The sequence below is a fragment of the Hemitrygon akajei genome, chromosome 7 (genome assembly GCF_048418815.1).
Source record: "Hemitrygon akajei chromosome 7, sHemAka1.3, whole genome shotgun sequence".
NCBI lineage: Eukaryota > Metazoa > Chordata > Chondrichthyes > Myliobatiformes > Dasyatidae > Hemitrygon > Hemitrygon akajei.
Window position 1 is genome coordinate 127243963 of NC_133130.1, and position 144179 is coordinate 127388141.

The 144179-nt window shown below is 43.0% G+C and overlaps 1 protein-coding gene across 2 annotated transcripts; it reads right to left on the reverse strand.

The window, feature by feature from the left end:
* Window positions 1-1081: 1081 nt before the first annotated feature.
* Window positions 1082-94922, reverse strand: chfr (checkpoint with forkhead and ring finger domains, E3 ubiquitin protein ligase). Of its 2 annotated transcripts, XM_073051927.1 has the most exons (17): window positions 94590-94922; window positions 77338-77420; window positions 76384-76480; window positions 73149-73258; window positions 71158-71217; window positions 66055-66507; window positions 59644-59800; window positions 56483-56637; window positions 45711-45873; window positions 43647-43798; window positions 35104-35223; window positions 29254-29337; window positions 27393-27463; window positions 26424-26511; window positions 20114-20221; window positions 17442-17514; window positions 1082-15625 (listed from the first exon to the last, which is right to left on the reverse strand). In XM_073051927.1, exons 2-17 carry the CDS (start codon window positions 77399-77401, stop codon window positions 15583-15585), a joined length of 1998 nt encoding a protein of 665 aa, XP_072908028.1. In that variant the 5' UTR covers window positions 77402-77420; window positions 94590-94922; the 3' UTR covers window positions 1082-15582. The 2 variants fall into 2 exon arrangements, with proteins under 2 accessions (XP_072908028.1, XP_072908027.1); XM_073051926.1 differs by lacking the exon at window positions 77338-77420.
* Between the last annotated feature and the right edge of the window lie 49257 nt (window positions 94923-144179).

A 144179-nucleotide genomic window follows, 5' to 3' on the forward strand; every position in this document is an offset into this window, starting at 1 on the left:
TCTACCCTGCTTGTAATTTCCTCAAAGAATTGCAGTTTTGTCAGGCAGGATCTTCCTTTCAGGAAACCATGCAGGCTTTGGCCTATCTTGTCATGTGCCTCCAGGTTCTACGTAATCTCATCCCTAACAATTGATTCCAACAACTTCCCAACCACTGATGTCAGGCTAACAGGTCTATAGCTTTCTTTCTACTTAAATAGCGGAGTAACATTTGCAATTTTCCAGTGATCCAGTACAATGCCAGAATCTACTGACTCTTGAAAGATCACTGTTAATGCCTCCACAATGTTTCCAGCTATTTCCTTCAGAACCCAAGGGTGCATTCCATCAGGTCCAGGAAATTTCTCCAGCCTCAGAGCATTAAGCTTCCTGAGCACCTTCTCAGTCATAATTTTCACTGCACACACTTTAGTTCCCTGACACTCTTGAAAGTCCAGTATACTGCAGACATCTTCCACTGTGAAGACTGATGCAAAATACACATTCAGTTCCTCTGCCATCTCTGCATCTCTCATTACAATATCTCCAGCGTCATTTTGTATTGGTCCTATATCTACCCTCTACTCTCTTTCACCCTTTATATACTTAAAAAAGCTTTTAGTATCTTCTTTGATATTAGTCGCCAGTTTCGTCTCATAATTCATCTTTTCCTTCTGAATGACCTTCATAGTTTCCTTCTGTTGGTTTTTAAAAGCTCCCCAATCCTCTAACTTCCCACTAGCTTTGGCTTCCTTGTATGCCCTCTCTTTTGCTTTTACTTTGGCTCTGACTTCACTTGTCAGCCATGGTAGTGTCCTTCTTCCCTTCGAAAATTTCTTATTTGGAATATATCTGTCTTGCAGGCAGCAACTTCAGTGTTTCTGTTTTATGAGACCGAGCAACAAGTTGAATTGAATGCTCAACGCAGCACGGGTGGAACTTGTACAAGGAGCTGCTGGATTTGAACTCACCACCTCTTTGCCAAAAGTCCAGTGTGGATGCCACTACACCACCGGCACAGACACTTACTCAGAAGCAAGTCAATACCTAGAATGGGTAAACCCCGTAGAAGCTGAAGTAAAGACAGGTTCAGAATCTCTCATGAAGTTTATGGTCTTTATTTTATAAATGATTTCTGGTTTTGAGGAGCATTGTTTTGCAGGTACTTACAGAAATAGAAATCACTGACATTTTCAGTTGAAACAACAAGGACAATCTCTTTTGCAAATAAATCACTGAACACATTTCACATTACCAACAAAAAAGGTAAAACTGTTATACAACACAATTTTCAGCTAGTTAGGAGTAACCAGTGCACTCTGGATCCATTTAAAAACCACACCATTTTGCTTTCTAAAAATAATTAATTTTTTCCAGGATTTATTATTCTGGAATGATCTAATTTATTGTCAAAATTCAACATCCACCTAATCCAGGGGGTTCCCAAGCACGGACCCCTTGCTTAATGATATTGGTCCATGGTATATAAAAACAAAGGTTGGGAATCCCCTGATCTAACCCCACTCCGAAATCAGTGCCCTTACTTCTACTGTGCTTTAACTAAACAACAATGCATATTTTATTGCAGAAAGTTAACAGCTACATTTCTAGTTCAATTTCTATTTCTACATGGCTGAGAAGATCAGGACATCACTGCCTGAATGTGTGCAACTATTTTGCCTTTATTTAAAAAAAGGGATCAAGTTATTTAATGTTATTTGCAAACACCCAGCGACCCAATTGTTTTTGTAAATGACTAATTACCATGCCAAATAGACTATATTAATGTGCCTTTGGAACAGTGTACTAGACTGACTGCAAAGGGGAAAGAATGTGCCCTGAGATGCTCTAAGTAGTGAAGCCTTCAAAGACTGCTTCCAGAGATTCCAGAAGCACAGAGACAGCATCCGATAAAATCCAACACTACTTCCTTTGGTCCAAGTTTAAAACAAACCAATCCAGGTTTCCAAAGTAGTTAACATAGAACTATCCTGTAAATGCTACCTCGTAATAAAAGTTCAACGTAATGCAGTGTCCAATTTATTCTGTCTGGATCAGCTGGTATGTTAAGATTGCTTTGTTATAGGCAAAGTTACAGTGCAAGGATTTAAAGACCACCACAAAAAAAAGTGTTAGAAAGAACCCCATCATTCAGATACATGCTCACAATCCTAAAGAGAAGTCCAAATTTAAATTTGGGCTCAGAAAGCAATATTAGTGCGACTGCTTACAACCTACATCAGGTTGGAACAAGACCCTTAAACTTCTCTCCCAGGGTACCAGCCAGTGCTTTTACAGACACAGTGGATAAAGTGCAAGACACATCCTGGTTTGTTTAACCAAATTATTTCATTCCCAGTCCAATGAAGGGTATGAAGATTGCGATCATTAATGCTTGCTTGCCATGCACCTATGTAAATAAATCAAATTACTCATCCCCCCCACAGACACCAGTTAGAAAAGACCTGTAACTGAATTTTTTAAAAATGCCAACTTTGTTCAATAACCATTGCATTGAAATAGAATGCAAAGTTTAAAAGGATTAGAATGTGGATGAAGATTTTAGCTCATACTTAAAATGTATTCCCAATACTTATTTGGGAGCTAATTGTTATATACTATGATTAAATGTCGCTTAAAATGGACATTTCCTTCAGAAAGATGCCCCACAGCTCCAGTAACTGGAATTTAACCCTGATCTCCAGGCTGTGTGGAATTCTCCCAGTGATTCCATGGGTCTCCCCTAAGTGCTTCAGTTTAATTTTTCATTTATTATCAAAGTATGCATCCATATACAACTCTGAAATTTGTATTTCTCCGGATAGCTATGAAACAAGAACATGAAAGTAATTCAAAGAGAAACATCAAATCCCCTTGTACAAAAAAAAGGCATCCTGATCAACACCCCCCCAAAAAAACCTACCCCCCACACAAAAAAGGGTGATTAAAAATATATATAAAAACCCCAAGTCTGAAAAAGTCCACAGTCCATAAGCACAGAACCATGACACCATCCTACGATATAACCGACGTTTATCAAAAGAGAGGGACACCACATGAGGCAGAGAGGCCTACCCGCCTGACGGCCAAAGGCTTGTCACAGACTCCTGCTCTGGCAGCGATCAAAAGGCAGGCTGCTGGTGCCAAACCTCTCACTCGCCTTCTACATTCGACTTGATGTCTCAGTCTTCCTCGATGCTTTAATTGGCAATTAATGGATGCTTTAAACATTGAAAAGGAGTCAAACATCGGCTCATACCCTGTCTCGAAGTTTCTTTGCATCGAGGCCACCCGAGTATGCGCTCATTTCCCGAAATCTCGGAGCCAGCAAAGTGCAGGATCACTCAAACAATCTCCAAACTGTAAATCACAGGCTCTAACAGTCCAGAGAAACATTTAAGGTGAAAAATAGACGTATAAGTAAAAAAATCTATTTTTGTTTGCTATCTGGAAGATGTCGACCAAAGAAGTATTGCACACTGACGCATCTTGACTGGAGCTCCTTCCATACATCAACAATGTAATAATTAGTTAGTAGCCTGCCATAAACTTCCCCTAGACTTCCTGCACATCCTTTAAACCTGTAAATTTAATTCTTCAAATCTTTACACTCTAGTACATATATTCATATAAAGGGATAAGAGTAACTATAAAAGTGCTCTGCTTAACTCCCAATATAACCCTGGATCATTTAATATCAACAAAAAGCAAGACCAGAGGACACAGCCTCAGAATAGAGGGGTGTCCTTTTAGAACGGAGATGAGGAAGAATTTCTTTAGCCAGAGGGTGGTGTATCTATGGAACTTTTTGCTATAGGCGGCTGTGGAGGTCAAATCATTGGGTATATTCAAGGCAGAGGTTGATAGATTCTTGATCGGTTGGGGCATGAAGGGATTCGGGGAGAGGCAGGAGATGGGGGCTGAGAAGGAAAATGGATCAGCCATGATGAAATGGCAGAGCAGACTCAATGAGCCATCTGGTCTAATTCTACTCTTATGTAGAAACTGTGATTCCCTTCATTTAACAGCTCTGGGGTACAAACAACATCCAAGTGTTTGGATTTATTCTGAATTATTTCAGTTTAAAAAACTAACCAAAAATTGAAAATCTGGTTATTATGATTTGAACAACTAGTTCTTTAGTGACATATTTCAAGGAGGTGGAGTATGAAAACCTTATCTAACTAGACAGCAACCTAAAATTATAATTGCATACTGCTTCAAGACCCTCAAGCATATCTAGAGGATAAAATGCTAAATAGTTAGCAATTACTGAGTTTCAGGTAGTCACAATTGCATAGGAAGTTACAATGTTGTTTCATTTCCGAGTACTTCGAAATAAAGAGTGAGACAGCAAGTTAATATACATGGTAGCACATGGCAGCTAAAAGGCAAATAGCCAATGAACTCTGGAGCTTCCAAGCACAGTTTAAACCAGCCCAACTTGTTTCGAAGTCCCTCACAGCCGTGAATAATAATGCATTATCAATGCGATAATGAAAGAATCAGGATTTGAATCTCAAGACACTCAGTGACATGTCCGTAATTGTTTGAGTTGTTTTGCAGAGCCGAAGGCATTAATCAGTCTGCCGCTGTTGACTGCTGACACTGGAGGTTGGGAGGGTGCCTGGTACTGAAATACCATCGAGACAATGACTCCGAAAGGGAAAGTCAGTTGATGCCAGGAACCAAGTACTGTCGCCTTCTGTGAACGATTTTATTTTCAGTACTATTGTGGACCGCAACGAATCAGCAGGGAGTACTCGCTCTGAATTTTAAAAAAATACACAACACTGTGTGGCCTTAGTTGACAGCAAGGGCTGCTTTGTGTAACGCTGCTTGTAGCATCAGGGATATCGCTGCTCCATACTGGAGTTTCACACTTAACCCCAATCTCTCCACAAGTTCTCTTCTGCAGTGCTCAGAGGATCCCTGAGAGGCTCTCGTTCCAAAGAATCTCCTGTCACACCAGTTTGCAGTTCTTCAAACAGCATCATTCAAAAACTAACTGGTCAAGCATTTCACAGCCATCTGCCACGTCTGACCACACACTCTGAGGTATTCATCAGTTGCAAAAGAATTCTGAAGAGAGGTGTTGCACTCTGTAGCGTTTTCCAGGATGAGGTGTGCACACCACATAGAATTTGATACCAAATCCATTTCAGCTTATTTCATCAACTTAAATTTTGCTTCATAAAATTATATTTCCATAGTAGTTGATTTGGATTCTGATAGAGTGAAATTAGCAAGCCAAAAAAAAATAATTAGAAAACGATTCTCCAAAAGAGTGCAGCTCCAACGAAAGGCAGTCAAATTTTCTTTGCAGAGCCAAGAAGGGTTTTAAGAATGGCCAAGGGACCAAACCAGAACAAAAAGATGATCCTAAATATCATACTTCCAGAACTCAGACATTCATTTATTATCAAAGTATACATGTCTAAAATTCTTCTCCTCCAGATAGCCACAAAACCAAGTACAGCAACACCATCATCAACCCCTAAATCCTTCCACCCCGCACAAAAAAAACCAGAACAGGTACATTGACCCCAAAATCCTTCTCCCCCGCACACAAAAACATGAGAAAGATCAGGCTAAAATCACAGTATAGCTCAAGTCCATATCCAAAACGCAGAAAACCCGGTTAACATTCGCCAGGTACAGTGGCAGCCTCTCCCCTCTCCAGCAACAGAGTAATTACCCAGCAATCAAAAGGCAATCTCCCCTCTCTGGCAGCAGAGCAATCCTCCAGAAAGACAGGCAACTGGTGCTCACTTTCCACAATCACCTGGATGTTTCTATCTCCTTCGTTGCTTTAATCGGCAGACAATGGAACCTTTAAGCAGCGAAATGGAGTCGAACATCGCTCATGCCCCATCTTGTAGTCTTCTTGCCACAAGGTTCATGCACACTGCCTCCTGGAATCCTCTCGGAGACTGCAGAGTGCTAGAACACCCAAATAATCTCCAAACTGCAAATCACAGGCTTCAATAGGTCCAGAATCACATTCAAGGCAAAAAACAAAAAGACATAAAAGTGGAATATATGGTTTCATGATCTGTCCAGATGTCGACCGAAGGAGTGTTGTATGCAGGCGCCATCTTGACCAGGAACTCTCCAGTCTTCTTTGGGGACCTGTAGCTGTTATGAATGCATCTTCTCCCTTTTGGCTTGAAGGTATCACTTTAGCAGTAAATTGTCTGACCTTTGTCTGAATTCACTGAACACAAATATTTTGCTTCCTGAATACTTTTGAGTGCTTCTTATGGATTTGTGGCTGCTAATCATGAAAATCACTGAAATTTTCCTACCACCCATGATTTTAAAAAATAGCCTATATTTTGCTATTTCAATTCATAATTCAAATTAGAGTAACTGATGCCAAGATTAGGAAAGGCACTTTTGTTGGTCCACAAATCAAACAGGTCATCAATGACAGGCAATTCATAGAACTTCTTGTGGGACTGGTGAAAATCACATGGAAGGCAATCAAAGATGTTGAAAATTTTCTTGGCAACTACAGTGCACTAAACTACATGTAGCTGATTGACATGTTTCTAGCACACAAAACTATGATGTGCAACATGTCACTAAAGATTAATTTTCTGCATTCCCAATTCTTCCCTGAAAATCTTGGCACTGAGTGATGAACATGACAAAAGGTTTCACCAGGACATTGCAGTCATGGAGAAAATGGTATTAGTGCAATTGGAATCCATCAATTCTGGCTGATTATTGCTGGACACTTAAGCGAGAAGCCTCAGATACTGAGTGCAAATGAAAATCATCAAAACATTTTTTGCTTAATTTAACCTTTGCAAGTGTCAGCACCATTATGTAGTTAAGTATATATTCAATAAAAGTTGATTTCTTGTTTCTCCAAATTCCTATGCAATACAAGTAATCTGAAATTATATTTGTGTTCAGCTTCACGCGGTCTATCATAAACAAAAAAAAAATCTGAGGAAGCAACACTTTCAAAAAATTTGTTGTCCAGTGTTTCTGATGCTTTGTCTTGGAATTTTGAAAGAAAGATGATGCAGGAAATCTCAGTTTCCAAATGCAGAGCTATAAATATTGGGCTGAAGGGAGAGAGGATTCATAAGATATCAATGTGGCAGAAGGAAAGTGCTCACGGTTGGAAACCACGAATGGGAAGGCTGCAGATCTAGGAAGGGAAGAGACGAGGAGACACATGAGCAAGAATTCTAAATCTAAGATAATGATGGGCAGTGATGCAGCAGAAACTTAGTACCAGGCGAGATGATTTTTGGATTGATGCTGGCAGAAGATGGAAGAATGGCCTAGGAAACAGGACGAGATGAATCCAGCCAACTACATTCTGGCATCCACATCACTCAAGACAAAGCATTTGAGAGTTTTCTCAGGATACAGTGATACTATTTTCAGAAAGCCTGGTTAAATCAAATCTCAAGTGCATGGCACCAGACAATTTATTGTTAAAGTGGTAACTTCAAGCCAAAATGTAAACTCGATTGGACCTAGGCTGAACATGCATTTATAACAGCTACAGTTTCCCAGAGTTCTGGAAGTGTGACTACTGCGGCACTCAAACACTTGACACAATACTAGGACTAAAAAGTCAACACTTGGACAATGGGTTGAATGGTTTTGTGCAATGCCAGATTCTACACTGGAACTGTACTTGTGATTGTTAGAGAATGTTTCCTGCAGTAGGGGAGTCTAGGACCAGAGAGCGCAGCCTTCAGAATAGAAGAGCATCCCTTTAGAACAGGGATGAGGAGAAATTTCTTCAGAGTGGTGAATCTGTAGAATTCATTGCCACAGAAGGCTGTGGAAGCCAAGTCATTGAGTGTACTTAAAGTGAAGATTGATAAGTTCTTAATTAGTCAGCATTCAAAGGTTACGGTGAGAAGAAAGGAGAATGGGGTTGAGAGAAGAAATAAATCAACCATGATCAAATGACAGAGCAGACTCGAATAGCTTAATTCTGCTTCTATTGTGGATGGTTACAGCAATTTAGCTCTATCATAAGCTCCTCATATCTAGGAATTCATCAGTATAGAAACAGATCCTGGCACCCATTAACCAGCACCTGACTCATAATTTATACACTGATTCAAGTGCTCATCCAGATATTGCTTAGGTTTGCCTCTTTACAATATGGCTTAAAATGCACAGAATCCTTATTCACTTAGGAATTGGAATATGCAGCAATCAATATTATAATTAATAGAAAGTGCTGAGGCAGTCAAATTAGACAGAAACTCACAAAATACTGGAGGAACTCAGCAGGTCAGGCAGTATTTACAGAAATGAATACACACACACATTTCTACTGAGGTACTGTGGTGAGTATTCTAACTGGCTGCATCATTGCCTGGTAATTGGGTGGGGGGGGGGGACACCACATGGATTGAAATAAACTGCAGAAAGTTGTAAATTCAGTCAGTTCCGTCACGGGCAATAGTGTCCCCAGCATCCAGGACGTCTTCATGGAGCAATGCTTCCAAAAAAAAAAGAAAAAAAAAGAAAAAAGACAGCATCCATCATTAAGGACGCTATCACCCAGTACCTGCCCTTTTAGTATTGCTACCATCAGGGAGGAGGTACAGGATCCTGAAGCACACACTCAAAGATTCAGGAACAACTTCTCCCCATCTGCTACCTGATTCCTGAATGGACATTAAACTCATGACCACAACTTCATTATTTTTATTCCCCTCTTTTTGCTTAACTTCTTAAATGTATTGTAATTTACAGTTTTTATTATGTATTGACATGTACTGCTGCCACATAACAAATTTCATAGCATATGCCAATGATATTAAACCTAATTCTGACGGTCGACTTTTTGGGTGGAGACCTTTCTCAGTCACGGCCCAAAAGATCGACTGTTTATTCCTCTCCGTAGATGTTGCCTGCTGAGTTCCTCCAGCATTTTGTGAGAGTTGCTATGGAGTTCCAGCATCTGCAATGTCTCCAGCTTAAAATTAGGCAGCATCTGTGGAGGTACGAGTGGGTAACATTTCTGGTAGATGACCCTTCATTAACATTTCCAGCATTTGATGTATTCTGGTCTTCCTGTTGTAGGTGCATTGTATCTGAATTTTCTGCAATCAGCATTTCTTTTCTATCTCAAGACTTCCAGCTCTCCACATTCTGTTCACTTGGCTTGTGCAGAAGCTTTGAAATCTGTTCAGTGAATATCAAATCAAGTTTAATTATCATTCAACCATACATGGATACAGCCCAACAAGACAGTGTTCCTCTGGGGCCAAGTTGCAAAACATACACAGCACTTCCAAAATAGTGAATAAAAAAAAGTCACTCAAGAAAACATAAATAGTCCAAGACCCTGAGTGACATGTCCCATAAATTGATGGCACAGATCCTGGCAATCCAGCCAGTCATTCCACTAATCAACCACTGGAGGGCAGCACCAACAAGAGAGGCCAGCTCCCAACCAAGCACGGATGCCATGCTCTGGTGTCTACTGACCTGGACTGCAGCAGCAGGCAAGCCTGTGGCTTGAGGCCTAGTCCCTGCTACAACCGAGGCTATGCAACTGCCCCACTGTCAAGGTATAAACTGAATAAGAACTAACAACCTGTGGGGATTGAAAATTATGAATTCCTAAGCAGAACATTGGATGTAATGCTCACTTCCACTGAACACCTTGCTCAATCATACTGGATAGTTTTTTTTTTAAAACGGAGATTTGGAAACGGATCTCACTTAACTGCTTTTAACAAAAAGCGTACTTAAGTAAAAGCAGTCAGTCTAGTTGTGTTTATGCAGCATTGAAAAGACACCACAGAGCTTGAAACGTTGCCAATCTGTGCAGTGCTCTGCCAGAAGAATCAACACCTTCATATTCCAGAATGCAGGTTCAAAGGCAAGTCCAGTAACACAAGTGGGCAAATGACTAGGGTGCCAGTGAACATAAGGGGGGTGTAATCAAGGCAAGATTGAACAGCTAGATTGGTGGCCTCTGCTGTTAGAGATGACCAGTGCCAACCTATCAATAGAGATTCATACAATTAAGATAATGAAGTGTTGAAATTCCCTCTGAGAGGGCCACAATCTTGTCATGGTTAGGAGGCTTGCATGCCTCAATGATCCAGAGAGCTACGCTGGCCGGAGTCAAACCTTGTCCTTTGACTCTTGGTAGGGTCACTCATGTCAAATAGATCAGACTAAGAGTGGTCCACTGGTCCTCCAAGCTCAGGGCTAACAACCCCGACTGGTCAAAAATAAATGATACCGAAACATAAATGAAAAATCCTTCTACAACTGTGTGCGAAGGTATTCCTGAGTCTCCACTTGCATAACCAACAGTGGCGAAAACCTAGAGGAAGTTACTGATGTGATGAAGAAAACTGAGCACTGCCGGAGATGGAGGATCTTCATTGCTGCCCTACACACCAGCAGTGTAACAGGCAGTAAGAATGCTCGTGGAGGCTGGTTGCTTATGCGTTTATTTGGAGATACAGTGCAGAACAGAAAAGGCCCTTCCAGCCCAACGAGTTGTGCCGCCCAGCAACTCACCTATTTAATCCTTAGCCTAATCACAGAACAATTAACCAGTACGTCAATCAGTATTCTTGACTAGTCAGGGTGTGCAGGGATATGGGGAAAAAGGCAGAACATTGAGGCTGAGAAGGAAAATGAATCAGCCATGATGAAATGCCCTGAACACTGCCAAGACCAAGATGCTCCACATGTTCTGGTCAAGAAGACCATGCCCTACTCCTTCACTGTCATCAAGAGGACATGTCACAATCATCGTGAGGAAACGCTGGAGATGGATTGGGCACATGACGAGAAGAGAGGCCAACTCCATCTCAAGACAGCACTTCATTGGACCCCTGAAGGGTGGAGAAAACGTGGGAGACCAAACACAACTTGGCAAAAATAAGGACCCTGAACAGCACATGGGGCACACTAGAGAAGATGGCCAAGGACAGAGAGAGATGGAAAACCTTCATTGCTGCTCTGAATGCCAGTGGCATAATGGCATTAAGTGTGAAATTCATGAAGTTAACAAACTACAACCTTTGGGACACAAGGGAAGTGTACAAAACTAACAGGAAGTTTGGGAGGAAGCTTAGTGACAATAATCACAAATGGATAGAGGCAGAGCAAGCAGATTGAATTTAATGCAAAGAAGTGGAAGAGGATTTATTCTTGAAAGAACAAAATGGTAAAGGAAATATTCGTAACACAATGGAGAGATGACACAGAACGTCAGTTGTCTTGCAGCTGAAGAATTGCGTTTTTTAAAAATTAAAATTTACAATTTTGTCGCCAATTGTTGTTCCTTTCCACGCCTCGTGGCACGTTGGGCGGCAACCTTGCTGTTTCTTTAGCATTTTTGTCTGTTTTTTTCCCGCCGAGGCCAAGATGCTAGATGGGACCCAGCACAGATGGAAAGTGTACGAGAAACCAGCCAGATTCAAACCCCGACCTGTGGCCTCCAAGTGCAATGTGGGCAATGGATAAAACAAGGATAAACTGTAGGGAAAAGTTGGGAATGGGAAGCTCTTTCAAATAACTGGTACAGCCACACTGGGACAAATACACCCATTTGCTTTATGATACATAAACCATAGAGTTATTCCTTTTCAGGGCTTTGTTAAATAAAACCAATACTGCATTTATGGAACTTCCTCAGAGCCTAGATGGAGGGGAAATCAGACAGATTGGTTCTTCCACAACAACTCCACCATTTACAGTCTCAAACCTGGCTGCCGAAAGGGGGGGGGGGAGTTGGGTATTGGGCCAGCAACCCCCATTCCAAAAAAACCAGCGCTACAGAAACACCAACAGAAGCTCAGAAGACCCTAATGCTGGGAGAGGAAAGATTACACCAAGAAGATGGGCCAAATCTGGGGTCAATGTGAAAGACTGGTCCAGGACAGAGGACTCTGGTAAGCTACTGTTAGTGGCCTATGCTCCAGTAGAGGTGACAAGCTTAATTAAGTTCTTCCATAACGAACCCCCCACCCCACTATTGTTCTGCCACTTGACACTTGTCTCATTTCTAACTTTACCCAGGTCTGACAAAACGTCATCAGCCTGAAATATTAAAATGATGCTGAAATAGATCAGAGGTACACTGTACAGAATTCGGTTTCCTCCTGACAGTGACATGCTTTTCTGGGGATCAAGCTCTAGTACCTTAAGCACAAGGTTTTAATGAGGTCTGCTTCAGTTAGGCCACATATGTTGTGTTGCGTACAGTTCAGGTTGCCCCACTATAGGAAGGATGTTGAGGCTTTGGAGAGGGTGCAGAAGAGGTTTACCAGGATGCTGCCTGGTTTAGAGGGTGTGTGTTGAATAAACTTGGGTTGTTTTCTCTGAAGCGTCAGAGGCTGAGGGGAGATCTGATAGGGGTTAATAAGATTATGAGAGTCATAGGTAGAGTAAACAGGGAGTATCTGTTTCCCAAGGTGGAAATGTCTAGTACCAGAGGGAATGCATTGAAGGTGAGAGGGGGGCATATTTAAGGGAGACATGGGGGGTAATTTTTTTTAAAACTCAGAGTGGTGGATACCCGGAATGTGCTGTCTGGTATGGTGACAGAGGCAAATACATTAGAGGCTTTTAAGAGATGTTTAGACAGGCACATGAACGTGAGGAAGATGGAGGGATACAGACATTGTGTAGGTTAGAGGAATTAGTTTTTGGCCCACAATGTTGTGCCGAACCAGCTAAAAAGCAAATCAAAAGCCCCCAAAGGGTCTGTTCCTGTAGTGTTCTATGTTTGATGTACTGGTCCATCGTAAGCTAGATCACAGCCAACCCCAAAACTGTTTTTGGACTTGGTGAACAGGATAATTTGCCTTCATTTCCTTGGTTCACAGTAGTGAAATCAACTACAGCTGCAAGTAACCACAATCAGCTCAGGTAGGATCCCTCTGAAGATGGCGGAAGTTGCGGAGAATGAGGAGTTGATGCAGAGCCTTATGAGTTGGTAAGGACAAGTGAAAATCTGATGAGTGTTAAGGTGGCTGGAAGATGGTTGAGTGCTGAGTGTTTGGAATGTCCACTGGTAATGGAAATAATGTCTTCTGCCTCTTCAACACTTCTCTTGATCTCTTTACTCTCTCCATATCCCGGACTGGATGAGGAGAGATTTCATCCAACTAAATTTCAGGAAGACTTTAGAATTATAGTGTTCAGTGCTCATTGAAAATTTTTATCAACTGCTGTTCAATTTTTCTCTGTACAAGATTTTGGCCACAAGGCCTACGTCACTGATAGATCACTAAAGTTTCTTAAACCGAACAAGTTTATTTGGCAAGTTGCTGAACCTAGTGTGGAACCCCCGTTTTTGGGCTAATTTGGCGATAGCTTGCTACGAATTATTACATTAGAGTAAGACCATTCACGGTTACAGACTGTTTGAGGGATATATAGATCTGAGTTAATGTGGAAAGGATTGCAGGAGAATGAGGGGAGATCTGAGACAGGTATACAAAATTATGAAGGGTATAAATAGGGCAAATGCAAGCAGGCTTTTTCCACGAAGGAGGAACTTCTTCACTCATAGCAGGGGTTCCCAACCTGGGGTCCACAGACCCCTTGGTTAATGGCAAGGCTCCACGGTATACAAAAGGCTGGGATCCCCTGACTCAGAGTGGTGTGATTGTGGAATGAGCTGCCAGCAGAAGTGGTGGATGTGGGTACAATTGCAGTGATTAAGAGAAGTTTGGGTAAGTACGTGGAAGGGATAGGAAGGGCTATGGTCCCGATGCAGGTCAATGGGACCAGGCAGAATAATAGTTCAGCCTGGACTGGATGGGCTGAAGGGTGTTTTCTGTGCTCTATGACTCTCTAATAAACTCCCCTAAAAGTTGTGAACACTTGAGCAACCAGAACTTTCAAGACCATGATTTATTATTTCTTGCCAAGTACGGCAAGGTAAATAGAATCAATTGTTAGCATTGACATTGTGGGCAGAAGGGTCTGCTGCTGAGCTGCAGGATTCCCATCAGTTATAATCTACAGTAAGCATATACTTGATCTGAAATAGCCTCAGCTTTCTCTGTGGTTAGAATTCTGGACGGAGTCAGCCAAGGTTCCCAATCATTCCCAGTGTTAAGATGTCCATCACCCAGGACACGCCTCCTCATTGCTACCATTCAGCTGGTGGTGCAGGAGTCTGAAGACACACTCAATGTTTTAGGAACAGCTTCTTCCCCACAGCCATCAGATGTCTGAATGAACTGATGTCCTCGAGCTCTTTTTTTTGCTCTCTTTTTGTACTCCTAGTTTTTTTAAAAAAAGATTTACATTTCTTATTGTAATTTATAGCTTTTAAAAAATTAGGTATTGCAATATACTGCTGCTGCAAAACAACATTTCATGACATATGCCACTGACACTAAACCTGACTGATTCCAGACATGTCTGAAGCGTAAGAATTTCCAGTTGTATACTGCATATCAAGTTAAACCATTTGAACATCCATGTCAATTGAAGATTCATTCAGATGTGACTACAAGACTCTCATAAAAAGCCCACTGACACTCACTAGCCAGTGGCTCCTTAAAGCATGGTTAAAAGCTCCTTAAAACAAGGAGTTGGTGCTTAACACACAAAGGACTAACTCAACAAGGAAATCTCAAGACAGGATTCTAAACTTGGAAAAACCCTACAGCAAACAATTCACAATGACTTTCTTATAGAAGCTGTGGGAGAAGTGTGCCTTCAGTGAATGGGTACAAGAGTATCACCTCCCCCACATTTGATGCCGTAAGTCATAGACCATTCTGCCATTCCATTAAAATGCAATAAAAACAGAAGATTAAGTGCAGCTGGCAGACAAATTCTCCTGCACAGGTTTACTCTAACAACCACAGATCTGACCCCCTTTACCTATGATTGGTGGCCAATATTAATTACCCCGTCAGTGAGCAGTCCCTGGAAATTGAACTTCTGGGGCTGCCAATTTCTAAACATTTAGGATGCCTGCAGTAGAAAGAAGAGTGCAGTCAGGAATGAAATCAGCTCCCACACAGCAGTCCATGGGAATCTTCCACTTAGAATACTTTGATGAAAATCAAATCTTTACAAGCTCAGTTTCTACAAAAGATGTTGAAGAAGTACTTCTGGGCGGTCACCAGAATGAACATGAAATTATATGTTCTCAGTGCCTTAACTATTTTGTAATGAATATCCCTGGAATCTTGCTCAATAAAAGCAACAATTTAAAAAGATGCATCTCCAGTTCTTCTGTTTTAAATTAAAAAAAAATTATACTCTTATATTAACTGCACAGCAGTTTCAAAACAAGAATTAATTTTATGTGGAAAATGTGACATTACAGTACTAGAGTAAATACTTGCAAGCCATACTCTGAAATTGTGTGCTGTGCATCTTTAACGTAACCATTTTCATAGCTCTAAGCACTATGTTCCTACCACAGCAGAAAAATGGGTGAATTTTGTACCGGCTGGTCGATATCTTCCCCTTTCATCTTTTAGGTATAAATTTTTACAATGCTCCAGAGCCTCATAAGTTTGTAGAAAAAGTTTTCTAAAGACCATTTTTAAAGTTCAGATTCATTCAATCTTCATTCTCTAGGAGCTGCAATGGCTTTGACATTGAACACTTTCAGTGCTTGAAGCGAGTTTGTTCACAGATGTGGTTAAATTTCCTGGAAGAAGAAAAAAATGAAAATAAAATGGTTGGATTTCACCAAAATATTTCCCAGTTAATACCAATTCAGATACTATTCAATTCATACAAAACAGATAAAGAATTTAAACATGAGGAAGTCTGTAGATGCTGGAAATCCAAAGCAACACACAAAATGCTGGAGGAACTCAGCAGGTCAAGCAGCATCTATGGAAATGAAATAAAACTCGCCATTTTGGGCTGAGATCTTTCTTCAGGATGGGAAAGGAAAGGGGAAGATGCCAGAAATAAAAAGGTGGGAGGGGGAGGCAGCCAGTTAGAAGTGATTGGTGAAGTCAGGTGGGTGGGAAAGGTCACAGGCTAGAGAAGGAGGAATCTGATAGAGAAGAGTGAACCACAGGAGAAAGGGAAGGAGGAAACCCAGGGGGAAGTAAAAGGCAGGTGAGAAGTACTAGTAAAAGGTCAGAGTGAGGAATAGAGGAAGAGGGAGGGGGAGAGAACTTGTTTACCAGAAAGAGAAATCAACCATTAAACAACACACAAAAGGCAGGCTGGGCAGCCTCTATGGAAAAGAGTAAACAGTCGAAGTTTTGGGCTAAGACCCTTCACCAGGACTGGGAAAAAAGGTGAGGTCAGGGTTAGAGGAGGGGTGAAGTAAAGAGCTGAGAAGTCGATTGGTGAAAGAGATAAAAGGCTGGAGTAGGGGTATCTGATAGGAGAGGGTAGAAGACTATGGAAGAAAGGGAAGGGGGATGACCACCCCAGAGGAGGCTATGGGCAAGTAAGGAGATAAAGTGAGGGGGAAACAGGAACGTGAAGTCGGAGGGAGGGGTGCATTACCGGAAGTTCAAGAAATTGATGCTCACACCATCAAATTGGAGGCCACCCAGATGGAATACAAGTTACTGCTCCCGCATCCTGAGTGTGGCCTCATCACGAGGTGGCCATGGATTGACATGTCAGAATATGAATGGGAAGTGAAAATGAAATGGGTGGCCACTGGGAGATACCGCTTCTTCTGGTAGATGGAGCACAGGTGCTCGGTGAAGCAGTCCTCCAATCTAGGCTGGGTCTCACTGATATACAAGAAGCTACACCGGGAGCACCAGACTCAACAGACTCACAGGTGAAGTGTTGTCTCACCTGGAAGGACTATTTGGGCCCCTGAATGGTAGTGAGGGAGATGGTATAGGGGCTTGTTCTGCTTACAAGTACCAGGAGGGAGATCAGTGGGGAGGGACGAATGGACTATAATCAGATGCCAACTTCAAACATTAAGGAAGTAGTACTGACTGCTCATTTCAATGGATGCTGCCTGACCTGCTGAGTTCATCCAGCTTGTTTGTATGTCTTGATTTGACCACAGCATCTGCAGTATACTTTGTGTTCACTGGTGCTACACAAATTGTTGTGAAGTTTCTCAGCCAAAATAACAAACTTATTTTAGACCATTTCTTGTATTCGACAACAGATCATCAAATTTCTGCTTAGGTTCAATAAAAAAAAAATCTGTAGCCCTAAGGACAAGTTACTAAATCCATTCCTCCATGGCTACAGTCAACCCTTCATAAATCAGTTCTTATGAAGACACGCAAGGCTTTAATATACCGATGGGAGGGCACAATGATGCTTTGTAAAGGGAGATCTAACTCACTCTCAGCACTGCTATGGCAGAGCCTCTCAGTTTGTGGCCTTTATTATTCAAATTACTAAGTAACAGTAGCAAATTGTATTGAATGCATGCCAGACGAAAGGCCAACTGGAAAGTGGCAGACAACACGTTCAAAGGATCCACAATTCAAGCAAGGAATCAATTAACCTCTTGTGGTACTTACATAGCATGATGTGCTTTAACCTGTGTTCGACAGTTTCGACCCCAGTAACAGTCTGGACGTGCGGTTACAGAGCCTGCAAGATCAATAAATCGCAATTTAAACTAAAAATTCCTCAATTGAATTCTATTATTCAAATTCTACCAGTCAGAGACTATTCTGACAGGCTGCATCACTGTCAGATATGGGGGGGGGGGGGGGGGGGGGCTACTGCACAGCATTGAAATAAATCTGCAGGGAGTTGTAAAGTTAGTCATCTCCATCATGGGCACTATCCTCTGTAGTATCCAGGACATCTTCAAGAAGCAATGCCTCAAAAAGGCAGCGTCCATCATTAAAGACCCCCATCATCCAGATCATGACCTCTTCTCATTGCTACCATGAGGAAGGAGGTACAGAAGTCTGAAGACACATTCAGTGATCCAGGAACAGTTTCTTCCCCTCTGCCATTTGATTTCTTTTTGGATGTCAAACCCATTAACACAATTTTACTACTTTTTTTTGCACTACTTATTTAACCATTTGATATACATGCATATACTTACTGCAATTAAGATTTTGTCTATTATTATGTATTGCATTGTACTGCTGCTGCAAAGTTAAATTTCATGACAAATGCCAGTGATACTACACCCGATTCTGCAGATCGGTTGAGTAGGAGGGAAGGGCGTGGAGTGGATTTATATAGGTCAGCACAACATTATGAGCTGAAGGGCCTGTACCATGTCCTATGTTCTAGAAGCCATGTCGTATCCACATCAGCAGCATTATGCCTGTTATGCCACTGGCATTAGGAGAAGCAATGAAGGTCCTCCATCTCTGTCTGTCCTTGACCATAGCTTTTCTATTGTGCCCCAGGTGTGGTTCAGGGCCCTCATTCTTGCCTCTACGATACAGAGCCAAGTTGTCTTTGGTCTTCCACATTTCCTCCACCTTTAGGGGTTCAATGAAGTGCTGTCTTGATGATGGAATTGGCCTCTCTTCTCATGGCACAGCTAATCCATCTCCAACGTTTGCTCATGAAGATGAAGATCATGAAGACACGGCCATAGTGGGGTGTGTCAGGAATGGCCAGGAGGAAGAGTATAGGAAACTGATACAGGACTTTGTGATATGGTGCAACTCAAACTACCAGCGTCTCAATATCACCAAGACCAAGGAGATGGTGGTGGACTTTAGGAGATCTAGGCCTCATATGGAGCCAGTGATCATTAATGGAGAATGTGTGGAGCAGGTTAAGACCTACAAGTATCTGGGAGTACAGTTAGACGAGAAGCTAGACTGGACTGCCAACACAGATGCCTTGTGCAGGAAGGCACAGAGTCGACTGTACTTCCTTAGAAGGTTGGCGTCATTCAATGTTTGTAGTGAGATGCTGAAGATGTTCTATAGGTCAGTTGTGGAGAGCGCCCTCTTCTTTGTGGTGGCGTGTTGGGGAGGCAGCATTAAGAAGAGGGACTCCTCACGTCTTAATAAGCTGGTAAGGAAGGCGGGCTCTGTCGTGGGCAAAGTACTGGAGAGTATAACATCGGTAGCAGAGCGAAGGGTGCTGAGTAGGCTACGGTCAATTATGGAAAACCCTGAACATCCTCTACATAGCACCATCCAGAGACAGAGAAGCAGTTTCAGTGACAGGTTGCTATCGATGCAATGCTCCTCAGACAGGATGAAGAGATCAATACTCCCCAATGCCATTCGGCTTTACAATTCAACCGCCAGGAGTAAGATATGTTAAAGTGCCGGGGTTAGGACTCAATGTATTTAAGTAAACTACTTAAGAATTTTTTAAAAGCTATTATTAATGCTTTTTGAGAGGGTGATTTTAGATGCATATCATATTTTTACTGAGTTAAGTATTGTATGTAATTAGTTTTGCTACAATAAGTGTATGGGACATTGGAAAAAATGTTGAATTTCCCCATGGGGATGAATAAAGTATCTATCTATCTATTACGGACCTATGCACTTGGTGACACTGAGGGAGCAGGGCGTAGTTAGAGATCCTTCTTGACCAGAAAGATCAGAGGATCTTCTGGAGGCTTGTGATACGGAATGACAACAGCTTGGCAAGGTCGTTCTCTGTCATGCACCAGCATTCTGACCTGTACAAAAGAGTGGACAGAACACAGCTCTGGTACAGCTTCACCTTGTGGACACTGTATTTGGATGATCCCCATAGGTTGCTCAATGATTTGAAGATGTTTCTAGCTTTGCCGAGTCCGCACTGGATGTTGTCCTTGGTTCCACCATCCTGCCACCCAGGTGGATGAAACTGCAAGTGCTGTTGTATCCACATGCTGGATTGTTATTGAAAAACAGTGCAAAATCACAGCACTTTTTTTTTGTTAAATGAGTAAGATTGGAATTTCTTAACAGTTGATGAAGTGTTACTTATGGCACAGTATTGTAGTGGTTAGCACAAAGCTTTACAGACCCAGTGACCCAGGTTCAATACCCTTTATGGAGTTTGTACATTTTGCCCATGACTACAAGGGTTTCCTCCCACAGTCCAAAGCAGTACCAGTCGGTAGGTTAACTAATCATTGTAAACTGTCCTGCTGATTAGGTTACCAGGGTTAAATAGGAGGGGAGGTGGGGGTGAAGAGGGGTTTGCCCTGTGGCGTGGCTTGAAGGGCCTGTTTGGTGCTGTACTTCAATAAATAAATGAAGCCTACCTGGAAAGTCCTCCTTCGGAATGTTCTGCCTGTACTGATAAGCCAGCTCACGGAAGTTATGTAGTCCACAGCAGTAACAGAGAACAGCATTTGATGAAACATTATAATCTGTTAAAAAATATAGGATTGTTTATGCAGTTAAGCTTGTAATAAACAGACTGGAACAACTGTATATGATTTTGATACATGTCCAATTCATAGGCAAGCTTTTTCATTTCCAACTCAAAAAGTTCCCACAATGTTTATACCATAAAAAATTGGGCAGATTTGGGCCATTTGGCCCATCATGTCTGATCTGCCATCTCATTATGCCTGATCCATTTCCCTCCCAGCAACCCTTCCTGCCCCAATTAATCAAGGATCTATCAACCTCCGCCTCAAATATACACAATGACTTGGTCTCCACAGCTGTCTGAGGCAATAAATTACACAGATTCATCACTCTCTGGCTAAAGAAGTTCCTGATGAAGGGTCCTGTTCTGAAACCTCAACTATTTACTCTTTTTCACAGATGCTGCCTGGCCTACTGAGTTCCCCAACATTTGTGTGTGTTGCTCAACTCCATTCTAAATGGATGTTTCTCTGTTCTGAGGCTGTGTCCTCGGGTCTTAGACTCCACCACCACAGGAAACATCCCATGCACAATAAAGTCAGCACTGGAAAGGAGCATTACTAATTGATTGCATGAAATCCATTGTAATATCAAGTGGGTTAAGTAATTAACATTACTAAAGTAAGAGCACTTGAGAAATTAATGGAATTAAAATGCCAATAAATCCCTTGGACCAGAATGGCCTACATACTAATTGAAGAGACTGAAGACTCATGAATTTACTGGCTCTGAAATTTCAGGATTTCTTCGAATCTAGAACAATCCCAATGGTTCAATTTAATATCAGAGAATATATAAGGTATACAACCTGAAATCCTTACTCTTCCTAGACATTCACGAAACAGAAGAAAAAACCCCAAAGAATGAATGACAGAAAAACATTAGAACCCTCTCCCCCTCCCATGCACAAACAGCAGCAAAGTATCAACCCTATCCCACTCTTGTTCCAGCAGAAAGTATCAGCCCCCCCCCCATTTGGTCTGGTATCTATAAACAGAACAGAGCAGTATCTATACATTGCAAAAAGGACATCCCACAATCCTGATTGAGAAGTTGCAGAACCTGGGCCTCTGCAATTGGATCCTCGACTTCCTAAACGGAAGACCACAGTCTGTGCGGATTGGTGATAACATATCCTTCTCGCTGACGATCAACACTGGTGCACCTCAGGGGTGTGTGCTTAGCCCACTGCTCTACTCTCTGTATACACGTGACTGTGTGGCTAATCATAGCTCAAATACCATCAATAAATTTGCTGACAATACAACCATTGGTGGTAGAATCTCAGGTGGTGGCAAGAGGGCGTACAGGAGTGAGATATGCCAACTAGTGGAGTGGTGCCGCAGCCCACAACCTGGCACTCAACATCAGTAAGACGAAAGAGCTGATTGTTGATTTCAGGAAGGCTAAGATGAAGGAACACATACCAATCCTCAGAGGGATCAGGAGTGGAGAGAGTGAGCAGTTTCAAGTTCCTCGGTGTCAAGATCTCTGAGGATCTAACCTGGTCCCAACATATCGATGTAGTTATAAAGAAGGCAAGACAGCGACTATACTTTATTAGGAGTTTGAAGAGATTTGGCATGTTAACAAATACACTCAAGAACTTCTATAGTTGTACCATGCATGGAGAGCATTCTGACAGGCTGCATCACTGTCTGGTACGGAGGGGCTACTGCACAGGACCGAAAGAAGCTGCATCTTGGACACCAGCCTACAAAGTACCCAGGACATCTTTCGGGAGGGTGTCTCAGAAAGGCAGCATCCATTATTAAGGACCTCCAGCACACAGGGGCCTCCATGCCCTTTTCTCACCGTTACCATCAGGGAGGAGGTGCCTGAAGGCACACACTCAGTAATTTAGGAACAGCTTCTTCCCCTCTACCATTTGATTCCTAAATGGACATTGAAGCTTTGGACACTATCTTACTTCTTAAAAAATATACAGTATTTTTGTTTTTGAACATTCTTTTAAATCTATTCAATATATGTAACTGATTTTGTTATGTTTTATTTCATTTATTTTTTTTTCTCTCTCTGCTAGGTTATGTATTGCATTGAACTGCTGCTGCTAAGTTAACAAATTTCACGTCACATGTCGGTGATAATAAACCTGATTCTGATGAAAAACACTGTAGCTTTAAGCATAACACCTTAAGACATGGGAGCAGATTGACGCCATTCAGTCCAAGTCTGCTCTGTCAACCAGTCATGGCTAATTTATTATCCCTCTCATTCTTCTGCTTTCTCCCCATAACCTTTGACAACCTTACCAATCAAGTACTGATCAACCCTCGTTTAAAATATACCAAATGATTGGCCTCCACGGCTGTATAAGAATGAATCAAAGACAAAGAATAAACGGCCATTTTCACATTTCACTAGAAGCAAAGACTTAAATGTGATATTTGCTGGTATTAAGTTAGATAGGAAGGTAAATCATGGAAAAGGTAAGCAAATTTAGATTAAATAATGAAGGGGCAAGGTCACACAGTTGGGGGGAGGAGGGAGGTCATGTGAAATCTTTCACTTTGAGGGGAAGAATTTATAAGCAGGAATAAAAAATGTGTAAACGTACAACAAAATGCATTGTCATAATCATAGAAAGGTACAGCACAGAAACAGGCCCCTTGGCCCATCTAGCCCATGCCGAACCATTTAAATTGCCTACTCCCATCAACCTGCACTGAGACTATGGCCCTCAATACCCCCACCATCCATGTATCTATCTCAAACAATGAAAGCAAGCTCGCACACAACACTTGCGCTGGCAGCTCATTTCACACACACGGCCCTCTGAATGAAGCTCCCCCTCATGTTCCCCTTAAACTTTTCACGTTTCACCCTTGACTCATCACTCCAAGTTGTAGTCTCACCCAACATCAGGGAAAAAAGCCTGTATTTGCCCGATCTATACCCCTCATAATTTTGTATACCTCCATCAAATCTTCTCTCAATCTTATACGTTTCAAGGAATAAAGTCCTATCCTATTCAATCTTTCCTTATAACTCAGGTCCTCCAGACCCAGCAACACCCTTGTAAATTTTCTCTGTGCTCTTTCAACCTTGTTTACATCTCTCCTGTGGGCAGGTGACCAAAATTGAACACAATACTCCAAATTAGACCTCACCAACGTCTCATACAACTTCAACATAACATCCCATCTTCTGAACTCAATATACTGATTTATGAAGGTCAATGGACCAGAAGCTTTCTTTAATACTCTATCCACCTGTGGCATCATTTTCAATGAATACTGGACCTGTATTCCCAGATCCCTTTGTTCTACCACACTCCTCAGGTCCCTACCGAAGTGCATTAAATTCTATCTGCCATATTTCTGTGACAACCACCAATACAGTCCAAAATGTCACTATGCTTCTGGCGACACATAGTCTGCCCACAATTTACTAACCCTAACCAGTACATCTTTGGAATATGGGAAGAAACCAGAGGACCCCACATAGTCATTGGATCTCATAACCCAAAAGGGTGAAAGATGCTGGATCAATAAGCACAATCAGACATGGAAATTAAAACCAATGCAAAATTTAAGCCACAATAATACCAGATGACAGCTTTGTGGCTCAAGTGCCCTCCACCTCTGCTTCTTCTATATACAAGACCTTTGTGTAGTTACTTGGGAAAACAACTGTGTGGGTTTATATTTCTAAAAGTTTTAAAGTGAACAGAGATTTCTAAAGCTGAAGAGAGCTGGACTATGCACACCTATCCATGTAATATGTCATTCTACAATGCACAGTAGAGAGCATCCTAACATGCTGTCTCACTGCTTGGTATTGCACTGCACTGTGGCACACAGGAAGGCTTTACAACAGGTAGTCAAAACTAGCCTACCCACCGCCAAGGGCATATATACATAAAGGTGCTGGAAAAGGACCAGTAATCACAAGGTCGTGACCGTCCTAGCATGCGAAGTTAGCTCTGATGGACTGGGTGGATGAGATCTACGGTGAGATCCAACGGGCAGGAAGGCGGTACTGCAAATCTCCATAGACAGCGAAGGGCATGACAAGGCACAGTGAACGTCATGGTCACTTCCTGCAACCCAGAAAACACCACTTTGTGACGCTTGTTCGTACCACCGGACTGGACTTCTGAGGTCGAGAAACTGGAACTACCCCAGTGCAATGGCCTTTTCACTTTAAAAACTCTCCTGTAGAGGTTTCCCATCATCGTTGGACATGATGGACAACCAATGAATACAAGTTGTTCTGATTTTTTTATTACGTTCTTCATCTTAATGTGTTTTTTTTTGTGCTGTATCAGAACTGGAGTAATAAAATTATTTGATTCTCCTTTATACCTGTGTACTGGAAATGACAAACAATCTTGAATTGGAAAACTCACTCACAATGAGAGAAGCTGGAAGGAAAATATCAGAAATAGGAGCTGGAGTGGGTCACTAGAGTTGCTCCCTCAGTTAAAGACACAGCAAATCATATAAGTCCAACCTTGTTCCATTGCCCCCAAACCATTATTCTCTTAGCACCCAATAATTAGCCAATCTTATTTTATGACTAAGGTCAATAGCTGAATGTATCTACTGACCTCCGAGTAGAGTATGAAGGGTTTTCTCAGAGGGAATCCTATCTCCCTCAGCCCAGATCTTTTTGGTCTCTTCTATCAGATTCCTCCCTCTTCAGCCCTTTACCATTTGTTACCAGCTTCTTGCTCCTCCTCCCCCCCCCCCCCCACCACATTATTGTTTTCTTTATTTTATTGTGGATTTTTTGGGGCTACATCAGATCCGGAGTAACAATTATTTCATTCTCCTTTTCACTCGAGTACTGAAAGTGATATTAAACAGTCTTGAATCCTAAGAAATGCCTGCAAAATCCAGTTTAGTACTCCAATTCAGCACCAAGGCACTTACTTTTAGATGAAACATTAACCCAAGTCCATACACTCAGGTATTTTGATGAACAGCTGTCTGGTTTAGAGGGTGTGTGCTATCACAAGAGGCTGGATAAACTTGGGTTGTTTTCTCCGGAGCGCCAGAGGCTGAGGGGAGATCTGATAGAGATTTACAAGATTATGAGAGGCATAGACAGAGTGGAGAGAGAGTATCCGTTTCCCAGGGTTGAAATGTCTAATACCAGAGGGCATGCATTAAAGGTGAGGGAATAGGTTCAAGGGGAAGAGGCAAGTTTTTCCAAGGGTGGATGCCAGGAATGGCAGTAGAGGCAAATACCTCAGAGGCTTTTAAGAGACATTTGGATAGGAACAAGCATATAAGGAAGATGGAAGGATATGGACCTGGTGTAGGTAGGAGGGATTAATGTTCAGGTGTTTTTGATTTGCTTTTTAGCTGGCTCAGCACAACACTGTAGGCCAAGCAGCCTGCTCCTGTGTTAAGTTCTATGTTCTAACATTTACCCTTCAGTCAGTGTGGGGAAAAAAGGATTTTATGGACATTTGTGGTACCTTGCCGAGTGTAAACTGGCTGCCTATGTTCAAAGTAAATTTATTACCAAAGTACATACAAGTACCATATACAACCCCGAGATTTGTTTTCTTGCAGGCATACCCAGTAAATCCAAGAAACATAACAGAATCAATGAAAGACTGCACACAACAGGAGGGACAACAAAATCAATACAAATGTACAAAATCAATAAATTGCAAATACAAAAACAAAGAAACGATAATAGGCAATAAATATCAAGAATATTTGTGATGGATTTTCCGTTCAAAGGCACTGGTGTTTCCAGACCAGGCAGTGATGCAACCAGTCAATATACTCTCCACCACACATCTACAGAACTCTGTCAAAGTTTTAGATGTCATACCAAATCTTTGCAAACATCTAAGGAAGCAAACACTGCTGTGCTTTCTTTTGTAATTGCATTTGTGTTGGGCCCAAGAGAGGCCCTCTGTAGTAATAACACCAAGGAATTTAAAGTTGCTGATCTTCTCCACCTCTGAATCACCAATGAGGACTAGCTCTGGTTTCCTTCTCAAGTTAATAATCAGCTCCTTGGTCTTGCTGACATTGAGTGAGAGGTTACTGTCGTGACATCACTCAGCCAGATTTTCAGTCTCCTTCCTATATGTACCTCACCTACTCACAGATTACCGGTGAGTACATTTTGAGAAGTGCTTCAATGCTTCCTTCACGAAGTGAAAAGTTAGTTTTAGCATGATTTTAAGGTTTGAATTGTAATTAAACATACCTGTCAGAGCAAATGTTCCTCTCTGAAGAGCTAAAAGACTTTCCTGCAGCATCTCTTTCCAAGTAAGGCCTCTGGATGCAAGGTAATTCTGAAAAATATCACATCACGAGAGATTACAGTTACAGTCAAGTAAGAATAATCACAAGTGAATTTCTGACAACTAGTTCAACTGATGATGTGGTGTTCACTGAGCTTGGCAATTAGCTTGCAGATGTTTCAGCACTAGTCGAGGTGACATCTCCAAGCTTGCTGTTCGCTTGCCTTGGCCCTGATTCGTAGACGCCAACTTTCCTAAGAGCCAGCAAACCCCTAAGAGCCAACAGAATTCAAAGGTCAATTGAAAGGGGTAGCCAATCAGAACTGAAACAAGACAATGGGGTGGGGAGGAGGCCTATATAAATGTGAGCACTCCCAGAGAGAAACACCAACAAACGTGCACTGAGGATGTCACCTTAACTGGTGATGAAACATCTGTAAGCAGATTACCAAACTTGAAGACCACAACATCAAATTCCGAGCTAATATTCACCACCATCTTGTTCAAATGTATATTCTGCTCATGTGAACATCAGATCTAATGTTTTACTGGGTTAATACTAGCACAACGATTTACAGTAGCTGCCAATAGGGTTCAATTCCCGCCGCTGCCTGTAAGGAGTTTGTATGTCCCCCTCCCCCATGACTGCGTGGTTTCCTCCCATAGTCCACAGCATACCGGTTGGTAGGTTAATTAGTCATTGGAAACTGTCCCGTGATTTGGCTATGTTTAATTGGGGAATTGCTAGACGACGCTGCTCAAAGGACCAGGAAGTCCATGTTGTATCTCAATAAACAAACAGACTGGTAGACAATTTGTTAAACCGTCACAGATGGATTTACTCTTCCCTGATCAAAGGTTAAAAAACTTATTTTTAAAAAGGTAAAGTTTATATTCAAGTTTACAGAAAAGATTTTCTGTTTACACATTACCTTCAGGATATCTGATTCAAACGTGTTGTTGTTCAATATTCCATCCAAACATTTTTCTCCAAAATTTATATCTGCCAAAAAAAGTCACATAATTGATTAGGATCATCTCAACTCTCAGAAAAAAACTTCCAGTCCTGAGATCATATAAGGTACCCTTCACCAGCCCTGTAGCTCAGATCCCTGAACTAACTTAGTGTAACAGGGCTTTGGGAACAATGCAATGAGACCAAATGTGAACCATCCTTTAGGGGAAAAGGCTTTGGAGAGGCAAGAGGCTAGTCAATCACTGCTGGAGATCCTACCTCTGAACTGAACTGTTCCTACAACCTATGGACTCACTTCCGAGGACAATGTTCCTGATGTTTATTGCTTATTTATTTATTATTTTTTGCTTTTTGTATTTGCACATTGGTTGCTTGTCCATCTTGTTTATGGTCTTCTGTTGATTCTGTTTTGTTTCTTTGTATTTACTGTGAATGCCCTCAAGAAAATGAGTCTTGGGAGAGTATATGTACTTCGATATAAATTTAATTTGAACGCTTTTGAACTCTGATCTGCTGTCGGGGCCGGTTTCTTATCAATGGTTACCCTTCCACCAGATTCAAAGTTCAAAGTAAAGTTTATCAGAGTACATGCATGTCACCACATACAACTCTGAGATTCTTTTTCTTGTAGGCAAACTCAGCAAATCTCTGGTATAGTAACTGTACACAGGATCAATGAAAGATCAAGTAGAGCATAGAAGACAACTGAGCAAATGCAAATATAAATAAATAGTACTGTATCGAATTATGAGAACATGAAATAACAAGATATAGTCCTTAAAGCGAGATCTTTAATTGTGGAAACATCTCAATGGATGGGCAGGTGAGTGTAGTTATTCCCTTTTATTCAACAGCCTGATGGTTGATGGTTAGTAACTGTTCCTGAACCTGGTGGTGTGAGTCCTGAGGCACTTGTGAATTCTACCTGATGGTAGCAGCGAGAAGAGATCTTGGCCTGGTTGGTGGGGGATCTCTGGTGATGATGATGGTGCTTTCCTACAACAGCATTTCACGCAGATGTGCTCAATGATTGAGAGGGTTTTTTCCCCATGATGTAAACACTGGGCCGAATCCATTTCCTTTTGTACGACTTTCCATTCAAGTTCTGATGGGGCTTGTGATGATAACACCACTGGATGAAGGGTTGGTGGATAAACATCTTGTTGGAAAAGTTTTGTCCTGCCACTCCTCAGCACAATCCTGAATAGTTCTTGCTGCAAGCAGATTCAGTGATTCATTTACCAAGAACTAGAATTTACTAACAAGTGTGTATCTGAATCAAACAGCAAGTGATTTAACACACAAAATGTTGGAGGAACTCAATGGGTCCAACAGCATCTATGGAGAGGGAATAAACAGTCGACATTTTGGGCTGAGACTCTTCATGAGGACTGGAATAGAAGGGAACAGAGCCAGAATAAGGTGGTGGGGGAGGAGTACAAGCTGGCAGGTATTATGCGAGACCAGGTGAGAGATACAGGTGATTTATTTATTTATTGAGAGACAGTCCTTCCAGCTCTTTGCCCAGCATTCCCCGTATTAACCCTAGCCTCTAATCACAGGACAATTTACAATGACCAATTAACCTACCAACCAGTATGCCTCTGGACTGTCGGAGGAAACCAGTGCACCTGGAAGAATTCCACGCAGTCATGGGGAGAACGTAGAAACTCCTTACACGCAGTGGCAGTAATTAAACCCAGGTCATCTTCACTATAGACCATTGTGCCAACCTCTACGCTACCATGCCACCCTTTGATGCTAATGATAACAGAAAGCCTTTTAAGTAGAAATGTTTAACAGAAACTTTGACTTACCACAAAACCTTGCCAAGCATCCTGAACACCCTACTCGAGAGCAGCCCCAGTACATGTGGCAGAAAGGCCGTAAACAAACTGTGCCTGCAATAAATGAGATGTAAAAACACATTACTTCATTTTTACCTGTTGACCAGACTGTATAACTATAATACTAAAAGGACTAATTAAACAAATAGTCTCTCTAATTCAGGGACCCCCCCCTGCTTAATGGTCTATGGCATAAAAAAAGTTGGGAACCTCTGCTCTGATACAGGTGGCTGTGGAGGTCAAGTCATTGGACATATTTAAAGCAAGGGTCGATAGGCTTTATTTGCAGAGATACAGCTTGGAACAGGCCTTCCTGACCCTTCGAGTCACATTGCCCAGCAATCCCTGATTGCTAATCATGGGACAATTTACAATGACCAATTAACCGACAAACTGGTATGTCTTTGGAAACTAGAACTAGAGCACCCCGAGGAAACCCACACATTCACCAGGAGAATGTACAAACTCCTTACAGGCAGCGGTGGGTCGTTGGTACTGTTTGGCTAACCACAACACTATTGTGCTGCTTCCTTGATTAGTAGGAGCAGCAAAAAATATGGAGAGAAAGCAAGAGACTGGGACTGTGAAGAGAAAAATAAATCAGCCATGATTGGATGCCAGAGCACACTCAACAGGCCGAATGGTCTAACTCCTCACTCCGTCTCATTGTCTTGTATAGAAATGTAAAAAAGGGTAAAAAGTTACAAGACCTTGGGGATTAAACAGAAACTGACCAGCTCTGAAGAGCTGGTGCTTGCAGCATGAACCGAGTAGCCTTCTGAAGTGTTGTTCTATAGGGTTCTCTCAAACTAAAAGCTGAACTCCAGAGCCACCTCACTGAAATCTCACCACTTCTAATTGAAGCATTTGCAGTTCACTGCTTTTCGATCAGATGAAAATTCATTTATTTAGTGAGCCCCAGTTTTATAATTTTGTACTTAAGTGCTACAGCACAGAATCAGGCTCTTCAGTCCATCTAGTCAATGCTAACTTGCTATTCTGCCTAGTCCCACCAACCTGTAACTGGACCATCGCCCTCCATACCCCTTCCAAGCATGTACCCATCCAAACTGTTCTTAAGCATTGCAATCAAATCTGCATCCACCATTTCTGCTGGCAGCTCTTTCCTCATTTCACACCATCCATTGAGTGAAGACATTCCCCACCAGGTTCCCCACTTGGGGCCTATGGACCCCTTACTTAATGGTATTGATCCATAGCATAAAAAGATTGGGAACCCCTGCTCTAAATATTTCACCCTTAACCTATAACCTTTAGCTTTAGTCTCACCGAACCTCAGTAGAAAAAGCCTGCTTCCTTTAACCCTATCTATATACTCCTCAATTTTGTACACTTCGATCAAATCTCTCTTTCTCCTCTGTTTCCGGGGAAATAGGTCCTACCCTATTCAACCTTTCCATCTTTACATGCAATATTTTCATTGTGTCTCTTTGTATCCGCCGTGAATGCCCGCAAGAAAATGAATTTCAGGGTAGTATATGGTGAGAGGACCACAACCTTGCCATGGAGTTTAGAGGCTTGCATGTCTCAATGACCCAGAGAGCTACACTGGCTGGATTCAGGGCTTTATGCTTAGGGTCACTCATGCCAAAAAGGCCAAAGGGTAGAGGCCAGACTAAGAATGGTGCACTGGTCCTCCAGGTTCAGGGGTTCACTCAGGGCTAGCAACCTTGACTGATCAAAAACAAATTGTTACGGAAATGGCAACAATTTCTCCCACATCTGAGTGTGACGGTATTCTTGATTCTCCAGCTGGGACTTATGATTTGAGTTATGAAAAAAAAGAGGAAGCTACTGATGTGAAAAAGCCCTGACCGCCACCAGAGATGGAGGACCTACATTGCTGCCCTGAATGCCAGTGGCTTATTGGGCAGTAAGTAAAATGGTGACATATATGTGCTTTGATAATAAATTTACTTTGAACTCAGGACCTTGAATGAAACCTACAAGTAGTTAGCCAATTAGTTCTCCTAATTCACATTAGTCATACAGAAACGGTATAGTGGTGGAGCTGGTAGAACGGCTGTCTCCAAACTCGGCATCAATCCCAACCTCCAGTGCTGTGTCACACTAGAACTGCAAGAAGTGGGATTAGTACAGGATTGACACAGATTTATTGATTGAGATACAGCACGGAGAGGCCTTTCTAGCTCTACAAGCTGCGCCGCCCAGCAACCCCCTCGACTGGGGTGGAGTTTGTTAGGTGTGTTCAGGAAGTTTCCTGACACAATATGTAGATAAGCCTGCAGGAGGAGAGCCTGTACTTGATCTGGTATTGGGAAATGAACCTAGTCAGACGTCAGGTCTCCCAGTGGGAGAGCATTTTGGAAACAGTGATCACAACTCAATCTCCTTTACCATAGCATTGGAGAGGGATAGGAGCAGACAAGTTAGGAAAATGCTTAATTGGAGTAAGGGGATATATGAAGCTATCAGGCAGGAACATGGAAGTATAAATTGGGAGCAGATGTTCTCAGGGAAATATACAGTGCTAATGTGGCAAATGTTCAGGGGATATTTGAGTGGAGTTCTGTAATTTGTGTGGAGTCCAATGAGACAGGGAAAGGATGGTAGGGTATAGGAACCGTGGTGTACAAAGGCTGTTGTAAATCTAGTCAAGAAGAAAAGCTTATGAAAGGCTAAAAAAAATCTAAGTAATGATAGAGATCTAGAAAATTACAAGTTTGCTAGGAAGGAGCTTAAGAATGGAATTAGGAGAGCCAGAAGGGGCCACAAGAAGGCCTTGGTGAGCAGGATTAAGGAAAACCCCAGGGCATTCAACTACTATGTGAAGAGCAAGAGGATAAGACGTGAGAGAATAGGACCAATCAAATGTGAGAGTGGAAGAGTGTGTATGGAACCAGGGGAGATAGCAGAGGTACTTAATGAATACTTTGCTTCAGCATTCACTACAGAAAAGGATCTTTGCGATTGTAGGGATGACTTACAGTGGACTGAAAAGCTTGAGCATATAGATATTAAGGAAGAGGATGTGTTGGAGCATTTGGAAAGCATCAAGTTGGATAACACACTGGGACCAGACGAGAGATACCCCAGGCTACTGTGGGAGGCGAGGGCGGAGATTACTGAGCCTCTGGCAATGATTTTTGCATCATCAATGGGGATGGGAGAGGTTCTGGAGGACTGGAGGGTTGTAGATCTTTTTGTTGTTCTGTTATTCAAGAAAGAGAAAATAGCCCAGGAAATTATAGACCAGTGAGTCTTACTTCAGTAGTTGGCAATGGAGAAGATCCAGAGAGGCAGGATTTATGAACATTTGGAGAGGCATAATACGATTAGGAATAGTCATCGTGGCTTTGTCAAAGGCAGGTTGTCCCTGGCAAGCCTGATTGAATTTTTTGAGGATGTGACTAAACACATTGATGAAGGTAGAGCAGTGGATGTAGTGTATATGGATTTCAGCAAGGCATTTGATAAGGTACCCTATGCAAGGCTTATTGAGAAAGTAAGGAGGCATGGGATCCAAGGGGACCTTGCTTTGTGGATCCAGAATTGGCTTGCCCACAGAAGGCAAAGAGTGGTTGTAGATGGGTCATATCCTGCAAGGATGTGCCTCAGGAATCTGTTCTGACACCCCTCCTCTTTGTGATTTTTATAAATGACCTGGACGAAGAAATGGATGGATGGGTTAGTAAATTTGCTGATGACACAAAGGTTGGAGGTGTTGTGGATAGTGTGGAGGGCTGTCAGAGGTTACAGTGGGACATCACTAGGATTCAAAACTGGGCTGAGAAGTGGCAGATGGAGTTCAACCCAGATAGTGTGAGGTGGTTCATTTTGGTAGGTCAAATATGATGGCAGAATATAGTATTAATGGTAAGACTCTTGGCAGTGTGGAGGATCAGAGGGATCTTGGGATCCAAGTCCATAGGACACTCAAAGCTGCTGCACAGGTTGACTCTTTGGTTAAGAAGGCATACGAGAGGTAATGTTGCAGCTATACAGGACCCTGGTAAGACCCCACTTGGAGTACTGTGCTCAGTTCTGGTCACCTCACTACAGGAAGGATGTGAAAACCATGGAAAGGGTGCAGAGGAGATTTACAAGGATGTTGCTTGGATTGGGCAGCATGCCTTATGAGAATAGGTTGAGTGAACTTGGCCTTTTCTCCTTGGAGCGATGGAAGATGAGAGGTGACCTGATAAGAGGTGTGTAAGATGATGAGAGCCATTAATCATGTGGATAGTCAGAGGCTTTTTCCCAGGGCTGAAATGGTTAACAGGAGGGGGCAGAGAGTGGTGAGTGCGTGGAATGGGCTGCTGGTGACTGTGGTGGAGGTGGATACAATAGGGTCTTTTAAGAGACTCTTGGATAGGTACATGGAGCTTAGAAAAAAAGAGGGCTATGGGTAACGCAAGGTAATTTCTAAAGTGCGTGCATGTTTGGCACAGCATTATGGGCCGAAGGGCTTGTATTGTGCTGTAGGTTTTCCACGTTTCTATGATTTAATCCTAGCCTAATTACAAGACAAATTATAATGACCAATTAACCTACCAACTGATAAATCTTTGGACTGTGGGAGGAGACCAGAGCACCCAGAGGAAACCCACGCATTCACGGGGAGAATGCACAAACTCCTTACAGGCAGTGGCAGGAATTAAGCCCAGGTCAACTGTACTGTAAAGTTTAGAGCAGGGGTTCCACTATACTACTGTGCCGCCCACCCATCACTACCATGTAGATGGGTAGCTGATCATTGATACAAACTCAGTGGGTTGATGGGTATGTTACCTTTGCTGTGCAACTGTGGTTGGCCACCTGATTATGAAGGCCAAAATCACAATCACTATTTACAACTAAGAACAGAAAGCACTGAACTTTCAATTGTCTAAAGTGTTAAAAGTTAACTTCAGTTAAGAGCAAATCGAAGTCCTGTTCAAGGCACGTTTAACCTGGACAAAACTTGACAAGGAAATTGTCAGGTACCACAATTGAAGATTAGCTTTATTTGTCACAGGTACATTGAAACATATAGTGAAGTGCGTAGCTGTGTGTTAACAACCCACGGCCTGAGGATTTTCTCAGGGCAGTCTTCAAGTATTACCATGCTTTGGGTGCCAGAGCATGTCTGAACTTCCTAACCCTAAGCCATACACCTTTGGAATGAGGGAGGGAATCTGAGCACTTGGAGGAAACCGATACAGTCACGGGGGAGCATACATACAAACTTCTTACAAACAGCAGCAAGAATGAAACCACAATCTACTGATCACTGGTGCTGTAACATACTTTCTGCTACTGGCGTTTGGGGCAGCAATGAAGATCCACCATCTCTGGTGGTGTTCAGGGCTTCCTTCATCATGTCAGTAGCTTCCTCTAGGTTTTCACTACTGTCAGTCATAGCTTCCAGGTTGAGACTCAGGAACATTGTCACACTCAGATGTAGAAGGATTCTTCATTGCTGTTTCCATAACAATTTTGTTGGCCCTGACCTGAACCCCTGAACCTGTAGACCACTCAGTCTAACCTCTACCCTTTTACCTGTTTGGCATGGCTGATCCTAACAAGAACCGAAGGACAAAGCCCTGACTCCAGCTAACACAGCTCCCCAGGTCATTGAGACATGCAAGTCTCCATACCCATTGACAAAGCTGTGGTCTTCTTGGACAGCTGACACTGTAAAGAGTTACGCTAATTGGCATACTCTGTGCTGCCCCAATTACCAACCTCTAACTCAATTCCTTCTTTACTGAAGAGCAACAAGTAAGTGATGATGCAAAACAAGATTAAACTAGCCACTCGGAACGAGGACTGACAATACTGCAGCTAACCACATACATTGTTGAGGTGTAATGGTTGGATTCTGTTCACGTTCCACCCTCCGGTCAGGCATTGGTTGGAAACAGCAAGTGCAAATCGTATGAGGACCCCGGACAGGGCAGGTGTACTCTTGGACAGCTTTTTTAAAAAATTTGAGAAACAACAAAGATGGTTAGAACATTTGGACATAAAATTAGTTACACCAAAACCAGAAAACATGGCTTCTCCATACAAACCATTGTTCTGACTGTTGATTATCTGAGGAAAAGTTTGGCGCTGCAACTGATCACTCATTTCAGTGCAAGAAATTATTCTTAAATTAAGTATAATCCAAATTGAAGTACACATATTTAATATGTATTATTTAAATGGTGTAAAAATAAGATAGCAATCTACCATCACTGCAGAACTTGTACAAAGAAATGACAGCAAAAATAATTGCAGACATTACCCACCCTGTAAACTATTTTCCAAAAGCTCCCTTCTGGGAGGCGCTATAGGGCTATTAAACAAAAACTTCACACTGTCTTAAGTTTCTACCCCCCCCCCCCCCCAGCAGTTAATCTGATCAACTATTCTAGCGAGAACCCCCCCCCCACAAACCACTGCACTGTCAACACTTTAAACTGCTTTTTCCTAATGCTGTTTACACTGTAAATACATGCTGATATTTATGTAGTTAAGCAAATTTTATTATTTTTAATTGTTGAATGTTGTTTTTTGTTACATGTTATGCCCAGACCAATGTAGGAGAGAGAGGAAAGAAAAACCAAACAATGAAAAGCATTTAGAATGAAAGTGAGTCCTCAGGCACGAAGCCCAGAGCAGCTGCAGCAAGCCCACAGCCTCAGCTCACCACATAGCAGAATAAACATCTCAGAGCAGCAAGCAGAATCTGCACAACTCTCGTGTCTGGTCGACACTCTGCCTTTTCAACCCATCTGACCCAGCATTTAAATTATCCAAACATTGGATCGCTCCTTGTTCAAAGATCCGGGCCCTGTCGCATCAATATACTCTGGACCAGGACCCCACCGCCACGTGTTGGCATGTACCTGACCTTTCCAAATCGGCCAGATGCTTAGATTGATCCAACCTTGCTCTCGGTTTAGGTGGACTAGCTCTGAATCTCCTCCACGTCGACTCAGTCTTGAACATGCCTCACTCAACCTTGCTCTTGTACTCAGCCCTAACACAGACTCGCCTTCACTCGCCTCTTCATTGTTTGCAGTCATTGTTTACCTTAAGTTTTTAAATAGTGTTATTAATAAATTTAGTTCTATTTCTTGCGTGCGCAGAATGTGTGTGCACATACATACATACACGCTCCACTGGAGGCAGTGTGGCACAGCATCAAGACTGGAGTCAGTGCTGTCCCCAGTGCTCACTTTTAGAAGACAAGCTGTATTGTGTTTGAATGCAAACTGCTGCAACATTCATGCACTCAGACTTGACTATGCATTTTTTGAGTGACTATTTTACTGATATCTTATACCTGATTGCTGTCTGATGTGCTTTGTGCTGTGCATGACTCTTTGTACCTTGGCCCAGGAGTAATACTGTTTTGTTTGGCTATACTCATGGGTATTCATGTATTGTTGAATGAATTATATTTGAACTTGAAATTACTAAAATAACAATTACCTTAACAGCTTAGCTTTTATAATGATAAAATCTTAGTTATACGCTGAAGGCACAGCCCATGATTGACTCCTCTGCTTCTCTCCAGTTGAGAGGTTGAGCAAGGTAGAGGTTGGCAAAGACAAGAGCGTAGGACAGCTGGGTGTTTGGAGCCATCTGCCAGTGTTTGACCGGCTTTCCTCTCGCTAGCTGCCGTCACAGGAAAGTGCAGGAGTCTTGGGATCCACATTGCCAGAATTGATTGGTGAGGCAGTGGACTGCTTTTGGGGGGCTTTGAGTTTCATGTTGCATGTGTTTCTGGATTCTGGTTACTTTTTTTTGCTGTTTTTGAGTGGTTTGATCGGGCAATCCATGTGGACTGGTGAGCTTTGGCAAAGAATGTACTGTGGCCTGCATGGGCTAGCATTAGCACTGTGCTGAACGGACTAAACTGAATACCATCGGCTTGATGTTCCACATTGTTTGCTCAATTTTTGCTGCTTGGGAGGACAAGTCTCAGAGCTGTATTCTTCAAACATACAGTCAGCCTTCCTTATCCGTGAAGGATTGGTACCGGGACCCCTCGCGGATACCAAAAACACGGATGCTCAAGTCCCTTTTTCAACCTGTCTCAATTCGGTGGACCTTAGGACCCAGCGGAACCCTAGACCTTATTTAATCTGTCTCAGTGCGGTGGACATTAGGACCCGGCTGCGGAGCTCTGAATCCGCAGTGTTTCTGTTCACGAAAATAATCACGATTGAAAATAAAGTGGAAATAATAAAGCGATCGGAAAGAGGTGAAACAACATCGGTCATTGGAAAAGTGTTAGGCTACATCGGGAGAAAGGCCCTGCCTCAATGAAAGCTACAATTATTACTAAGCAACACAGTAGTTTAATTATTGGATTTTGGGGTTTTGATCCTCCACATCAACCCGACATGGTGAAGAGTGCACTCGGGAGCGGTCTGTCACTGGATCAAACTCGGGAACTTCCCAAGCCCAGCGCTGAAACATACGTTCTTAAGCATTTTATATGTATAGAAAGGTAAAATATATACTATATACTAAGACAAACGTTTGACTAACTGACGCTAAATAATACCGGATGTATTTGTTCCAACTTACTCAGTAAGAGAACTTCCGATTTTTTTCGATCCCGATCCACGGTAACCTACGCACATCCTCCCGTATACTTTAAATCATCTCTAGATTACTTATAACACCTTATACAATGTAAATGCTATGTAAAATAGTTGTTATACTTCATTGTTTAAGGAATAATGACAAGAAAAAAAGTCTGTACATGCTCCAACAACAAGTGCTGGAAGAGCACTTCTGGGTTTGCTCGATTCGCGGTTGGTTGAATTTGCGCATGCGGAACTCGCGGATAAGGAGGGCCGACTGTACTGTAATAAATATATTCTGAATCTTGAAATCACTCTAAAATTGATTAATGCATTTCCTCCAAGGAACACAAACCCAAATGCTCGGGTAACACTTAAGAAAAGGGAAATTGAGTTGAGAAAATGACAGACTGTGACTGACAACAGGAAGTTAGTACTGACCAAAAAATCAGCTGCACCAATCTACCCACCAACAATAACATACAGTACTGCGCAAAAGTCTTAGCTTTAATATAAATTTTGTTTTAAATGTTTATTTTTTGTCGTCTGCACTGGTATGTCAGTAGAAAAGAGCAAACTTTAGACTTCCAGACATTCATTTTGCAAAATATTAACATAGAAACATAGAAAACCTACAGCACAATACAGGCCCTTCGGCCCACAAAGCTGTGCCAAACATGTCCTTATCTTAGAAATTACCTAGGGTTACCCATAGCCCTCCATTTTTCTAAGCTCCATGTACCTGTCCAGGAGTCTCTTAAAAGACCCTATTGTATCCGCCTCCACCACCGTCACCGGCAGCCCATTCCACGCCTTCACCACACTCACCATTTTAAAAAAACTTACCCCTGATATCTCCTCTGTACCTACTTCCAAGCACCTTAAAAACTGTGCCCTCTCCTGCTAGCTGTTTCAGCCCTGGGAAAAAGCCTCTGACTATCCACACGATCAATGCCTCTCATCATCTTACACACCCCTATCAGGTCACCTCTCATCCTCCGTCACTCCAAGGAGAAAAGGCCAAGTTCACTCAACCTACTCTCATAAGGCATGCTCCCCAATCCAAGCAACATCCTTGTAAATCTCCTCTACACCCTTTCTATAGTTTCCACATCCTTCTTGTAGTGAGGCGACCAGAACAAAGCACAGTACTCCAAGAGGGGTCTGATCAGGGTCATATATAGCTGCAACATAAAGTTGCTATAGTCAGGGGGTGGTAATGGGGACAAGCTCCCACTATCTATTAAATGCTCTAATGACATCGGTCACAAATAGCCTCTGACAACCAATCCAGCTCCTGGCCTTCATGTGTGGCTTAGCTACTAAGCCTAGCAGAGCTGTTTCTACTGATCAGAGAAGGGGAAAAGGTAGGTTACTGGCATCTGAAAACCAGGCGCTTGGGGCAGATGGAGTTTGTCAGCTGTGATTAGCAACTGATCTAGAAGATGATCTCTGATCTCCATGAACTGGTATAGCTGCAAGGCAGAAGAGGTTTGAGAAGGCTTTCGGAGTAAACTCCCAGGGGAAAAGTCTGGAGCTGGAGTCCATAAGACAGATCCTACATTGAGGTCAATGTTGACTGGCAACTCCTGCAACACCGATGGTGCCAAACTGTATCGGTCTCTGCCGTTCCTTAGGGCTCATCAGCTGCGTGGAAAGGGGGAAGCTTGCTCTCCATATCGTACTGCTCTGGCTTGCGTATCTAGACAAGGACACAATACCCATGGTTGACCCTGACCAACGGAGGCCTCAGATTTCAGCTAGTGCATGATTAAACAAACAAGCAGGATGCTAATGATCAATGACATAATGAGTTGAATGAACTAAATTGATTCACTAAAACAGAAACAGGTGTAGAAGGAGTCAAACTGGGAGAAGGACAAACAAACTAACAGGCGAAGGTATGGCAGACGTAACAGATTAACCTTTAAATCATCAATTCTTACACTATGGCAAGAGTGAGTACAGCAACAAGACACAAGGTGTCATCATGCATCAGCAAGCTCTTTTAAAGCAGAAAGATAGTGGCAGACAGGAGTTTCAAGATGTGCTGACCAAGGTCTTCAGAAGAAGCACAAAAAAAACAGGCAAGTTTGAGGACCAGAAACAGGTCAATCACGAAAACTGAGAACAGCAGATGAGAAATAGGTCAAACTAACATTCCTTCTAAATCTGAAGTCCAGCACAGCTATCAGCTCTGAACTCAGAAACCACTGGACCCAAGTACACATCTCAACAGTCTGGACAAGCCTTGTCAGAGGTAGTTTTTGTCAGAAAGTTGCTGCCAAAAAGCCATTCCTCCAATGTGGAAACAAAGCCAAGTGACAGCAAGTGCTCCGGCCTAACGAGTCAAATTTTGAAATTTTTAGCTCAAACAGGTGGCAGTTTATCTGAAGAGCTAGAGAGCTTTGCATGGATGAGCGCCTGCAGCCAACAGTGAAGCACAGCGGAGCTTCCCTGCAGGTCTGCAAAAGGAGTTGGTGATCTGGTTCGAATTAATGGAATCCTCAATGCTGAGAAGTACAAGCAGAATCAGAATCAGTTTTATTATCACCGGCATGTGACGTGAAATTTGTTAACTTAGCCGCAGCAGTTCAATGCAATACATAATCTAGCAGAGAGAAATAAAACATAATAATAAACAAGTAGATCAATTATATATATATTGAATAGATATTTTAAAAATGTGCAAAAACGGAAACACTGTATATTAGAAAGTGAGGTAGTGTCCAAAACTAAATGTCCATTTAGGAATCGGAATGGCAAAGGGAAAGAAGCTGTTCCTGAATCACTGAGTGTGTGCCTTCAGGCTTCTGTATCTCCTACCTGATGGTAACCGTGAGAAAAGGGCCTGCCCTAGGTGCTGGAGGTCCTTAATAATGGATGCTGCCTTTCTGAGACACCGCTCCCTAAAGATGTCCTGGGTACTTTGTAGGCTAGTACCCAAAATGGAGCTGATTAGATGTACAACCTTCTGCAGTTTCTTTCGGTCCTGTGCAGCAGCCCCTCCGTACCAGACAGTGATGCAGCCTGTCAGAATGCTCTCCATGGTACAACTATAGAAATTTTCGGTGTATTGACTGACATGTAAAATCTCTTCAAACTCCTAATAAAGTATAGCCACTGTCTTGCCTTCTTTATGACTACATCAATATGTTGGAACCAGGTTAGATCCTCAAAGACCTTGACACCCAGGAACTTGAAGCTGCTCACTCTCTCCACTTCTGATCCCTCTGAGGATTGGTATGTGCTCCTTCATCTTAGCCTTCCTGAAATCAACAATCAGCTCTTTCGTCTTACTGGCGTTGAGTGCCAGATTTTTGCTGCGGCACCATTCCACTAGTTGGCATATCTCACTCCTGTACACCCTCTTGTCACTACCTGAGATTCTACCTACAATCAGCAAATCTGTAGATGGTATTTGAGCTATGCCTAGCCTAGCCATATCCTCACCCATCAACAATACCATCGGGGAGAGGTCTGATCGGTCCCAACTGCATTCTGTACCAGGACAATGACCCCCAAACACACAGCCAAGGTCATAAAGAACTATCTTCAGCAAAAAGAACAAAGGAGCTCTGCAACAGATGGTACGGCCTCTATAGGGCCCTGATCTCAACATCATTGAGGCTTGTCTGGGATTACTTGGAAAGACAAGTGAAACTGATCTGGCCTCCACAGCCACCTGTGGGAATGAATTCCACAAAATTCACCACTTTCTGGCTAAATAAATTCCCCATCTCCATTCTATTCTGAGGCTGTGTCCTCTGGTCTTAAGACTCCCCCCCCCCCCCCCTCCCAACTATAGGAAACATCCTATCTACATCCACTGCTTTGAATTGAATTGACTTTATTACTTACATCCTTCATATAAGAGAGTCATTGTTACGTCTCCATATGAATGTGCAATTTATAATAAATAATATGTACAAAAGGACAGTCAATATAACATGGAAATACAGTTATGTATTGAGGCTTTTCAACATTTGATAGGTTTCAACGAGGTCACCCCCCTCATAGCTCTGAATTCCAGTGAATACAGGCCCAGAGCCAAACACTCTTCATATGACGAGCCTCCAATCCCAGAATAATTTTTGTGAGCCTCCTTCGAACCCTCTCCAATGTCACCACATTCTTTCTTAAATAAGGGGCCCAAAACAGCTCACAATACTCCAAGTGAGGCCTCACCAGTGCTTCATAAAGCTTCATCATTATGTACTTGCATTTATATTCTAGCTCTTTCAAAATGAATGTTGACATCGCATTTTCACTTTACAGAATTTATTTTTACAATTTTTGTACAGTATTGTATATACAGAATGGTGTTGGCAAAAGGCCAGCAATATTCCTATGGACTGTTTGCCCCACTCCCATCAGGGAAAGGGCTACACAGCACCATCAGGACCACTAGACTGCCTCCCCCCCACCCCCCCAGGCCGTCAGGCTGATCAACACCTCCACCCAAATTCTTTTTGTACTTGTGTCACTTTATGTACAACGTACAGTATATAAACTCATTTATATAAAGCACAGGTGAGGATGATTGAGAGCAGTTCTGGACCCCTTATCTAAGAGAAGATATGCTGACATTGGATAGGGTTCAAAGGTTTACGAAAATGGTTCCAGGATTGAAAGGCTTACCATGAGGAGCGTTTGATGGCTCTGGGCCTGTACTCACTGGAATTCAGAACACTGAGGGGTGACCTCATTGAGACCTAGGAAATGTTGAAAGGCCTTGAGACAGTAGATGTGAATAGGATGTTTCCTATGGCGGGGGAGTCCAAGATCACAGGACACAGCCTCAGAATAGAAGGACATGCATTTAGAATGGAGATGGAGGAATTTCTTTAGCCAGAGTGGCGAATCTGTGGAATTCATGGAGGCCAGATCTTTGGGTATATTTAAGGTAGAGGTTGTTTGATTCTTAATTAGTCAGGGCTTGAAGGAATATGGGAAGAAGGAAAGAAATTGAAGCTGAGATGGAAATGGATCAGCCATAATGAAATGGTGGAGCTGTCTCGATGGGCCAAATGGCCTCATTCTACTCTTTTGGTTCAAGAGTCTGATGGTTGAGGGGTAATAACTTTTTCTGAATCTGGTGGTGCGAGTCCTGAGGCTCCTGTACCAGCTTCCTGATGGCAGCAGTAAGACAGCATGGACCTGGGTGGTGGGGGTCCCTATTGATGGATGCTACTTTCTTGGCCATACTCAAGATACTTGTACATTCTGCTTTTATAATTATACTTGTTGTAATTTCATGCCAAGTGTTTTAACGCTGCATCAGATCTAGAGTAACAATCATTTTGTTCTCCCTGTACACTTGTTTACTATCAGGGAATTCATACAGTATATAACCTGAAATTCTTACTCTTCACAGACACCATGAGACAGAAAACCCCAAAGAATGAATGACAGAGAAAAATTATCCCCCCCCCCAAACACACAAGCACCAGCAAAGTATCAACACACCCCTCTTGCCCCACCTGTTCCAGCAGAAAGCATCAGCCCACTACCGCCCACCATACAAGCATTGGCAAAGCTCCCAAAGACAGACCATGATCTGCAATTGTTTGTCCAACAGTATGACATGGCCCAGTCTGTTTCCCTCTCCTCTCTCTCTCACACAAGGACCACTGCAACAAACCTGAAAAACTTAATTGCACGTCATTCCACAGATATCACCCAACCTGCTGATTATTACCCTAAAAGTCTTCATCTGACTTATGCTCATGCTTCATCTCCTCCTTTGATATCAGTCTTGTAAATGCAATACTACCCTAACTGTGACAGCCACTGCGGCTCATGGACACTTACCGACAAGAGTACTGGTAGAGGTTGAGGGGGCGTCACCAGTTGCTCTAAAGCCTGGCAACTCACAGGCTCCACTGTGCTGACTTGGTAAGAAAGTAGTCTGATTGTTGTCGGCCCTGTATCCAGGACACTGTCGGCACACAACGTATGGCTGACTGAAAACAGACAAAATGAAAAATGAAGCAGCAAGTGGAATTCTACACAAAGCATTTCAGAAAGAGAATCGGGTTTAATATCAGTGGCATATATTGTGAAATTTGTTAACTTTGCAGCAGCAGCACTTAGTATAATGAAAAAACTGTAAATTAAGTATATGCATTTTTAAATTGCAAAATTAAATAGTGCAAAAACAGAAATAAAAAAGAAGTGAGGTGGAGTTCATGGGTTCAAGGTCCAATCGGAAGTCGGATGGCAGAAGGGAAGAAGCTGTTTCTGAATTGTTGAGTGTGCCTTCAGGCTTCTGTACCTCATTCCTAAAGTTAATGAGAAGAGGGCATGTCCAGGGTGGTGGGGATTCTTAATGACGGATGTCACTTTTCTGAGGCCTAGTGCCTGTGATGGAGCTGACCGAGTTTACAACCCTCTCCAACTTACTTCGATCCTGTGCAGTAGCCCCCCTCCCCCCCACCAACAATACCAGAAGGAGACGCAGCCAATTAGAACGCTCTCCACAACACACTGAAAATGAGCAGTGGTAATGTTATGCAAAGACGTTTTTTTTAAATCATCACCGACTACAACCATGAGCAGCTGGTGCATATCACAAGTACTGGTTATGCGACCTCTGAGGCCAGGCAGACAAGCTCTGAAGAGTTTTGATAATGGCTGGGGTCATCCATCTTGTAAAGGCACTGCCCAGAGGGCAATGGCAAATCACTTCTGTAGAAAAATTTGCTGAGAACAATCATGGTCACAAGAGACCTTGATCGCCTATGTTTGTTGATGATTTAAATTAACAAGGGAGATCAGTACATGGAACTACAACACCGCTCATTACAGAGACTTGGCTGTCACAAGATAGTCTGCTGAATGTTCTCTAAGTTCAAAGAACATTTATTATCAAACTATACTTTATACAACCTTGAGATTCGTCTCCTAACAGACAGTCACAAAGAAAAGGAACCCAAAAATTACTTGTGTAAAGAAAAACATATCATGCAAACAATAAACATAAACAAATTAAGTTCTGAACGGAGTCAGTCCCTAGACCATTAGTTCAGCGCAGAGCAGGGCAGCAAACTGAATTAGCCTGTCACTCACCTCAGGCTCTGACACCCTGAACTTTTCAATCTGGCCCTGCGCCTAAACCATTGTCCAAGCATAGGGTTCTGCCACTTCGATACACTCTGGGGACAGGAACCGCTGTCTCCATTCTGCCTGTACCTGACCTTTCTGATTTGGCCTGGCACTTAAATCGATGGAATCTTGGGTCTGGGCTTTAGATGTTTCAAAAGGGACAGGGAGGGAGGTAAAAATTGTCGGGGAGAGGCATTGCTAATCAAGGATAGTATCACAGCTACAGAAAGGGAGAACATTGCAAAGCAATTGTCTACTGAGTCAGAGTAGGTGGAAGTCAGAAATAGGAAGGGGGCAATTGGGAGTATTCTCACTCACAACAGAGACACTGAACAGCAAATATTGGGGAAGTGCCAAAATAACAAGGCTGCTGTCATGGGTGACTTCAACTTCCACAACATTGATTGGTTCCTCCTTAAGAGAAAAGATTTAGACCAGTTGACTAAAGGGTAGGCCACAATGGATCTGGTACTAAACAATGAAGCTGGTTAGAGTTAGAATGATCTCAGAGTATAATAGAAGATTGGCACAACAGCATGGTCCAAAGGGCCTGTACGTACTATTCCACATTCTATTACCGCACAGAATTTAATTTTGTCTGCAACTCCTGAAAATTGAGCAACCCACATTTGCATCAGCAAGACCCAGACAATATTCCAGCACAGTTGACATTCAAAGTCATGACCACTAGCCAAATCCATCAACACCTCGGGAGTTACTGTCTTACCCGACGTGGACATCCCCTTCCTACAGATAAAGTACGACACCCACCTAATGTCAGATGATTCACTGTCCACGTCTGACAGTTCCAGAAAATCCTCAGAGCTGACCTCTTCATCGGAGAATGACCGCTTAATCTTTGGCTGTAACATGTCGTGGGTAATTTTATTTCTAGCATCCATGCTTTGGAGTTCATCTCCACTGCGACATTTCTCTGAAATAATGAATTGAGTGTAAAAAATATCACAAGTTTGATTATTACAACTCCTACATGGCTCAATGTCACTTTTGATGAATTCCTTTCCATTCCATCTTGGACAAACAAATCTTAAGGCAACTGAAGCAAGTATATAATAATGCAGCAAGTTGCATGACATCTAAAACTGCGTCAAGCTTCTATAGTTGTCAATTGGAGAGTGTACTGACTGGCTGTGTGGAAACATCATTGCCTTCGAATAGAAAATCCTACAGAAGGTAGTGAATTCAGCCCAGTACATCACATGTAAAGCACTCCAAACTATTGAGCACATCTACATAAAACACTGTCATAGGAAAGCAACATCCATCAGAGATGCCCACCATCCAGGTCATGCTCTCTTCTCACTGCTGTTATCAGGCAGAAGGTACAAGAGCCCCAGGAGTCACACCAACAGTTACTACCCCTCAAGCATCAAGCTCTTGAACAAAAGGGAATAACTGCATTACTTGCCCATCCATTAAGATGTTCCCACAACCAATGATCTTATTTGTTATTTCATGTTTTCATTAGTTATTGCTATTTATTTATATTTGCACTTGCACAGTTTGTCATCTCTGGCACTTCAGTTGATCCTGTTAAACTTATTATCCTGAAGATTTGTTGAGTATGCCTAGAGGAAAATCCCAGGGGTTGTATGTAATTTTATATATATATATACACACACACACTTCATAAATAAAATGAAATAATTGTTCCAATCTCAGAAAGACCAATATATGAAATTAATGATTAGCTTTTGTGATGTTCTTTGAATTGTACAGTGAAATACATCATTTGTATCAAATCTAAGTTCAAAGTAAATTATTGAAGTGCATACGGTATGTATCACCAATGACAACCCTGAGATTCAACAACCTGCAGGCATACTCAGTAAATTCACTGACAAGTAACCATAATGAATCAATGAAAGACCACACCGACCAGAGTGCAAAAGACAATCCGTGCAAATACAAAAATGAAATAAGCATTAAATACTGAGAACTTGAGATGAAGGGTCCTTTGAAAATTGAGTCCATAGTTGTGGGAACATTTTGGTGAAGTTGAGTCAAATTATCCCCTTTTACTCAAGAGCCTGATGGTTGAGGGATAGTAATTGTTCCTGAACTTGGTGATGAGTCCCGAGGCTCCTGTATCTTATTTCTGATGGCAACAGCAAGAAGAGAGCATGCGTCGGGTGGTGGGGGTCCCTGATGATGGATGCTGCTTTCTGTTTTGTATAGGAAATGTAAACACAAATGAAACCAGCAAGGATAGTGACACCACAATTCTGACTAGGATTGTGAGGCAAAATCTTGAATTGACATTTATTTGCCAATGTACAGTTGCAAGAAAAGTTTGTGAACCCTTTTAATTTCCTAGTTTTCTGCATCAATTACTCATGAAATGGGGTCTGATCTTCATCCAAGTCATGATATTAGGCAAACTGAATCTGCCTAAACTAATAACAGACAATTGTAGTTTTCATGTCTTTATTGAACACATTGTTTAATCATTCACAGTCTAGTTTCAAAAAAGTATGTGAATCTCTGGGGTAATGCCTTCTACAAAAGCTATTTGGAGTCAGGTATTCAAATCAATGGGATGAGATTGGAGCTGTGTGTTGTAGAGGTGCTCTGCCCTATAAAAATTACAAAGTCAGGCTACCAACAGAGCCTGCTCTTCTCAAGAAAGATCTGTTTTATGTGCACCATGCCTCCATCAAAACAACTTTCAGAGGACTTTAGAAGAAGAATTGTAGAGATGCATGAAGCTGGAAAAGGCTACAAAAACACTTCTAAAGACCTGTGTGTTTATCGGTCCACAGTAAGAGAAGTTGCCTGCAAATGGAGGAAATTCAGTACTGTTGCTACTTTCCCTAGGAGTAGGCATTCTGCAAAGATCTCGCCAAGAGCACAACGTGCAATGCTGAAGTGAAAAAGAACCCAAAGGTAACAGCAAAAGATCTGCAGAAATACCTAGAACTTGCTAGTTTCTGTTCAAGTGTCCACTTTAAGAAAAACACTGAACAAGGACACCACTGCTCTCCAAAAAAAATGTTGCTGCATGTCACAAGTTAGCAAAAGACCATCTGGCTGTTCCACAACATTTCTGGGACAAAGTTCTGTGGACAGATGAGACAAAAGTAGAAATTTTTGGTATTATGTTTGGAGGAAAAAGGGCACCACACACCAATAACTCATTCCAACTGTGAAGTATTGTGGAAGAAGCATCATGGTTTGGGGCTGCTTTGCTACATCAGGGCCTAGACAGCATGTAATCACTGAAGGAACAATAAATTCAAAATTGCATCAAGACATTTTATAGGAGAATGTCAAGGTAGCGGTGTGTCACCTGAAGCTTAATAGAAGTTGGATGATGCAACAAGACAATGATCCAAAGCACAAGAGTAAATCAACAGAATGGTTTAAAAAGAAAATACATTTGTATTTTGGAATGGCCAAGTCAGAGTTTAGATGGTAACCCAATTGAGATGCTGCAGCATGACCTGAAGAGGTCTGTTCATGTAAGGTATCCCAGAAAAATTGATGAACTGAAATGGTTTTGTATAGAGAAATGGTCTAAAGTTCCTCCATGTTATTATGCAAATCTATCTGCAGCTACAGGAAACATCAGTTATTAAGTATCAGAGTTCGCTTATTTTTTCCAGCCCGGACTGTAAATAATTAAACAATGTGTTCAATAAAGACATGAAAAGTATAATTGCTTATTTTAGTTTAGGGAGATTGTGTTTGTCTATTATTTTGAATTAGATGAAGATCAGACCACATCTTATGAGTAATTAATGAAGAAAATCAGGTAATTGTAAAGAGCTCATACTCTTTTTTTTCTTGCAACTGTATGTCATTTCTAATTAATTGCAACTCCTCCATCACGGCCATTGATCATTTCACTTATTCTATCTCAAAGGGAAGAAAGATGAATTCATATTAGCCATCTTAGTAATATCTGAAGTATTCAATCTTTAAACTCAACAAATAAAAGGCTTCTTAATTTTATGGGAAAATTCCTTAAGACCACAAGACAAAGGAGCAGAATTGGACCATTATGCCCACTGAGTTTGCTCTGCCGTTTAATCATTTTTCCTCTCAGCCCCATTCTCCTGTAATCTTTGATGCCCTTACTAATCAAGAACCTATCAACCTCCACTTTAACTGCACCTAATAACTTGGTCTCCACAGCCATCTGTGGCAATGAATTCCACAGATTCACCACCTTCTAGCTAACGAAATTCCTCATTTCTGTTCTAAAAGGACGTGCTTCTAAGCTGAGGCTGTGCTCTCTGGTCCCAAGCTCTCCCACTAAAGAAAACATCCTCTGCACGTCCAGTATCTTGACCTTTCAATATTCAGTCAGTTTCACTGAGATTCCCCCTCCACATTTTTCTGAGTACAAACCCAGGGCCAAAGCCTCCTCATACACTAACCCTTTCATCCCTGGAACAATTCTCCCAAACCTCCTCTGGGCCCTTTCCAATGCCAGCACATCTTCCAAATTCAAATCAAGCAAATTTGAATTTAAATTCAAAAGGCAAACAACCTTGAAAAAAGCGCAGTTTCATAGTTTGTACCATTCAGTGACAAGGCATCATAAGCATGCAATCCATGGATTCCTCCTTACCAACCACTATTAATCAAGAACCTTTCAACCTCCAAATATACCCAATAACTTGGCCTCTACAGCCATCTGTGGCAATGAATTCCACAGATTCATAACAGCAAATGATAGAGGAGCAGAATTAGGCCATTTGGTCCATCGGGACTTCTCCATTTCATCATGGCTAATCCACTTTCCCTCTCAGCCCCAATCTCCTGCCCTCATCCCATATCCCTCCTGCCCTGACTAAGCAAGAATCTATCAACCTCTGCCTTAAATATACATAAAGACTTGGCCTCCACAGCTCCCTGTGGCAACGAATTTCACAATTTCACCACTCTCTGGCTAAAGAAATTTCTCATCTCCCTTCTAAAAGGACGCTCCTCTATTCTGAGGTTGTGTCCTCTGGTCTTAAGACTCTCCCAGCACAGGAAGCATCCTCTCTATCCTCTCTACATCCACTTTATTGAAGCCTTTCAACATTTGAATGGTTTCAATGAGAACATCCTTCATTTTTCTGATTTCTAGTAAATACAGGCCCAAAGCCATCAAACGCTCTTCATATGACAAGCTGTTCAATCCTGGAACCATTTTTGTGAATCTCCTATGAACCCTCTCCAATGTCAGCACATCCTTTCTAAGACAAGGGGCCCAAAACTGCTTACAATGCTGTAAGAGAGGCTTCAGCAGTGCTTTATAAAGCCTCAACATTTCATCCTTGTCTTTTTAAAAAAAATATTCTGGGACTTCCGGTAAGATGGCGATTGTTTAGCTGCTCCGAACTTTTGTTCCGTTACTGTCGCTATCTTTGCACTAAATGTCTCCATTTTTTAAACCTTAGTTAGGAATTATTTCAGTATCTCTTACTTGCCTGTGAATATATCTAACTTACAATGTCTAGCAAGAGCTCTAAATCCGGGAGAAAAGAAGCTATGACCCCGTCGGACGAGACGATGGTTGCGCTTGGAAAGCTCCGAGACGAAATCTTAAAGGATTTAAAACCGCTTTCAAACAGTTAGAAGACAAACTAGATCAGATCAACGATAAAGTGGACAAACATGCTGAACACTTATCTCGCATCGATTCGACTTCTGAAGATTTAGAAAATCGTGTTCGATACTTGGAGACTCTGTTCCAGCTTAGAGGAAAAATCTAACAAACTTCTTTCCAAAATGGTGGATCTTGAAAATCGCAACAGACGCTGTAATATCAGAATTCTTGGATTGCCAGAGACCGAAAAGGGATCAACCGTGAAGTTTTTCGCCGAGTTTCTCTGTGAGTTATTCGGGAAAGATTTGCTTCCGAAGCCGCCCGAGCTCGAACGGGCACACAGAGTTTACGTTCCCCCTGGAATTCTGGGCTCCCGCCCGCGACCAGTAATCTTGTGTTTCCATCAATACCAGGTAAAACACAGTCTGATTGTGGAGGCGCGTCGCAGGGGGTCTTTTCCTTTCCAGGATACAACCATTCACTTTGTGGAAGATTTTGCACCCCAGACCTTAAAGTTTGCGCTGAGTTTAAAGGCGCAATGAAAGTGCTTTTTGATCGTGGTTTCAAACCTTCCCTTCGTAACCCTGCCGATCTACGAATCAAGCTTAATACCGGGAAATACAAGTGGTTCAAATCAGCGAAGGAAGCTGAAGCGTTTGTGGCAAGTCTTCCGGCTATCCAGTCATCTTTGGAATATGATCAGACCTCCTAAAATGGTGGATAAGTACTCCTCGTAGTAGAATTACTTTTTCTGGACTCGGAATTCACTTGAATCACTCAGACATTATTCATTGAAATTTTAAGGGCTGTTGACAATCTCTCCCGGGATTTGGTGTGTGTGTAATCTATTTTTATTCATGTATAACTTTACCTACAGAGTTCTACAACTAACTCTAACTTGTTTTGGAGGTTCGAAGTCTTTAGTGAAGGCCTCCCTGTTTGTCGGTTCACAGTTCAATTGCTGGTTTACTTTTCCTTTGTTTTAAATATTTATTTATTTTATCTTTTTTTTCTTTTCTTCACCCCTTTTTTCTAATCTCTGAATTTTTTTCTCCCTTCTCTGTAAATGGTTGATAAATACTCGTCTTGAATTTATAATTTTCCCCTTCCTCTTCTTTTTTCTTTTTCTTTCTTACCTTTTTTTCCCTTTCTCTTACTTTATTCTTCTATAATTTTTCGCGGGTAGGTTAGTTTTGGTTTTCTTCCGATTTTCTCTGTATTAAGTTTTATATTTCTGCAGAAGGTGTTCTAATCTGTAGTTATGTTTTCTAGTGCATAAACTAGTTACTATTTGCTATAGTATTTATACGGAACTGTTGTTAATGACACAGATCTGTAAGTTGTATTTGGGTTAATTTTTTTGGTAGAGCTAGCTACTTGTTTTGGTAGCCGTCTAGTTTTGGGTTGTGCGGGTGGGGTGGGTTTTCCAGTTCCAACATCTCTTTATTGCTTAGGACATGTTTATATTTTGACCTTACGAATCTATGCTTACATCTCTGCTCCCAGACTGCTATTGTACTGCTTGACTTTTTATATGCCTGCTGCCTTTTATGCATTAGTAATTGATCATGGCTAGTGCACTTAAATTCATGAGCTGGAATGTAAAGGGATTGAACCACCCTGTTAAAAGGAGGAAGGTATTCTCACATATCAAACAACTCAAAGCTGACATTGCTTTCCTCCAAGAAACTCATATTCGTTGTTTTGATAACTCCCGGCTTCTGTCAAGGTGGGCGGGTCAGCATTTTCATTCATCCTTTGCCGCTAAAGCTAGGTGAGTTTCCATTCTTATTAACTCAAATATTCCTTTTAAACTCCATAATAAAATATCTGATACAAATGGCCGTTTTATTATTGTTTCTGGTAAACTATATAACACTAAAGTTGCACTAGCAAACCTGTATGCCCCCAACTCTGATGATGTTAACTTTTTTGAACGGTTTTTTTCCTCACTACCAGACTTAAACTCATACTCTCTTATACTGGGTGGTGACTTCAACTGTTGGTTGGATCCTAAACTGGACCGATCGTCCTCTGTTACCAGATCACCTACTAAATCTGCCTTAGCTATTCAATCGTTTCTCTCTAATTTTGGTATCTCTGATATATGGCGTTTCCTCCATCCTACAGAGAGAGATTATTCTTTTTTCTCACATGTTCACCATACCTTCACTAGAATTGACTATTTCTTACTCGATAACCAACTTATCCCATTTGCCCACTCTTGTGACTATCAGAGTATACTGATTTCTGACCATGTCCCAATTACCCTCTCTCTGAACTTTCCTGGTCTCCCTCAGAGGAATAAACACTGGCGGTTCGATTCAACTTTACTATCCGATGATGATTTCGTAAAATTTATTAAGGATCAAATAACCTTTTATTTTAACACTAATACATCACCTGAAGTGCCATCCCAGATTGTCTGGGATGCCATGAAAGCATATCTGAGGGGTCAAATAATCTCTTACACAGCAAATCTCAATAGAAGATCCCGTGCAGATCGAGCAGACCTCATTAACTAGATTAAAGATTTGGATCAAATATATGCCCAAACTAAGAACCCTGAATTATACAAGAAGCGCGTTGAACTCCAAACTAAATTTAACCTTCTGTCCACTCAACCTGTCGAACGCCAACTTCTCAAAAGCAAGAGCCGCTTTTACATTCATGGGGATAAGTCTGGTAAATTCCTAGCCAATCAACTGAGGCGTTCCAAAGCCAAACAACATATTACAAAGATCCGGAAGGAGAACGGAGACTTTACATCGGATCATTTAGAAATTAATGACGCATTTAAAAATTTTTATTCTCGGCTTTATTCCTCTGAATCTCTGAATGACAATATCTCTGTGGATCAATTTTTACAGAATCTGAATATCCCCTCACTTTCATCTGATTTCAAAGCCAAACTCAATGCGCCTATATCACCAGAAGAAATATCTTTTGCAATTTCTGCACTGTCCTCAGGGAAATCTCCTGGACCTGATGGGTTCCCTGTGGAATTTTATAAATCATTCTCTTCACTTCTTTCTCCTCAGTTACTTTCAGTATTATCTGACTCGTTTAATTATGGCAAATTGCCACCCTCTTTCAATGAGGCATCTATTATTCTTCTTTTAAAAAAGGGCAAAGACCCAACAGAGTGTTCCTCGTATAGGCCGATCTCTCTGCTCAATGTTGATGTAAAGATCTTAGCTAAAGTGTTGGCTCATAGATTAGAAACCGTTATTCCCTCCATTATCTCTGATGACCAAACAGGCTTTATTAAAAACCGTCTCCCTTTTTTTAACATTCGGCGTCTATTTAATATTTTATACTCAGTTCCAACTGGGACTCCTGAATGTGTTATCTCCCTTGATGCGGAGAAAGCATTTGATCGTATAGAGTGGAACTACCTTTTTACAGTCTTAGAAAAATTTGACCTCGGCCAAAGTTTCATCTCTTGGATCCAATTGCCGTACCTGTGTCCTACTGCTTCTGTTCTAACTAATTTTCAGAAATCCCAAGTATTTAATCTCAAACGTGGCACCCGTCAGGGATGCCCCTTAAGTCCCTTTCTCTTTGATTTGGCTACAGAACCTCTGGCGATAGCATTTCGAAATTGTCCTGAATTGACTGGGATTTGGAGAGGGGGGTGTTGAGCATAAAGTTTCTCTCTATGCTGATGACTTATTACTCTTTCTCTCAAATCCGTCTACATCCTTACCTCTAATGTTTTCACTTCTTGACCAGTTTAGCCAGATCTCTGGCTATAAACTCAACTTACATAAGAGTGAACTTTTCCCAATTAATAAAGAAGCACAAGAACTAATATTTTGTGATCTCCCTTTTAAAGTAGTCCATAATCAATTTACTTATCTTGGAATTACAGTCACAAGGAAGTTTACAGATCTCTTTCGTGAAAACTTTGTCAATCTTTCATATGCTATAAAACAGAGTCTGGTACAATGGTCACCTCTATCTATGTCCTTGGTAGGTCGTATTAATGTTGTTAAAATGTATGTTCTCCCCAAATTTTTATACTTATTTCAATCTATCCCAATTTTTATTCCTAAATCCTTTTTTGATTCCTTAGACTCTATTATTTTGTCATATCTGTGGCAGAATAAGCACTCTAGAATTAATAAAATCCACCTCCAAAAATCTAAAAAAGAGGGTGGCATGGCTTTACCTAACTTTCGCTTATATTACTGGGCAGCTAATATACGCTGTGCTGCCTTCTGGTCTTTCTTCCACGGTCAACCCGAGTGCCCTAACTGGGTGGCAATGGAGTTGAGCTCCACTAAAGAATTATCTATATCTGCACTTCTTGGCTCTGCACTCCCTAGCAGTCTGCCCAGATCAATAGCTAATCCTCTGGTTAGACACACTTTGCGTATATGGGCTCAGTTCAGGAAATGCTATGGTTTCCAGGGGTTTTCCGTTTCTAGCCCTGTCGCACATAATCACCTTTTTTTACCTACTACGTACGATTCAGCATTCCATGTTTGGTACAGGAAGGGCATTAGACATTTTGAAGATCTCTTCATTGATAATCGCTTCGCTTCTTTTCAGCAGCTCTCCGTTAAGTTCAACCTGCCTAACGCTCACTTTTTCAGATATCTCCAAATCTGACACTTTACTGCTCCTTTAATTCCTAACTTTCCTGAAATGCCTGCGAAAAATGCTATGGACCTATTTCTTTCCATTAATCCACTAGGTAAAGGTTTAATATCAATTATCCGAGATAAACTAGCAGCCTTACGACGGGCCCCTGTGGATAAAATTAAAATGGCCTGGGAGCAGGATTTAAATATCTCCTTATCCGAGGAGAGCTGGGACTCAGTTCTCAAATCGGTTAACTCAACCTCCCTTTGTGCTCGCCATTGCCTTTTACAGTTTAAGATTGTTCATAGAGCCCATATGTCTAAATCTAAACTATCTCGATTCTACCCTGGCATTAGTCCGCTCTGTGATAAATGCAAGAGGGGCGTGGCCTCTCTCATCCATATGTACTGGTTCTGTCCTAGCTTGGAGAAATTCTGGAAAGATGTCTTCACTACATTATCAGGTATTCTGAATCAGCACCTAGAACCTAACCCCTTAATTGCTCTGTTCGGTTTTTGGGGCGAGACAGATTTATGTCTGGGTCCGACCAAATGCCGAATACCATCCTTTGCCTCTCTCCTGGCGAGACGCTTGATCCTCCTTAGATGGAGAGATGTTGCCCCGCCCACTCCTGCGCAATGGCTTAACGACATTATGGCCTGCTTGGACCTCGAAAAAATTCATTATTCAGTTCTTAATTCGGATCTAAAGTTCCATAAGGTCTGGGGACCTTTTATCGAGTACTTTCATAACCTTCCCCTTGACTAGGGTTTTTTTTTCTTGTTTTTTCTCTTCTTTTCGGTCCCTTGCTTTCAGCTCACTTTTTTTTTCTGGTAGTAGGCATTATTATCCTCTGATGCTAAGTGTATTCACAGTCTGGGAGTTTGACTGTCCAGACTTATACTCTTTATATTGTGTAGTGGTTGGTCTGGAGTTGTTGTTTTTTTCTTGTGTTGTGGGGCTTGGGGAGGACACTAAGCTCACTTGTCTTTAATTTAGGTGCTTTTTTGTTAAATTCTCTTCCTTTGTAGCATATTGTTATTGTATGCTTAATCTTGCACTGTATTAATGCTCCTCATTGGGATTTGGGGTTTTTAATTTTGTAAAATGTTTTGAAAAACTAATAAAAAAAAAAATTTTTTAAATAAAAATATTCTAATTCTCTCAAAATGGATGCTAACATCGTATTTGCCTTCCTCACCACTGACTCAACCTACACATTAACTTTTACAGAATCCTGCACAAGCATTTTGTGGCTAAAGAAATTCTTTCTCATCTCTGTTGTAAAAGGACGTGTTTCTATTTGGAATACACAAACATCTTTCTCAGACGGTTGGAATGCTAACACATTTTCTGCTGAAATTTAAAACAGAGCACTGGAACTACTTGCCTGGATGCTGGAGGAGATAAGCTTCCACAAGATTATTCACCATGTGATTCTTGCTAATGCGTTCAACAGGACAACGGCAAGTTGGGCAGAGTGATGACCGCTCCATCCACCCTGAATAACAGGCTGCACAGAAAGAGTGCATGCATGGTTGAAGGCTGAAATACGACAGAGACTGAAATCAGATCCAACTGTTTTAAAATTAAGCCCTGAAGTATTCACATCTTGCACTATGCTTTAGCATTTTATCCAATAACTTATTTTTCACAAACACCACATTTGAAGAAGAGTATTTTCCAATCAACCAGGCAGCCAAACATATCAATGAGATTTATTGGTTAACTCCAGCTTGACATATAGTGCTGTACAAAATTCTTAGGTATATATATAGATAGATAGCTAGGATGCTTACAACGATTGCACGGTGTTTGTCAATGTGGAGTAGAGAATGAGTTTGTAAATTTGGCGTGAGCAAAGGATGCTGGGAATGTTGAGAGCAGAGCACTGCAGGAGGTGTGGGTTGGGTGGCAGAGAAAGAGTGCCAGAGGCTTGGGGGGGGGGGGTGAAGAGGGGGAGTGGGGAGAGATGTCACCACCCTCAGACACCAGGCAAAGTAATCTGATTCCAAACAATTAGTTTATTGATCACTACAGAATATCTCTCTGATGCTTCCCACTCCCTCCCCCTCCCTTCCACTTTTCCCAACCATGATTCCACTCTTCCTGCCCCCCTTCCCACTCAGTCCACAATAGAAACCCATATCAGAATCAGGTTTATCATCACTCATATATGTCATGAAATTTTCAGCGCAATACATAAAATTACTACAGTAGAGTGCAAAAGTCTTAGGCACCCTAGCTGTATATATGTGCCTAAGACTTATGCACAGTATATGGAGCTCTTCTTGCTGGAGCCCTGGTTTCTGTGTCAAGATTGTGGTGGTTGTCTATGGTGTCCAATGACAGGAGACCTTTTAAAGGTGAAAAGCCATTGACCCAGGGCAGTTCCACTCTCTTGATCTCAGAAGTCCAGATCCAGTGGTACCAAGTGACAAAAACTGGGGTCTTGGTTGCAGTGGATGACCATGGCATCTCCTGTGCCTTGTCATGCCCTTTGCTCTCCATGACGCTTTGCAGTTGGATCTTACTGTAGCTCTCATCCGCCCAGTCTGCAGCATTGATTTTGCATGCTAGGACAGAAATGTCCCCATCTCACTGGGGTAGGAGGCCTGTGTGTCTGCACACGTATACATATGCATATCTAGTGCCTATAAGAAGTATTCATCCCCCTTGGAAATTTTCATGTTTTATTGTTTTACAACATTGAATCACAAATTTGGCTTTTTTGACACTGATCAACAGAAAAAGTCTTTGTCAAAGTGAAAAACGATCTCTGCAAGGTGATCTTAATTACAGATATAAAACACAAAATAATTGATTAAGTATTCACCCCCCTTTAATATGACACACTAAGTCATCACTGGTGCAGCCAATTGGTTTTAGAAGTCACATAATTAGTTAAATGGAGATCACCTGTGTGCAGTCAAGGTGTTTCGATTGATCGTAGTAAAAATACACGTGTGTCTGGAAGGTCCAACTGCTGGTGAGTCAGTATCCTGGCAAAAGAACACTCCAAGCAACTCCGTGAAAAGGTTTTTGAAAAGCACAAGTCAGGAGATGGATACAAGAAAATTTCCAAGTCACTGAATACCCTTTGGAGTACAGTTAAGTCAATCATCAAAAAATGAAAAGAATCTGCCTAGAGCAGCCACCCTCAAAAACTAAGTGACTGCAAGAAGGTGACTAGTGAGGGAGGCTATCAAGAGACCTATGACATCTCTAGAGGAGCCACAAGTTTCAGTGGCTGAGATGGGAGAGACTGCGCATACCACAGCTGTTGCCCGGGTGCTTCACGGGACTGGTTTTACGGGACAGTGGCAAAGAGAAAGCCATTGTTAAAAAAAACTCAGATGAAATCTCAGCCATTGTTGGCATGTGGCAGACTCTGAACTCAGCTGGAAGGTTCCATGGTCTGATGAAACCAAAAATGAGCTGTTTGACCATCAGACTAAGTGCTATGTTTGGCATAAGCCAAGCACTGAACGTCATCAAATACACACCTTCGCTAGTGTGAAGCACGGTGGTGGGTGCATCATACTGTGGGGATGCTTCATTCCAGCAGGCCCTGAAAGGCTTGTAAAGGTAGAGGGTTGAATGAATGCAGCAAAACAATGAACCCCAAGCATAAAACCAAAGCTACACAGGAATGGCTTAAAAACAACAAAGTTAATGTGACCAAGTCAAGAGTCCAGACCTCAATCCAATTGAGAATTTGTGACTACTTGAAAAGGGCTGTTCACCTCTGATCCACATGCAATCTGAGAGAGTTTGAGCAGTTTTGTAAAATAATAGGGGGAAAAAATTGCAGTGTCCAGATGTGCAAAGCTGAGAGACCTATCCACACAGACTCAAGGCTGTAATTGCTGCCAAAGGTGCATCTACTAAATACTGACTTGAAGGGGATGAATACTTATGCAATCAATTATTTTGTTTTATAATTAATTTAGATCACTTTGTAGAGATCTGTTTTCACTTTGACACCAAAGAGTCTTTTCTGTTATTCAGTGTTAAAAAAGCTAAATTATATCCACTGTGATTCAATGCTGCAGAACAACAAAACCTGAAAACTTCCAAGGGAGTAAATACATTTTATAAGCACTGTACATAATATTGTATATATACAGTACTGTGCAAAACTGATTCAGATATGGGTCTCCATTGTGGACTGAGAGTGGGAAGGGGCAGGGAGAGAGGAATCATGATTGGAAAAAGGGGAAGGGAGAGGGGAGGGAGTGGGAAGCACCAGAGAAACATTCTGTAATGATCAATAAACCAATAGTTGGGAATCAAATTATCCTGCGCTATCTGTGCCACACTCCTCCCATTCTCAACATCCTTTGCTCCTGCCATATTTATGAACTCACTCCCTGTTCCACATGGGCAAATACAGTACTGTGCAAAAGTCTTGGGGAATCCTAGCTATAAGACTTTTGTATAGTACTGTATCACGCAAGTTGTCACAAGAGATGGACTATGAAAATCGATGATGTTACAGATTTGAAGTTTTGGAGCTATTGCTCATGCTATGGAAGAGACTTTTCATACCTGACACAATCGTGTAACAAGTCCTGACAGATGATACAGGTGAGTGTTTCCTCCATCTTGTCTGGCTGTTTTCCCTCCAAGTTCCCTTGATCCTCATGCCTAACATTTGAACTCTGACCTTCACCGAGCTGAAATGGTTCTGGAGTTCCATCATTCTCTGATTTATTTTTGGAAAAAAAATAGGAAATTGTCAAACCTACCACCTTTGGTGAAATGAAAAACAAAACGGAATCTGAGAAACAGACAATGTAGAATACTGAACAACACACACAAAATGTTGGGAAATATTCAGCAAGTCTGGCATCATCTATGGAGCGAAATAATAGTGGACGTTTCAGGCTGAAACCCGTGATCAGACCCAGAAGAGTGCAGAAGTCCCGATGAAGGGTCTCATTTCAAAACACAGACTGTTTATTCCCCTCCATTGATAATCCCTGACATGGAATTCCTCCAGCATGTTCATCTGCAAAGTGTTGTGTTTATAACACAAAAATAGTCTTTCAACATTTGAAAAAAAAAGAACTCTGGTGGAAGCATGGTGAGCTGCATGGTGGCCCTGGGCAGCAAGGTACCAGGATTCTTGGTTAGTGTTTTAGGTTTAAACCTTTGGTAGGGGAGAAACAGAAACAGGCTCTTCTGCCCAACATGTCCATCCCCATCTCAACTAGTCCCATATCCCTCTAGGCCATGGGTTCCCAACCTGGATTCCACGGAACCCTTGGTTAATGAGAAGGCCCAAAGCACTCCTCTAAGCCATTACTGTCCACGTAGCTCCTCAAATATCTTTTAAACATCATAACTGTACTTGCCTCTATCACTTCCTCTGGCAGCTCATTCCACATACCCATGTGAACAGCTGCCCCTCAGAATGCCTTTACATCATTCACTCTCTTACAATACATCTAAGTCCTCTAGATGTAGACTCCCAAACCCGGGGGCGGGGGGGAGATGATCAAACAATTTGACCCAACAACACGAAAAGCAGAATTTCCTGGTAGACACCCTTTTCATTTCTACTTCCCATTCAAACATGTCAGTCCATGGCCTCCTCTGCCACCATGAAGAGGCCACGGTCAGGTTGGAGGAGCAACACCTTATATTCTATCTGGTAGCCTTCAACCTAATGGCATGAACTTCAATTTCTTTAACTTGCAGTTATTGCCCCCCCCCCCCCCAACATATCCCATGCTAGTTTCCCTCTCACACTTCTTCTCACTTGCTCATCACCTCCCTCTGTTGCTCTTCCCCCTTCCCTTTCTTCTATGGTCTTCTGTCCTCCTTCAGATTTCCCCTTCGAGCCCTTTATCTCTTTCACCAATCAACTTCCCAGCTCTTTGCTTCACCCCTCCTCCAGTTTCACCCATCATCTACCACCTTGTATTTCTTCCTCCAACCCGCCACCCTCCCCCCACCTTATTCTGACTTCTCCTCCTCCTGTCCAGTCCTGATGATGGGGTGGGCTCAAATTGTTGACTGTTTACTCTTTTCCATAGATGCTGCCTGGCCTGTTGAGTTCCTCCAGCACTGTGTGTGTTACCCACCTGTCCTTTCACTTCAGAGACACAGTATATGAACACATTACACTTAATAAGAAAAATAGATCGAGTGGAAAGCCTGAGACCATTCCTCAGGCAGGAATACCTAACATGAGGGAGTATTATTTACTTATTCGTTTTTTAAAACAGTGTGCTAGGTGCGTGGAACATGCTGCCAGGGATAGTGGTAGAGGTAGATACATTCAGGAGATTTAAAAGAATGTTAGAGAGGCAGGCACACCAATGAAATCGATGGAGGACTACGTGAGAGGGAGGGATTAGACTGAACTTGGTTAGTTATTGCCTGTTATGCTGTTAGTGTTTAGGGCAGCAGTGAAGGTCCTCCATCTCTGTTTGTCCCACAGATATAGGATTCTTCATAGCTGTTTCCATAACGATTTTTTTTGACCAGTGGAGCACTCAGTCTGACCTCTACCCTTTGACCAGTATGGCAAGGATAACGGCCAAGAGTCAAAGCATAAGGCCCTGACTTCAGCCAATGTAACTTTCCGGGTCATCGAGGACACGCTAACCTCCAAACCCTACGACAATGTTATGGTCCTCTTGGAGGAGATCGAACATGAGAGTTGGTTAAAAGGCCAACACAACATCATGGGCTCAAGGGTTTGTATTGTAGCATTCTATGTTCTATGTCAGCCAGAAGTCCTGGTCCATGTAGGTGCCAATGACATGGGTAAGATGAGAGATGAGGTTCTGCAGAGGGAGTTCAGGGAGTTAGGTGCCAAGGGCAGGACTTTCAAGCTGTGATCTCAGGATTGCTACCCATGCTACTTGCTAGTGAGGCCAGAACTACGAATATTATACAGTGTAATGTGTGGCTAGAGAGCTGGTGTAGGGGGGAGGGCATAAGATTCTCTTCCAGGGAAGATAAGACGTGTATAGAAGGGGCAGTTTGCACCTGAACTGGAGGGAGACTAATATTGTAGCGGGAAGGTTTGTTAATGCTGCACGGTGGGGTTTAGACTTGCGTTGCAGAGGTATGGGAACCAGAGTGTCAGAACAGTTAGTGGAGAGGTTAGTGTCCTGATCTGCATATATTTCAATGCAAGTATCATAGGAAAGATGGATAATACTGCTGAAGATGAAGTAGCTGATTTTCAAACACAGGCAATGTGTAGTGAGGAGAGGTCGTTGATAGGGCAAAATTGCAGTCAACAAGATGAGTTGCAATGCAAGACAGACAAAATTGAAAAGGGTGAATACAGGACTGAGGATGCTGCACTTGAACGTGTGCAGTCTACGGAATAAGGTAGATGAACTTGCAGCGCAGTTGTAGATTGGCAGATATGATGCTGTAGGCATCACTGAATCATGGCTGAAAGATTACAGCTTGGAGTTTAATGTCCAAAGATACACATTGCATTGAAAGGACAGGCAGGAAGGCAGAGGGGGGTGGCATTGCTCTGCTGGTAGAAAAAAAATGAAATCAAATCATTCGAAAGAGGTTCATAGGGTCAGAAGGTATTCAATCATTGTAGAAAGAGTTAACGAACTGTAAGGGTAAAAAGACCCTGATGGGAGTTGCATACAGACCCACAAACATTAGAAAGGATGTGGCCTACAATCAGAACAGGAGATAGAAAATGCATGCCAAAAGGGCAATGTTATAATAGTCATGGGGGATTTCAATATGCAAGTAGATTGGGAAAGTCAGGTTGGTGCTGGATTCCAGGAGGGGGAATTTCTGGAGTGCCTACAAGACGGCTTTTTAGAGCAGCTCATGGATAAGCCCACAAGGGTATCAGCTATTCTGGATTGGGCGCTGTGCAATGAACCAGAATTGATTAGAGAGCTTAAAGTAAAAGTACCCTTAAGGGAAAGTGATCATAATATGATCAAATTCACCCTGAAATTTGAGGAGAGGCTAAACTGGGATGTATCAGTGGAGTAAAGGTGATTACAAAGGCGTGAGAGAGGAACTGGCCAGAATTGATTGGAAAAGAACACTGGCAGGGATGACAGCAGAGCAGCAATGGCTAGAATTTCTGGAAGCAATTCAGAAGCCACAGGATATATGCATCCCAAAAATGAAGAAATATTCTAAAGGAAAGATAACACAACTATGGCTAACAAGAGAAGTCAAAGTCAACAAAAACAAAAGCCAAAAAGAGGGCATATAATAGAGCAAAGATTAGTGGGAAGTTAGAGGATTGGGAAGCTTTTAAAAACCAACAGAAGGCACTGAGAAAAGATGGAATATGAAAGTAAGCTAGCCAATAATATTAAAGAGGATATCCAAAAAGTTTCTTCAGATACGCAAATTGTAAAAGAGGCAAGAGTGGATAACAGACCGCTGGAAAATGATGCTGAATAGTAATGGGGACAATGAAATGGCAGACGAACTGAATAAGTACTGTGCATCTGTTTTCCCTGTGGAAGACACTAGCAGTATAGTGGAAGGGGTCATGAAGTGTGTGAAGTTACCATAACCAGAGAGAAGGTTCTTGTGAAACTGAGAAGTCTGATGTCACCTGGACAGAGTTCTGAAAGAGGTGGCTGAAGAGATCGTGGAGGCATTGGTAATTATCTTTCAAGAAACAGTAGATTCTGGAATGGTTTAGGAAGACTGGAAAATTGCAAATGTCACTCCACTCTTCAAGAAGGGAGAGAGGCAGAAGAAAGGAAATTATAGGCCAGATAGCCTAACATCAGTGTTGGAGTGTTGGATGTTGCAGTCGATTATTAAGGATGCGGTCTCAGGGCACTTGGAGGCACATGATAAAATAGACCCTACTCAGCATGGTTTCCTCTAAGGAAAATCTTGTCTGACCAACCTGTTGGAATTCTTTGAAGAAATAACAAGCAGGATAGACAAAGGAGAATTGGTTGATGTCATGTACTTGGATTTTCAGAGGGCCTTTGACAAGATGCTACACGAGGCTACTTAACAAGCTAGGAGCCCATGGTATAACAGGAAAGATTATTGCATGGATAGAGCACTGTCTGATTGGCAGGAGGTAAAGAGTGGGAATAAAGGGAGCCTTTTCTGGTTGGCTGCCAGTGAGCAGTGGTGTTGCACAGGGATCTGTGTTGAGACCAATTCTTTTTGTAATATGTCAATGATTTGGATGATGGAATTGATGGTTTTGTTGCAGACAATAAGAGGATAGGTGAAGGAAAAGGCAGTTTTGAGGAAGTAGAGCGGCTACAGAAGGACTTAGATTAGGAAAATGGGTAAAGAAATGGCGGATGGAATACAGTGTTGGGAAATGTATGGTCATGCACTTTGGTAGATGAAAGGAAAAGGTTATGTTCTAAATGAAGAGAAAATACAAAAAGCTGAGGTGCAAAGGGACTTGGGAGTCCTTGTGCAGGTTTCCATAAAGGTTAATTTGCAGGTTGTGTCTGTGGTGAGGAAGGCAAATGCGATGTTAGCATTCATTTCAAGAGGATATAAAAGCAAGGATGTAATGTTGAGACTTCATAAAACACTGGTGAGGCCTCACTTGGAATATTGTGCACAGTTTTGGGCTGCTTATCTTAGAAAGGATGTGCTAAAACTGCAGAAGGTTCAAGAGAGGTTCACAAAAATATTGCAGGATTGAATGGCTTGTCACATGAAGAGTGTTTGATCGCTCTGGGCCAATAATCACTTGAATTCAGAAGAATAGGGGTGGAGAACCCTCACTGAAACCTATCAAATAATGAAAAGTCATTTCTTTGCTACAGGTAACTGTGGAAGTCTTTATCTACATTTAAGGCAGTGATTCATAGATTCTTGATTGATCAAAGTATGAAGGGATACAGGGGATTGTGGCTGATAGGAAAATTCGATCAGACATGATGAAATGGTGGAGCAGACTTAATGGGCCAAATGGCCTAATTCTGCTCCTATATCTTAAGATATTATGGTCTTGTATTAATCTTACCTAAATATTTTAGAAATTGAATTTTTATTCATTCAAATCTGGGACAATTCCTTAACTTCTCCCAGATTTATTTGTTGTACTCATTACTTGCAGCCCACTTATGCAAGCCCTTTTCTTGTGAAGAAAGGGTCTCTGCGATAGTTCAAACATTGGTCAATACCCACATTGCATGCAGGTGGTTATTTTCCATACATGGCATTTACACAAATACAAGCCATTTGTGAGCAAATAGAAATTAAAACAACATCTTGTTTCCACCTTAGCGTAGGCTTCCTGAAAAAAAAACACAAGAAAGACCCAAAGACGTATCTTGGCCAAGAAGGTTCAGTCGCTCACCATTCAAGATGAGGTTGTAAAGTGGATTAGGCATTGGCTTTGCAGGAGAAGCCAGAGAGGGGTAGTAGGTAGTTGCCTCTAGGACTGGAGACCTTTTGACTTGTGGAGTACCACAGGGATCGGTGCTGGGTCCATCGTTGTCATCTATAACAACAATCTGGATGATAACTGGTTCAAATTTGCGGAAGACACGAAGATTGGGTTTCCACCTTAGCATAGGCTTTTTCCACTGAGCTTGAGTGGGTCTACAACTACAGGTCAAGAGTGAAATATGAAAAGTTTATGGGGAACTTGAGTGGAAATTTCCTCAGAGGGTCATGAGAGTGTGGAGCATGCTGCTAGCACAAGGTGAATATGAGAATGAATTCGATGTTTAAGAGAAGTTTGGATAGGTACATGGATGGTGGAGGTATGGAGGGCTGTGGTCCCAGTGCAGGTCAATGGGAGTAGGCAGTTCAAAGACTTGGTAAAGCGTAGATGAGCCAAAGGGCCTGTGTCTGTGCTGTACTTTTCTATGGGATAGGCATCAAATGGGTCAGACTTTTTTTTCCACCTAGTGGTAGATATGGCAAGATACATGGAAGCATCTTTGATTAAGACAGTCAACTCCAGAAATTAAAAGGAAAACCTTTTAGGGAATATATACTTGCCTCTTTTCTGTTTCTTTTTGGCTGGTTCCATGTCCTTTTCTTTGGCCTGGACATCAGAAACAGCGTACGCTAAGGCTTCAAATCCTGATGAGTTTTCCGTGCCTGCCCAAGTCCGTGAGGTTGCTGGAGGAGGACTGGATGGCCTTGGACATGAAGTCCAAAGCACTGCCGAGCAGCCAGTTTCTTGTGTGAGTGCAGAAGGTCCGGTGGTGGACACTGGCCCCGTTGAGGAAATGCATGGTTGCAGAGTAGAGGCAGATGGCTGACTAGCAATAGAATCCATTGCAGAGGTACAGAAAGGATTGTAGTTGGATGTGCATGGTTGTGGATCCTCTCGGGAAGGGTGCTCCACTTGCTTGGAACAAAGGGGATTGGCAATTGACGTTTGGTTGGAGCTGCTGTCCAAACTTGAGGTTTCACTGATGATCTGCTTAACCCGACTGCAAGATGATTCTGTCAATGACAATCCAATAAGCAAATACTTCAGATATTAACTCAGTTTATTCCATTATGAAACAAAATTGCACATTACATTTATAGCTCTGTTAAAGATGAATGAATAATGCAGGACAAAACTCCAAAATCTTTTAGCACAGTCCAACACATCCATGCTGACTCATGACACAAGAGCTATCTGTCCACCCATTTCTGCATATGTATTCTACAATCTACTTAGGGACTTGATTCTAACCCTTCCTTCATAGAAGTGCAAAGATGATGAGGCATAGATCGAGTGGACAACCAGAGACCTTTTCCCAGGGTGGAATTGACTAATACAAGGGAGTATAATTTTAAACTGATTGGAGGAAAGTACAAGAGGGATGTCAGAGGTAATTTTTTGGAGAAGTAACACCCGATGGCATGAACATAGATTTCCTGAACTTCCGGTAATTGCCCCCACAACAATTGTTGTTCCCACCCCCCCCCCCCATACTTCACCATTTCCCGTTCCTGTTTCCTTATCTCCTTACCTCTGGTGCTCCTCCCTCTTCCCTTTCTTCCATGGTCTTCTATCCTCTATTAGATTTCCCCCTTCTCCAACCCTTTATTTCTTTCACCAACTTCCCAGCTCTTTATTTCACGCCCTCCCTTCTCCCAGTTTCACCAATCACCTACCACCTTGTACTTCTTCCCTATCCCCCACCTTCTTACTCTGACCTCTCCTTCCTGTTCAGTCCTGAAGACAGGCCTCGGCTCAAAAAGTTGACTGTTTACACTTTTCCACAGATGCTGCCTAGCCTGCTGAGTTTCTCCAGCATTTTGTGTGTGTCGCTTTGGATTTCCAGCATCTTCAGATTTTTTTAAAAAACCAAGAGTATTCAGGCTCTTGAACCAAAGAAGGTAACTCCACTTTACTTCACTTGCCTCATAATTGAAATGTTTACACAACCAACAGATTCACTTTCAAGGACTCTTCACCTCATGTTCTCTATTTATTGTTTTTTTTCTTAAAATTGTTTGTTCCTTTTCTATTTGTACAATTTGTCATCTTCTGCACTCTGGTTGAACGCCATAGTTGGGTGGTCTTTCACTGATTCTGTTATAGTTACTCTATAGACTAGTTGAGTACGCCAACAAGAAAATGAACCAGGGTTGTATATGTGGGTTGATCATAACATTTATTTGGTGGGTGCATTGAACGACGCTGGGGTGGTGGTAGTGGGAGATACATTAGGGATATTTAAGAAAACCTTAGACAGAGATGGATGATAGAAATTGGAGGGCTGTGTGCGAGGGAACTGGTGAGACTCAGCTGGGAGTATTATGAGCAGTTTTGGGCCCCTTATCTTAGGAAAGGGGAATGCGGAGAGTGTTCAAAGGAGGGTCACAGAAATGACTCTGGAATTGAAAGGCTTGTCAAATGAAGAACATTTGATGGTTCTGGATCTCTACTCACTGGAATTCAGAAGACAAAGGAAATGATTTCATTGAATCCTACTGAATGTTGAAAGGCCTCAACAGAGAGGATGTGCAGAGGATGTTTCTTATGGTGGGGGAGCCTAGGACCAGAGGACACAGCCTCACAATAGAGGGGTGTCCTTTTAGAACAGATGAGGAGGAATTTCTTTAGCCAGAAAATGATGAATCTGTGGAATTTGTTGCCACAGGCAACTGTAGAGGCCAAGTCATTGAGTATATTTAAGGGAGAGGTTGAGAGATTCTTGATTGGTCAAGGCATGAAGGGATATGGGGAGATAGGGTTGAAAAGGGAAAATGGATCAGCCATAATGAAATGGCAGAGCAAACTTGATGGGTCAAATGGCCTAATTATGCTTCAATACCTTATGTAAGGGTTACATTCATTTTAGAGTATACTAAAAGGTCGGCAAACGTCACAGGCCAAAAAGCCGTAACTGTGATGTTATTCTATGTTCCATCCCTTAGGTGGAAGGGGAGAGTTGTGCTGGTGGTGGTGGGGGGGGGGGGGGGGGGGGCTTCAAATATTTCTGAGTTCTTAAATTTGTATATTTGAGTTGCTCCCTGACCCTAACATTTACATTAATGTACATAAACCAAACTCACCATCCTGAATACCTTCAATGGATTCCCTTTAAATCAAATGCTAATGAAAGAAAGTTATTCATTCAAGAAACACTACAGTGCCATAGAGCAATACAGCACAGAAAATGGCTTCTCAGTCCCATCCACCCATACTGAACAAGACATCCACTAGGCCAGTCCTATTTGCCCACATTTGACCCATATTGTGTACAGTTTTGGTCTCCAGGGTTAAGGAAGGACATCCTGGCTGCAGAGGAAGTGCAGCGTAGATTCACGAGGTTAATTCCTGGGATGTCTGGACTGTCTTACGCAGAGAGGTTAGAGAGACTGGGCTTGTACACGCTGGAATTAAGGAGATTGAGAGGGGATCTGATTGAAACATATAAGATTATTAAGGGATTGGACAAGATAGAGGCAGGAAATATGTTCCAGATGCTGGGAGAGTCCAGTACCAGAGGGCATGGTTTGAGAATAAGGGGTAGGTCATTTAGGACAGAGTTAAGGAAAAACTTCTTCTCCCAGAGAGTTGTGGGGGTCAGGAATGCACTGCCTCGGAAGGTAGTGGAGGCCAATTCTCTGGATGCTTTCAAGAAGGAGCTAGATACGTATCTTATGGATGGGGGAATCAAGGGATATGGGGACAAGGCAGGAACCGGGTATTGATAGTAATTGATCAGCCATGATCTCAAAATGGCGTTGCAGGCTCGAAGGGCCGAATGGTCTACTTCTACACCTATTGTCTATTGTCTATTCCTCTAGACCAGGGTTCCCAGCCTGGAGTCCACGGACCCCTCCGTTAATGGGATTGGTTCATGGCATAAAACATTGGGAACCCCTGCTCTAAACCTTTCCTAGCCACATAGCTGTCCAAGTGACTTTTAAACGTTAATGAACCTATCGCTCCCCTTTGGGTTCACGAGATTTCCAAATGTATTAAATCAATTTCTAGCTCTGTTGGCTACATCAGTGGTAGTCACTCCCATCACTGAAGCCCTATCAGCATTCTCTCCTTAAAATTTTACATTCGGCCCTCATTATCTGCGAATTCCGCTTGCGCAAATTCAACCAACCACGAATCACGAAAACCCAGAAGTGCTCTTCCAGCACTTGTTGTTCGAGCATGTACAGACTTTTTTTCTTGTTATTATTCCATAAACAATGCAGTATAACAACTATTTTACATAGCATTTACATTGTATTAGGTATTATAAGTAATCTAGAGATGATTTAAAGTATACAGGAGGATGTGCGTGGGTTATCATGGATCAAGATCGAAAAAAATCGGAAGTTCTCTTACTAAGTAAGTTGGAACAGGTACATCCAGTATTATTTAGTGTCAGTCAGTCAAACATTTGTCTTAGTATATATTTTACCTTTCTATGCATATAAAACACTTAAGAACATATGTTTCAGGGCTGGGCTTGGGAACGGAAGTTCCCAAGTTCGATCGAGTGACAGACTGTTCCCAAGTGCGCTCTCCATCCGTGCCGGGTTGATGTGGAGGATCAAAAACCCAAAACCCAATAATTATACCACTGCGTTGCTTAGTAATAATTGTAGCTTTCATCGGGGCACAGCCTTTCTCACTTTATCCTTTAAAATTGCTCCGATCGTCGACCGACGTAGCCTAACGCTTTTCCAATGACCAATGGCATTTTACCTCTTTCCGATCGCTTTATTATTTCCACTTTATTTTCAATCGTGATTATTTTCGTGAACAGAAACACTGCGGGTTCAGAGTTCCGGCACCAGGTCCTAAAGACCACTGCACCGAGACAGGTTAAATAAGGTCTGGGGTTCTGCTGGGTCCTAAGGTCCACCGCATTGAGACAGGTTGAAAAAGGGACTTGAGCATCCACGAATTTTGTTATCCGCGAGGGGTCCTGGAACCAATCCCTCACAGATAAGGAGGGCCAACTGTATAAAATTAAGAGTCACAACTCAATCAAAAGCACCGAGCCAGATTGAAAAGGTCAGGGTGTTGAGGCTCTATGAGAGGTACGGCCAGTGCAGATCTCTGCGCTGAACTGTAGGACTTTCTTGTGGATTTCAGTTCAGAAAAACTATTTTGTTTGAGGTTACTGACTGCACGATTTTGTTTCAGTGCATGTTGGGTGTTTGGCAGTAGTTTTTTATGTGTTACTTTTTTCTTTTATTTTTTATGTATTTATTCTGGCCACGATGTGGTTTTAAATTCTCTGCACATTGGGTGTTAGACAGTCTACTATATGTGGGTTTTTGGTTGGGGGGATTATTTCATGGCTGCGACGAATCTCTGGGTTGTATAATGCATACACACTTCAATAATAAAAGTACTTTGAACTTTGAAAAGCTTGTTTTTAATTTACATCTTTTGCACCTTCAACCCACTGCTAGAAAAAACAAGTCAAATACAGTGGTCCAATGGTTTCATTTAATATCAGAGAATGTATAGAGTACACAGCCTGAAATTCCTTTTCTTCACAAACATCCATGAAAACAGAAGACCTCAAAGAATGAATGACAGTAAAATGTTAGCACCCCCAACCCCCCCCGCCCATGCAAAGCATCCACCTACCCCCTCCCACTTATTTCTAAAGTAATAGACATTGAAATAATTACCCAAAGTATCCTCCACACTCTCCTCTTCAGAATTCAGTGCTTTGTATAAATAGGCAACATCTGAAAATACAAACAGAAAAATTGTTTTCTTTCACTACAAAATATAACACCAATGAGCAAAAAGTATACACAAAATTTAACAGCAGCTCTTTCAATTCACTTCAGAATCTGCCTCCAAATTGCTGTGGAGAGTTTATCCAAATAAAGTACCAGGGGAAATAAGTCAAGATACGCCTCTACCAGACATGTAAAGCACTCCTTTCCTCCACTAACCTGCAAGTCACCCCTGAGCAAGGAGTAGCACCTGCTTAGCCTCCCCATCCCTGATTGGGGTCATGTGAAGCCTTGGGAACAACATATCACCATGCATTTGAACAAGTCCTCGTTATGCGACCGCTGATGCCAGACAGACAATCTTTGAAGAGTATTGATAATGGCTGGGGTCACCCATCTTGTAAAGAAGTTCATACATGTGACCATATACTAACCTGAGATTCATTTACTTATAGGCATTTACAGGAAAATAAAATACAATAGAATCTATGAAAAACCATACATAAACGACTGAATGTGCAAAAGACAAATTGTACAAATAAAAAAATACAGAATAGTGAGAATTCTGTTTCAGTTGCCTTGGAGAAAGGATTGTGCATTCACCCCCATCTATGCTCCTCATGATTTTATATAAAGTTACCCTCAGTCTCCAACACTCCAAAGAATAAAGTCTAGCCCCTCCAACCTCTTCCGACAACTCAGGCTGGAGTCCTCACAATGTTCTCATAAATCTCAAAGATTCAAAATATAGTTCGTTATTAGATATGCAGTATAACCCTGAGATCTGTCTTCCCCAAACAGCCACGGAACAAAGAAATCCATGGAATCCATTCCAAGAAAAACATCAACGTGCAAAAACAAACTCAGACTGTGCAAACAGCAATTTAAAAAAGTGAGAAACATCGAAAAAAACATTAAAATCAAAGAGTCCAGGCACACTCATTTCAGCATTCACTATCTGCAGACCATCCCATTTCAAAATCACCCAAAATAGCAACAAGAAAAAAGGAACAACCAGAAACTAGAAACACATAACATGAACTAGAGTCCAATCCATAAACCGTGTCAATTAAACCTTGTCCAAGACTCAACACTCTGGCACCATTGAGGGAGGAAGAGACAACCCGAATAACAGCAAGCTTCTTTGCATCTTTCTTATAACAGGCTAGATAAAAATGTACATAACTCTCCGCGTCTAGCACAACTGGAAGTGACAAGCTGAAAGTTAACAAAAGCACGGATCAGCTCAGCATTTGTACACATCCAGTTTAACCCAATCCTATTACAGCACAGTAGTGTAACAGTTAGTGTAACACTTTTCAATTCCTACCAGTTTATAAGGAGTTTGTATGTTCTCCCTATAAACAAGAGAGTTTACTCCCACATCTAAACATGTACGGGTTAGTAAATTGTGTGCGAGCTAAGTTGTCATAGGACTGTAGTAACTGTATGTACTGCACTGTATTGCTGCCACAAAAATAATCAAATTTCATGGGTCTCTCCTGTGGACTGAGAGTGGGAAGGGGCCAGGAAGAGAGGAAATCTTGGTCGGGAAACAGACAGACATTCTGTAATGATCAATAAAACAATTGTTTGGAATCAAATCACCCTTCCTGGTGTCTCAGGACTGGGTGTATCTGCACTCGTGCCACCACCCACCACGGCACTCCTCCTCTGCCACCTGCCCCACACACTCTTACCGCGGTGCTCAAACCTCACTATTCCCAACATCCTTTGCTCCTACCAGATCTACAAACTCACTTTCCGCTCCACATTGACAAATACAGTATTGTGCAAAAGTCTTAGGCTCCTTAGCTATATGTATGTATGTGTAACAAATAGTCAAAAAGCTAATCTCTTATTTACTGATTTATGACAGGAACCAAAAACAACAGATTATCAAGCACATGCAGTACTTTTCTGAGCAATATCCTTACTCTGATCTGGCTCATTCTTCCTGTAGACAACGTAAATTGCATCTCCATTTTGCAATGGATAGGTCTGTTTCTTCACCACTTTGGATTTGTTGATGACTGTTCCATTAGTACTGCAAAATTGAAGCAACAAGAACATGTTAGTCTGCATAAACAATCACTGGAGGCAAATTAACGATTCGCCAGAAGTACCAACTGAAAATGAAACACTCCAAAGTTGAAGGCATTTAGCTTACTAAAGAGGACCAATTTAGAGTAAAAACTCAAGTATAATGCAAAATTTTATTGCCTTGCACCCTCAACAGCCACCAGAGCACCACCAATAAGCTCCAAGACCTTGGCCTCAATACCGCTTGTGTAATTGGATCCTCAATTTCCTCACTTGCAGATCCCAGTCAGTTTGAATTACCAACATCTCCTCCACAATCTCCATCAGCACAGGTGCACTACAAGGTTTGTGTGCTTAGCCCCCTGCTCGACTCGTTTTATACTTATGACTGACTGTGTGACTTAGTACAGCTCCAATGCTATATTAAAGTTTACTGATGATACCACTGTCATGGGTTGAATCAAAGGTGGTGATGAATCAGCATTTAGGAGGAGACTAAAAATCTGGCTGAGTGCTGACATAACAACAAATGTCAGTAAAACTGAACAGCTGATTACTGACTTCAGGAGATTCAACAGCCAGTCCTCTTCGGCGGATCAGAGGTATAGAGGGTCAGCGACTTTAAATTCCTAGATGGTGTTATTTCAGAGGATCTGTCCTGGTCCCAGTACAAAGTGCAATGTCAAAGGAAAACACAGCAGCACCTCTACTTCCTTAGGAGTTGGCTGAAATTCAACATGACATCTGAAACTTTAACAAGCTTCTATAGATGTATAGTGGAGAGTACACCAAATGACTGCATCACAGCCTGGTATGGAAACACCAGTGCCCCTGAACGAAAAACACAGAGTAGTGGATTCAGCTTAGTCCATCGTGGGTAAGCTCTCACAACCACTGAGCACATCTACATGAAATGCTGTCGCAGGAAAGCAGCATCCATCATTGGGGCACCCCACCATCCAGGCCATGCTCTCTTCTTGCTGCTGTCATCAAGCTGGTGGTACCCATACCACTAGGTTTAGGAACAGTCATTATCCCTCAACCATCAGGCTCTTGAACAAAAGGAGCTAACTTCCCCCATCATTGAAATGTTCCCACAACAAACAGATTCACTTTCAAGTTCTCTTCATCTCATATTCAACATTTATTATTATTTCTTTTTTTATTTGCAGTTTGTTGTCTTCTGTGCTCTACGAGGGGTGATTGATAAGCTTGTGGCCTAAAGTAGGATTCAATTTTATAAAAACTAACACATTTATTTTTCAACATAGTCCCGTTCTACATGTACACACTTAGTCCAGCGGTCATGGAGCATACCGATCCCTTCTTTGTAGAAGTGGTCCACAGCAGGGGCGATTGATAAGTTCGTGGCCTAAAGTAGAAGATGAGTTATTAACTTCAAGCTTTCTGCATTCTCACTCAATGAATTGAACTGCATGTGCATGTAACGAGAACATCTTAGACCTCCAGGTGGTCTACAGCAGGGGTAATTGATAAGTTCGCGGCCTAAGGTAGAAGATGAGTTATACAGCTCTCATTACATGCACTTGCAGTTCAACTCTGAGTGAAAATGCAGAAAGTTTGAAGTTAATAACTCATCTCCTTCTACCTTAGGCCAAGAACTTATCAATCACCCCATGTTGTGGACCACTTCTGGAGGTCCAAGATGCCAACTTCTACAAAGAAGGGACCCGTATGCTTCATGACCACTGGACTAAGTGTGTAAATGTAGGAAAAATAAATGTGCTAGGTTTTCTAAAATTGACTCCTACCTTAGGCCACAAAATTATCTATCACCCCTCGTAGTTGAATGCCCTAGTTGGGTGTTCTTTCATTGATTCTGTTATTGTTATTATTCTATAGATTTATTGAGTATGCCCACAAGAAAATGAATCTCAGGGTTGTATACTGTGACATATGCACTTTGATAATACATTTACTTTGAACTTTTAGAGCCTCTCGACTGGCTATTGCTAGTGCCTCGCTGCAGGATTGATGTTGTTTCATTGTTAATGGCATATAAACAACCTAGGCACAGGAACACAAGAGATTTTGCTGATGCTGGAATTCCAGAGCAACACACACAAAATGCTGGAGGAACTCAGCAGGTCAGGCAGCAGGACCTAAATAAATAAACATTAAAAAAAGTAGCTCAATAAATAAAAAGGGAAGGAGGTGATAGGCAGTTAAGAGGTAAGCGACAAGAATGGAGAAGAGAAGGGGGAAGGAAAAAAATTAGCAGAAGGAGAAATCAATGTTCAGGTTGGAAGCTACCTAAATGCAACCTGGTTGGGTATTACACTCTCCAAGCAGAACAGTTGAGATTTTCAGCCATATACGTCTGTGAAGTTATCAGCTATAGGAGCTCTGCAGCCACCTACTGTCAAAATGCTGCAATTACAATAAAAGAGCAGTCTCAAAAGAGCCTAATCAATGACTAATAGGCCTACCAGCAAGTTATTATGATGCAAGTTGTGAAATCTGTTGTCTTGTGGCAGCAGGACAACAATTTTTTTTCTAAAAGTAGGGCAAAAAGAATGTAAAATAGTGAGCAACACAAAATGCTGGAGGATTTTGTGAGGAAGTGTTCATGGACCATTCAGAAAGCTGATGGTGGTGGGAAAGAAGCTGTTCCTGAAACTGAGTGTCTCTCTTCAGGCTCCTGTCCCTTCTCCATGACGGTAGCAACGAGAACAGGTTGGTGAGGATCCTTAATGATGGATGTCGCCATCCTGAGGCATCATTGTTGAAGGTCACAAACATGAAAAATCTGCAGATGCTGGAAATCCATAGCAACACACACACACACACAATGCTGGAAGAACTTAGCAGACCAGGCAACATCTATAGAAACAGTTGACAATTCGGGCTGAGACCCTTCATCTTCGTCCTAATGAAGGGTCTTGGCCTGAAACTTTTACCATTTACTCTTTCCCGTAGATGCTGCCTGGGCTGTTGATTCCCCTTTCCAATCACTGCCAGATTCTCACCAAAAAAGAAATCACAAAAACTGCTGTCATCATAAATGCTGGTTACTGGTGAGTGGTTAGAACTTACTAATGGCAAGCTACCCCCCCCCCAACTTTGAAGAAAGAAGGAGCTATTCAGAAAATTAACATTACTTCTTACCTTGTGTCTTCTAACCACACCTGCCCAGTATGCTCACGAATTATTTTACAGTGGTCTCCTGAAACAAGCTTATTGCCAGGAAATGATAAATCACAACCTAAAAATAACAAGAGGCACAAGTTAGAGTCAATGAATTTTGACAAAAGCACCATTTATTTTACCACTTAGCTAATATGCTTTTTGGGGCCAATTAGTTAAAACACTTCTTTTAAATATATTATCTGACCCCAAGTAAGACTTTACTCAATGAGCCGTCTATTAAGGTGATGAATGCTTGTGCAGAAGGGGATGGCTGCAAGGGGAGAAACAAGGTTAAACTTTCTTTTAGCCGGGACTTGTATTGATTTTCCTATTAGTGGCTTAAATCAAATAGCTGGACAGCAGCTCCTCACCACTGAGACTGCACTTCCTCAGAGGGCCACAACTCAGGAAAGAAAAGTGGACATTTTCCCTACCAAATCCAAATTTTACCAATTTCATTTATAACTGTGATTTTATAAAAACACGAGGTTATTACAGTCATGGGTGCCAATGGGGAAAAGCTCCCACTACCTATTAAATGCTTCCAATGGCATGTGTCTCAATTAGCCTCCGACAAACAAGTCCAGCTCCTGGTCTTCACTTGTGGCTTAGCTACTAAGCCCAGTGGAACCATTGCTACTGACAGGAAAAGGGGCAAAGGTGGGTTACTGGTGCCTCGGAACCAGTTGCTTCGGGTAGACGGGGCTTGTCAGCCATGATTGGCAGCTCATCCAACTCCAATCAAAAACCTCAGCTACTTTGCTGCTACACACACTCACAGGGAAGGCTTCGGGAGTAAACCCAAACCCAATTTAATGGTTCAATGACAGAAATAACAAATGGTGAGGCTCTACTTGGAATATTCTGAGCAGTTTTTGGCTCCTTATTAAAGAAAAGAGGAGGTTCACAAAAATGATTGTGCAATTTGCTCACTTTTTTCCGCAATTGTTCTTTTTTTGTGTGCATTGAATGTTGCTTTTCTTTGAATAGCTTCCATGGTTTTCTTTGTTTGGTGACTGTGTGTAGGAAGACAAATCTCAGGTTTGTATACTGCATACATTGACAATAAATGTACTTTGAATCTTTGAGGAATTATTTTCTTTCAAATTTCTCTACAGAGATCTGTAAGAATCAGCATCATTAAACATTCAGTATTAAGACTTCACTCTCCCCCCCTCCCCATTATAGAGTAACAGTTATAGTCAACAGACAAGAAGAGGGAGTTCAGGCCAAGATCAGAGAAGTCAGGATGTCAGTTCATTCACTGGACCACACAGAGCTTGAAAGTGTGTGACACAAACACCAGTTTTCTTTAACAGGTTCCCATAAGACAAGGAATGGAGATGAATAATAGTTGGGAAAAAATCTCTTAATAAGTGCTCATTCGTATTACAGTGAAAAGGACTGAACAATCTTGGCATTGTGTATTCAGGAAATATCTTGTATTGCAAGTCCCTCACTAATGTCTCTGGGGACATTAGTTTGGCAATTGTAGAATAAATAGCACAATGCAAACACCTCCCCGGGGAGAGGAGATGCACTCCATTAACTTTAATGTCTGGTTTCCACAAAATCTGGAGGCTGACACCTGAGTGATTCTGCACAAAGACTTCATTTACAACAGGCTTGTAAGAGTGGAAAAGTCACAAAAGTGTCCTTTAAAAAGAGCAGTCCATTATACAGCAGCCTGGGAAGATAGACAGATAGCTACTTTATTGATTCCAAAGGAAATTACAATGCCACAGTAACATTACAAGTGCACAGATATGCAAAGAGTCTCCTCTAACAGTCTAACAGGAGGGGTGTCACCACTTTCCCAGGTATAGGTTGACTCATTATAGGTCTGAAGTTTAAGCAGGAAGCATGGACCTTGGGGGATCAAATCAAGCATCTGAAGAACGATGCTGGTGCACAGTTGAAACTGTGGTATTCGCGTGTGGATGCAGCACACTAAAATCAGTCACCTACAGCAATCGGTGAGAATGAAAATGTCAACATCTGTCAAACAAAACTAAAAGTTCCTCCCCTCAAGAAAGTTGGAAATTCCATCCCACTGGGAACAAATTAATTTCCTCCTCCAATTAAACAAAAAAGGCAATTCCCAACTTCCAAACATCATGTCTACCTGAGCAACTCCACAGCTTCACTATTTCAGCCCTAGCTGTAACTAAACACAACTCCACACCCTACAAACCCATTAGAGAACAGGATGGTCTTAAGGAAAAAGATTTGCTTTGTTACATGTACATCGAAACACTGAGTGAAATGTGTTGTTTGAGTCAATCAGCAACACAATCCAAATGCATACCGGGGGCAGCCGGTTGCCATACTTCCAGCACCAACATAGAAAGCCCCCGATCTACTAACCCAAGTATTTAGAATGTGCGAGGAAACTAATGCAAAGAGGGAACATACAGTAATTCTATGTATTGCACAGTACTGCTGCTGCAAGAAAAGCAAATTTTATGACATACGTGAGTGATGATAAACCTGATTCTGATATGAGTCTCTATTGTGGGCTGAGACTGGGAAGGGGGCAGGGAGAGGGGAATCATGGCTGGGAAGAGAGAGGGGAGGAAGCAGGAAGCACCAGAGTGACATTCTGTAATGATCAATAAACCAACTGATCAAATAAATCAAATGACCTTGATGACCTTGCCTGGTGTGTCTGTACCCACAACAACCACCACCCCCCCCCCCCCCACCCTGGCACTCCTCCGCTTAGAAATTTGCATTAGAAGCCATACTCACTAATGGATAGAAGCTACTCACTGAGTATTCTATTTATACACAATCTATGGCAAAGGTGATATGAAGAGTTATGAATAGAATATACATTTTATATACTTGAATAGCTTTGTAATAGCAAGTACCTCAAGATTTTGTTCTACATCTTGTTAATCTTGCAGCTGGGAAGATCACAGAGTTGGGTCACATAAATTTAGCCCAACATTTTTGTTCAACTACAGAGTTCAATGTAAGAAAGTTTCTGACAGGGGACAACAGCGTGGTACCTAAGTTACATTTAGCACTCAAATGAGTAATTCAAAGATGAGAGCTCAAATCTCACCATGACTGCTTAAGTTTAGACTTAAAAAAAATCATGAACAATTGGACTTCTATAAAACTACAATTATTAAAACCTGTGGAAAGGAAATCCACTGAGCTTATCTGGTTTGGCTTGCATATAACTTTAGACCCACAAGAATTTAAGTCTGAAATGCCCTTAGGTAGCCCCGCAAGCCTTTTTGTTCAAAGGCAGGTAGAGATTGCCAGTAAGTACTGGTGGTTCCAGCAATACCCACAGACAATGAATAAAACACAGCTCAGACAGGCACATGGATGAAAGAAAAGTGGATGGCTATGTGGGAGGAAAATGTTAGATTGATCTTGCAGTACGTTAAAGGTCGGCACAATATCATGGGCTAAAGGGTCTGTACTGATCTATGTTCTACATAAAACACCCACAAATGCTGCAATTCATTGAGTGCTCTTTCTTGTAAGATAATCAGCAAATGTTTGTCTGTTATGTTAATATCTGAAGTTTGCCAATAATTTCTGCCAAGTCTGTCAATCCCAAATGAGAGAGAAAATTTGTAGATGGAAAAGGGCTTGACTATGAGAGACTAAATTATTGTACTGGCAACTAGATTTGTAAACTAGACATGAATTTGAATCCTATTACAGCAGCTAATGATTATACAGTCAAGCAGTAAATATGGAATTAGAAATAGTCTCAGTAGTTGTGCCCAGGTTAAAATTAAAACTCCATTTGGTTCTTCAACAAAAGGAAATCTGCACCCTTCATAGGTTCAGAATTGAAGGACGTCCCTTCAGAAGAGATGAGGAGGAATTTCTTTAGCCAGAGGGTAGTGAAGCTGTGGAATTCATTGCCACAGGCATCTGCAAAGGCCAAGTAACCAGGGAGGTTTGTAGGTTCTTAATTGGTCAAGGTGTCAAAGGTCACGGGGAGAAGGCAGGAAATAGAACTGAGAGGAATAATAAACTAGCCCTGACAGAATGGCAGAGCACTTAATGGCCCGAATGGCCTAATTGTACTCCTACTTCCAACGGTCCTATATCTGGGGTGGGTGGCCCTGTGATGCTGAATGCTTTACTGAGGCAGCGAGCAGTGTAGGCAGCATCCATGACAGAGAGGTACTTGGTTTCTATGAAATGCCAAGCTGAGTCCACAACTCCCTACAATTTCTTGTGGTCACAGACAGAGCAGCTGCCATGATGCGTCCAGATAGAATACTTTCAATGGTGCATTCATAAAATTTGGTGAGGTTTTCTGGCCACAGTGTCTACATGCTAGGGCCAGGTCTTTGGCAATATTCACTTCTAGGAACTTGTATTTTGCTGACATTGAGGAAAAGGCTGTTGTTATGCTGCCAAGCTCTTGAACTCCTTGCATTTCAACTCGTCATTACCTGAGATGTGACCCACAAAAGTTGTATCATCTGCAAACTTGTAGATCAGGAGTCCCCAACCTCAGTTAATGGTAGGGGTCCAGAGCATAAAAAGTGTTTGGGAGCCCCTGTTGTAGATGGAGTTACAGCAGAATCTGAATGAAAACCAACATGCAGGCCAAACACTGCAAGGGAAGTACAGACCCTTCTGCAAAAGACCGCAGAATTATTAAAATTAATTAAAAATCTAAAGCTTTTGCCTATGACTAGTCTGCCTCCTACAGGACTACTTCTTCTTAAGCCCATTCCCCCTACTGGGGCATAGGTCACTGACAGCAGCTTGACTGAGTACTCCGTCCTGGGACAGTCTTTCAAGTCCAGGTGCAGCCCATCTGTACAGGGTTCCCAACATGAGATCCATGGGCCTCTTGCTTAATGGTATTGGCCCCTGACATTAAAAAGGTTGTGAATCCCTGTTCTAGACAAAGATCCTTCGAGGGATGAAGTCTTTGGTGTTTCTGTATCACTGGGTTTTTATGGGATGGGGTTGCTAGCCCTATGCTCAACTACTTCTTTTGCAATTGGGCTTGGGAACATCCATGACAGAGTTACTACACGGTTTGAATCAAATTTCTCAACAAGCCATATTATACTTTGAACCAACAAACACAAAATGCTGGAACTCAGGAGGCCAGGCAGCATCTATGGAAAAAAGTACAGCTGCCACTTCGGGCCAAAACCCTTCAGCAGGACTGGAGGGGAAAAAAGATGAGGAGTAGATTTAAAAGGTGGGGGAGGAGAGAGAGAAACACAAGGTGATGTGAAACCAGGAGGGGGAGGGATGAAGTAAAGAGCTAAGAAGCTGATTGGTGAAAGAGATACAGGAATGGAGAAAGGGGAGTCTGATAGGACAGGGAAGAGGGTCATGGAGAAGAGGGGGGAGTACCAGGGGAGATGATGGACAGGCAAGGAGATAAGGTGAGACAAGGAAACAGGGATGGGAAATGGTGAAAGTGGGGGAGGTCATTACCAAAAGTTTAAAACATCAATGTTCATGCCATCAGGTTGGAGGCTTTTGCCCAGACTAAATACAAGATGCTGTTCCACCAACCTGAGTGTGGCCTCATCGTAACAGTAAAGGAGGCAATGGATTGACTATCGGAAAGGGAATGGGAATGGGAAGAGGAATTAAAATGGGCCACTGGGAGATCCTGCTTCTTCTGGTGGACAGAATGTAAATGTCAGTGAAGCGGTCTCCCAATCACTGATATAGAGAAGACTGCACTGGGTGCCCAGACTCAGTATATGACCCCAATGGACCCACAGGTGAAGTGTCGCCTCACCTGGATGGAGGCTTTGAATCAATGGCTTTTGCTATTTTATAACAAATAACACCAAAATGCTATACCTAATTTGGCTTAACCTGCAGAGACATAATTCTAAGATGAATACATTGATCAGAAGCAAAGAAGAAAATAAATTGTTCATAAGTTCAGGGAAGGGGACACAGCAGCTTTCAGAATCATGAATATAGAAACAAGGAAATGGGAATGACCACATATGGAAGTTACATACAGCACAAGATAATCTTACAAGACTCAAAATGAGTAATCTCATTCAAAAAATGTTTTAATAATCATCCCACCATGGGGGAGTGTGGTGCAAATTTCTACATATACCATGGAGAGCATTCCAACTGGTTGCATTGCTGTCTGGCACGAAGAGGCCTATGCAAAGGATTGGAAAAAGCTGCGGCAGTATGTAGACCCAGCTGGCTCCTTCATGGGCACAACCATCCCCAGCATTGAGGACATCTTCAAACGGTGATGCCTCAAAATGATGGCATCTAGCATTAAGGAGCCCCATGACTCAGGCCATGCCCTCTTCTTATTGCTACCATCGAGGTACAGAAGATACACTTACTGTTTTGGAAAGAGCTTCATCCATTCCACCAGATTTCTGAACGAGCAATGAATCCATATACACCATTTCACTTTTTTTTAAACTTGTTAATTAATTTTATTAAAATTTGCTCATTTAGTTTTAATTTTTTTTATACAGAGGATTTTGGTTAATTGGGACAGCCGCTTATTTGGGACAAGTCTTAAAGACCAAATCGAGAAAGTAGCCAGGAATCCCTTCATTTATTTGGGACACTATGCTACTTAATTGGGACAGGAGACTATTGCCAAATAGTTTCTAATTAGTATCATCACGTGCCTGTCCTGTGGCTGTTAGATACTGTACTGAGCTTGAGCAAACAGTTTTTAAATAGGGTCACTTGCTTGTGTTTGTGTTCAAAAAGCAGCGATTTTTGTCACTGATTGTTGGCGACAAATAAGCAGCAAGACAATTCAAACTGTTTTGCTCACTGTAGTTTCAAGTATTCAGACTTGGAGATGCAAGAAACGGCCATTAGTGAAAATGAAACGATTTCACTACTTCAAGTTAGGAACTACAAAGAATCTGAGGGTATCAGCAATCATCTTGAATGTTACAATGAAAATGAAGATTTGGAGGATGCAATCACCAAAAGTATTGTTTGAAGGCAGTCTATTATCTGCACTAGATTTTGTTCATTTACAGTCAATCAAAAGAACATGGTAGTGTATATTAAATTAATTCCTCTGATAACTATTAGAAACTAAGTTTTATAGTACCACAGTAGAATAGACATTTTCTAATTTGTTCTGCATTTCATTTAAATATATTTGTTACTCAGTTAAATGTTTGTCTTTTTTATACATTTTTAACTATTTCCATGAAACTTTGGTTTATTAGGTCTGTTTAATTGGGTCAAAATGTACTGGTCCTGCTGTGTCCCAAATAATGGACATTTATTGTAGTTCATATGTTTTAAATCATATATTGCACTGTATTACTGCTGCAAGGCAATCTTATGATATATGCCAGCGATTAAACTGGATTCTGATTCATTTTTGGGTTAAGACTGTAAATCAAGTCCAGATTTGGGCTCTTGGATACTATGGTATGATTTTGGCATGTGGGCAAGAAATCTCTGGTGAATTGGCTAATACTTCCCTTTAGTCAACATTATCAAAACCGCTATCTGGCCAAAATCACCATGCTAAGCACTTCCTACCTCACCACACTGAAAACAGCATCATGACCTGATGTTTCAAACGTGGCTATTTTCTGCTTTGACTGATTTACTCAAAGGACATTGCAAACATAATTCATAAACAAGAGAAAATCTGCAGATGCTGCAAATACAAAGCAATACAGCCAAAATGGAGGAACTCGGCAGGCCAGACAGCATCTATGGAAAAAATTAAACAGTCAACATTTTGGGTTGAGACCCTTCACTCAGACCTGATGAAGGGTCTCAGCCTGAAACACCGACTGTTAACTCTTTTCCATGGATGCTACCTGATGTGCTGAGATCTGCCAGCATTTTGTGTGTAGTGTAAAGCTCCTCACTGAATAGGCTTGAACTGATGAAGCAGTTTTGAGTCAGCCATGTCAGAGTCTGGAGTAACACTGGATGCATTTTATTTCCTGAATGATATAAAAAACCATACGCTGGGGCAAAATTAGGTCAATTGGCCCATCGCATCTGTTCTGCCATTTCATCATGGTTGACCCATTTCTCTCCCAGCCTTGGTCTCCTGCCTTTTCCCTGTAACCCTTTATGTCCTGACCATCAAGAATCTACAAAACCTCTGCCTTAAATATACCCAATGATTTGGCCTCTACAGCCAAATGTGGCAGCAAATTCCATAGATTCACTCTCTGGCTAAAGAAATTTCTCTTATTCTACGTAAATGGACGTTACTCTATTCTGAGGCTGTGACCTAGATTCCCCCATCATAAGAAACATCTTCTTCACATCCACTCTATCAAGGCCTTTCAACATTGAATGGGTTTCAATGAAATACCCTCATTTTCTGAATTCCAGAGAGTACAGGACCAGAGCCAATCACTCCTCATATAATCATGTTATGTGGGTGACCATGGTCTAAGACCAAGATGGTTCTTGGCAAATTTTTCTGCAGATGTAGTTTGCATTCCCTTCTACTGGACAGTGTTTTTACAAGAAAGGTGACCCAAGCCATTATCAATCCTCTTCAGAGATTGTCTGCCTGGTGTCAGTAGTCACATAACTAAGGCTTGTGGTGTGCACCAGCTGCTCATATGGCCATCCACCCCTGGCTCCCATGGCTTCACCTGACCCTGAGCAGGGTCCAAGGGCAACCTGCAGGCTGCAGCGGGAAGGAGTGCCTTACACCTCCTTTGGCAGAGATACATCTCCACCCCTTTCATTCCCGAGATCATTCTCATGAACCTCCTCTGACCGCTCTCAAATGTCAGCATATCCTTTCCCAGATAGCGGGCCCAAAACTGCCCACAATATTCCAAGTGAGACCTCACCAGTGCCTTATAAAGCCTTGACACTGCATCCTTGCTTTCATATTCTAGTCCCCTTGAAATGAATGCCAACATGAATCAATTGAAGTTTCACATTCTATAATTTAACAATAAAAAAAGAAATTGTGGTATTTAAGTTCACCAACTGCTAGTTAAATTCACACTGGATCAATTATCTAGAAGTCTAGTGGTCAGTCCACTAACATCCACTCCATTGTACCAACTCATCTTTCTTCAGAGAGAATCAGGCTCAGATCTAGACCAAAATATGCATGGCAGTCTTTGTTGTTTTTTTTTGTGGATTTTATTGTGTTTTTTTTGTGACTGCCAGCAAGAAGATGAATCTCCAGTCCATATATGGTGGTGTTTTTGGGCTGAATGAGCAAATTGGTATTCCGAGCAAGTTTGGTGAGGTTGCAAGCCCACCATCAATTCCATTTCTTGTCAATCTCACTGATTAAAACACTGAGGAAGAATGAAATCAATGAATATGACAGAGGAAGGTGGGCGTTCATCGCCATCTATCCGTGTGTGACTGGTCTTCCTTCGGTCCGCTGCTCCTGGATGAAACTGCTTGTGTACAAACATTCTCTCTCACCCCCTCCCCCGATGCTGCTGAAGTCCTGGGCCTTGGGCAAAGTTTAATTGACGCGGTCTGTGAATTGGACATTCAACGTTCACGTTGTGATGTGTTTTTGGTTGCTCTTTTTTTGGACACTATTTTGATTGAGACTGGCTCTGCGGCCTGCAGATAACAAACAACAGCACTAGATTAAACTGAATATGCCTGCATTTTTTCAGTAACTTTGTAGTGTTTTATATTGTGTTTTTTTGCTTGTTTTTTGTTTGCGTTATTTGTTTTTTTTGCATATTATTTGAACTTTACAAGGTTGAATAGGTCATTAATACTTATTGTGTTTAACTGCAGAACTTTTTGACAAAATTAGAGTTGAAAGAGGCCAAGAGATCGTACAGCAATAAGAAATGCATTAGAGCAGTCTTTCTGTCATGCATTTCACTGCATTATGCTCCAAACTGCTTTACAGGCAATGAAATATATTTGAAGTATTCTCACAAATGAGATGTGGAAACTGCAGCAGCCATTTTGTATGCCGCAAGCTTCTGATATTTCATCATGAACAAAACATTTTTTAAAATAAGATATCGGTTGATGGCACTAGGGTAAATCCACCGTTCTTAATTGAAAAGGTGTCGTGGAGTCTTTCATACTCATCTGGGAGAACAGGTCACTTGTGCAACATCTCACCTGGATGATGGCATTCCCCACTGGGGGAAACTCTCTTTGCACCATCATGAGAGTGTCAGCATAGATTGCATGCTTGAACCTCATGTGGGATTCACAATATGCTCCGACTAAGGAGAGGGAATTACTCAATAAGCTAAACCTGACAACTTGAGAGGCATTGAAAAGGAAATTTGTACACCAGCAGTCTGGAAAACAATTCATTTCCTCCTTCAAGAGCATCAAAATTAGAATGAAAGAAATTTAAAAGGCAAACACGAGGAAATCTGCAGATGCTGGAAATTCAAGCAACACACACAAAATGCTGGTGGAACGCAGCAGGTCAGGCAGCATCTATAGGGAGTTGCTGCCTGACCTGCTGCGTCCCACCAGCATTTTAAGAAAGAAATTTAAATATTTACTAATGGTGATATCCTGCAGACAGTTCACAAAACTACTTCCTTTACTTTTGAATTGGAGTGGTCAGGTACAGGCCAGGTCAAAACAGTGGGGTCCAGGCCCCAAAGCATATCAAAGCAACTGAACCCAATGTTTGTACGACGATTTAAGCACCTATCCAGATTGAAAAGGATGGGCTGGTTCAGCTCACTGCTCCACAATGTCTGCTTAGCTCTGCACTAAACTGTGGGACTGTGCACGGACTCTTTCATGGACTTCAGTTCTAAACTTTATTTTTTGCTTTTATTATTTCCATAACTTGTTCTTTTTCTCTCTGCGCATTGGGTATTTGATGGTCTTTTTCTTAAATGGGCTTTCTTGTGTTTCGTTCTTTCGTGACTGCTTGTAAGGAGACAAATCTCAAGGTTGTTTGATGTATACATACTTTGAACTTTTCCTTTTTCAAATGTGATTCCACTACTAAGCTGTGTGCAATTGGAGCTTGAGATTTACATTTTGACAGTGTTTTTTTGGACCAACTGAGCTATCTAGCTTAGTTGAAGGGAGTATGGTGAAGTTTGAAGAAGGGTGTGTGGCCTGGAGACGGGGCATGAGCCCATGATAAACCTCATTGCTTCTCTCCAATTGAGGCGTCTAGGCTACAAATCTGAGTTGTATTCTGTATACATACTTTGATAATAACGTACTTCATTTAAATACACCCTATCCTCGTTATATGCGTCTTCAGACAATGTGGATTCACAGTTATGCGAGGAGCACCGCTTTCCCGCCAATACAAGTCATGTGCACACACCTCACAATCTCACTCCCACCAGTCTCACATTGGTTTTGGCAAGGTGTGGATGTGCGATCTTACGCTCTTAAACTTTTGTTGGTTTACCTATGGTGCAGTGATTTTGTGCTTGGAATATTTAACTATGCCTCCTAAGCGTCCAATGTCATGTCCTGGGCGATCAGCCAAGCGGCAGAGAACCGCTTTAATACTTGAAAAAAAGTTGTAAATTATAAACAGCGCAGCATCAGGTGAAGGTAACACAGCTCTGGGACACTACTGCCGGGAACAGAATCTTTCCTTTAAAGTTCTTTTGTTGCTTGACAATGCGCCAGCCCATCCTAAACATTTGGACAGCATTCATCCTAACATAACAGTGCGTTTCCTGCCGCCTAACACAACATCGCTGATTCAACCACGGTGTGATCCACATTCAAGGCGTATTTTTTTTTAACGGCAAACTATCTCTCAGATGTTGCAAGCAAAAGACAATTTTGAAAATCCAGGGAGTTTCCCAACGGTGAGAGAACGGTGGAAGTCGGAACACTTGGCACAAATGGCGATGGACATGGACCCAAGTTTAGAATGGAGTCAGCATTTCAGTCATTCCCAGCTGTCAACCCTTCTTCCCTACAAGCAAATTTATGCTGAAAAACAAAATGCTGCCAAGCAAACAACCCTCACCACTTTCTTCAAACCGGTGTCATCTCCTGCTGCCGACAGTTCTCATAGTTCTGTGAGTCTTCCTTCACCCCTTGCTGTGCTTGATATGATCCTGACGACCACAACCATCCACTTTATCCATGTAAAGCTGCCCAACACCACAACAACCACTCATCTCCTAGAGCGAACACACCCGCCACTGTTGGTGAGTACTGTACACCCTAGTATGTTAACTTTCTATGATTTATTACATTGAATATTACCTTAAATTGATGAAATATAATACGAATGTTGCCTTGTGGTACTGCTTTTGTGTCGTATCGGTATGAAAATGTGAACAAATTACAGATAAAACATACTTAGGAAGCCCTCTGGATCGCATCCTTATTTTCTCCATTTAAATAAATATTCACATTATGCATCGACTGCGAGGATCATATCTCTCATGTACAATGAAGTAGGGAGTACGTGCCTAACTAAGGGCCTCTTAAATGTCACAATTTAAAGGTACCTGGACACACATTTGGATAGAAAAGGTTCAGGGGACTGACCTGCTAAGCAGCTAGGGCTCAAAAGTTCAAAGTAAATTTGTTAAAGTACATACATGTCACCATACGCTATCCTGAGGTTCATTTTCTTGCGGCATTCACAGTAAATACAAAGAAGCACAATAGAATCAATGAAAACATGCACAAATATGGGCAAACAAATGTGCAAAAAACAAACTGTACAAATATAGTACTATGCAAAAGTCTTAGAATATATAAATAGATACATATATAGAGCTAGGATGCCTAAGACTTTTGCACAGTACTGTATTTGTCAATGTTGAGGGTGGACACCACAGGAAGGGTATGGGACAGGTGACAAAGGAGGAGTGCCAGGGACAGGGGGTGGCACAGGTGCAGACTCACCCAGCCCTGAGACACCAGGCAAGGTTATTTGATTCCAAACAATTAATTTATTCATCATTACAGAATGTATCTCTGGTGCTTCCTGCTCCGTCCCCTCTCCATCACCCTTCCCACTCAGTCCACAATACAGATCCACACCAGAATCATTACACTACTCACATCACAAAATGTTTGTTTTTTTGCAGCAGCAGTACAGTGCAATACATAAAATTATGACAGAAATCAATGGTGGAGAGGGCTTTACCTGTGATGGACTGCAATGCAGCACTAGGGATGTCATTGGCGACAGATTCAACTGTACAAGTCAAAAGAGCTGGTTAAGTGAGCAATGGAAAAGAAGATGGGAGTCGAACTCTGTGTAGAGTTAGTACAAATTCAACAGTCTGAATAGCCGTCATACTGTAATAATTCTGTTACAGATCCAACATACCAATGCAGTTACAAAGACAGCAGATGTATTTCATTAGGAGTTTGAGGAGGCTTGGTGTGTCAAAGACACTCACAACTTTCTACAGATGTACTGTGGAGAGCATTCTAACTGGCTGCATCACCGACTGGTATGGGATGGGGGTGCTACTGCACAGGATCAAAGTAAGCTGCAGAGTTGTACACTTAAGTCAGCTCCATCGGGGCTCTAGCCTCCGTAGTATCCAGGACATCTTCAAAGAACGAAGCCTCAGGAAGCTGGCACCCATCAATAAGGACCATCACCTAGGCCGTGCCCTTTTTCTTCATTGCTACCATTAGGAAGGAGATACTGAAACCTGAAGGTACAAACTCAGTGATTCAGGAACAGTTTTACCTCCTCTGCCATCAGATTTCTGAATGGACATTGAACCCATAAACACTACTTCACTACTTTTTTTAAATTTCTATGTTTCCAGTACTTATTTTACAGTTGCAAGAAAAAAATAATGAACCCTTTGCAATTACCGTAGATTTCGCACTACAGAGCGCACCTGATTAAAAGCCGCAGGCTCTAATTTTAGAAAGAAAATCAATTTTGTACTTGTACAAGCCGCACCGGATTTTAGGCCGCAGGTGTCCCACGTTGTAATATGAGATATTTACACAGAAAGATATTACACGTGAGGATTTTTTAACTTTTAATTAAATCCATATGGTAACATAAACAAATACATATTGCAAATGCTTTTTTTCGAACCGTGCCTGTAACACGGCTACTTTTAAATATACATACGTATCGGTAACACACAAATTACGTTGCGTATACATTCCAATATCTCCTAACGACTGGTAAAAAAAGTATATATACTGCAGCCTACCAGGAAAAGTTATTGATCGCCTTTAACTTAAAAGCAGCGTTTCGCGCTCGCCTAATGCCCCCACCTTCCCGTTTATCGCAAACCGGTATTTCCCACAAGACGCGGCGAAACCGGATGTGACGTCATAGTATCCCGGGATGTCGTACTTCTAACTTTAACTAGAAAATACTAACAAATGAATTACTAAGCGAAAATATTATAAACTAAATAACTGCCATAAAGGCAGCACAATGCTTTTCTTCGAGTGTTTTCCATGTTGATGAGGGGGAGTACAAATGACTGATTTACAATAATTTAATTGTGAAAGTGTGCTTGATTTATCGTACAATTTCATTGGACCTCTGTGAACTACTCATCAATTTTATTGGTCTACTGTTACGAGGCAAAATGTTTTTGGCGGCATGAAAAAAAATCATGCATTAGCCGCACCGTAGTAAAGGCCGCAGTGTTCAAAGCTGTTCAAAATGTGGGAAAAAAGTAGCGGCTTATAATCCGACATCTACGGTACCAGGTTTTCAGCATTACTCACCCTTAAAATGTGGTCTGATCTTCATCCAAGTCACAATAATAACAAACACAATCTGCCGAAACTCAATACACTAACAATTGTACTTTTCATGACTTTATTGAACGCATTGTTTAATCATTAACAGTCCAGGCTGAACAAAGTATGTGAATCCTTGTATTTAATAACTGGTAGAACCTCCTTTTGTAGCAATAACCTCCACTAAATGTTTCCTGTAGCTGCTGATCAGATTTGCACAATTGCGAAGAGGAATTTTCAACCATTCCTCCATAAAAAATTGTTTCAGTTCATCAATATTTCTGGGATACCTTGCATGAACAGCCCTCTTCAGATCATGCCACAACATCTCAATTGGGTTACGGTCTAGACTCTAACATGGCCATTCCAAAACATGGATTTCTTTTTAAACAATTCTGTCGTTGATTTGTTCATGTTTTGGATCATTGTCTTGTTGCATCATCTTCTATTAAGCTTCAGGTGACAGACCGTTACCCTGACATTTCTCCAGTAAAATGTTTTGCTACAAGTTTGAATCCATTGTTCCTCAATGACTGCAGCGGTCCAGGACCTGAGGCAGCAAAGCTGTCCCCAACCACGATGCTCCTTCCACCACGCCTCAGTCGGGATGAGGTTTTGATGTTGATATGCAGTGCCCTTTTTCCTCCAAACACAGTGGTGTGCTTTTCTGCCAGAAAACTTCTGTCTCATCTGTCCACAGAACATTGTCCCAGAGGTGTTGTGGAACATCCAGGTGGCCTTTTGCAAACTTGAGATGTGCAGCAATGTTTTTTTTTTGAGATCAGTGGTTTCCTCCGGTATCCTTCCATGAACACCATTCTTGTTCAGTGCTTTTCTTATAGTGGACACATGAACAGAGACTTCAGCAATTTCTAGAGATTTCTGCAGGCCTTCTGCTGTAACCCTTGGGTTATTTTTCACGTTCAGCAAGGCATGCTGTGCTCTTGGAGAGAGGCAACAGTACTGAATTTCCTCCATTAGTAGACAATTTCTCCTACTGTGGACTGATGAACACTCAGGTCTTCAGAAATGCTTTTGTAGCCTTTTCCAGCTTGATGCATCTCTACAATTCTTCTAAGGTCCTCTGAAAGTTGCTTTGATTGAGACACAGTGCATATACAGAGATCTTTCTTGAGAAGAGCAAGCTCTGTCAGTAACCTGACTTTGTGTGTCTTTTTTATAGAGAAGGGCACCTCTGCAACCCACATCTCATTGATTGAAACACCTAACTCCGAATAGCTTTTGCAGAAGGCATTATCCTGAGGTTCACATAATTTTTTTTAATGTAGACTGTGAATGATTAAACAATATGTTTAATAAAGACGTGAAAAGTACAATCGTCTGTTGTTTTTAGTTTAGGTAGAATTTGTTTGTCTATTATTGTGATGTTGATGAAGATCAGACCAAATTTTATGAGTAATCAATGCAGAAAACCAGGTAATTGCAAACAGTTAACATTTTCTTGCAATTATATACATACACTTACTGCAATTCAGTTTCTTTTCTCTATTTTTATAAAACAAATTTCATGACATATGCTGGCAATATCAATCCTGATTCTGAAAAGTAACATTTAATTGAAACAATAATTTAAGGAAACAGAATCCCTATAATACTGAAGAATGTTTCTCCTTTTGGAGGACTTCTCAAATAATATTTTTTTATATAAAGATACAGCACAGTAACCATCCCTTCCGGCCCAATGAGCTTACACCACCCGTTTACACTCATGTGACCAACTAACCTATTAACCAGTACATCTTTGGACTGTGGGAGGAAACCCATGAGAGGAAACAGGGAGAACATACAAACTCCTTACAGGCAGCAGCAGGAATTGAACCCAAGTCTCTGACACTGTAATAGCGTTATGCAAACTGTGCCCTCCATAACAGCTTGTAAAAGCATAGACTATACAGACAAGAGTGAGCAAATCTGAAATCCAGTAACTCTTCTGATCTACATACCAAAGCTCAGCCATACCAACCAATGCTACTTACTTCTAAAGGGTCATTGACCTAAAACATTCACAAAATGCTGGAGGAACTCAGCTGGTCAGGCAGCATCTATGGAAAGGAACAGACAGTTGATTGGGCCAAGACCCTTCTTCAGGACCCAAACTTGTTTCCTTTCCACGGATGATGCTTGACTGGCTGAGTAATCCAAGCATTTCTCCCTGTTGCAGATTGCAGGAACTACAGTTTTGATTTCCACCCCCCCCCCCGCCCCCCAGCCTGCTCAGTACACAATCCACCCAACCCACAAAGCGATTCCTCTTTGTCCAAACACTCCAGTTCACCTTCCTAATTAACTCACCAATTATCAAGTACATAAATCAGCACATACAACTCTGAGATCCATTTTCCTGCAGGCAAACTCAGCAACTCATACGTATATAGTAACTACAACAGGATCAATGAAAGATCAACTAGAGTGCAGAAGACAACTGTGCAAATGCAAATATAATAGTAATAAATAATGAGATAAATAGTCCTTAAAATGACATCATTGTGTTTGGGAATATTTCAATGGATAGGCAAATGAGTGTGGTCATCCTCTTTTGATCAGGAGCCTGATGGGTTGAAGGGGAGCAGGTGTTCTTTAACCTGGTGGTGCCAGCACTCTCCTTACAACCATGACCTCCAAATAAATGACCATCAGCCCCTCCTCGTACCCCCACCATCACTTTCCCCAATCAGCAACTCTTTGACCTCCCCCCTAGTCCCCCGGAGCTCCCCCCTCCTCTCCCAGAGCTCCCCCTCCTCTCCCATCGTCGCCCAGAGCTCCCCCCCTCCTCTCCCCTCGTCCCCCGGAGCTCTCCCCTCCTCTCCCCCTCGTCCCCCGGAGTTCCCCCCCGCCTCTCTCCTCGTCCCCCGGAGCTCCCCCCTCCTCTCCCCTCGTCCCCCGGAGCTCTCCCCTCCTCTCCCCCTCGTCCCCCGGAGCATCCCCCGCCTCTCCCCTCGTCCCCCAGAGCTCCCCCTCCTCTCCCCTCGTCCCCCAGAGCTCCCCCCCTCCTCTCCCCTCGTCCCCCAGAGCTCTCCCCTCCTCTCCCCCTCGTCCCCCGGAGCATCCCCCGCCTCTCCCCTCGTCCCCCAGAGCTCCCCCTCCTCTCCCCTCGTCCCCCGGAGTTCCCCCCGCCTCTCTCCTCGTCCCCGGAGCTCTCCCCTCCTCTCCTCCTCGTCCCCCGGAGCTCCCCCCCTCCTCTCCCCTCGTCCCCCGGAGCTCTCCCCTCCTCTCCCCCTCGTCCCCCGGAGCTCTCCCCTCCTCTCCCCCTCGTCCCCCGGAGCATCCCCCGCCTCTCCCCTCGTCCCCCGGAGCTCTCCCCTCCTCTCCCCCTCGTCCCCCGGAGCTCCCCCCTCGTCCCCCGGAGCTCTCCCCTCCTCTCCCCCTCGTCCCCCGGAGCATCCTCCGCCTCTCCCCTCGTCCCCCGGAGTTCCCCCCGCCTCTCTCCTCGCCCCCGGAGCATCCCCTTGTCCCCCCTCCCCTTCCCACCCTAGCGCAGTGCCCAGGACGTTTCCTTCCCCTCCCCGGCGGCCCACTCATACCCTTCCTTCTGCCAATGGTCCACTCGCTGTTCACCAGCAGGATGTGGCTGTCGCTCTCTCGGTCAATGCGGCTGAGGCGGCCCCAGGCCTGGCTTTGCAGTGGCTGCATGGCGGCTTCGGGGCCTATAGGCTCCGGAACCCGGGGAGGCGAGAGCCTCGGCACCAGGCTCCTCCGCTCGGTGAACTGCAGGGACACCGCCTCCGATCACAACATCTCGCCCTCGAACTCCTAGCCAGCCCCTTCCCACCGCGACCGCCGCCGCACCCCTCCTTCTCCGGAAGCCAACAGCTGACAGGGCGGAGCGGGACGTCCCAGGCCAGGCCACCCCACTACCATCGAGGGCCCGCCTCCACCGCGCTCCCATTGGCCGTAATGACAAACAGCCCGACTGCTGTCTAGTCGTGTCCAACGTCAATCATCCTGGGGCGGGGCTCCACTATCACGTGACACGCCCATGTCTCTGCGGCCGCCTTTGGCCCTTCGGGGAATTCCGTCCCTTGCGAAGCTGGAGCCGGCAGCGTTACTCTCCATAGACGCTGCCCGACCCGCTGAGCCCGTCAGGATGTTGCGTGCGTTGCTCTGGATTTCCAGCATCTGCAGACTTTCTCGTGTTTCTGATTATGTTTATTAAATTACCTGATGCCAGTAGAGGGTAGGACCCACAGCAAACAAAATCTGCAGTTAAAATTATGGATGTTGCTGGCAAGACCAGACTTTATTGCACGTGACGGTCTCTCGCCCTCTCATCCGCTACTCTCAGAGAAAGGTGTAAACGTTCTCACCCACCCTCTCGATCGATGCTGCCAGAGTCCTAGTTCTTGGGGCAAGGTTTAATCAACGCGGTTGATTGGATTTTCTAGTCCATGTTTCTGGTTTCTGGTCGTTTCCTCCTTTTGTTGCTATTTTGTGCAATTTTAACTGAGGCGGACTGGCTTTGTGGCCTGAAGTAACAAAGGACACAGAGTTAGATTGAATTGAGCTGGTTGGATGATTGGCAATTTGGTGTTTAATACTCTGTGTATTTCACTTGTTTTTATTTGACTATCTGCGTGATTTTTTTGCATGTAGGGGATTTGATGTTTTACTTTGAATGTTTTGTTTCGGAAACTTTTTTTCTGTCATGGCTGTGGGAAGACGAATCTCAGGGTTGTAAACTGCATACGTACTTTGAATCTTAGAATTGCTGATCTCACTTGTTATCAGTTTATTATTGTCACCTGTATAGTGAAAAGCATTCTGTTTGTACAGATAAAATCATTACACAGTACATTGTGCTAGAATAAGGTAAGAAAATAACAATGTGCAATGCAGGTAAACAATAGAGTGCAAGACCATAACGAAGTAGGTTGTGAGGCCAAGATGCCACCTTGTAATACAAGAGGTCCATTCAATATTTTATAACAGAAGTTGTCCTTGAGCCTGTTGGTGGGTGCTTTCAGGCTTTTGTATCTTCTGCCCAATGGGAGAGAATGTCTGAGGTGAGTGGGGTTTTTGATTATGTTAGCTATGTTTCCTGAGGTAGCGAGAAGTAGACCATGGAGTTCATGGAGGGGAGGCTTGTTTCCATGATATGCAGAGTTGTATCTGAAACTCACTGCAGCTTCTCACGGTCACCAAAGAAAGCACAGAGGGGTCTCTACTTCCTTAGGAGTCTGTGGAGATTCGGCATGACATCTAAAACTTTGACAAACTCTATAGATGTGTAGTGATGAGTATATTGACGGCTGCATCACAGCCTGGTATGGAAACACTAATGTATTTGAACAGGAAATCCGACCAAAGGTAATGGATTTGGCCCAGTACATCACAGTTAAAGCCCTTCTAACCACTAAGCTCATCTATATGTCGTAGGAAAGGAGCATCCATCATCAGAGATCCTCAGCACCCAGGCCATGACCTTTTCTCTCAGCTGCCATCAGGTAAAAAGTACAAGAGCCTCAGAACTTGCACACCAGGTTCAAGAACAGTTACTACCCCTCAACCATCAGACTCTTGAACACTCACTTGCCCATCCATTGAGATGTTCCAACAACTGATGATCTCACTTTAAGGACTCTTTATTGTGTTATTTCATGTTCTCACTATTTATTGCTATTTATTTATATTTGCATTTGCACAATTTGTTGTCCTCTGCACCCTGTTGATCTTTCATTGTGTTACGGTACGTCTCCGGCAACAATGAATATCAAATTGAGACAGGTTTTTTTTATAAACAAATAAACATTTATTAAACTCTACTCAATAAAAATTAAAAGTTTACAAACGACTAACTTAACCGGAAGTTAACTTCTATACGGCAACTCGAAAAGTTCTTAAAGCGATAAATGCCAACACAGTTCTTAAAGTGGTAAATGCGAAAGTCCAAATGATTTATACAGTCAATTAGGAGAGAATTTCCTGAAGCAATGAATTCTTCGACAACGTGACGTTACTGCTGATCCCAGCTGAAATATGCCTTGCCCGAAAGACTCACGATGAAGGAAATAAAAACGGCTTAAAGGAACTGACCTTTTCCTTGGCGAATAACACTGCCCACCCCTTTCTGCTCTTACAAGGCAGGGGTTATCTCGGATGCAGGTTACTATTTCCTGAACGAAGATTCAATAAGGTCGATCCTGGATTAAACTGCCGACGACACCAACTTTACTCAATCCTTCGGGTTTCTGTACTTTGATAAATTCTTCACTCTCCAACTGAATTGCAAAGGTAGATCAAACCAAAACTGGCAGCGTTTGGTGAAACTGCCGACAATTACCTTTGAGACTTAAGGTAGAAAGTAAAGCTCCACTTTAAAATGAAACTGCATCATGAGACCAAATATGCAGCATAACGGAGCAACTGACAACTTAAACGATGTCTCAACACAAAAACTCCTGCGTCACAGCAGGCTTTCCCCGTTTTATACCTGTTGGAACAGGCCATCACATGACCTCACACTGGTGGGAAAATACATCACCCCACCATCACAAGACCATTACATCATGCTCACCATATACTCAATTACATCATGGTCATAAGACAGTCACAAGATACCCACAGGGTATGTAACACCTCCCTCCAAAAAAAAATTTTTGGTCTGTCATGAGCAAAATTTTAACAATTAACTATTTAAAAAAAATACAAATGTATAAAATCTACAACATACACAATACACATAGTATTATCATACAGCACCTTACAAATTAATATACAGTATTATAACAATATAGTGTTACAGATGTTAAAATACCACTCCATAAAAAAATTACATTGTATATTCAACATATAGATAAACAGTCAGCAATCACATTATCTTTGCCTTTAATATGAGTTATCAAAATATTATACTCCTTAACATCAGACTTTTGTTGCTAAATTGGAGTTTGATTTATTTCCTTAACTATTTTTCTTAACCAAGCCCAGACCTACAACATAACCAAGGTATGTCACAGTAACATGACCAAATTCACTATTAGCTAAGTTACTAGTTAAGTTAACTTTTGAAAGCCTTTCAAATAGTTTCTCCACCGCAGTAATATGTGCTTCCCAAGTATCATTTCCTGTAACTAAATCATCAATAAAGACATCTGTATCTTTTAACCCACGAATCACAGAATTAATCATCTGCTGGAAAGTACCTGGGGCATTCTTCATCCCAAATGGAAGAACATTATATTCATATAACCCAGATGGGATTACAAATGCAGAAATCTCTCTACCTCTATCCGTCAATGGAACACACCAATACCTTTTCAACAAATCAATCTTTGTAAGGAACTTTGCTTTTCCAACTTTATCCACACAATCATCCACTCTAGGGATTGGATATGCATCTGTTTTCATTACAGCGTTCACTTTCCTGTAGTCAGTACAAAACCGAATACTACTGTCTGACTTAGTCACCATATCACAAGGTGAACTCCAATTCGAATTAGAAGGTCTAATAATATTATTCTCTAACAAAGACTTAATTTCTTTCTCAGAAAGTTCACATTTTTCCATGTTCATCTGATATGGATGTTGCTTTATGGGTTTGGCATCTCCAACATCTACATCATGTGAAGCTACTGTGATTCTTTTAGGAGCGTCTGGAACTAAATCCCTATATTTAAGAATTAATTGCTTCATCTGCTGCTTCCACTCTGGCTGTAAATGAGCTAATTTCTCATCAATATTGTCCAGAATTGTTGAGTTTGGTAATCTGGCAGAAATAATATTGGGTTTAGAATGAGTTTCAGATGAATCATCCATTAAGTTCCTAGTGAGATCAAACTCATTATTATTGACCACAACAGTCACAGTTGCAGACTGTTTCTCATAATATGGTTTTATCATATTTATAGGACAAAGCTGGGTCGGCCTTCTTCGATCTGGCATTTTTATCACATAATCCAGTCATTAACTTTAGCCATGATTTTATAAGGACCATGAAATTTCGCTTGTAAAGGATTCATTTGCACCGGGAAAAGAACCAACACCTTATCTCCAGGCTTAAATGACCTCATTCTAGCTTCTTTATCATACCATGTTTTCATTTTTTCCTGAGCCAATTTTAAATTTTCCCTGACTAAACTACAAGCTTTATGTAATCTATCCTTAAATTTTAAAACATAATCCGGCAGATTAGTGTGTACCTCTTTATTAATCTATTGTTCTTTTAATAAGGCCAAAAGTCCTCTAACTCTATGCCCAAATACAAATTCAAATGGACTAAAACCTAATGATTCCTGTACTGACTGCCATACCGTAAATAGAAGTAAGTATATGCCCTCATCCCAATCATTTTCATTTTCTACACAATACGTCCTAATCATAGTCTTGAGGGTAGAATGAAACCTTTCCAAGGCTCCTTGCGATTCTGGATGGTATGCAGGCGAGGTAATCTGCTTAGCTCCCAGTTTATAAACTATCTGTTGAAATAATCCAGACATAAAATTACTACTTTGATCAGATTGTATTTCCTTAGGCAACCCAAAATAAGTAAAGAATTTTATAAGAGCCTTTGTTACAGTTTTAGCTGTTATATTCCTCAGTGGTATTGCCTCTGGAAACCTATACGTAGTGCACATTACGGTCAGCAAATATTCATGGCCAGTTTTAGTTTTTGGTAATAGGCCTACACAATCTACAATAATTTTAGAAAACGGTTCACCAATTGCGGGAATAGGTTGCAGCAGGGCCACTGGAGTAACTTGATTAGGTTTACCCACAACTTGGCAAGTATGACACATTCTGCAAAACGTCACCACATCTTTTCTCAAACCAGGCCAGTAAAAATGTTCAAAAACCTTGTTCACAGTTTTCTTCACCCCTTGATGTCCACCCAAGGGCACACTATGAGCTAAAGTTAAAATTTCATTTCGATAAACTTTAGGAATTACTACCTGGTGAACAACATTCCATTCATCACTTGCAGGAATTGTAGGTGATCTCCACTTTCTCATTAATACTCCTTTCTCAAAATAATATCCTACTGGCACCTTCCCAATTTCACTATCTGGAAGAGCTTGTTCCTTTAATTTGATAATCTCAGGGTCTCTACTCTGCTCTGCTATCATCTCTTTCCAAGACCGAGACAAATCTTCATGGTCAGGCTCACTCCAAGAATCTTGATCAAACAATGAAGGTAAGACAGTTTCTGACAAATCCTCAAAATTCAAATCCCAAGTTGAACAGTCATGGGTAACAACCTCATCCTGCACATAAAGCTTTTTAGCCATAGCTCAATTTATAACAAAGGAGGAATCTGTGTTAGAAACGATCCGTGGTTCCTCTGACTTTATTTTCAAATGCACTTCAGGAAAAACTTGTCCACCTGCCAAGTCATTCCCTAACAATAGAGAAACATCATTCACAGGTAAGCTGGGTCCTACTTTAACCAGTCCTGTAACTAACCCTGACCTTAAATTTACTCTATGCAAATGTACAGGCATAAGGGCACTCCCAACACTTCGTATACAGTTTACCTCACCAGTGTCAGACTCATCACTAAACTTTAACACACTGTCTAACATTAGTGATTGAGAAGCTCCAGTATCCCTAAGGATTTTTATTGGTACCAGAATGGATCCCTCTTTCAAGGATACAAATCCTTAGGTTATAAAATGATCATATCCCCCCCCCCCCTTAACTTGGTCAGACTCTGACAAAGTTTCATTTATTTTTATCAGACCCTGTGGATTTACAGGTGTTTCAATATGTTGCACACAAGCAAGGACTGCTTCCTTCTCCTTTTCCAATCGGAAACAGTTAGCTATTACGTGACCAGGTTTCTTACAATAATTACAAATGGGACCAAACTGTCTTTCCTTCACATGTTTTCCTTCCTCCTTACCTTTCTCACTAACTTCTGATTTAATTTCTAGTTTACCTTGACTCTCTGTGCTATTTTCCTTTTAAAAGTTCTACCCTGAGGAAATTTACTCTTATGGACTAAAGCATACTCATCAGCTAAGTTAGCAGCCTCCTGCAATGTAGCAGAGTCCCTCTCATTTAAGTAGGTTCTTACTTCAACAGGGATGCTCCTTTTAAATTCCTCCATTAAAGAAAACTCTTTCAATTTATTATACTCCCCATTCACATTTTTAGAGGAAACCCATCTTTCAAAACACACAGCTTTATCGTAGGCAAATTCCACATAAGTTTTTTCCACAGATTTCTTCAAATTTCTGAATCTTTCTCTATAAGCTTCTGGAACCAGTTCATATGCTTTCAGTATCTGCTGCTTCACAATATCTTAATCAAGTGCTTGCTCAGCAGTTAAAGCTGTATAAACTTGTTGTGCTTTGGCTTTAATTACACTTTGTAACATCACTGGCCATTTCTCTTTTGGCCACTCTGAAATCTGAGCAACAGTTTCGAAATGTTGGAAATATTTATCCACTTCTGTTTCATTAAATGGAGGAGCTAATATAACTTCTCGACCAGCAACAAACTGTTTCCTAGAACCAGAGGACTGATTCTTGGACTTTAATTCCTCCATCACTAGCTCAAACTCCCTTTCTCTCAGCTTCTTTAGCTTCAAATTCTCTCTTTTCATTTGCTTCTCTTTCTTCAAATTCCCTCTGTTTATTTGAAGCTTCTAACTGACTTCGTTCCAAGTCCGCTTTGCATTGTTCTAACTTCATTTGTTCGATTTGTAACTGCACCTCTATATTACTTATTGGAAACATATCTAAAACCGCTTCATCAAAATCACCCGACTCTGCAAAGCGTGACGCAATTTTTCTTTGAATTACAGGCTTTGTTGTAGCCTTCGAAATACCTTTAAGTTTCAACCTGCTAGCAATCTCAGATACATCACTCTTTTTCACCTTCGCTAATAACTCAGAGTCTGGCGATGCCAGAAAGTCATCAATATTCATCGTTGCCAAATACTACACACAAACCAAACAAACAAAAGAATCGGGAATTACCCTTTTCCAAATCAGATCGATAATTAAACAAGAACTTAAGCTCAAAATCAGAGCATATCCCGGATGAGCCCCCAATTGTTATTGTACATCTCCGGCAACAATGAATATCAAATTGAGACAGATCTTTTTATAAACAAATAAACATTTATTAAATTCTGCTCATTAAAAATTAAAAGTAAACAAATGACTAACTTAACTGGAAATTAACTGCTATACGGCAACTCAAACAGTTCTTAAAGTGATAAATACGAACACAGTTCTTATAGTGGTAAATGCAAAAGTCCAAATAATTTATACAGTCAGTTAGGAGAGACTTTCTTGAAGCAACGAATTTTTCAATGACGTGACGTTACTGTTGATCCCAGCTGAAATATGCCTTGCCAAAAGACTCACGATGAAGGAAATAAAAATGGCTTAAAGGAACTGACCTTTTCCTTGGCGAATACACTGCCCCAACCCTTTCTGCTCTTACAAGGCAGGGGTTATCTCGGATGCAGGTTACTATTTCCTGAATGAAGATCCAATAAGGTCGATCCTGTATTAAACCGCTGACGACACCAACTTTACTCGATCCTTCGGGTTTCCGTACTTCGATAAATTCTTCACTCTCCAACTGAATTGCAAAGGTAGATCAAACCAAAACTGGCAGCATTTGGCGAAACTGCTGGCAATAACCTTTGAGACTTAAGATAGAAAATAAAGCTCCACTTTAAAGCAAAACTGTGTCATGAAACCAAATATGCAGCATAATGGAGCAACTGATGATTTAAACGACGTCTCAACACAAAAACTGCATCACAGCAGGCTTTCCCTGTTTTATACCTGTTGGAACAGGCCATCACATGACCTCACACTGGCGGGAAAATTATATCATGTGACCTCACACTGGCGGGAAAATACATCACCCCACCATCACAAGACCATTACATCATGCTCACCAGATACTCAATTACGTCATGGTCATAAGACAGTCACAAGATACGCACAGCGTATGTAACAATTGATCCTGTTATAGTTACTATTCCACAGAATTGCAGAGCATGCCTGCAGGAAAATGAGTCTCAGGGTGACTGATATATGTACTTTGCTAATGCTGGACAACAAACATTTGGGTATATCTTATGGATTTTGGGCTGTTCATCATGAAAATCACCGTGGAATTTCCGTATCACACACCATTTTTTTTAAAATCAGTTAAATTTTTTTATTTCAATTCATGATTCAAGTCAGAATAACTGATGCCAAGATTAAGGAAGGCATTTTTGTTTCTTTTTGCAGTACTTAATCTTTTGTTAAGTTACTGAAAGCACATTTGTTTTTGAATACAAAAAATGAACGTTTGACTCATGGGTACAATTTCAGTTGTGGATTCACATAGCGACATGGTCAGACTAGATATCAATTGAATATAAATGCTGCTGCTCAGTTCATAAGCAGCATAAAAAAGTGAGAAGGGCCTTGCTAGCAATTGCTGGTGTGGCCCACAATGACCTTCAGCTGCTATTAAAGTGTCCTTTACACTGCTTACAAGATAGCAATAGTCTTTTACAACTTGCATGTGCACTTGTTGTCATAACTATTATTTGTGTAACTTCCAGCAGGCAAAAAATGAACAATCTTAAAAGTAATTAAAACTGTACATCGCTCCATTCCCCCCCCCCCCACTTAAAGACTCCGTGAGGTTCCCATGATTCTTAACAAACACTGCAGCATTTGTCTTGCTTTTACAGCAAGTCAACTTCTCATTAAAGGGTCATTTCCGAAATGCAAGTTTTAAAAAAAAAAGCAATAGTTCAAATCTTTAATAGAACACGAACACATTTAAATTTCCTTTTTCTTTAAAAGCATTCTCACTTCCCTCTGACACAGAGGCTATGGGAACAAAACATGGATGTTTTATCTACATAAATATTCACATGAAAAAACTTTTAACTTACAAAAACAAAAAAACCAGGGAAAGTACAATGATAAGGGGGTATTAGACAACAATTAATCTTCTACAATGCTTAACAAGAGTACTTTTTGTAAATATTATACGTGTGTGTGTGTGTTTGTGTGTGTGTGTGCGTGCATGTGTGTGTGTGTATGTGTGCATGTGTGTATGTGTGTGTGTGTGTGTGTGTGTGTGTGTGTGTGTGTGTGTGTGTGTGTGTGTGTGTGTGTGGTCCCACAGCTTCGCTTGTATTATCTTCTGGTGCTTGTTGTTTTTGGGGTCGTGGTTTTCTTTGAGGGTGTTGGGATCTTTGAAGGTTTTGTGGAACCCCTTCACGATCTTGCTTGGGATCCTTCTGTGCTAGATTCAGAAATATCAGAACACATTGATTGTGTCTCCAGGACATCAAAATCACAAGCTTCACTGCCTCGCCGACTGTTCACTCTGCTACCGGCACGACTTCCTGCCCGACTTGTCGGCATTTTTGTTGGTAAAAACTCAAACAGGTCATCAATGACAGGCAATTTGAAGAACTTCTAGTGGGGCTGGAAAAAAAATCACATGGAAGGCATTCAAAGATGTTGTTGAAAATTTTCTTGGCAACTACAGAGCACCAAACTACATGCAGCTGGTTGAGAGCATACTTCAAGCGTACAAAACCATGAAGTGCAACATATCCCTAAAGGTTCATTTTATGCATTCCCATTTGGACTTCTCCCCTGCAAATCTTTAGTGCTGTCAGTGACAAGCACGGTGAAAGCTTTCACCAAGACATTGCACTCCTGGAGAAATGGTCTCAGGCAACTGGAATCCATCAATGCTGGCTGATTAGTGTTGGACACTTAAGCAAGAAGCCTCAGATGCTGAACATAGAATGTAGAAATCCACAGCACATTACAGGTCCTTCAGCTCACCATATAACTTGCTCTAGAAACTGCCTAGAATTTCCCTACCACTTAGCCCTTTATTTTTCTAAGTTCCATGTACTCATCTAAGAGTCTTTTAAAAGACCCTATTGTGTCCGCTTCTACCACCCTTGCTGGCAGCGCATTCCTCGCACTCACTACACTCAGTGTGAAAAACTTACCTCTGACCTCCTTCGTGTACCTACTTCCAAGCACCTTAAAATCATGCCCCCTCGTGTTAGCCATTTCAGCCCTGGGGGAAAAAGCCTCTGGCTATCCACGTGATACAAACAAAAGTCATCAACGAAACACTTTCAGCCTAGTTGAACTATTGCAAAGCATCAGCACCATTATGCAATTAAACACATTACGGTATATCCAATAAAAGTTAATTTCTTGTTTCTCCAAATTCCTACGTGATACAAGTAGTCTGAAGTTACATTTGTGTTCAGCTTCATGTGGTCTATCATAAACAAAAAACTATTTCTGAGAAACAACACTTTTGAAAAATGTTGTTGTCCAGTTGAATTTTACTTTGAACTTTGAGCAGTTGTCATACAAAGCCATTATACATCCAGACAGATTCCTTTCGACTGTGTATTGCTGTTCGAGTCGATGGGGACGTGGCAAATTTCTTCAGCTCACTGAGGAAGTAGATGTATTGATGAGCTTTCTATGCTGTGACATCAATGTCGTTGGACCAGACCATTTCTTATTTTTATCCTTTTCTTTGACATTTTCCTGCAAAGGCAATAGTTCCCTTCCTTTCTCCCACTCGTCCTTTGAGAACGTGGTGGTGAGTCACCCTGTGGACCTATAGATGGTGAGAGGGCAGGAGTACAAATGCAGAGAGACAAGTGAGGACAAAAGGTGGGGAGAGGTGTTGGCACGGAGGACAAAAGAGAGGGATCAAAGCCGGAAGTGTGCGGTAACTGAACACTACAGTACGGCTGCTGCCTCATGCCTCCTGAAATCCACGTTCACTCCTGACTTTAGGAATGCTGTCCGTGTGGAGTTTGCACGCTTTATCTTTGATCCTGCAAGTTTACCCTCAATGCAGCATTCCCTCCCTCCTTATCCCAAAGGGATGCAAGCTGTTAGATTAATTGTCCAATGTATAAATTTCCCTCTCATATGCAAGTGAGTGGCAACATAAGATGTGCTGACATTAGAGATCGTTCAGAGGAAGTTCACAAGAATCAATCCGGGAAGGAAAGAATCATTGTACGAGGAATGTTTGATGGCTCTGGCCCTGTACTCATTGGAATTTAAAAGAATGGTGGGGGGTGTAGGAGCCATGTATCTTTTTTTTTGTCTGTAGTGTATTTTGTGTTCTACATTTACTCATTTAATTTATTTGCTTGTTTACATTTTTTTATCGATTGAGATACAGAGCAGAACAGATCATTCAGGCCCTTCGAGTCGCGCTGCCTAGCAACTCTCCAGTTTAACCCCAGCCTAATCACGGGAGAATTTACAATGACCAATTAACCTACCAACCAGTATGTCTTTAAACCAGAGCACCTGGAGGAAACCCACACGATCACAGGGAGAACATACAAAGTCCTTACAGCGACGGAAATTGAACCCGGGCCGCTGGTACTGTAAAGCATGCTGCTAACCACTACGCGATGTTTATTATGGGTCATGTGGGTTGGTGCGTGACAGAAGGGAAAAGTTTAGTTACATATTCATGCTTTGTCTTTGGTTCAGTCTAGTTTGGGTAGCTGGAGAGATTGCTCTTGAGAAATTGATCTCAAGAATTGATAGTTTCTGGCATTGTACCGGATGACTGGAAAATTGCATATGTTACTCCGCTATTTAAGAAGGGTGGGAGGCAGCAGAAAGGAAACTATAGATCTGTTAGCCTGATGTTGGTGGTCGGGAAGTTGTTGGAATTGATTGTTAGGGATGAGATTACGGAGTATTTGGAGACACGTAACAAGATAGGCCAAAGCCAGCATGGTTTCCTGAAAGGAAAATCCTGCCTGACTAACCTACTACAATTTTTTGAGGAAATTACAAGCAGGGTAGACAAAGAAGATGCAGTAGATGTGGTGTACTTGGATTTTCAGAAGGCCTTTGACAAGGTGCTGCACATGAGGCTGCTTAGAAATATGAGAGCCTATAGAATTACAGGAAAGTTACTAGCGTGGGTGGAGCATTGGCTGATCAGCAGAAAACAGAGAGTGGGAATAGAGGGATCCTATTCTAGCTGACTGCCGGTTACCAGTGCAGTTCCACAGGGGTTGGTGTCAGGACCATTGATTTTTACAATGTGTATCAATGATTTGGACTATGGGATTAATGGATTTGTGGCTAAGTTTGCCAATGATACAAAGATAGGTGGAGGAGTGGGTAGTGTTGATGAAACAGAGAGCCTGCAGAGGGACTTAGATAGTTTAGGGGAATAGGCAAAGAAGTGGCAAATGAAATACCTTGTTGGAAAACGTATTGTCATGAACTTTGGTGGACAAAATAAACAGGCAGATTATTATTTAGATGAGAAGAGAATTCAAAATGCAGAGATGCAGAGTGACTTGGGGGTCCTTGTGCAGGATACCCTAAAGGTTAAACTCCAGGTCGAGTTGGTGTTGAAGAAGTTGATTGCAATGTTGGCATTCATTTCTAGAGGTATAGAATATAAGAGCAGGGATGTGATGTTGAGGCTCCATAAGTTACTTGTGAGGCCACACTTGGAGTATTGTGTGCAGTTTTGGGCACCTTAGTTTAGACAGGATATACTGACATTGGAGAGGGTTCAGAGAAGATTCATGAGAATGATTTCAGGAATGAAAGAATGTCTGTATGAGGAACATCTGGCAGCTCTTGGGTTGTATTCCCTGGAGTTCAGGAGAATGAGGGGGGATCTCATAGAAACATTCTGAATGTTAAAAGATCTGAACAAATTAAATATGGCAAAGTTCTTTCCCATGGTAGGGATGTCTAGGACAAGAGGGCACGACTTCAGGATTGTAGAACGTCCATTTAGAACAGAGATGTGGAGAAATTACTTTAGTCAAAGGGTGGTAAATCTGTGGAATTTGTTGCCACGAGTAGCTGTGGAGGTCAGGTTATTGGGTGTATTTAAGGTAGAGATAGATAGGTTCTTGATTAACCAGGGCATCAAAGGGTATGGGGAGAAGGCAGGGGAGTGGGGATGACTGGAAGAATTGGATCAGCCCATGATTGAATGGCGGAGCAGACTCAATGGGCTGAATGGCCTACTGCTCCTATATCTTATGGTCTTATGGTCTAACTGTTACATGCTTGTTCTTGCAGAAACGTGGCTCCAGGGCAATGTCCCATGCACCATCAGTCTACAGGAGTGTTGACACTCAAGGACGTGAGCTAGATTATTTTTGTGACAGTATGTTTTTCTGCTTTCGTAATTATATGAGCTGTGTGTGACCGTTGGTACTGTGTTTTGCATCTTAGCCCCGGAGGAATGCTGTTTCATTTGCCTTACTTCATGTGTACGGTTGAATGACAATTAAACTTAAATTTGAATTTGATCTTGTAGTTATAAAATAAAAAATACAACACAATACAGCCCCTTCGGCCCATGATGTTGTACCGTCCTTATAACCAACTCCAGGATCAATCTAACCCTCACCTCCCACATAGCCCTCTAATTTTCTTTCATCCATGTGCCTAAGCATCTCTTAAATGTCCCTAAAGTATCTGTCTCAACCACCAGCCTGGCAGTATTTTCCATTTACCCACTACTCTCTGTGTAAAAACCTTACCTCTGATATCCCTCCTGTACTTTCTTCCACTCTGAGAAAAAGTCTGTGTTGTCCACTATCTGTATGCCTCTCTTTATCTTATCCCCCTCATTCAAGTCACCTCTCATCCTCTTTCGCTCCAAAGAGAAAAGCCCTAGCTCAGTCAACGTAAGCCATGCTTCTGTAATCCAAGCAGTGTCCTGGTCAATCTCATTTCTGAAGCTTCCATATGCTTTGTACAATGAGGTGACCAGAACTGAACATAAAGTGTGATCTAACCAGAGTTTTATAGAACTGTAATATTACCTCACGACTCTCGAACCCAACCCAACCCCTGACTAATGAAGGCCAACACAACATTTGCTATCTTAACCACTCTGACAACTTTGAGGGATCTATGGATGTGAAGCCCAAGATTCTTTGGTTCCTCCACATTGCCAAGGTTTGCTTACTTACTGCCCATTACACCACTGGCACTTACGGCAGCAATGAAGGTCCTCCATCTCCGTCTGTCCTTGGCCATCTTCTCTATTGTGCCTCAGTGTGGTTCAGGGTCCTCATTTCTGTTTCTCCAGTACGGAGCCAAGTTGCCTTTGTTCTCCTGCATTTCCTCTACCCTTCAGTGCTGTCTCAATGATGGAGTCGGCCTCTTTTCTCATCACGCATCTCCAACGTTTCCTCATGATGATTGTGACCATGTCCTCTTGGTGACACTGAAGTAGTAGGGTGTGCTTGGAGATCTTTCTTTGTCAGAAAACATGGAGGATATTCCAGAGGCTCATGGTGTGGAATGATGACAGCTTGGCAAGATCGCTCTCTATCATATGCCAGCATTCTGACTCGTACAAGAGTGTGGACAGATCACAGCTCTGGGTCACTGCGAAGAACTCTGTCTTCAAGTTGCAGAGCATAGAACATATGAACGCAGAAGAGTACAGCAGAGGGACAGGCCCTTTGGCCCAGAGAGATGCAGTGAACCAGCTAAAAAATAAACCAGAAAATAATCCCTCCCACCTACACTATGCTCATATCCCTCCACCTTCCTCACATCCACATACCTATCCAAACATCTCTTCAAAGCCTCTTAACGTCTCCTAAGAGAGGCAGGGCATTCCAGGCATCCACCACTCTCTGAGTAAAAACTTGCCCCCTCACTTCAACTTTGAACCTACCTCCATTCATCTTCAGTGCATGCCCTCTGGTATTAGATATTCCAACCCTGGGAAACAGATCCTCCCTCTCTACTCTATCTATCCCTTTCATAACCTTATAAACCTCTATCGGATCTCCCATCAGCCTCTGGCGCTCCAGAGAAAACAACCCAAATCCAGCCTCTCATGATAGCAGATGTGTGGTGAACTACATATACCTGTCTGGACATGCCCCCCCCCCCCCCCCCCGCTGACTGCTCCTGTGGCTCCTCCCACAGACCCCGGTATAAAGGCGAGAGAGACAGAGAGAGAGGGGAGAGGGAGGGAGAGAGAGGGGGAGTGTGGTGAACTACATATACCTGTCTGGACATGCCCCCCCCCCCCCCCGCTGACTGCTCCTGTGGCTCCTCCCACAGACCATGGCTCCTCCCACGGACCCCGGTATAAAGGCGATTGGAGGCACAGATCCTTCCTCAGTCTCCAGGATGTTGTGTGGTGGTCACTTGCTGCTTGTGCTTTCTTCCAGCCAATAAAAGCCTACCTTAACCCACGTCTCAGAGTTATTGATGGTGCATCAAGACGACCTTTAAACCAGGCAGCGTCCTGGTAAATCTGACATGATGAACTATAGGCCCCAGTAAGAAATCTGCTGCTCCAGCCTATACTGTAATAATGAGTGGCCATGAACATAGTTCTGCCTGAGTGACAGATCGAATGACAAGAATGCAGGGAATTGTCACTTTCCTAATACCCGTGTGAAGTGTCAGCGAGGAGTGGTGACTGAAGATACCTGGTTACTTCTTTTCAAGCAACAGAGTTGTGTTTAACACTGTGGTGCTCTGGGGTCAGGGTCAACAGCTTGTCCCCAGCATTCCTCACGGCCAGCACTACTCATTGTTCTTGTTTTAAAATACGTTTGTGGAATTACGGTGAGATGTTCAAGTTGATTTATTGTTACATTCTAGCTCAGGGGAGACAGTTGTTTGCTTGTGTGTTTGTGGTTCACCATGACCGTAACCGGGGTGTGGAATAATTGTTATGTCAAAAAATACACCTAAAAACTTCTATAGATGTACCATGGAGAGCATTCTGACAGGCTGCATCACTGTCTGGTGTGGAGGGGCTACTGCACAGAACTGAAAGAAGCTGCAGAAGGTTGTAAATTCAGTCAGTTCCATCTTGGGCACTAGCCTACAAAGTACCCAGGACATCTTCAAGGAGCGGTGTCTCAGAAAGGCAGCATCCATTATTAAGGACCTCCAACACGCAGGGCATGCCCTTCTCTCACTGTTACCATCAGGGAGGAGGTACAGAAGCCTGAAGGCACACACTCAGCGATTCAGGAACAGCTTCTTCACCTCTACTATCCAATTCCTAAATGGACATTGAACCCATGACCACTACCTCACTTTTTCAATACAGTATATATTATCTCTGTTTTTGCATGATTTTTAATCTATTCAATATACTTATACTGTAATTGATTCACTTATTTATTTACAATTTTTTCCTCTTCTATGTTATGTAGTGCATTGAACTGCTGCTGCTAAGTTAACAAATTTCACGGCACAGTGCTGTGTGATAACAAACCTGATTCTGATTCTGACAATAATCACCTGCCCTGTCTGTAAGTGGCTGAGTAGTTCTATCCCTGGGTCAAAGTGCCTGGTCAGTTTTTGTTCTCGTCGCAATAAAAATAGCAGCGGAGATGAATGAGCTTTTCTTGTCTGTCATCATAGACCGAATGCTCGCTACAATATTTTAGTAGCATTTCAGTAATATTGTAAATAATTTGTTTGATTAAGCATTCTTGTTCATTTAAGTAATTCATTTCGGGTTATATGTAAAAGTACGTGTTGCAGATGTCATGCTGGTACACGTCAATGAGTATGCCTCGCTTAAAGTTTATTAAAAAAAAACAAAGCACTGTACACAGGTTTTCCTGGACTCCTGTCTTTTTGCTTTTGATTAATTTAATGTTTTGGAGTTACAAAATACAACAAATAGTATCACTTGCTTTTACTTAATAAACCACAGACAATTCTGGACAAGATTTACATGGATGGAGAGGAAGGGGTTTGAAAGAAAAAGTAGATATAATTTGCTTTAAGTCCCTTTTTAGACTTTGTGCAATGTTTTAGAATTGGTGAAATGCTTTTTGCCAAAACATAAAACTGCTGGAAATCTGGTTTAGTTTCCTCGTTCTGTGCGAGTGCAGCTGTCAATGTATCAGAAACTGTTGTCAAATTTGTTAACAGGCACAGTTCAAGACATAAATAATCACTGTAGGTTACAAAAGATAGAAAGAGAGAGGGAATGAAGGTGAGAAAGAGAGAAAGGAAGCAAACAATAGAAAGAACAAGACAGGAAGAAAGAGAGCGAGAGAAAGGGAGAGAAATAAAGAGAGGGAGAAAATTAGAGAAAGAAAGAGGGAGAGAAAGAGAAAGGGAGAAAGAAAGAGAGGGAGAGAAAGAGTGAGAGAGAGAAAAGAGGGAGAGAACAAAGAGAAAGAAGGAGACAGAAAAAAGAGAAAGAGAATGAGAGAAAGAAAGAGGCATAAAAAGAAAGAGATGGGGAGAAAGAGTGGGAGAGAAAGAGAGAGATAAAAAGCAAGAACAAAAGAGACTGAGAGATTGTAAAGAGAGTAAGGTGTGAAATAGTGTTAAAACAATAGAAGAAATCTAAAATGTGACAGCTGTAAGTGGGAAGGGACTGAGTTGGGGGATAAAGTCCTTTCTGATCTTTGAAAACAGTTGTATGAGAAGCAAAAATGAAATGAACATGTGCAGAAAAATCCAGAGAGAGCTCTGAGATGTACAAGCAGAGAGTCTGTTTCTGAAACATTAATCAAGAGAAGTACCTTGGAAACAATGCTCAATCGGAAAAAATTCCAGCATTTGAGCTTCAATCAGTCTTTGAAAATGAAAATGTTGGCAGGCACGTTGTGAAAATAGTAATGACTACAACATTGATCTGCCAACTGCACCAGACACTGTGCTGATTTCACATTACAGAGTTGACTTCTGGTCCAGTCATCACAGATTGGCTGGGAACAGAAATAGATCGTTACAACAGTTCAAGGAAGGGTCAAACAACAGAACCATTGAAGACCAAGAACTACATAGAGCATCTCCACACAGTACAGGCCCTTCAGCCACTATGTAGTGCCAATATTTTAACCTACCCTAAGACCAATCTAACCCTTCCCTCCCACATAACCCTCCATTTTCTATCATCCATTTGTCTATCTAAGACCTTATTAAATGTCCCTAATGTATCTGCCTCCACCATCAACCCTGGCAGAGCATTCCACGTACCCACCACTCTGTGAAACTCTGATATCCCCCTATACTTACCTCCAATCACCTTTAAAACGCCCCTTGTAATTACGATTGTCACCTTAGGACAAGTTCTCTGGCTGCCCACTTGATTTAATGTGAATAACTAATGTTGTTCTGCTGTTTAAGAAAGGCTCAAAGAAATAAACCAGGAAATTATAGGCTGGTGAGCCTGACATCAGTGGTGGGAAAGTACTCTAAGGGACCAGATAGATGAGTACTTAGACAGATAGGGACTGATTAGGGATATTCAGCACGTCTAACCAACCTTACAGAGTTTTTCAAGGAAGTTACCAGGAAAATTGTTGAAAACAAGGCAGGGAATGTTGTCTACATGGACTACAGTGAGGCATTTGACAAGGTCCTGCATGGGAGGCTGGTCAAGAAGTTCAGTAACTTGGCATTCAAGATGAGGTAGTAAATTGGATTAGACATTGGCTTTGTGGGAGAAGCCAGAGAGTGGTAGTAGATGGTTCCCTCTGACAGGAGGCCTGTGACTAGTGGAGTGCCGCAGGGTCTGGATCTGTTGTTGTTTGTCATCTGTATCAATGATCTGGATGATAATGTGGATCAGCAAATTTGTGGATGACACCAAGGTTAGGGGTGCAGTGGACAGTGAGGAAGACCATCAGAGCTGGCAGCGGGATCTGGACCTGCTGGAAAAATGGGCTGTCAAATGGTAGATGGAATTTAATGCAGACAAGTGCAAGGTTTCGGACTTCGGTAGGACTTACACAGAGAACAGTAGGACACTGAGAAGTATGGTAGAACAAAGGGATCTGGGAAAGCAGGTCCGTAGTTCACTGAAAGTGGTGGCACAGATAGATAGGATAGTTGTGGAAGAAAATTAAATTTTGTTGTCAAGCTTGACTAGCTAAGTATTGCCCAAGACTTGGGTCATGAGGGAGACAGGATAGAACTCTGTCTTACTTGTGTGAGCTAACAGTGGGTCATGCCAATAATGAGGCATTGCTCACTTTTGCCTGAGTCCGTCTGGCTAATTGGGGAAGTGAACGTGGACGTGCTGTTGTAATTCTGTGTACTCTGCAGAAACATGTGTAGACTGGCTGAAACCTAACAAGTGCTTCTTGAAAACACTGACCAAGTATGTTCAGCTGTTGGCTATTGCTCAAAATTTACTGTATGAATTTAAGAGCCTTGGAACGGTTCTCCGTGATCGAGTATTGAAGGGTTAACCATATACCGAGGTCTGTGTCTTTATTTCTGTTTGATACCAGGTTAAATCACGTACAGAAAATTAGTGATGAGATTCTTCAACAACCGTAAAGAAAGTTCTTGAGATTTTAGCTTTCACAAATCAAAGTACTGGGTATAGAAGTTGGGATGTTATGTTGAAGTTGTATAAGACATTGGCGAGGCCTAATTTGGAGTATTGTGTGCAGTTTTGGTCACCTACCTACAGGAAAGATATTGATAAGATTGAAAGAGTACAGAGAAAATTTACAAGGATGTTGCCAGGTCTGGAGGACATGAGTTACAAGGAAAGACTGAGTAAGTTAGGTCTTTATTCCTTGGAACATAGAAGATTGAGGGGAGATTTGATAGAGGTATACAAAATTATGAGGGTATAGACAGAGTAAATGGAAGCAGGCTTTTTCCACTGGGGTTGGGGGTGTGCCTACAACTAGAGGTCATGGGTCAAGGGTAAAAGATGAAAAGTTTAAAGGGAACATGAAGGGAAACGTCTTCATTCAGAAGGTGTTGAGAGTGTGAACAAGCTGCCAGTGCAAGTAGTGGATCTGATTTTGATTTCAACCTTTAAGAGAAGTTTGGACGGGTACATGGATGGGAGGGGTATGGAGGGTGCAGGTCGATGGGAGTAGGCAGTTTAAATGGTTCAGCAGAGGCCAGTTGGGCCGAAGGGCCTGTTTCTGTGCTGTACTCTTCTAAGACTCCATCTATGCTTCTTATCATCTTGTACACCACTACCAATTCACCCCCATTCCCTTTGCTCCAGAGAGAAAAGCCTTCTTCCAGACAGAAAACGAAAAGGCAAAGATTTCCTAACCCAGTTGGAGCAGTGAAATTGAAACGTTCTCTTCTTCAGACTGCACAAAGTATTTTAGTAGCTCTTATGGTAAGCACAGTGGCTTGGTCTCACAGCATCCAAGACCAGGGTTCGATCCTAACTTTGGATGCTGTCCTTGTGGAGTTTGCATGCTTTCCATGTGATTGTGCTTGTAGACTTCAGAAAAGGTAAGATGAGGGAACGCACCAGTCCTCATAGAGGCATCTGGTGGAGAGAGTGAGCAATTTCAAGTTCCTGGGTGTCAATATCTTTGAAGATCTACTGTATCTTGGGCCCAACATATTGATGCAGCTACAAGGAAGACGTGACAGTGGCTACATTTCATTTGGAGTTTGAGGAGATTTGGTATGTCACTGAAGGCACTTGCCAATTTCTAAAGATGTACTGTAGAGAGCATTCTAACTGGCTGCATCATCGTCTGGTATGGGGATGGGGGGCCACTAGCCTCTGTAATATCTGGCACATCTTCAAAGAGCGATGCCTCAAAAAGGCAGCATCCATCGTTAAGGACCCCCATCATCCACACCCTCTTCTCAGTGTGACCATTAGAAAAAAGGTACTGGAGCCTGAATTCGATGATTCAGGAACAGCTTTTTCCCCTTTGCCACCAGAATTCTGAATGGACATTGAACCCATGAACAAAACCTCACTACTTTTTTATTTCCATTTTTGCACTATTTATTTAATTTAACTATTTAATATCTACATATACTTTCTGTAATTCCTGTTTTTTTCTATTATTATGTGTTGCATTGTAGTGCTGCTACAAAGACAACAAATTTCACAACAGATGCTGGTGATATTAAACCTGATTCCAACTCTGTGCAGGTTCTCCTGGAAATCTCTTCTCACAACTGAATTTCGAGTATCTTCACCTGGAGTCCACTGTTGGGTATGCAAATAGTATGTCCTACCAGAAGGAGCTGATTGAGATTAATTGGGGCTTCAGTCCTGGAACTAGTGGCCTAGGTAAGAACACTGATGTTGGTTCAATTATCTTGTCAGTGGATTTAGAAATTATGTTGGTGGTACTGTATGTCTCAGCTTCTCAAAGCTGTACGTCCCTGTCGTGAGAGGTGGGCATGGGGAAGGCTGGCCAACAGGGCTCTGGTGAAGCTGTATAGACCAATCCCCTGTACAGTGGAGAGAACTGATGAACTCTGACCGTAGCATTGACTTTGCAGAAGATGATGGAGATGGGAGGTCATCAATGACCCATGTTCTACTAGGAGCTAAGGGCTCAAGAAGAAGAAGATTGTATCTCTTTAAAGTTCGTTAAGTTTATCACTGAAGTGTGTACATGTCACCATGTACAAACTTGAGATCCATTTTCTTGCAGGAATTCCCAGTAAATCCAAAGAAGCATGATAAAATCAATGAAAAACTACACACCAAGGCTGACAAACAGCAAAGTGTAACAGAGGACAAACCGCAGAAACGAAACAAGCAAATAAGTAAGTACAATATTGAGAATACGAGTTCGCGTCCTTGAAAGTGAGTCCATGGCTGGTAGACCATGAGCTTTATGGAAGTTTGTGGACTCAATCTTCAAAGTATGCAATGCGGAGGCTTTATAAGCCATTGGTTAGACCATGCTTGGGGTTTTGTGAGCAGTTTGGGCCCCATATCTAAGAAAGGAAGTGCTGACATTGGAATGGAAGAGTTTATATCTGAGGAGTGTTTGGTGCCTCTGGGCCTGTACTCGCTGAAGTTTAGATCTCAGTGAAAACATACCAACTAGTGAAATGCCTGGATAGAATGGACATGGAGAGGATGTTTCCCATAGCGGGGCAGTCTAAGACTAGAGGGCACAGCCTAGAATAGATATTAGAAAGTTAGATATGGCCCTTGTGGCTAAAGGGATCAGGGGGTATGGAGAGAAAGCAGGTACAGGGTTCTGAGTTGGATGATCAGCCATGATCATACTGAATGGCGGTGCAGACTCAAAGGGCCGAATGGCCTGCTCCTGCACCTATTTTCCATGTTTCTATGTTTCTAATATAAGGGTGTTTATTTAGAAAGGGGATGAAGTGGAAATTTTTTAGCCGCAGTGTGGTGAATCTCTGGAATTCATTGTCACAGATGGCTGTGGAGGCCAAGTCATTGGGTGTATTTAAAGTGGAGGATCATTAGTAAGGGTGTCAAAGGTTATGGGAGAAGGCAGAAGAATGGGGCTGAGAGTAAATGCATCAGCCATGATGAAATGGCAGAGCAGACTTGATGGGCTGAATGGCCTAATTCTGCTCCTATGACTTATGGTCTTATCATCCTTTCCCCTGGTAGCAAATGACTGTACTGGTGCAGACTGTACTGTACTGTACTGGTGCAGACTACTGGTCCATTTGGACTTGATTCTGAGTGGTGGGAAGGGTCTGACCATGGATTGGTTTGTAACTTCAAAACATTAAACTAATTCAAAGGAAGACACAAGGGTCTGAGAATGCAAGTCTTACTTCCTGTTTACATTAAGTGAGGCACACACGCATCACATGGTAGCATGATGACGTATGCAAGTCACATGTTTATACATATAACCCGTAATTAATTATTTAAGTAGACAAGAATACTTAATCAAACAAGATATGGGCTGCCAACAACAGTGGTGGAGGCATATATAATAGGGTCTTTTAAGAGGCTTTTCGATAGGTACATGGAGCTTAGTAAAATAGAGGGCTATAGGTAAGCCTAGTAATTTCTAAGGTAGGGACATGTTCAGCACAACTTTGTGGACTGAAGGGCCTGTATTGTGCTGTAGGTTTTCTATGTTTCTAAGATATATACAAGATTACTCAAATATGAAATACGTAACATGGACCATTTCTGTCAGAGAGCATATTATTTAGCATTAATGGTAGGGGGGTGAATTCAGCTTGATAGATATTTTCACATATAGAAAGGACTTTGTTAAGTGGCATTACTGTAAATCTTATTCCTTCATTGTTTGAGAGACTGAGTTGATGATGACAAGAAACATGGCTTCCAAGTGCCTGTTGTTATGAGTGATGAACAGACCTGATGGACAATGGGGTGCAGAGTTAACCATTTCCAACCCCCCTCCTGAGAACCACAAACTATTGCTGTTGTTATGAGTGATGAACAGACCTGATGGACAATGGGGTGCAGAGTTAACCATTTCCAACCCCCCTCCTGAGAACCACGAACTATTGCTGTTGTTATGAGTGATGAACAGACCTGATGGACAATGGGGTGCAGAGTTAACCATTTCCAACCCCCCTCCTGAGAACCACGAACTATTGCTGTTGTTATGAGTGATGAACAGACCTGATGGACAATGGGGTGCAGAGTTAACCATTTCCAACCCCCCTCCTGAGAACCACGAACTATTGCTGTTGTTATGCTGCTCATGAGAGAGAGATAAAGCCCAGGCAAGAACATCTGCTACAGATAAGAGGGGGAGAGAGACTGTTGATTTACTGTATTATGACTCTTCCTGGATTATTTACTTTCTAGTACAAGGACTGTACTTTGCTCGTTAACATTCCCCAGGAGATAGCAGGAGTGGTCTAATTTGATGGACACAGTCATTCAGAGTTGATGGATAGCTGAGACCCCGTGAGTGGGGATAAAAAGACAGGTCTGGAGAGACACCCTTCAGACACACCAGTGGACACTGATTGAGTGTTGGGAACCCACAGAAAGGTGGGGGCATCGGAGACCGAACCAGGAGATCGGTCAGTAAAGCTCACAGTGTTACAGCAGGGCCGGTGGGGACTTGTGTGTGTGTGTGTGTCCACTCATGCCAGAGTGACGAGTCCACCACAGAAGAACGGTCTAGCTGAAGACCAGAGGGGTCATAACTGAATGACCACAACGATACGATGAATTAAGAAAGCAAAGGAAGGTTTGGCTGCTGTAGCTGTTACCTCTCGCTCGCTCTCTCTCTCTCTCTCTCTCCAACGATTTCAATACAACAACCATAACTACTTCAGCATTTATGAACCGAACTCTATACTTTCCTATGACAATTCATTTACCCCTAGACATCGATAGAGCTTGTTTATTATTGATTATTATTATTCCTACACTTTTAGGTTTATTACTGCTAACTTGTTTTATATGTGTATTTGCATTTTTGATATTGTATTGTGTAGTTTACTAATAAACACCTTTAGTTTGGTACCACCAGACTCCAACAGATTCTTCTTTCTCTGCTGGTCAGACACCCAGTTACGGGATACGTAACAAATTGGGGGCTCATCCGGGATTTGATTACCAAATTGGGGGGCCAGTGAATCGGGATAAAAGTCCCTTATCTGATCTGATTGTGTGAATAACCAGATGGGAAACCAGCAGAGATGGAAATTGACAAATTTTTTAAAGACCCGACTTCGGGGGCATTAGAGGATGCCAAGAAGGCGGAATTGGTGAGCGTTGCAAAACGATTAAATCTCTCGGTGGTGAAATCGTCAATGAGCAAGTTGGATATACAGAGAGCAATAGTTGTGTATTACGTATCCGAGGGTGTGTTCACGTCGGATGTATTGGACCTGTTCCCTGAGAAAAAACCAGACGAGGGTGAGCTTCAGTTACAGATAGAAAGATTAAGGTTAGTTGCGGAGAAGGAGGAAAGAGAGCATGAGCTTCAGATACTCCGGATAAAGGGGATAGAAGCTGATAGGCAGAGGGAAGATGCTGCAAGGCAGAGAGAAGAAGCTGCAAGGCAGAGGGAAGAAGCTGATAGGCAGAGGGAGGACAGAGAGAAAGAGAGGCAGTTTGCACTGGAAATGGAGAAGTTGAAGGCATCGCAGGGAAGAGACCAGGCAGCAAACCCAAATGAGGGGTTCAAGATTGGTCAGGAGATCCAGTTAGTACCTCCATTTGAGGAGATGGATGTCAATAGGTTCTTCCTTCATTTTGAGAAAGTGGCTGTGAATCTGAACTGGCCTAAGGGGAAATGGGCTGTTCTGTTACAGAGCATACTTAGGGGGAAGGCTCAACAAGCGTATTCGGCATTGTCTATGGATGAGTCTAAGGATTACGAGGAAGTAAAAAGGGCTGTATTGAGGAGTTACGAGTTGGTGCCAGAGGCATACCGGCAGAAGTTCCGGAACTTGAGAAAGCCATGGAACCACACGTATTTAGAGTGTGCCCGTGAGATGCAAATGAATTGTGAGCATTGGTGCGCATCAAAAGGAGTCGTTGGAGATTATGATAAACTATTTCAGTTAATACTGTTACGGATTCAAGCAACAATAAATATATGAGTGAGGCAGGGGTTTTTATAGCAAATAACACGTTTATTAAACACTGAAAACAAACCCCCCAAAAGTAAACAAATCACTAACGTAACCGGAAATCAGCTGCAGTGTGGCAGCTTAAACAGTTCTTAAAGCGATGTTGCAAAAACAGTTCTTCAAAGTAGTATTTCAAAAGTTTGAAATGCTTACAGTCCATTTAAGGGAGAGACTTTTTAAGACAATTTAAATTCTCTTTCACATCGTGTCGCCGCAATTCCCAGTCGAACCACACTTTTTCCACAAAGAATTTAGGAAGATGAAATGTAACAGCTTAAAGGCACTGACCTTTCCTTTACAACACTGTACTCAATCCTTTCTGCTATTCACAGGGATTAACATGAGTACAGTCAACGAATTCCTTCCGAATGAGGATCAAACAAGGTTGAACCTGTTTCACCGTCGAAATCGACTCTCCTCGATCTTTTAACTCCCGAACTCCAATCTTCACTCTCCACTGATTCTCAACTAGCAGTATTATAAAGAAACTGCTGGCAATGACCTTTTAAACTTTAGGCATTAAATAAAACTCCATCTTTCAACCAAACTGCGTCATAACATTAAATCACGCAGTGGCATGAAGTCAACATGGCAAATCCAGCCACGAACTGCCCCTCCTCACAGGGAGAGGTCCTCCTTTTATACCCTGTAAAAAAAACCTGTCACATGACCTCTACTGGTGGGAAAATGACGTCACTCCACCATCACAAGACCCTTATCTCAAGTGCAGTACAGCTTCAACACCTGTCACGTGACAAGTACACCACTGTCAAGTATCACACAGGTTGAATTTGGTAACCTGACAGAAACAAAGTTTTCCCTAAATAAGAGCTACCAGAAAGGCAGTAGGGACGGTAGAGAAAGCCCACCGGCTAAGGCAGAGAATAAGCCGGGAGCTAGTGGAAAAGGTAAGGAGGAGGAAAAACAGGCTGGCAGGAAGGTTCCCAACTTTACGTGTTATAATTGTGGGAATGCTGGTCATATAGCATCTAAGTGCTTTGCTCCAAAGGAGGAGACAGGAAGAGGGAAAACAGCAGTCCCAACTGGTTGCATTGAGTCGGTCAACAGATCGATGAGGAAGGCAAAGTTAGATAGAGCACAAGAGGGGCGTGAGAAGTTAATCTCGGAAGGGATGGTGTCTGTGAAGGAAGGAGAAACCCCAGTTCCAGTGCGGATCTGGAGAGATACTGGGGCTGATCAGTCATTGATTCTAAGGAAGATGTTAGACTTCGGTCCTGAGACTGAGACGGGGGAGGTTGTGTTAAGAGGTATAGGGAAAGGAACCGAGGCCGTACCTTTGCACAGGATGTTTCTGAAATGTAACCTGGTATCTAGACCAGTCGAAATAGGGGTGCGGTCGTAACTACCGATGGACGGCGTGGACATCCTACTTGGTAACGATCTGGCAGATGGTGACGTGTATTCAGCAGTGAAGCTGACAAGTAAGCCTGTAAGTGCTGAGGATCCGCCCATAGATTCCAAGATTTATCCCGCATGTGCAATCACTCACAGCACGTCTAGAAAGGCGGCTGAGAAAGGAGACAGTTTAAATGAGTCCAGGGTTGATTTAGCGGAGACATTTTTGCCGACCTTGTATGAAAAGAGGTTACCGGAGGAGAAGGAAAAGAATAGTAGAGCTAAGGAAAGTAAGGGAGACAAAGCAGATTTAGTGTTGTCAAGGAACGGAATTTTGAACCTGACCCATAAAATACCCCTAGGTGGACACTTAGGAGTGAGGAAGGAGGTTATGGAGGCACAGAGTAAAGATGAGAAACAGACGAGGCAGTTAGAAGGTCCAGGGTTGGACACGGATGATCTGTCTGGCTTGACAGAGCTGTTTGCAGTTGAGGAATTTAAGTGTTCCCGATGATATAAGGGCAGTCCTAGATGAAAAGGATGCCGCTACCTTGAGGGAGTCTGCTGGGTTAGCAGACGAGGTTGTTTTAACCCGCAAGGTTGAGTTTCCACCGAAGGAGAGTTGCCCAGAGAGTAACTGGGAGGATCAGGGGAACTTAGAATTTGAAAAAGGGACTGGTATTGAAAGCCTAGGAGAGGCAGATGTCCCATTTGCTTGTGTTCAGGATGTGAAGGATGTGGAGTCACAGGGTACTGAACCTAGTGTTGAAACTCAGGAAAAGTCTGAAGTATCTGATTTAGTTGAAAAGGAATGCAGTTCTTTTGGGTCAGATAGACTTGGTTCAGTGAAGAAAGGGTTAACTGTGGCATCGGGAGAAAGTGAGAATTCTCAGTCACTTGTGTTAGAAGGTGTGGTAAAAGTTAGTGAGGAGATGAAAGCTGGTGATGTGAATATTATTGAAGGGAAAGGGAAAAGTATTGTTCCTAGACTTTTGAATAAAGAACATTTAAAGTCGAGTTTGGCGTCAGAACTGTTGACAAAAGTGAAGGGACCGTTAACTAAACAATGGCTTGTTAACAAGGTGCCTGTGAGTCAATTACAGTTTGTTTTGGAATTTAAGGATAAACAACTTGGTGATGTTGTTCAAGGATGTGATTTGGAGAGACAGAACTTAAAGTGTTGTTTTGACCGAGAGGGATCACCTGCAGATGTTAAACGAGAAACTAACAGAATTAAAGATCCCGAAGATAAAATTAATGACCTGCTTAAAATTAATGAGTGGTGTGGAAGTTCAGCAACTGGGCTTAGTTTGGAAAACATTGGTGGTAAGATAGCTCCTGTGAAAGGAGTCTGTGAAGGCCTGTTCCGAGCTGATGAGCAAGCTAACCACGTGAGAGTTAAGTGGAAAAGAGGCAAAGGTTGACCGAATGCCACTTTGAATAACAGGATCTGGTTTTGCGGGAATTTGATTTTTTTTTGAACAAAGCATGTGAATAATAAAGACAACATCATGGAAGATTGAATGTTAAGTTTGGAAGTAAAATAGAGATTAGTATTTGCACAAACTTCTGTAATGTACCACAGTATAATCACACATGTATTGGTTCACACTTTGTAATATACACCTAAACTAAGATCACAACCCATTGGTATTTCTGGCTAACATGAAAAATAAAAATGGGAGGTTATTAAGTTGAAGTTTGTTGTTACAGGAATTCGATATTAAAATACAAAATGTAAAGGGGAGTAATTGCTGATTGTTTATCCAGATATTAATTTGAAAGTGTATCTGTATTATTCTTGTAGTTAAGACCACTTCTGTATTTGTTAAACTCTGTAAATTCAGTAATGTGCCTTATTAGTTAATTTTCACCCTGGTGAAAATTTCCAGAAGGATGGGGGTGTTATGAGTGATGAACAGACCTGATGGTCAATGGGGTGCAGAGTTAACCATTTCCAACCCCCCTCCTGAGAACCACAAACTATTGCTGTTGTTATGCTGCTCATGAGAGAGAGATAAAGCCCAGGCAAGAACATCTGCTACAGATAAGAGGGGGAGGGAGACTGTTGATTTACTGTATTATGACTCTTCCTGGATTATTTACTTTCTACTACAAGGACTGTACTTTGCTCGTTAACATTCCCCAGGAGATAGCAGGAGTGGTCTGATTTGATGGACACAGTCATTCAGAGTTGATGGATAGCTGAGTGGGGATAAAAAGACAGGTCTGGAGAGACAACCTTCAGACACACCAGTGGACACTGACTGAGTGTTGGGAACCCACAGAAAGGTGGGGGCTTCGAAGACCGAACCAGGAGATCGGTCAGTAAAGCTCACAGTGTTACAGTAGGGCCGGTGGGGACTTGTGTGTGTGTGTGTGTCCACTCATGCCAGAGTGACGAGTCCACCACAGAAGAACGGTCTAGCTGAAGACCAGAGGGGTCATAACTGAATGACCACAACGATACGACGGATTAAGAAAGCAAAGAAAGGTTTGGCTGCTGTAGCTTGGTTACCCAACTCTCTCCTCTCTCTCTCCTCTCCTCTCTCTCTCTCTCATCTCATCTCTCTCTCTCCTCTCCTCTCCTCTCTCTCTCTCTCTCTCTCTCTCTCTCTCTCTCTCTCTCTCTCTCTCTCTCTCTCTCTCTCCTCTCTCTCTCTCTCTCTCTCTCTCTCTCTCTCTCTCTCTCTCTCTCTCTCTCTCTCTCTCTCTCTCTCTCTCTCTCTCTCCAACGATTTCAATACAACAACCATAACTACTTCAGCATTTATGAACTGAACTCTATACTTTCCTATGACAATTCATTTACCCCTAGACATTGATAGAGCTTGTTTATTATTGATTATTATTATTCCTACACTTTTAGGTTTATTACTGCTAACTTGTTTTATATGTATATTTGCATTTTTGATATTGTATTGTGTAGTTTACTAATAAACACCTTTAGTTTGGTACCACCAGACTCCAACAGATTCTTCTTTCTCTGCTGGTCAGACACCCAGTTACGGGGTACGTAACACTGTGTACGTGTACATTGGTGTTGCATTCGGTGTAGAGTAGTGATTCATCTCAGAATCAGGTTTCACATCATTGCCCTACATCTTGATGTTTGTTGTCTTTGTGGCAGCAATACATTGCAATACATAATAGAAAAAATGTGATTACAGTAAGTATGTGTATGTATATGTAAGTGTGTATATATAAATATATATAATAGTTATATAAGTAATACAAAAATAGAAATAAAAGAGTGCCTCTTTTCACAAACAAGAGAAATCTGCAGAGGCTGTAAATCCAAGCAACACACTCAAAATGTTGAAGGACTCAGCAGGCCGGGCAGCATCATGGAAAAAGAGTCCAGGCAACATTTCGGAACCAGACCCTTCAGCTGGACCCTCCAACATTTTGTGTGTGTGTTGGTTAAAAAAAGTAATGAGGTAGTGTTCATGGGTTCAAAGTTCATTCAGAAATTGGCTGGCAGAGAAGACAAATAGGTAGGCTTATTCAGAAAGTCAGAAGGCATGGGATCCAGGGAAGTTTGGCCAGGTGATTCAGAATTGGCTTGCCTGCAGAAGGCAGAGGGTCGTGGTGGAGGGAGTACATTCGGATTGGAGGGTTGTGACTAGTGGTGTCCCACAAGGATCTGTTCTGGGACCTCTACTTTTTGTGATTTTTATTAACGACCTGGATGTGGGGTAGAAGGGTGGGTTGGCAAAGTTTGCAGACGATACAAAGGTTGGTGGTGTTGTAGATAGTGTAGAGGATTGTCGAAGATTGCAGAGAGACATTGATAGGATGCAGAAGTGGGCTGAGAAGTGGCAGATGGAGTTCAACCTGGAGAAGTGTGAGGTGGTACACTTTGGAAGGACAAACTCCAAGGCAGAGTAAAAAGTAAATGGCAGGATACTTGGTAGTGTGGAGGAGCAGAGGGATCTGGGGGTACATGTCCACAGATCCCTGAAAGTTGCCTCACAGGTAGATAGGGTAGTTAAGAAAGCTTATGGGGTGTTAGCTTTCATAAGTCGAGGGATAAAGTTTAAGAGATGCGATGTAATGATGAAGCTCTATAAAACTCTGGTTAGGCCACACTTGGAGTACTGTGTCCAGTTCTGGTCGCCTCACTATAGGAAGGATGTGGAAGCATTGGAAAGGGTACAGAGGAGATTTACCAGGATGCTGCCTGGTTTAGAGAGTATGGATTATGATCAGAGATTAAGGGAGCTAGGGCTTTACTCTTTGGAGAGAAGGAGAATGAGAGGAGACATGATAAAAGAGTACAAGATATTAAGAGGGATAGACAGAGTGGACAGCCAGTGCCTCTTCCCCAGGGCACCACTGCTCAGTACAAGAGGACATGGCTTTAAGGTAAGGGGAGGGAAGTTCAAGGGGGATATTAGAGGAAGGTTTTTCACTCAGAGAGTGGTTGGTGCGTGGAATGCACTGCCTGAATCAGTGGTGGAGGCAGATACACTAGTGAAGTTTAAGAGACTGTTAGACAGGTATATGGAGGAATTTAAGGTGGGGGGTTATATGGGAGGCAGGGTTTGAAGGTCAGCACAACATTGTGGGCTGAAGGGCCTGTAATGTGCTGTACTATTCTATGTTCTATGTTCTAATCATTGAGTGTGTGCCTTCGGGTTCCTGTATCTCCTTCCTGACAGTAGCAATGAAAACAAGGCATGTCCTGGGTGATGGGGGTCCTTAATGATGGATGCTGCCTTTTTGAGGTATCACTCCTTAAAACTCTTTTGCAGCTTATTTTGATCCTGTGCAATAGCACCCTCCCCCCGCCATCACCACCCCCATACCAGCCGGTGATGCAGCCAGTTAGAATGCTCTCCATAGTACATCTGTAGACATTTGCGAGTGTATTTGCTGACAAACCAAATCTCCTCAAATTCCCAATGAAATATAGCTGCTGACTTGCCTTCCTTGTAACTGTATCAATGTGTTGTTTAGCTGTCCTACGCTTGCCTGTTTTTCATGTATTCACTCATGTACATGTAATTGTTCAGTGAATTTTCCAGTTATTGTGGTATAGATGATTCTGTATTTTGTAGAAGTTCCTTAGTTTTCCTGTAGCAGGTGTCACACCCCTTGAACCTGGCTGTTTATTGTTATTTATTTAGCAATACAGCATGGAGTAGGCCCCTCCAGCCGTTCGAGCAATGGCACCACAGCAACTCCCAGCAAACCCAATAAACACTAACCTAATCACGGGACAATGTACAATGACCAACTAACTTACCATCCAGTGCATCTATGGACCATGGGCAGAAACCGCAGTGCCCAGAAGAAACCCACGCCTTCCACGGCGAGGATGTACAGGCTCCTTACAGGTTAGGCCACATCTGGAGTACTGCGTACTGATCTGGTTGCCCCACTACAGGAGGGACGTTGAGGCTTTGGAAAGGGTGCAGGAGGTTTACCAGGATGCTGCCTGGTTTAGAGAACATGTGCTATCACCAGATCTGGATAAACTTGGGTTGTTTTCTCTGGAGCGGCGGAGGCTGAGGGAGAATCTGATAGAGGTTTATAAGATTATGAAAGGGATAGATAGAGTAGACAGGGAGTAGCTTTTTCCCAGGGTTGACATGTCTAATATCAGAGGGCGTGCGTTGACGGTGGGAGGGAGTAGATTCAAAGGGGATGTGAAGGGTAAGTTTTTTTACGCAGAGAGTGGTGGATGCCTGGAATGTGCTGCTGGTATGGTGGTAGTGACAAATACATTAGAGGCTCTTAAGAGATGTTTGGATGGGCACATGGATTTAAGGAAGATGGAGGGATATGGACATTGTGTAGGTAGGAGGGATTAGTGTTCGGTGTTTTTGATTCGCTTTTCAGCTGGTTCAACTCAACTTTGTGGGCTGAGTGGCCTGCTTCTGTGCTGTACTGTTCTATGTCTATGTTAGTGGCACCAGAATTGGACTCCAAACTCTGGAATGCCCTGAGCTGTAATAATGTCACACTAAATGCTACGCTACTCTGTCACCCTTTTAGAGGGAGGTCGAGAGTCAATATTTCAGGACAAGGCCCTTTAGTCTGTTCAGATGAAGGGTCTCAGCCTGATACACCAATTGTCCATATTCCTCAATCACTGACACTGTTCTCTTTAAGCTGCACAGGTGTGCAGCAGCACGGTGACTGAAAGGCACATAGCCTTTGTTGTCGCACAGCAACAAGAAAAAGTTTACAAAACATGGAAGATTTTCTTTGTTGTACTGTATTGCATATATTCTTTAATTAATAACATCAAAAGTATGCAATTTTTCAAGTTTCAGTCTAAATATTCATGCGTGCATATTCATTCAATATGGCACCAGCAAACAACATGACCAATCGCGACAGCACTTCCTTTACTTCTTCGGTCAAACATGATTCTACGACGAAGCTGTGTGTGATTGGGACCTGTGATTTACATGTCAATGGTGTGCTTTGGGGCCGATTGAGCAATCCGGAGCTTTGCTGTCTCTCAGGTTTAGAGGGGAGTATACGGCCTGGGGGCCTGGAGACCGGGCGTGAACCCATGATCGACTCCATTGCTTCTCTCTGATTGAGGTGTTGAGGGTGTGAGCCCCTGATCGACTCCATTGCTTCTCTCCGATTGAGGTGTTGAGGGTGTGAGCCTGTGATCGACTCCATTGCTTCTCTCCGATTGAGGTGTTGAGGGTGTGAGCCCGTGATCGACTCCATTGCTTCTCTCCGATTGAGGTGTTGAGGGCGTGAGCCCATGATCGACTCCATTGCTTCTCCCCGATTGAGGTGTTGAGGGTGTGAGCCCATGATCGACTCCATTGCTTCTCTCCGGTTGAGGTGTTGAGGGTGTGAGCCTGTGATCGACTCCATTGCTTCTCTCCGATTGAGGTGTTGAGGGTGTGAGCCTGTGATCGACTCCATTGCTTCTCTCCGATTGAGGTGTTGAGGGTGTGAGCCCGTGATCGACTCCATTGCTTCTCTTCGATTGAGGTGTTGAGGGTGTGAGCCCATGATCGACTCCATTGCTTCTCTCCGATTGAGGTGTTGAGGGTGTGACCCTGTGATCGACTCCATTGCTTCTCTCCGATTGAGGTGTTGAGGGTGTGAGTCCATGATCGACTCCATTGCGTCTCTCCGATTGAGGTGTCGAGGGTGTGAGACCGTGATCGACTCCATTGCTTCTCTCCGATTGAGATGTTGAGGGTGTGAGCCTGTGATCGACTCCATTGCTTCTCTCCGATTGAGGTGTCGAGGGTGTGAGCCCCTGATCGACTCCATTGCTTCTCTCCGATTGAGGTGTCGAGGGTGTGAGCCTGTGATCGACTCCATTGCTTCTCTCCGATTGAGGTGTCGAGGGTGTGAGACCGTGATCGACTCCATTGGTTCTCTCCGATTGAGGTGTTGAGGGTGTGAGCTTATGATCGACTCCATTGCTTCTCTCCGATTGAGGTGTTGAGGGTGTGAGCCAATGATCGACTCCATTGCTTCTCTCCGATTGAGGTGTTGAGGGTGTGAGCCCATGATCGACTCCATTGCTTCTCTCCGATTGAGGTGTTGAGGGTGTGAGCCCATGATCGACTCCATTGCTTCTCTCCGATTGAGGTGTTGAGGGTGTGAGCCCATGATCGACTCCATTGCTTCTCTCCGATTGAGGTGTTGAGGGTGTGAGCCAATGATCGACTCCATTGCTTCTCTTCGATTGAGGTGTTGAGGGTGTGAGCCCATGATCGACTCCATTGCTTCTCTCCGATTGAGGTGTTGAGGGTGTGACCCTGTGATCGACTCCATTGCTTCTCTCCGATTGAGGTGTTGAGGGTGTGAGTCCATGATCGACTCCATTGCGTCTCTCCGATTGAGGTGTCGAGGGTGTGAGACCGTGATCGACTCCATTGCTTCTCTCCGATTGAGATGTTGAGGGTGTGAGCCTGTGATCGACTCCATTGCTTCTCTCCGATTGAGGTGTCGAGGGTGTGAGCCCCTGATCGACTCCATTGCTTCTCTCCGATTGAGGTGTCGAGGGTGTGAGCCCCTGATCGACTCCATTGCTTCTCTCCGATTGAGGTGTCGAGGGTGTGAGCCTGTGATCGACTCCATTGCTTCTCTCCGATTGAGGTGTCGAGGGTGTGAGACCGTGATCGACTCCATTGGTTCTCTCCGATTGAGGTGTTGAGGGTGTGAGCTTATGATCGACTCCATTGCTTCTCTCCGATTGAGGTGTTGAGGGTGTGAGCCAATGATCGACTCCATTGCTTCCCTCTGATTGAGGTGTTGAGGGTGTGAGCCCCTGATCGACTCCATTGCTTCTCTCCGATTGAGGTGTCGAGGGTGTGAGCCCCTGATCAACTCCATTGCTTCTCTCCGATTGAGGTGCCAAGGGTGTGAGCCCCTGATCGACTCCATTGCTTCTCTCCGATTGAGGTGTCGTGGGTGTGAGCCCCTGATCGACTCCATTGCTTCTCTCCGATTGAGGTGTTGAGGGTGTGAGCCCCTGATCGACTCCATTGCTTCTCTCCGATTGAGGTGTTGAGGGTGTGAGCCCGTGATCGACTCCATTGCTTCTCTCCGATTGAGGTGTCGAGGGTGTGAGCCCATGATCGACTCCATTGCTTCTCTCCGATTGAGGTGTTGAGGGTGTGAGCCAATGATCGACTCCATTGCTTCTCTCCGATTGAGGTGTTGAGGGTGTGAGCCCATGATCGACTCCATTGCTTCTCTCCGATTGAGGTGTTGAGGGTGTGAGCCCATGATCGACTCCATTGCTTCTCTCCGATTGAGGTGTTGAGGGTGTGAGCCCATGATCGACTCCATTGCTTCTCTCCGATTGAGGTGTTGAGGGTGTGAGCCAATGATCGACTCCATTGCTTCTCTTCGATTGAGGTGTTGAGGGTGTGAGCCCATGATCGACTCCATTGCTTCTCTCCGATTGAGGTGTTGAGGGTGTGACCCTGTGATCGACTCCATTGCTTCTCTCCGATTGAGGTGTTGAGGGTGTGAGTCCATGATCGACTCCATTGCGTCTCTCCGATTGAGGTGTCGAGGGTGTGAGACCGTGATCGACTCCATTGCTTCTCTCCGATTGAGGTGTCGAGGGTGTGAGCCCATGATCGACTCCATTGCTTCTCTCCGATTGAGGTGTCGAGGGTGTGAGATTGTGATCGACTCCATTGCTTCTCTCCGATTGAGGTGTTGAGGGTGTGAGCCCATGATCGACTCCATTGCTTCTCTCCGATTGAGGTGTTGAGGGTGTGAGCCCATGATCGACTCCATTGCTTCTCTCCGATTGAGTTGTTGAGGGTGTGAGTCCACGATCGACTCCATTGGTTCTCTCCGATTGAGGTGTTGAGGGTGTGAGCCCATGATCGACTCCATTGCTTCTCTCCGATTGAGGTGTTGAGGGTGTGAGCCCACGATCAACTCCATTGCTTCTCTCCGATTGAGTTGTTGAGGGTGTGAGTCCACGATCGACTCCATTGCTTCTCTCCGATTGAGGTGTTGAGGATGTGAGACCATGATCGACTCCATTGCTTCTCTCCGATTGAGGCAACAAATAAGGTTGAAGTCAACAAGGACGACAGTGGAGGACAGACGGGGGTACGGCGCCATGCGCCAGAGTTTGACTGGTTCTCCTCTCCCTCTCACTAGCTGTTGTCAGAGGAAGGTGCAGGAGTCTTGGCATCCACATTGCCTGGATTGATCGGCAAGGCTGTGGACAGGTTTTGGGGGACTTTAACGTTCATGTCGTACGGGTTCCGGGATACTAGTTACTCTTTTTTTTGCTACCGTAGATTCCGGATTTTAAGCCGCTACTTTTTTCCCACATTTTGAACTGCTTTGAACTTTGCGGCCTTTAATACGGAGCGGCTAATGCATTATTTTTTTTCATGCCACCTCGTAAACATTTTGCCTCGTAACAGTAGACCAATAAAATTGATGAGTAGTTCACAGAGGTCCAATGAAATTGTACGATAAATCAAGCGCACTTTCACAATTAAATTATTGTAAATCAGTCATTTGTACTCACCCTCATCAACATGGAAAACACTCGAAGAAAAGCATTGTGCTGCCTTTATGGCAGTTATTTAGTTTATAATATTTTCGCTTAGTAATTCATTTTCTAGTTAAAGTTAGAAGGGTTTTAACTATATTTGTTTTCTGTACTACATCGCGGGATGCTATGACGTCACACCCGGTTTCGCCGCGTCTTGTGGGATACCAGTTTGCGATAAACGGAAAGGAGGGGGGGAGCGGCGGAGCCAAAACGCTGCTTTTAAGTTAAAGGCGATCAATAACTTTTCCTGGTAGGCTGCAGTATATATATTTTTTACCAGTCGTTAGGAGATATTGGAATGTTGTTCAGTAAAGAAGTATACGCAACGTATATTTAAAAGTAGCCGCGTTACGGGCACGGTTCGAAAAAAAGCATTTGCAATATGTATTTGTTTTTGTTACCATATGGATTTAATTAAAAGTTAAAAAATCCTCACGTGTAATATCTTTCTGTGTAAATATCTCATATTACAACGTGGGACACCTGCGGCCGAAAATCCGGTGCGGCCGAAAATCCGGTGCGGCCTTTACAAGTAAAAAATTGATTTTATTTCTAAAATTAGAGCCAGCGGCTTTTAATCAGGTGCGCTCTGTAGTCCGGAATCTACGGTATTTTTGACAGTTTGATCGGGACAATCAATGTGGACAGGCACTTCGGTGAAGAATAGCTCTGTGGCCTGAAGTGGGCAAATGGTATGAACTGAACTGGCCTAACGTTATGAACTGAACTGGGCTAATGGTACGAACTGAACTGGGCTAATGATACGAACTGAACTGGGCTAATGATACGAACTGAACTGGGCTAATGGTACAAACTGAACTGGGCTAATGGTACGAACTGAACTGGGCTAATGGTACGAACTGAACTGGGCTAACAGTCTGAACTGAACTGGGCTAATGGTACGAACTGAACTGGGCTAATGGTACGAACTGAACTGGGCTAATGATACGAACTGAACTGGGCTAATGGTACGAACTGAACTGGGCTAATGGTACAAACTGAACTGGGCTAATGGTACGAACTGAACTGGGCTAATGGTACGAACTGAACTGGGCTAATGGTACGAACTGAACTGGGCTAATGATACGAACTGAACTGGGCTAATGGTACAAACTGAACTGGGCTAATGGTACGAACTGAACTGGGCTAATGATACGAACTGAACTGGGCTAATGGTACGAACTGAACTGGGCTAATGGTACAAACTGAACTGGGCTAATGGTACGAACTGAACTGGGCTAACAGTCTGAATTGAACTGGGCTAATGGTACGAACTGAACTGGGCTAATGATACGAACTGAACTGGGCTAATGGTACAAACTGAACTGGGCTAATGGTACGAACTGAACTGGGCTAATGGTACGTACTGAACTGGGCTAATGGTACAAACTGAACTGGGCTAATGGTACAAACTGAACTGGGCTAACAGTCTGAACTGAACTGGGCTAATGGTACAAACTGAACTGGGCTAACAGTCTGAACTGAACTGGGCTAATGGTACGAACTGAACTGGGCTAATGGTACAAATTGAACTGGGCTAATGGTACAAACTGAACTGGGCTAATGGTACAAACTGAACTGGGCTAATGGTACGAACTGAACTGGGCTAACAGTCTGAACTGAACTGGGCTAATGGTACAAACTGAACTGGGCTAATGGTACGAACTGAACTGGGCTAACAGTCTGAACTGAACTGGGCTAATGGTACAAACTGAACTGGGCTAACAGTCTGAACTGAACTGGGCTAATGGTACCAACTGAACTGGGCTAATGGTACGAACTGAACTGGGCTATCAGTCTGAACTGAACTGGGCTAATGGTACAAACTGAACTGGGCTAATGGTACGAACTGAACTGGGCTAATGGTACAAACTGAACTGGGCTAATGGTACGAACTGAACTGGGCTAATAGTACGAACTGAGCTGGGCTAATGGTACAAACTGAACTGGGCTAATGGTACGAACTGAACTGGGCTAACAGTCTGAACTGAACTGGGCTAATGGTACGAACTGAACTGGGCTAATGGTACAAACTGAACTGGGCTAATGGTACAAACTGAACTGGGCTAATGGTACGAACTGAACTGGGCTAATAGTACGAACTGAACTGGGCTAATGGTACGAACTGAACTGGGCTAATGGTACAAACTGAACTGGGCTAATGGTACGAACTGAACTGGGCTAATGGTACGAACTGAACTGGGCTAATGGTACAAACTGAACTGGGCTAACAGTCTGAACTGAACTGGGCTAATGGTACAAACTGAACTGGGCTAATGGTACGAACTGAACTGGGCTAATGATACGAACTGAACTGGGCTAATGGTACAAACTGAACTGGGCTAATGGTACGAACTGAACTGGGCTAATGGTACAAACTGAACTGGGCTATTGGTACGAACTGAACTGGGCTAATGGTACGAACTGAACTGGGCTAATGTTACAAACTGAACTGGGCTAATGGTACAAACTGAACTGGGCTAATGGTACGAACTGAACTGGGCTAACAGTCTGAACTGAACTGGGCTAATGGTACAAACTGAACTGGGCTAATGGTACGAACTGAACTGGGCTAATGGTACGAACTGAGCTGGGCTAACAGTCTGAACTGAACTGGGCTAATGGTACGAACTGAACTGGGCTAATGGTACAAACTGAACTGGGCTAATGGTACAAACTGAACTGGGCTAATGGTACGAACTGAACTGGGCTAACAGTCTGAACTGAACTGGGCTAATGGTACAAACTGAACTGGGCTAATGGTACGAACTGAACTGGGCTAATGGTACGAACTGAACTGGGCTAATGGTACAAACTGAACTGGGCTAACAGTCTGAACTGAACTGTGCTAATGGTACAAACTGAACTGGGCTAATGGTACGAACTGAACTGGGCTAACAGTCTGAACTGAACTGGGCTAATGGTACGAACTGAACTGGGCTAATGGTACGAACTGAACTGGGCTAATAGTACGAACTGAGCTGGGCTAATGGTACGAACTGAACTGGGCTAACAGTCTGAACTGAACTGGGCTAATGGTACGAACTGAACTGGGCTAATAGTACGAACTGAGCTGGGCTAACAGTCTGAACTGAACTGGGCTAATGGTAGGAACTGAACTGGGCTAATGGTAGGAACTGAACGAATTAGAGGGAACTTTTCGCACTGAGTTGCTCCAGGGTTCTGCGGTGCTGCAGATTCTATGATTTGCAGTCTCCTGTGTCACCACTAGAGGGAGATGCCAGTTCAGAGTTGGCGGGACTCAGACAGCAGAGGCATCTGTCAACTCAGAGTCAAGATAGTTTATTGTTCAAAGTTTAAAGTTAAGTGCACACATTTCACCATATATAACCTTGAAATTCATTTTCTTGCAGGCAATCACAGTAAATACATGAAACACAAGAGAATCAATGAAAGACTGCACCCAACAGAACAGACAAGCAACCAGTGTGCAAAAGACAATGAACTGTGTATAAATACAAAAAGAAATAATAATAATTAATAATAAATAATAGATAAATAAATATGCAATAAAAAATTCATTTCACGTTCAGGAGCAGTTATTACCCCTTGATGCACCATCAATAACTCTCGGAGATGGGAGGCGAACGATAGGCTTTTATTAGCAGCAGAAGTGACCACAACATCTCGGAGACTGAGGGAGGAGCAGTGCCTCCAATTGCCTTTATACAGGGGTCTGTGGGAGGAGCCACAGGAGCAGTCATCAGAGAGGCGTGTCCAGACAGGTATACAGATAGGTATACACATTCACCCCCCCTTTGTTTTAAAAGAGAGTCCCCATGGGGCGAAGTTTCTTACAGGTATATTTACAGGTTAAGTCTATCAGGTGGTCGAGTCTGTCGCTGCGATCTACGTAGCACCGGCTGTGATTGCACAGGTGCCAGTGGTGACTGCACCGGTGACGGTGGTTGTGCTGGTTCCGGCCTAACTGGATGTGCCAGCCCATTAGGTGTCAGTAATCCCTCATGCGTGTGCGAGGCACCCGGTATGGGAGTGTCGTGAGGAGTATGTGTAGGGCTTGGTGTGCGCGGTGTCTCGTGGGTATATTAATCGGTGGGTACGGGGTTCATAGTCACCGTGGAGTGTTCGGGGTAGGGGTCTGGTGCTCCTGCGGGTGCCAGGTCGCGGACGGAGACCGTGTTCTCCCGCCCATCAGGTAAGACCACGTAGGCATACTGGGATTTCGCATGAAGTAGGTGAACCCTCTCGACCATCGGGGAGTATTTATTGCTCTTCGCATGTTTCCGGAGCAGCATTGGCCCTGGGGACATCAGCCAGGCCGGTAGGGTGGTCCCAGTGGCAGACTTCCTGGGGAAAGAAAAGAGTCGCTCATGAGGGGCGGCATTGGTGGACGTGCATAACAGGGAGCGGATGGAGTGGAGCGCCTCGGGGAGGACCTTCTGCCAGCGAGAGACCGGCAATCCCTTTGACCTAAGGGCTAAAAGTGTGGCCTTCCACACAGTGGCATTCTCCCTCTCCACCTGTCCATTCCCCCGGGGATTATAGCTCGTGGTCCTACTAGTAGCAATACCCCTAGCCAGCAGGTACTGGTGCAGCTCGTCACTCATAAAGGAGGACCCTCTATCACTGTGGATATAGCAGGGATATCCGAACAGAGTGAAGAGCTGGCGCAGGGCTTTTATGACAGACGTGGTAGTGGTGTTGGGGCAGGGGATGGCAAAGGGGAACCACGAGTACTCGTCGATTATGTTGAGAAAGTAGACATTGCGGTCGGTGGAGGGAAGGGGGCCCTTAAAGTCAACACTCAGTTGCTCAAAGGGGCAGGTGGCCTTGATAAGTTGCGCCTTGTCAGGACGGTAGAAGTGCGGTTTGCACTCAGCGCAGACTTGGCAGTCCCTGGTCATCGACCTGATGTCCTCAAGGGAGTACGGCAGGTTCCGGACTTTCACGAAATGGTAAAATCGGGTGACCCCCGGATGGCAAAGATCTGCATGGAGGGTGTATAGCTGGTCGAGCTGCGCGCTGGCACACGCTCCCCGTGATAGGGCATCAGGGGGCTCATTAAGCCTTCCAGGCCGGTACAGGTATCACTCTCTACTTGGAAGGGAATGGTCTCGTCCACCACATGCATCGTTGCTTTGGCAATGTCCCCTTTAATGCGGCTGAAGGCCGCGCGGACCTTGTCTGCATAGTGAGCGACCCATTGGGCGTAATAGGAAAAGAAGCCCAGGCACCGTTTGAGGGCTCTGAGGATGGTGGGAAGAGGGAGCTCCAACAGAGAGCGCATACGGTCGGAGTCAGGGCCAATGACCCCGTTCTCCATGACATACCCAAGGATAGCAAGTTGGGTGGTTCCGAACACACACTTGTCCCTGTTATAGGTGAGGTTAAGAGCTTTGGCTGCTTGGAAAAATCGTTGGAGGTTGGTGTTGTGATCCTGCCAGTCGTGACCGCAGATGGTGATGTTATCCAGATATGGGAACGTGGCCTTCAGTTGGCACTGGTCCACCATCCGGTCCATTTCCCTCTGGAAGACAGAGACACCATTCGTGACACTGAAGGGGACGCGCAGGAAGTGATAGAGCCTGCCGCCCGCCTCGAAGGCGGTGTAGGGGCGGTCCTCTGGGCGGATGGGGAGCTGATGATAAGCGGATTTCAGGTCTATGGTCGAGTATACCTTGTACTGAGCTATCTGATTGACCATATCCGCGATGCGGGGTAGGGGGTACGCGTCAAGCTGCGTGAACCTATTGATGGTCTGGCTATAGTCCACGACCATCCTATTTTTCTGCCTGGTCTGAACAACAACCACCTGGGCCCTCCAAGGACTTGTGCTTGGCTCAACAATCCCCTCCCTGAGCAGTCGCTGCATCTCCGACTGAATGAAGGCCCTGTCCCCCGCGCTGTACCTCCTGCTTTTAGTTGCCACAGGTTTACAGTCGGGGGTCAGGTTGGCGAACAGCAGTGGGGGAGGAATCTTGAGGGTGGAGAGGCTGCAAGTGGTGTCAGTAACGTGGCCGTTGGCATGGTGTTGGGTGGGATGTGCGGGTCGCTGTGTGTGTGGGGTCAGTAGCGGGGTATATGACGAAGTCCCACAAAACTGAGGGTTCCTGACAGTGAGCGGTGGGAGGGGCCCGTCATATGCCATAGTCACACTTTCGAGGTGGCTCTGGAAGTCCAGCCCCAATAGCACAGGCGCGCACAGTTGAGGCATGACCAGTAGCGCAAAGTTCCGATATTCTGTGCCCTGCACCACCAGTGTCGCTACACAACCCACCCGGATGTCTGTGGAATACGACCCAGAAGCCATGGTGACCCTCTGGCTTACCGGCCGTGTCACGAGTCCGCAGCGTTGCATCGTGTCCGGGTCAATAAAACTCTCAGTGCTGCCCGTGTCAAACAGGCAACTAGTCCTGTGCCCCTCCACCAGGATGTCCATCATGACCTTGCAAGCTGGTGTGGGGCGCTTTGGTCAAGGGTCACGGAGGCCAGAGTTGAATCGCCATCTAGGTGCCCGGTAAGCCCCCGTGGGGCGGGGGCAGGGCGATGTGGCACCGACAAAGATGGCGACCCCCATGCCTCGCACACAGCGCTGCCCGACCCCGCTCGTGGTTTGCACTTACAGGCCTTGGCGAAGTGGCCCTTGTTTCCGAAGCTGGAGCAGGTCGCTTCTCAGACCGGGCAGTGTTTTCGGGGGTGCTTTTCGAGTCCGCAGAAGTAACACTGCGCGGACTTGCGACTGGAAGCAACTGTGGTCGATACGCTGGCGGGTTGCGGGGTCTGCGGCGTCCATGAGGCCGGCGGGAGATCACGCGCCTGGACAGTCTCAGCGTCGTGCAGAGCAGCCTCCAGTGTGTCAGCCAGCTCGATCGCTGAATGTAAGGTAAGATCGGCGTGTTCCAGCAGCCGCTGGCGCTCGTACACTGACCTGATCCCCGTAACGAAGGCGTCTCGTACTAGCAGCTCCGCATGCTGTTCCGCCGTCAGTCCCCTGCAGTCGCAGGCCCGCACGAGTGTCTGTAGGGCCCGGACAAACTCAGAGCTAAGCGATGTCTTGCGTAGACGGTGTTCACCGGCCACAGGTACTGTCTTTTGAGGGCGTCCAGTGCCCCTTGGTAGGTCGGCAGGTCCCTGATCAGGGAGTAGACCCACGGACTGACCCTGGAGAGGAGAATTTTGTGCATCGTTGCAGGCTCGGTCACACGAATCTCCTCCAGGTACGATTGGAAGCATGCAAGCCAGAGTTCAAAAGCGATGCTGGCTTCCGGAGATTGAGGGTCAATATCCAATCTGTCAGGTCGTAAAATGCTCTCCATGGTTTAAAATGCTGCTAATAAAATTGATGCACCATCAATAACTCTCGGAGATGGGAGGCGAACAATAGGCTTTTATTAGCTGCAAAAGTGACCACAACATCTCGGAGACTGAGGGAGGAGCAGTGCCTCCAATCGCCTTTATACAGGGGTCTGTGGGAGGAGCCACAGGAGCAGTCAGCAGAGGGGCGTGTCCAGACAGGTATACACATAGTTTATCACATTCACCCCTCAACAATCAGGCTCTTGAACCAGAAGAAATATCTTCACTCCCCCCATCACTGAAATGTTCCCACAACCACTTTCAAGGACTCACTTTCCCTTTCTCATGTTCTCGATATTTATCGCTTACTTATTTATAATTATTTTGTACTTGCATAGTTTGTTGTCCTTCGCACACTGGTCTTGTTTGTTTGTCTTGTTGTGTGAGGATTTTCATTGATTGTGTTGTGTTTCAAATCTGGAGAGTGGTGAATCTGTGGAATTCATTGCCAGAGGCAGCAGTCATTGGGTATATTTAAGTCAGGGATACAGGGAGAAGTCTCCCCGAGTTGGGGTTGAGAGGGAAAGGGATCATTACTGATCATCACCAGGACCACCAGACTCAGAAACAGGTACTTTCCCCAAGCAGTAAAGTTGATCAAAAATGAGTCTCAGGGTTGTAAGTGGTGATATATATGTACTCTGATAATAAATTTATTTTGAACTTTGAAAATAGTTAACCCTGGTGAAGTGAGAGTCTCAGGTGTGAACTTTGAGGCCAAGTTGAAGCTTAAGCTTGAAGTCAGCAGTACAGCTGGGGAATCGTGGTGCCCTCAAGATACATCTGAAACTGGATGTTGTGTGACAACACTGGACGAGAGCAGGGAAGAGCACAGGACAGGCCCAAAGGAAACAGCAAAAATGCTGCCAATTGCACCACAAGGCGTGAAAAGAAACAACAGGATAGGCCCAAAAGGGGCATCAAGGGAATGAGAGAGATTTGGGATGAGAAATTCACACTTATTGTCATTCAAATGTATACATGTTTACCACTAAACAAAACAACGCTCCTCGGATCTAGGTGCACAACTCAATACACAAAACACATAAAGTAACGTTAACGCAGGTAAGTTACAAATAATAAATATGTCCCACAAGATTGACATTTAGCATAGGATCGAAATGCCTGACACATCACTGGCAGCAGCCCGCCTGCCATCACAGACATATAGACAGAAAGGTGCTGGGAAAAGCCAAACAATATCATGAAGGATCCCACCCACCCTGCTCACGTTTGCCCACTCGCATCAGCGAGGAGCAGCAGGACCACCAAACTCGAAAACAGGTACTTTCTCAAGCAAGAGATGATCAACTCTTCCTCGCATTGACCCACCCCTCCACAACCCCAACCACCACTACCTTATCCTTTCCTCTCAGAGTCACCTTACTGCACCTAACATCTCCTTCTGGAGATCCAGTCAATCTATGTATAGAAGTTCATTTCAGGTATTTATATTTATTGTATTTTTTAGTTATTAATGTGTTATAGGACCCAGGGTAACAGGCATTTCCTTCTCCTTTACACGTGTACTGAAGAATGGCCCATCAGAGACCCCCACCCGCCAGGCCACGCTCTCTTCTCGCTGCTGCCATCAGGAAGGAGGTACAGGAGCCTCAGGACTCTCACCACCATGTTCAGGAACAGTTATTACCCCTCAGCAATCAGGAAGGAGGTACAGGAGCCTCAGGACTCTCACCACCAGGTTCAGGAACAGTTATTACCCCTCAGCCATCAGGAAGGAGGTACAGGAGCCTCAGGACTCTCACCACCAGATTCAGGAACAGTTATTACCCCTCAGCCATCAGGAAGGAGGTACGGGAGCCTCAGGACTCTCACCACCAGGTTCAGGAACAGTTATTACCCCTCAGCCATCAGGAAGGAGGTACGGGAGCCTCAGGACTCTCACCACCAGGTTCAGGAACAGTTATTACCCCTCAACCATCAGGGTCCTGAACCAGAGCAGATAATTTCATTCAACTTCACAATAAAGATTCATTTTCTTCAAAGTTCAAAGTAAACTTATTATGAAAGTACACATATGTCACCATGTACGACCCTGACATTCATTGTCTTTTGCACATACTCAACAAATCCTTTATAGAATAATAACCATAATAGAATCAATGAAAGACTGCACTAACTAGGCAGTTCAACCAGTGTGTAAAAAACAAAACAAACTGCAACTACAAAAATAAATAAATAATAATAATAACAAATAAATAAACAACAAATATTGACAACACGAGATGAAGAGTCCTTGAAAGTGAGTTTATAGGTTTTGGGAGCATTTCAGTGATGGGTCAAGTGAAGTTGAGTGAAGCTATCTCCTTTGTTTCAAGAGCCTGATGCTTGAGGGGTAGTAACTGTTCCTGAACCTGGTGGTGCGAGTCCTGAGGCTCCTGTTCCACCTTCCTGGTGGCAGCAGTGAGGAGAGAGCGTGTCCTGGGTGGTGAGGTCCCTGATGAAGGGTGCTGCTTTCCTGTGACAGTGTTTCGTGTGGATGTCCTCAATGGTGAGAGGCCTTTACCCATGGTGGACTGGGCTTATTCACTACCTTTTGTAGGATTGTGAGCATTCATAGTAGATACAACAAACACAGGCTGTGCAGGTTAGTTCTAGAATTGAATAGTGAAAGGGACGTAACTGTTCTTACATAGAACATAGAACAATACAGCCCAGTACAGGCCTTTCGACCCACAATGTTGTGCTGACCCTCAAACCCTGCCTCCCATATAACCCCCCACCTTAAATTCCTCCATATACCTGTCTAGTAGTCTCTTAAACTTCACTAGTGTATCTGCCTCCACCACTGACTCAGGCAGTGCATTCCACGCACCAACCACTCTCTGAGTGAAAAACCTTCCTCTAATATCCCCCTTGAACTTTCCACCCCTTACCTTAAAGCCATGACCTCTTGTATTGAGCAGTGGTGCCCTGGGGAAGAGGCGCTGGCTGTTCTCTCTATCTATTCCTCTTAATATCTTGTACTCTTTTATCATGTCTCCTCTCATCCTCCTTCTCTCCAGAGAGTAAAACCCTAGCTCCCTTAATCTCTGATTATAATGCACACTCTCTAAACCAGGCAGCATCCTGGTAAATAAATCTCCTGTGTACCCTTTCCAATGCTTCCACATCCTTCCTATAGTGAGGCGATCAGAACTGGACACAGTACTCCAAGGCGACGTTAGAGGAGTTTCGAGACCGTTGGGCTCCGCGGGGTGTAAATGCCATCGTGGATAGAGATGGCAACATTTTGGTGTAATGTCTATTGTCTATTCGTAGTTTAGTAATTGTGTTTGCCACTGTTTTGTTTATATTGTATAGCACCGATATTTGTAATTAGGATTTTGTAATTTAAAAAAAAGTGTGGCCTAACCAGAGTTCTTGAACTAGGTGGTGTGGGACGTCGGGCTTCTGTACCTCCTGCTCGACTTATGTCAATAAGCAACAGTTGAAGAGAAAGAAGTTCAAAGTACATTTACTGTATATAAACATTATTCAACCTTGAGATTCGTCTCCTAACAGGCAGCTGTTAAACAAAGAACCCATTATAAAAAGACCATCAAATACCCAAAGTACAGAGAGAAAAAAATCATGCAGACAATAAACTTAATCGTAGCGTTCAGAAGTGAAGTTCACAAAGAGAGTTTACCCATCCCTTGCCTTGGCCAGAGCGCCTTAGAGCAGCTGGGGTGTGGATGAGCTCACGTCCATGAGAACCCGGAGGGAAGAGGGCATTTTGAAGACACTGAGTTGAGAGGGGTCCTCTGCAACAGGTGGGTCACAGCAGGGGCGGCAGAACGGAAATGTAAACAGGTGTACTGAAGCTGGGGGGGTCAGCAAGTCAGCTCAGGGTCAAAGAGGAGCACTGCGAGCTCAGACTGTACCCATTGAAACAGGCGTGTGATTGATCTGTCAGTTAATAAGTGTGTTCATTTAAAACACAGGTCGGGGACGCTCAGCCTGGTAACTGGGCCTGAGGGCACCATTCAGGACTCTGAACTGCAGAGGCCTGTCTGTTTTAAGAACTGCCTTGCATCTAGTCACACACATTTGAAGAGAGCATTAATGATGCCTGTTATTTACGCAGGTTCACTGAGAGGACATTTTCACAAGGAGTCGTGCGAAGGAAAGCTTCGCATTTACACTTCGTGACTGGACATACACTGAGTTGTACGTCCATGGTCTTCTGCTGCTGCACCCTCCACTTCAATGTTCAACATGGAGTGCGCTCAAAGATGCTGTTCTGCACAGCACTGTTGGTGGTGAACTACATATACCTGTCCAGACACCCCCCCCCCCCACCCCCGCTGACTGCTCCTGTGGCTCCTCCCACAGACCCCTGTATAAAGGCGAAAGAGACAGAGAGAGAGGGGAGAGGGAGGGAGAGAGAGGGGGAGTGTGGTGAACTACATATACCTGTCCGGACACCCCCCCACCCCCGCTGACTGAGAGAGGGGGAGTGTGGTGAACTACATATACCTGTCCGGACACGCCCCCCCCCCCCCCCCCCGCTGACTGCTCCTGTGGCTCCTCCCACAGACCCCTGCTGACTGCTCCTGTGACTCCTCCCACTGACCCCCTGCTGACTGCTCCTGTGGCTCCTCCCACAGACCCCTGCTGACTGCTCCTGTGGCTCCTCCCATGGACCCCGGTATAAAGGCGATTGGAGACAGAGAGAGAGGGGAGAGGGAGGGAGAGAGAGGGGGAGTGTGGTGAACTACATATACCTGTCCGGACACCCCCCCCCCCCCCCGCTGACTGCTCCTGTGGCCCCTCCCACAGACCCCCTGCTGACTGCTCCTGTGGCTCCTCCCACAGACCCCCCGCTGACTGCTCCTGTGGCTCCTCCCACAGACCCCCTGCTGACTGCTCCTGTGGCTCCTCCCACAGACCCCCTGCTGACTGCTTCTGTGGCTCCTCCCACAGACCCCTGCTGACTGCTCCTGTGGCCCCTCCCACAGACCCCTGCTGACTGCTCCTGTGGCCCCTCCCACAGACCCCCTGCTGACTGCTTCTGTGGCTCCTCCCACAGACCCCCCACTGACTGTTCCTGTGGCTCCTCCCACAGACCCCCCGCTGACTGCTTCTGTGGCCCCTCCCACAGACCCCCT

Excerpts from the sequence above, each read along its gene's own strand:
- chfr (XM_073051926.1), bottom strand. The coding sequence starts at position 94,698 with ATGCAGCCACTGCAAAGCCAGGCCTGGGGCCGCCTCAGCCGCATTGAC. Across the intron at positions 71,218-73,148 it reads GAAGAATGAGCCAGATCAGA|ATGTTGCCTATTTATACAAA; the intron begins GTAAGGATATTG and ends TTGTATTTTCAG. Across the intron at positions 27,464-29,253 it reads ATGCTTGGCAAGGTTTTGTG|ATATAAATTTTGGAGAAAAA; the intron begins GTAAGTCAAAGT and ends TTTTTTTGGCAG.